Source organism: Anguilla anguilla, chromosome 12 (genome assembly GCF_013347855.1).
Source record: "Anguilla anguilla isolate fAngAng1 chromosome 12, fAngAng1.pri, whole genome shotgun sequence".
NCBI lineage: Eukaryota > Metazoa > Chordata > Actinopteri > Anguilliformes > Anguillidae > Anguilla > Anguilla anguilla.
The window spans coordinates 4,064-147,560 of NC_049212.1; the positions used below are offsets into that span (position 1 = coordinate 4,064).

A 143,497-nucleotide genomic window follows, 5' to 3' on the forward strand; every position below is an offset into this window, starting at 1 on the left:
ATTCACCAGCTCCAGACCACCAGCTCCTCCTCCCCCATCTCAGCAGGAGCCCGGGCCTCTCTACAATCACCCACCTCAGAGGCCCCCTCCCCCTCCCCTATCACAATGACGACTCTCTCCCTCCTGGAGAGGGACGTTAACAGACTATTCAAGAGACAGAACCCCCCGCAAAGCAGCTGGACCAGACTCTGTCTCTCCCTCCACCCTGAAGCACTGTGCCGATCAGCTGTCTCCGGTGTTCACAGACATTTTTAACACCTCACTGGAGACATGCCACGTACCAGCCTGCTTCAAGACCTCTACCATTATCCCCGTCCCCAAAAAAACAAGGACCGCAGGACTCAATGACTACAGACCCGTCGCCCTGACCTCTGTGGTAATGAAGTCTTTTGAGCGCCTTGTACTGTCCCACCTCAAAACCATCACGGACCCACTCCTGGACCCCCTGCAGTTCGCATACAGAGCCAACAGGTCTGTGGACGATGCTGTAAACATGGCCCTCCACTTCATCCTCCAGCACCTGGACACTGCAGGAACCTATGTCAGGATCCTGTTTGTGGACTTCAGCTCCGCCTTCAATACCATCATCCCGGCTCTACTACAGGACAAGCTCTCCCAGCTGCACGTGCCTGACTGCACCTGCAGGTGGATCACCGACTTCCTGTCTGACAGGAAGCAGCACGTGAAGCTGGGGAAACACGTCTCCGACTCCCGGACCATCAGCACCGGCTCCCCTCAAGGCTGCGTCCTTTCTCCTCTACTCTTCTCCCTGTATACCAATAGCTGCACCTCCAGTCATCAGTCAGTCAAGCTCCTGAAGTTTGCAGACGACACCACTCTCATTGGACTCATCTCTGGTGGGGATGAGTCTGCCTACAGGAGAGAGATTGAACATCTGGTGTCCTGGTGCAGCCATAACAACCTGGAGCTCAACGCCCTAAAGACAGTAGAGATGGTAGTGGACTTCAGAAGGAACGCAGCCCCACCCGCCCCCATCACCCTGCATGACTCCCCAGTCGACACTGTGGAGTCCTTCTGCTTCCTGGGCACCATCATCACCCAGGACCTCAAGTGGGAGCTGAACATCACCTCCCTCACCAAGAAGGCTCAGCAGAGGATGTACTTCCTGCGGCAGCTGAAGAAGTTCAACCTGCCAATGACAATGATGGTGCACTTCTACACTGCCATCATTGAGTCCATCCTCACCTCCTCCATCACCATCTGGTACGCTGCTGCCACTGCCAAGGACAAGGGCAGACTGCAGCGTATCATTCGCGCCGCTGAGAGGGTGATTGGCTGCAATCTGCCATCCCTCCAGGACCTGCACACCTCCAGGGCCCTGAGGCGGGCAGGAAAGATTGTGGCCGACCCCTCCCACCCTGGACACAAACTCTTGCAAACACTCCCCTCCGGCAGGAGGCTGCGGTCCATCAGGACCAAAACCTCACGTCATAAGAACAGTTTTTTCCCGACTGCAGCTGGCCTTATCACCAAGGCCCGGGACCCCCACTGATGCCACTGTCACTGTACTGTTATCCTGACCCCCACGGACACCAACAGACAGCACCTGTACTTAAAACCACTTTATCCCCTTGCACTATTGTTATTGTTTTGCACTATGTTTATGTTATGTTATGTTATGTTATGTCTGTTATGTTTTTTACTGCACTATTGTTCATCTTACTCTATTTATCTTATTTTATGTTCACTGTTACGCACCACCTGACCAAAACAAATTCCTTGTATGTGTAAACCTACTTGGCAATAAACCCGATTCTGATTCTGATTCTGATGTAACTATAGCAAATAATTTTTTAAACCATGAACTCAATATAAATACATGGCAATAAACCTTTAACAATCAAGTAAATCATTAGTTGATTGTAAAATCATTTAAATGCATGTGAACTAACCCTCTTGCACTGTCATGCACAATAGAAGATATGGCTACATCATATACCCAAATGTAGCGCACTTGCTAAGCGCTAGTGCATGGTTTCTAACAGTACTGCATTAGCTAACTTCATTTAAGTGCATAGGCTCAACTAATAGCCACCTTGAATGAGCTATAGCCTACTTAAAATTAACACAAGGTTATTACATGGCACATTCATACACATGTTACATAGCACATTCATACACGTATGATACAATAACAGTGCGATTCACGCTTTCAAATAGCAACATTCAACTTTATATGAGAGAAACTCAATAGCTATACATACCACGTGTGGCTAATGCTATTTTCAAGGAAACACGGAGTTAATAACACACGTGTTGCTGCTACAATGGCGATATTTTAGCTAAATTTCAAATTTAAACTCGCTGAAATCCCAAAGGAAGAAACTGAAGTGTGCAAACTGAAAAATATTAAACGCCACGTGTGGCTAATGCTATTTTCAAGGAAACACAGAGTCAATAGCACACGTGTTGCTGCTACAGTTACGATACTTTAGCAAATTTAACATTTAACTTACCAAGATCCCAAGGAAAGAGATTGAAGTGTGCGATCTGGAAAATATTTGGTCCGTGGGTCATTTACGGAGCTACTCTTTAGGTTCACTGCTTAAATTAACGATTATGATTTGTTACTTCTAATCGTCTTTTTCTTTCTCCCGTTCTCCCCTCTTGCTGTGCGACAAACAGTCTCAACCAAGTCCCTGGGAGTGGGCGGGGCTAACTATTTTCCAGAATGATCTTAAGACATTACTGCCTGTTACAGCCAATAAAACTAATTAGGGACGCAAAACAAGTCCTCCTAACAGTTAGGTAGGGAGCCTCCCTTTTCTTAAAGCTACAGGACTCTTTTAAAACGTTGCTATTTTTCTAACGGGTTACATGATGTTTCGGCTTAAGTGGGTGATTAGGAAAACAATACTGTCGACTCGGCAAATACTCCTCAATAAGGACTTTCAAGTAGGCCATCTGACTAGTTGCAATGGCAGGAGCACAAACAATTTCAACTTTTTGCCTTAGCAGCAACACAAATTGCCAAACTTCATTTTCAACTGGATTTTAAATTTTGTCCCCAATCAAGAGAGGCAGAAGTCTAAGGAAACACCAATTCTGGACAGCATGTCCACTCAATTTCTCACTTCCTGGATTCATTTCGCATGGCTTATTGCTGGCGTCATCGCCGAGGTACCTGAAGTGATTAAGCTGTCCATTCAGTTCTCTATACGTGAAGAATTTCTGATTTGTGACAAAATGACTTAGGTATAGAGCGAAGTCATATGCGACGATACCCTCAAATAAGTCATGGCCCAGACAAGGAGGCAGACCAAGTTGGCACACATGGAAGTGGGTTAATTTGATAAATTTGGAATCAAATCAAATTTAATTCCCAGTGACAGTTTTGATGTACTTACGTTATGCTGCATGCTGTGCTGCACGCTGTCTTTGTATGATGCAATTGTTTTCTTTTCACCTGTTGTGAAGGGAGATGACAAAAATTGAGCATGGCCAACAGTACATAATAGAACCCGACCGATGCCAGATTTTTGGGTCCGGTGCCAATCCTGATTTTGGGGAGTCCTAGCCCACCGATTACCGATGTTTTGACCGATATTTTGTCAAAAAGTGCAACATTTTCAAATCAATTTGAAAAACTTATATTTTATTAAAGTTTCTATATTTAAGAACATTTAACTTATAAGCAAACAAAAAAAAAATTTAAATAAACAAACAAAACTTTTTAGATAAAAAAAGTTAAAGATGATATTAAATTAAATATACATATTAACACTATATTTAAGTGTGTGAAATCAAAATAACTCCACACCTTGCTTTTACTCCTTTCTTTTCCAACATCTATAAAAAAATTAATGTAAAAAATCCCTTTTCCAGTTTCAAACATGTATTTTTATGATTATTATTATTATTATTGTTGTTATTATTAATTTGTTATTATTATTTCTTAGTATCTATTCTCAGTACATTAATTATATTTTCTTATTTTATTCCTACTAAGACTATCAAACGAGCTTCCCTGTCCATAAGAATTAGACGGTGAAAATAACTACAATGCGCTCTGACGCGTGACTAGATGACACACTCGCTCGCAATAACGCATTAGCTATGACACAGCCTCGTTATTTCTTATTATATTTTCTCAGTAAGTTAAATTAATTATATTTTCTTATTGTATTTTCTTATATGTATGAGCTTTCGTGCAGGTTACCCGCGCTAACTATTGGTTGATTCAGTTCTCCAACAGCAATCCTTCTCTCATGTTATCACGACAAAGCTAGATAACATGGCTTAAAATGATTCATGTTCGAAGTGTTTTATCTGCTTTTTTACTGTCTGGTTAGCTTGCTACGATGACGCGTGACAAGATGACACTCGCTTGCAATCACGCCTTGGCTATTTACAAAACATCATATAGTAGCTAATATCATTATCTCAGATAAAAAACAACAAAAAAAAAAACAAATGTGTGACACATTCAATCACCATTTTATTTTGGCTGGTTATTTATTTGAGAATACAGCGATGTCCTCTGGAAATGTAGATCCTACGCTGCTTATGTGCTCACTTCCAGTTCATAAAGGCTTGCTAGCTTGCTAAAGTGAACCAAATATGTTAGCTAGCTCGCTCGTTTGATAATGAGGATTGATAAACATAGTGGTCGTATAAACGCATTTAATTAAAAACTTTCACTAAATCTACATACCTTTATTGCCGCAACCGAATCTGTGCAGACAAGTCTTGCAGTGGAGAATATTGGATGAGGCACGAGTAACAAACGTCTTATTAGAGAAGTAGCGCGTCAGCTGCTGCAGTTCACACTTGTATTAGAGCTCCCTCTACTGGATAATTGTAGTAAATAGCAATTACAACGTTCAAGCAGACAAGTACAGATAAATAATCATCGTTTTTTTTTTGTTTATTATATAATATATATTAATATATTATAGATATATCGGTCGGGCTCTAGTACATAATCTGCAGAAATGGGTGCCTTTACTGAAGTTTTCACTAAAGCCACTCTGTGATCCCATATCATTCTTTCCAAGATAAGGTGGGACTGGCTCAATGTATCTAAACTGATTTTTAAAAACCGTTTTTTGTCTTTGATCAGTTTTCAAGGTACCAGTGTTGCATGCCCGAAACAAATCCTCGGATTTAAGAACCTCTCTCTCTCACGGTCAGAGATATCCAATGATACCAGCTTTTCGTCCAACTTATGAAGTAAATGAGACTGACTGATATCATGCACTGCTTGAAAATCCTCAATAATAGACTGTATGACTGATGCTGGCAGTAAAAGTTTTGCCTGCAACTTTAAATAAAAGAAAGCCAAATTGTTCAAGAAAAGGGATTCATCTGCTCTCTCTGGCAGCACCGCTGCTTGGTCTCCCTCGTTATCATCACTTACGTTACGTCGTCAGTCAAATCCCCCTCCAACACTGAAACATCCTCAACTTGTTCATTGGTTGCCGTTAGTCTCGTCTCTGTTCCTACTGTTACATGGCCCAGAAGACTGGATACTGTACAAGACTTGTGTACTGTGGAAAAATTAGAAATAAAGGAAGAGACGACTGAAAACGTTCTCCCACACTGACGAAATGGACAAGAAACGGCCCTGCCCTCTCCGATATGAGAGTTTAAACTGGATAAATCATTGCATCTAACATTGCAAAATTCTACATGACAAGATACACACTCGATTGCAGTTACCTGTGCTCTCCTCTTATCTTTATGCTCTCGATATACATGACATTCCAACTGCGTCATGTTTCTGAACGAACGGGAGCAATCAAAAAAGGCGCATTTAAACAACGCGGTTGGAAGACTCGCATGTACTTTCATATGCCTAACAAACGCATACTTCGTTAAGCATTGGTGACCACAATACTGACATGTAAACATGCTTTCATACTAAGCTATCGCTGGCGAATGATTGGCCGTTATGATACTAACTAGTTTGATGAATTCGAAACGCACGTAGCCTACCTGCACAATCCGGCGACACTCTAGCCAGCTGCAACAAAAAATACTCAAAGTACAGGGTTGCCTTGGAAAAGAACAAGAAAATTTATGTGAAATACAGATCAACGTATTCTGTTGGAAATCAAAAACGAACAAATTGTGATATAATTACTTTTAAATTCGCGTAGCCTATTAGGTGTGACACTCGAAACTTGGCATTGCTTTGTTAGCAAATTCTCTGTCGCCACTACTAACCAACGGCTTCCCAATATCCATAGCAATTTCCAGTTAATTACTGAAAATTCAAACGGTGTTATGCAGTTAAGAGCAAAACGCCCACAATGCTGTTCTGTCTTAAGCAATGTGCCGTATATCAATAAAACAGCAGATTACTGTAGGAATTTCCCTGTAATTTCACATCAATTTCATGCCGTGTACCAACAATGACAATGAGTTTGCTTTTATATTTATTGATTTTTATAGATTTAATCAGCTGGACGTGAAATGTTCTTCTGCGGGCGTTTGGGCATATTATCTTACCGTTGTCAAGCAAAACTCTGCTTCGTAGTTCTAATTGGACCGTCCTTATGCAGACACTCTGGTTTGTAGTTCTAGTCGCACCGTTGTTAAGCAAACATCTCTGGTCGTAAGTTCTATGAAAACAATGATTTTATCAAGAAAAAATAGTTCATTCCCGTTTCATACCATGCAATTTGTTGTGTTCAATAATAGATGTTACAGGTTGAGTGTATTCTGACCACTAGGAGGCACTGTATTACTTTCCCGAGAGTAGTTGGAAGACTACCCTAGTAAGGATGTGACGTAAGGGGAAAGTGTGTTGACCAGGAGAGATTGGGTTAAAATCAGAGACTGTAAAAAATATGGACACAGCTACTGTGACGTCACCCATTGACTCTCCGTGGGTCTCTAAAACACGTTTTGAAGCTCAATGGCGGGCGCGGCCATTTCCTCGATTTTTGAGCCAAAACCATAGAGTTAAGCGGTATTGTGATTTTATAATTTGATTGACAGTCCGGTGCGGAAAAGCCCCTCAACCTGAACGAGGCTAGCTGACTGTCTGCCGTTATGTTTTAAAATATATTATCAGATGTTTACGGAGTTTAATTTCCATCCGTGACTGTACTGTGTCATGTAATCACGTTATGTATGACATTAAAAATACAATTAGGCTATGTTCAGTTATCTTCAATTTATGTTTCTCAGCAAAACGAATATGCTTAGCTAGCATATCAGCTTGCCAGTGAGCTAGGTAGGCTGTCCGTGGTTAGCTCACGCGTTAGCAATATGAACCACAGGGGAAGAACATTGACTACACTGATGGTCAATCAATCGGAGATGTGTAGGCTACTGGTGATTTGACTAGGCAAATTTTCGTATAACTGTCTGGTAGATCTGTTAACCGAGCAAGTTATCGTCGTAGGTTTTCGCCAGTCAGATAATGAGCCTGCTACTACTAGCTACTCCATCGCCGTTTGTGGTGTTCACTTGCTGGGTGACGCTAGGTGACCGATCGTTCGCAAATCACTTTCTACCGAACAAAAATTAACACTCAGCGGTGATTAACAAATCTACCAAGTATTTTAATAACTGATCTGCAGGCGTGTAAATATGACAACGCACTTTGTACGGCAAGTTTTCCACCTGGTGCATGAAGAAAAATAATGTAGCCTACGTTGAATTTCTAATTATTATTAGGCTATTATTTTTTTCTTGTAAATCATCAAAACCAATGGAGAAAAGCCAATATACGCAAGGAGCCCCCAGAACCGATTCTGAGAACCACTGTCTTAAATGCCTAGCTTGTCGGTCTCTTAAATGCTAAAAACATGTTCCTTTCTAAATGCCAAGATGGTTAATTTCGTTAAATTCTGTGTGTGTGATTTCATCGTGTGTTGTATATTCAGCAAATGAACCTTGAAACTCTTAATTCGCTTCGTGAAACTGAAAAAGTGTTTATCCCAAAATCGGGATTATAGTAGCTTTGTCACATGCGTGAAGCATGGCCCAGGTAGACATTTACGGAATGTACACGACTGACAAGCCGCCAAACACGTTTGACAGATTGAATGTTTGCCGGTTAAGGTTAGCTAGCTAGTGAAATGGCTTGGTAGCCGAAGTTGCGAACTGTTTTAGCACAGGCTACTACTGGACTACCAAATATAGCAAGCTGATTACGCTTTCTGCCAAGTAATTATTTGGTTAAGTAGGCTAAAGGAAATAGTAAAAATGACTCGGATACCGAAAAACTTAAGAGGAGGATTATTTTATGGTCGTCTAGAGCAGCTGTAAATAGCACACGCCATAATGAAATCACCACGAAATGGGATGCCTGCATTTTCAGACTTAGCACAAATCCATCTGCCTAGCACTGTCACCCTTTTAAAACGGTGTGTTCGTAGACATAGCGTCTTTCTAAAACGGATTTTGAATGCAGCTAGCTTAATGAATAATGAGGCCTTTTAAATGCCTGGGGCAAATAAAAGAGGCGATTGGGCTCCACAGTTAACGAAAAAGCACCTGCGTGGGCACCGGAATGCGCTTCCGCAGTTCGTTGGGCGAATAGCGATCTCATAAATCTGAATTCCCGACACAGAAATAATTAACCAGTTCTTCTATAATGAACGCTGTGGCATTGGATACAATTTAAACAAAATAATTGATAGAATACTAACCTGTAATCGGCAGCAGTTGTGTGCGTCACCCGTTTTAAATACAGAGTATAATGCTATTAGCGATCTCATAAATTCAAATTCCCGAGACAGATATAATTAGCCAGTATATCTAAAACGAACTTGGTGTAATTGGAAACACGTTATAAGCGGTACACGTCCTCCAGATAGATCGCGTGGGCACCGGAATGCGCTTCCGCAGTTCGTTGGGCGAATAGCGATCTCATAAATCTGAATTCCCGACACAGAAATAATTAACCAGTTCTTCTATAATGAACGCTGTGGCATTGGATACAATTTAAACAAAATAATTGATAGAATACTAACCTGTAATCGGCAGCAGTTGTGTGCGTCACCCGATTTAAATACAGAGTATAATGCTATTAGCGATCTCATAAATTCAAATTCCCGAGACAGATATAATTAGCCAGTATATCTAAAACGAACTTGGTGTAATTGGAAACACGTTATAAGCGGTACACGTCCTCCAGATAGATCGCGTGGGCACCGGAATGCGCTTCCGCAGTTCGTTGGGCGAATAGCCATCTCATAAATCTGAATTCCCGACACAGAAATAATTAACCAGTTCTTCTATAACGAACGCTGTGGCATTGGATACAATTTAAAATATGTTTTATTAAATTTTATTGGGTATGAAACATTTTTCATTCAATTTCTGGAATTTTCCTGAATATGCCAAACATGTCCAGGGGATGTAATATTATGGTGCAGTTGTCATGAAAATACCCTTTTGTTGAAGCATTTTACATGCAATCCATGTTATTATTACATAAGGCATAATACAGTAATATAATGAAAACACGTGCATGGTTTGTAAGGTTTTCCGGGGTTTGTAAATATGATAAACAGATGGTTTAGAGTCCAGATCCAGAAAATAAATAAAAAGTGTAATGATAGAGGGGCCCACATAACGGCACTGTGGAACTGTCAAGCGTAGTTGCCCCACCATTTGTCCAGAGGCCTGATGATCTTTTTACCCTTAATGGCCCGAACACACATACCCCCACAACCATAGACAAAGAGACTAGTTCCCCTTATCTTAGATGTGTCCAGATGGCAACATTCCAGAGAGCCAAATGGCCTGCTTATCCCGAGGAAGTCCAAGTAACTTATTGTTTTATCACACGGCTCTGGGTTCTTTGAAGTACAGGATGAGTCCCAGCCTGCAGGCCCGTTCAAATGCCAGCCTTTTCTGGGTCCCTGTTTGACTCCCCTCTACACCATTCTCTGGGAAGGAGCTGAGCAGGGTGTTGAGCTCATCGAGGAAGCTTCCCAGGGGCCCTGGAGGGCGATAGATAACAACAATGTACAAGTTAACAGGATAGGTGATTGAGACAGAGTGGTATTCAAAGGTAGAGATGGAGAGGTGAGAAAGGGGGAGAACAGAGAATTTCCAAGAGGGAGAGATCAGCAAACCTGTGCCCCCACCACGGCCAGACGGGCGGAGGGCGTGAGAGAAGGAGAAGGAGGAGGAGAGGGCTGCAGGGGTTGCAGTGTTGCCTGGTGTGATCCAGGTCTCAGTGAGGGCAAGGAAATGTAGGGAGAAGAGGGACGCGTAGGCTGAAATGAAGTCAGCCTTCCGCGTAGCAGACTGGCAGTTCCATAGCCCTCCTGCGACCGTGAAGTCGTCACAGGGGGGTCAGTGAGGGATAGCGAAGTTTGGAGAGGTTCCGTCGCCACGGGGTCCTCGCCTGCGGAGGCGAGTTCTGTAGGGGAGAGAACAGGTTGGGATGGGGTTGACACATAGCATAGCAGTGAGGACAGGGAAGGCCTGTGGTGTGGCCACATGGTCAAGGAAAAGTTTAATTAAACATACACATGCATACCGAGAACAATCAATCGAGGACTGTCAGGCAAAGTTAAGGACCTCTCAACGTCAGCAGCAGAGGCAGAAACCTGCAGAGAACAAACAATATGAAATTAAACGCATTTAAATATTATTAGGGATACAGTGCCCTCCATAATGTTTGGGACAAAGACCCATCATTTATTGATTTGCCTCTGTACTCCACAATTTGAGATTTGTAATAAAAAAAAGTATTTACATGCATATCAGGTGAACAGTGTATGAATTACAGCCCTTTTTATACACAATCCCCCCAATTTTAGGGCACCATGCTTGGGACACAGCAATGTTACAGTGCACATCATGAAGGAGTACACCCTCTCTGAAAAATGGAAATCCAGCTTTATCGCTTTACAAATAAAAAAGATATTATGTAGTGTTTCAGCAACACTGCAATACTGCAATGCTAAACAGGAAAGCATGTTTTTTTAACCAACATTATAAAAAGCCATGTTGCAAATGAGTATACCCCCTCTGAGCAAAATTTGTTTCTGCTTCTAAATTATGACCATCACAAAAAAGAAAACAAAATTGACAGGTATTGGGATGGCAGGTATGCCATCCCACCAAGTTACGCCTTGGTGGAGGCATGCCCCATACCTATACAGCACAGAGAGTTTGGCACTTTTCAGGGTTCCCCACAGAAATAACCACAACAGCCACAGACACTCAGCCATTAAAAACATTAAATTCTGTACATTCTGACCCCATTTCAACAGACAGATGTCATAAACACCTTCACATGTCCACACAATAAAGCCCCAAACTAAGGGGATTTTACGTTTTCTCCTTCTTCTTCTTCATCTTCTCATTCTTATTTTTCCTGCCGCCTATCCCACTAATAACATGTCTCCCCATTGGACATTTTACAGACACCCGCCAAATCTTCACCTACACGACCCTATGAAAAACTCGCATACACACGCAAAATACCCATACCTTTTTACTCTGAAACATTTTGAGTACAAACAGCTAGCCCGCCTGTGGCCTAGTGGGTAAGGTTACAGGTTTGGGAACACAGGGTTGGAAGTTCAAGCCCAGCTAGGAATGTGTTTCTTTAACCTGCTTTTACCCTCACTAATAATTGTCTACTACTTCTCAATTATTGCTTTTGCACCATATCTACCAGCCGTTCCCCAAACTGTATTATGACGAACCATCTGCACGTTCAATTGTTAACCGGCTACAATATTGCAAAGCCATATGGATTCAACGGGAGCTCTTCTGTGCTAACTCGCCTGTGTTCTTCTTTAAAACCACGGACAGGTTTGCTAATGATATTTCACGCATTGCATATCTATGTCATGGTGCTGCCCTAACAAAGTGACAGACTGGTAAACCTCCGGTTGAACGATTGAATCCCGCCTCGTTCTCAGGCAGATAATTTCCTCTTTTACACTAACGTTCTCTTACGCTTATATTTTCTTTACCAAAACTCACTCATGGCCACCCATATGCATTTCATGATGGCAAATGTAATACTTTTATCAAAAGGTTACACCAGTTCACAGCTGTGCCATTTCTACTAACTACATTTCTTCACTTGGCTACTGTACAAAACCTTCTTATCAGCAAACGCCACATTTCTACATCATGTTACCTCGCCCTGTTCTCTATCCAGCCACATACAAACAATTACTATGTATGTACGTTCTGCAACTACCCATTAAAATATTACATTTAAAAACATGATTCAGTACTAGTACTGAACATGAAAAAAACATAGCAGTGCAATAGATTTCACGTGTTACTTAACCCCCCACTTTAACAGCTGGCACTTTATAGCGACTGTTATATATACCGTTCGATAAGGAATATAAGCTCGCTCATGGTCACTCCATTTACTTCGCACTATACTCCGTGATCATGTCAACTTTCACCTACATGCCCATTCTGCTAAAAACATATTGTTTCAACTCCGAAATTTAATAATTTCACCCTAATTTCTCTCACACTGTTGTTATTTTCTCATATGCAAAACCTGCTGGGACATATGCGTCTGCTCCTATTCTCCACTATCATGTTTTCCGGTTCTAGTTTAGCAAAACAGCGAAGAGGATTCCTACCTGCAGATAAGCCTATCAAAATGCCTTATAAACCTTACAAACACTAAAAGTGCATCTCCACGAAATAACAGACAACGGAGCAGGACAGAAGGCTACACAAGTTGCGACCTAGAGAGTTATAATTCTACGGGCTTGCTGATTCTTTTGTCAGTTGGATGGACGTGAGTACATACACTGGCCATATTTCACATGCATCTCTGATACGTTTTACACTTATACGCCACCGCACCCTTTGTCACAGCCACTGTTTTACATAGATAGCAAACCGAAACTGCTAAACAGTACACGCTCATCAGACTGTACAAATTCACACAAGGATAGCCATAATCCACAAACGTTTCTTACAGGGTCACTTCGCATTTCTCACTCTCATAATAAAACTCTTTGCAAAAAGAAATGATATCTCATAAAAAACACGTTTACAACAAAAATGCCAAGTTACTCAGAAGTATTGACATCAAAATGACGCCAAGTTATGGAATGGAATGGAATGTGATGGTGAAGGGCTACTGGATCTCAAGGAGCTTGACAGTGATGAACTGCCTTCTGGGGACTGGAGTAGGGGGGTAGCACAACTTATGGCATCGGGCAATGAAAACAAAAATCTATCATTATGAATATTGACTAAAATTATGCCATAATTAATTAGATAAAACAATAAGCTTTTTAATACACTCTTTAATTTGGTAGTGAAGTAGTAAATATACAGTACCTGCTCATTTCCATGCATTTAAAAGTTTTCTGCACTGAATTGGTCGAATAACCTCTGCAATTTCCTGTTCTCTTATGTACTGCAAGTCATCTTTGCTTTCCACTCCCTGGTGTAAGATCGTTTCTTCTGGCACACTTGGCAGGACAGAAATGACTGCGTCCTTGATGCTCTCACTTATATCAGACATTCTGAAGGAAAGGAGTGGCGAAGGGCTATTAGAGACAGACCAAACATGTTGTACACAGGCAAAGGGTAATAGTCAAGCAGGCTTGCATGTTCGAGGCAGAAATAATTTGAAATGGGGTTCTCTGAGCCCATCTTTAGGCAGTAAATCCCCTGATCAAAAAGGAAATCAGACTGGCATTTCTCTGTGACAAAGTAAACACAACTGTTGCAAACAAGAATCAGTTCTATCTTGCCAAAGACTAGTCCCTCATCATTCTTCTCAAAGACAACACACGTGGCTTTTTTTGTAGCTTGTGCCTTTAACGGTGACATTGTGTACAGCCACAGAGCTACGTAGCTGGAGGCCTAAATAATCAACAGATCACAAATTCTTGAAGTTGTGTAATTTGCGAGCACACTGTTTAAAAAGTGTGTTTACTCTCAAACCTAAGGGTCCAAGAGCGAATAAGAGGCCCAAAGCAAAGTATCAGTTCAGCATAGTCACGTATATGATGACTGTAACCCACCTAAAGGGTCACTTAGCAGTAGGTAAATATTTTCAGGTTAAAGCTAGGTTCGTAAGGAGAGGTTATGAATGAAGAGATGGACACAATGAACAACCGGAGCCAGAAAGTAAGTGCAAAATGGTTAGAACTGTATTAAAGAAAACGTAATGACAATATGTAAAGCTTATCACATTCAAACACATTCATTTGTCTTCATATCAATGTCCTGAGTGTTGTAACTGTATTCACTGTCCATTCAGTTCTGAATGTCTTCTGTTCAGTCTGGTTCAGTTCAATTGGTCAAGTTCAATTTAGTTAGTTTCAAGTCAGTATTGTTGGTTGGGTGTACCCTTTTTACAAAAAATAAAGTATCAAATAAAATTGTGTAATTTCTCAATCACAATCCTACCACACCAGAGTGGGGTTGGGAGAAACAAGGGGTATCAGGGGGTTCTTCCTCAATGGATGAAGATGAATCAAGTTGATCAAGCTGGTCGGCTCGCCATCTCCCTCGTCAGGGAGAGAATCCTAGGTTCACAGGTTTCTTCTCAGGTATCCAAAAAACCCAGCCTGTATGACAACAGGCTATTATAACAACTGAATACTTTTCTCAATCTTAGTTTTTTTCTTTAAGGCATCATTGTAACCTCAAAAGTGTAAAAGTGTTACTAATAAACCAAATAGTACACTTTATAAATGTTCAACTGTACAGTTTCATTTTATCAAATATTCTATCACTCTTTAACCATTAATCATGAATTATGAGCAAGGTATTTTCCATATAGTCGATCAAGATGGCGCCGCGGATGGCTGCCTCGGTGTGTTGGTGCGCATTGTTTTGCCTTGTTTTGTTTGTAAATTCAGTGTTTTGCGATAGCATCCGGAACTCTTTCACCAGGGAAGAGCTCATGAATATCAGGGTAACAACTCCTGTGGATTTATTTCCGAACATTCTCATCACATCTGCGGAATTACTGGTCACTTTTGTCAAAGGTACGCTCACCCTTGTTCACGCAGTGAAACGCCGGAGGAGAGGGAAACGTGCCGGTGCGCTCGTGCGTCTCCGCAGACGCGGTCTACGCACTCCGTTACCGGGAATATTTCTATCTAACGTGCGATCGCTGTGCAATAAACTGGACGAACTCCAGCTACTGGTGGATAAAAACAGAGACTTTTCAACATCTTCCGTTTTGTGCTTCACGGAAACTTGGCTGTGTGGATCGATACCGGACTCTGCGCTGCAGCTGGCAGGCTTTCAGCTATTCAGAGCGGATCGCGACACAGAGCGCTCCGGCAAAATGAAAGGTGGAGGTATTTGTTTTTATACAAACAGTGGCTGGTGTAAAGATGTTACAGTGATTATGCAGCACTGTTCTCCTGTTCTGGAAACTTTTTTCATCAACTGCAAACCCTTCTACTCCCCCCGCGAGTTCGCTTCATTCATTCTGGTCGGTGTTTACATTCCACCGCAAGCCCTCGTGCAGGAGGCACAGCGTACGCTCGCCGACCAGATACTGTGTGTGGAGCGGACAAACCCGGACTCTTTCGTTATCGTCCTCGGCGACTTTAACAAAGGGAATCTCAGCCACGAACTGCCTAAATACCACCAGTTGATTAAATGCCCGACCAGAGAGGAGAACACTTTAGATCACTGCTACAGTACAATCAACCGTGCCTATCACGCCGTCCCCCGCGCTGCACTGGGACACTCTGACCACATCATAGTCCACCTGATTCCTGCATACAGGCAGAAATTAAAACTCTGCAAACCTGTTGTGAGGACATCTAAGAAGTGGACCAGTGAAGCTATGGAGGATCTTCGCACGTGCTTGGACTGCACTGACTGGGATGTTTTCAGGACTGCTACCATCAGTCTGGATGAGTACACAGAGGCTGTGACATCATACATCAGCTTCTGTGAGGACAGCTGTGTACCATCACGCACCAGGGTTATCTACAACAACGACAAACCCTGGTTTACAGCTAAACTCAGACAGCTAAGGCTGGCAAAGGAGGAAGCATTTAGGAGTGGGGACAAGGACCGGTTTAAAGAGTCTAAATACAGGTTTAGCAAGGCGGTGAGAGATGCTAAACGACTGTACTCTGAGAAACTCCAACAGCAGTTCTCAGAAAACAACTCGGCCTCTGTCTGGAAGGGCCTCAGACAGATCACCAACTACAAACCGAAAGCCCCCCACTCCACTAATGACTTGCGCCTGGCCAACGACCTGAATGAGTTTTACTGCCGATTTGAAAGACAATGGGACAGTCCTGACACCATCCCCCGTGAACCCATTCACCAGCTCCAGACCACCAGCTCCTCCTCCCCCATCTCAGCAGGAGCCCGGGCCTCTCTACAATCACCCACCTCAGAGGCCCCCTCCCCCTCCCCTATCACAATGACGACTCTCTCCCTCCTGGAGAGGGACGTTAACAGACTATTCAAGAGACAGAACCCCCGCAAAGCAGCTGGACCAGACTCTGTCTCTCCCTCCACCCTGAAGCACTGTGCCGATCAGCTGTCTCCGGTGTTCACAGACATTTTTAACACCTCACTGGAGACATGCCACGTACCAGCCTGCTTCAAGACCTCTACCATTATCCCCGTCCCCAAAAAAACAAGGACCGCAGGACTCAATGACTACAGACCCGTCGCCCTGACCTCTGTGGTAATGAAGTCTTTTGAGCGCCTTGTACTGTCCCACCTCAAAACCATCACGGACCCACTCCTGGACCCCCTGCAGTTCGCATACAGAGCCAACAGGTCTGTGGACGATGCTGTAAACATGGCCCTCCACTTCATCCTCCAGCACCTGGACACTGCAGGAACCTATGTCAGGATCCTGTTTGTGGACTTCAGCTCCGCCTTCAATACCATCATCCCGGCTCTACTACAGGACAAGCTCTCCCAGCTGCACGTGCCTGACTGCACCTGCAGGTGGATCACCGACTTCCTGTCTGACAGGAAGCAGCACGTGAAGCTGGGGAAACACGTCTCCGACTCCCGGACCATCAGCACCGGCTCCCCTCAAGGCTGCGTCCTTTCTCCTCTACTCTTCTCCCTGTATACCAATAGCTGCACCTCCAGTCATCAGTCAGTCAAGCTCCTGAAGTTTGCAGACGACACCACTCTCATTGGACTCATCTCTGGTGGGGATGAGTCTGCCTACAGGAGAGAGATTGAACATCTGGTGTCCTGGTGCAGCCATAACAACCTGGAGCTCAACGCCCTAAAGACAGTAGAGATGGTAGTGGACTTCAGAAGGAACGCAGCCCCACCCGCCCCCATCACCCTGCATGACTCCCCAGTCGACACTGTGGAGTCCTTCTGCTTCCTGGGCACCATCATCACCCAGGACCTCAAGTGGGAGCTGAACATCACCTCCCTCACCAAGAAGGCTCAGCAGAGGATGTACTTCCTGCGGCAGCTGAAGAAGTTCAACCTGCCAATGACAATGATGGTGCACTTCTACACTGCCATCATTGAGTCCATCCTCACCTCCTCCATCACCATCTGGTACGCTGCTGCCACTGCCAAGGACAAGGGCAGACTGCAGCGTATCATTCGCGCCGCTGAGAGGGTGATTGGCTGCAATCTGCCATCCCTCCAGGACCTGCACACCTCCAGGGCCCTGAGGCGGGCAGGAAAGATTGTGGCCGACCCCTCCCACCCTGGACACAAACTCTTGCAAACACTCCCCTCCGGCAGGAGGCTGCGGTCCATCAGGACCAAAACCTCACGTCATAAGAACAGTTTTTTCCCGACTGCAGCTGGCCTTATCAACAAGGCCCGGGACCCCCACTGATGCCACTGTCACTGTACTGTTATCCTGACCCCCACGGACACCAACAGACAGCACCTGTACTTAAAACCACTTTATCCCCTTGCACTATTGTTATTGTTTTGCACTATGTTTATGTTATGTTATGTTATGTTATGTCTGTTATGTTTTTTACTGCACTATTGTTCATCTTACTCTATTTATCTTATTTTATGTTCACTGTTACGCACCACCTGACCAAAACAAATTCCTTGTATGTGTAAACCTACTTGGCAATAAACCCGATTCTGATTCTGATTCTGATTCTGATGTAACTATAGCAAATAATTTTTTAAACCATGAACTCAATATAAATACATGGCAATAAACCTTTAACAATCAAGTAAATCATTAGTTGATTGTAAAATCATTTAAATGCATGTGAACTAACCCTCTTGCACTGTCATGCACAATAGAAGATATGGCTACATCATATACCCAAATGTAGCGCACTTGCTAAGCGCTAGTGCATGGTTTCTAACAGTACTGCATTAGCTAACTTCATTTAAGTGCATAGGCTCAACTAATAGCCACCTTGAATGAGCTATAGCCTACTTAAAATTAACACAAGGTTATTACATGGCACATTCATACACATGTTACATAGCACATTCATACACGTATGATACAATAACAGTGCGATTCACGCTTTCAAATAGCAACATTCAACTTTATATGAGAGAAACTCAATAGCTATACATACCACGTGTGGCTAATGCTATTTTCAAGGAAACACGGAGTTAATAACACACGTGTTGCTGCTACAATGGCGATATTTTAGCTAAATTTCAAATTTAAACTCGCTGAAATCCCAAAGGAAGAAACTGAAGTGTGCAAACTGAAAAATATTAAACGCCACGTGTGGCTAATGCTATTTTCAAGGAAACACAGAGTCAATAGCACACGTGTTGCTGCTACAGTTACGATACTTTAGCAAATTTAACATTTAACTTACCAAGATCCCAAGGAAAGAGATTGAAGTGTGCGATCTGGAAAATATTTGGTCCGTGGGTCATTTACGGAGCTACTCTTTAGGTTTACTGCTTAAATTAACGATTATGATTTGTTACTTCTAATCGTCTTTTTCTTTCTCCCGTTCTCCCCTCTTGCTGTGCGACAAACAGTCTCAACCAAGTCCCTGGGAGTGGGCGGGGCTAACTATTTTCCAGAATGATCTTAAGACATTACTGCCTGTTACAGCCAATAAAACTAATTAGGGACGCAAAACAAGTCCTCCTAACAGTTAGGTAGGGAGCCTCCCTTTTCTTAAAGCTACAGGACTCTTTTAAAACGTTGCTATTTTTCTAACGGGTTACATGATGTTTCGGCTTAAGTGGGTGATTAGGAAAACAATACTGTCGACTCGGCAAATACTCCTCAATAAGGACTTTCAAGTAGGCCATCTGACTAGTTGCAATGGCAGGAGCACAAACAATTTCAACTTTTTGCCTTAGCAGCAACACAAATTGCCAAACTTCATTTTCAACTGGATTTTAAATTTTGTCCCCAATCAAGAGAGGCAGAAGTCTAAGGAAACACCAATTCTGGACAGCATGTCCACTCAATTTCTCACTTCCTGGATTCATTTCGCATGGCTTATTGCTGGCGTCATCGCCGAGGTACCTGAAGTGATTAAGCTGTCCATTCAGTTCTCTATACGTGAAGAATTTCTGATTTGTGACAAAATGACTTAGGTATAGAGCGAAGTCATATGCGACGATACCCTCAAATAAGTCATGGCCCAGACAAGGAGGCAGACCAAGTTGGCACACATGGAAGTGGGTTAATTTGATAAATTTGGAATCAAATCAAATTTAATTCCCAGTGACAGTTTTGATGTACTTACGTTATGCTGCATGCTGTGCTGCACGCTGTCTTTGTATGATGCAATTGTTTTCTTTTCACCTGTTGTGAAGGGAGATGACAAAAATTGAGCATGGCCAACAGTACATAATAGAGCCCGACCGATGCCAGATTTTTGGGTCCGGTGCCAATCCCGATTTTGGGGAGTCCTAGCCCACCGATTACCGATGTTTTGACCGATATTTTGTCAAAAAGTGCAACATTTTCAAATCAATTTGAAAAACTTATATTTTATTAAAGTTTCTATATTTAAGAACATTTAACTTATAAGCAAACAAAAAAAAAATTTAAATAAACACACAAAACTTTTTAGATAAAAAAAGTTAAAGATGATATTAAATTAAATATACATATTAACACTATATTTAAGTGTGTGAAATCAAAATAACTCCACACCTTGCTTTTACTCCTTTCTTTTCCAACATCTATAAAAAAATTAATGTAAAAAATCCCTTTTCCAGTTTCAAACATGTATTTTTATGATTATTATTATTATTATTGTTGTTATTATTAATTTGTTATTATTATTTCTTAGTATCTATTCTCAGTACATTAATTATATTTTCTTATTTTATTCCTACTAAGACTATCAAACGAGCTTCCCTGTCCATAAGAATTAGACGGTGAAAATAACTACAATGCGCTCTGACGCGTGACTAGATGACACACTCGCTCGCAATAACGCATTAGCTATGACACAGCCTCGTTATTTCTTATTATATTTTCTCAGTAAGTTAAATTAATTATATTTTCTTATTGTATTTTCTTATATGTATGAGCTTTCGTGCAGGTTACCCGCGCTAACTATTGGTTGATTCAGTTCTCCAACAGCAATCCTTCTCTCATGTTATCACGACAAAGCTAGATAACATGGCTTAAAATGATTCATGTTCGAAGTGTTTTATCTGCTTTTTTACTGTCTGGTTAGCTTGCTACGATGACGCGTGACAAGATGACACTCGCTTGCAATCACGCCTTGGCTATTTACAAAACATCATATAGTAGCTAATATCATTATCTCAGATAAAAAACAACAAAAAAAAAAAACAAATGTGTGACACATTCAATCACCATTTTATTTTGGCTGGTTATTTATTTGAGAATACAGCGATGTCCTCTGGAAATGTAGATCCTACGCTGCTTATGTGCTCACTTCCAGTTCATAAAGGCTTGCTAGCTTGCTAAAGTGAACCAAATATGTTAGCTAGCTCGCTCGTTTGATAATGAGGATTGATAAACATAGTGGTCGTATAAACGCATTTAATTAAAAACTTTCACTAAATCTACATACCTTTATTGCCGCAACCGAATCTGTGCAGACAAGTCTTGCAGTGGAGAATATTGGATGAGGCACGAGTAACAAACGTCTTATTAGAGAAGTAGCGCGTCAGCTGCTGCAGTTCACACTTGTATTAGAGCTCCCTCTACTGGATAATTGTAGTAAATAGCAATTACAACGTTCAAGCAGACAAGTACAGATAAATAATCATCGTTTTTTTTTTGTTTATTATATAATATATATTAATATATTATAGATATATCGGTCGGGCTCTAGTACATAATCTGCAGAAATGGGTGCCTTTACTGAAGTTTTCACTAAAGCCACTCTGTGATCCCATATCATTCTTTCCAAGATAAGGTGGGACTGGCTCAATGTATCTAAACTGATTTTTAAAAACCGTTTTTTGTCTTTGATCAGTTTTCAAGGTACCAGTGTTGCATGCCCGAAACAAATCCTCGGATTTAAGAACCTCTCTCTCTCACGGTCAGAGATATCCAATCGGATTTAAGAACCTCTCTCTCTCACGGTCAGAGATATCCAATGATACCAGCTTTTCGTCCAACTTATGAAGTAAATGAGACTGACTGATATCATGCACTGCTTGAAAATCCTCAATAATAGACTGTATGACTGATGCTGGCAGTAAAAGTTTTGCCTGCAACTTTAAATAAAAGAAAGCCAAATTGTTCAAGAAAAGGGATTCATCTGCTCTCTCTGGCAGCACCGCTGCTTGGTCTCCCTCGTTATCATCACTTACGTTACGTCGTCAGTCAAATCCCCCTCCAACACTGAAACATCCTCAACTTGTTCATTGGTTGCCGTTAGTCTCGTCTCTGTTCCTACTGTTACATGGCCCAGAAGACTGGATACTGTACAAGACTTGTGTACTGTGGAAAAATTAGAAATAAAGGAAGAGACGACTGAAAACGTTCTCCCACACTGACGAAATGGACAAGAAACGGCCCTGCCCTCTCCGATATGAGATTTCAAATGAGAGTTTAAACTGGATAAATCATTGCATCTAACATTGCAAAATTCTACATGACAAGATACACACTCGATTGCAGTTACCTGTGCTCTCCTCTTATCTTTATGCTCTCGATATACATGACATTCCAACTGCGTCATGTTTCTGAACGAACGGGAGCAATCAAAAAAGGCGCATTTAAACAACGCGGTTGGAAGACTCGCATGTACTTTCATATGCCTAACAAACGCATACTTCGTTAAGCATTGGTGACCACAATACTGACATGTAAACATGCTTTCATACTAAGCTATCGCTGGCGAATGATTGGCCGTTATGATACTAACTAGTTTGATGAATTCGAAACGCACGTAGCCTACCTGCACAATCCGGCGACACTCTAGCCAGCTGCAACAAAAAATACTCAAAGTACAGGGTTGCCTTGGAAAAGAACAAGAAAATTTATGTGAAATACAGATCAACGTATTCTGTTGGAAATCAAAAACGAACAAATTGTGATATAATTACTTTTAAATTCGCGTAGCCTATTAGGTGTGACACTCGAAACTTGGCATTGCTTTGTTAGCAAATTCCCTGCCGCCACTACTAACCAACGGCTTCCCAATATCCATTGCAATTTCCAGTTCATTACTGAAAATTCAAACGGTGTTATGCAGTTAAGAGCAAAACGCCCACAATGCTGTTCTGTCTTAAGCAATGTGCCGTATATCAATAAAACAGCAGGTTACTGTAGGAATTTCCCTGTAATTTCACATCAATTTCATGCCGTGTACCAACAATGACAATGAGTTTGCTTTTTTATTTATTGATTTTTATAGATTTAATCAGCTGGACGTGAAATGTTCTTCTGCGGGCGTTTGGGCATATTATCTTACCGTTGTCAAGCAAAACTCTGCTTCGTAGTTCTAATTGGACCGTCCTTATGCAGACACTCTGGTTTGTAGTTCTAGTCGCACTCTGGGGTCTAAGGGTAAAATGAGGCACACCGGTGATTGTGCGATGCTCTGACATTTGTGTAAATTTCATCAACTTTATACACAGTGATTCCAAAGTGTTTCATATTTTTGTTTTCAGCACAAACTCAGCTACAACAATATGGCAGCAGTAAGTAGGTCATAATAATGTGTGGATTGTAAACTGCTCTAAAAACACACAAACTGTAAACAGTAGTATTGAACATGCACAGGAATGTTGTAATAAAACACACTAAACAATTGTGAATAAGACTTTTGGTCACGGAAATGTGTTCTTCAAGGTCTTGGGTATCAAAAGATGACAAAATATTTTAGCAAATCCATTGAGAAATATAAAATAAATTGCTAAAAGTTAGTGTTGTGACTACTATTTTTCAACACCAGGTTGGCAAGGGAGGGCAAATGGCCTTTCTGTAATGAATATGCATTGGGTAGGAATACCTGCCAGCTAAGTAGGCTATTCACACCTGGCCGCATGCCTCCCCGCCACTAAGACAAAGACTCAGTGAGCCATTTAGAAGACAGAAACAAAGACAACTTTTGATTTTAGAACATTTATTGAAGTAAACTGCATGGAAGATGAGATGAGACTGGTGTACTCTTGCAACGTCTGCCTGGCTTCTTAGCTAGTGGTGAACTAGGCCGTGTTTCCTGATCAACATCTCTGCAAATATAATAAAAACAAAATTGTTAGGAAATGTGAAATCAAATAAAACTTTATTTATATAGCACATTTCTTTCAACAGGTGAAAATTAAATGTGCTTTACAAAAAAGGGACAAACCACTAACTAATGAAAACAAAATTTATGAAATGTGACATCATATACAAACAAAGAACCAAACAAACACAACCAGACGCAGAGAGGTAGCCTATAATTTTGAGAAGCAATGGTTAGAATCATTCGTAGTGTGGGAACTTACAAACGGGCATATTAGTGAATATTTCTACAAACACACAGATAATGTAATACAGCACATTTACAAATAATGCAAGCTATCAACGAAAAAACATTAGCTTAACTAAATAAACACTAATATTCCAACTAAACTACACGCAACTCATCAATAACAATCTCAATCTGAACTAGGCTAGGTCTGTTTAGCTAAGTGGTTATTTTATTGCTATTTCCCGAACTTACTTAGAGAATGCTAATATCGATTGTGCAAGGACATCAGTTTTAGAATCCTAGCCACGCCACTACACACCAGGCATGAGCTATTTATTACGAATATGATCGAAAAACATACAGTCTACCTGATACTTCTAACACAACCAGACGCAGAGAGCCTAGCCAATAATTTTGAGATACAGTAGTTCGAATCGTTCGTAGTGTGGGAATTTACAAACGCGCACATTGCTGGATATTCCTACAAACACACAGATACGTTGCAATACAGTACACATATTTACCAATATGATCATAAGAAATATACTTACGCGTGAAGTTGATCCTCAGCTGGATCAGTTCGCTGTTCGAAGTGACACCGCTCTTCATCAGTGTTGGCTTCCGGACGGACCATTTTCCAAAATTAAACGAAATGTTCACCTCAAAAGAAGTGAATTAGGCGACACTCTGTGACATTCTATCCCGCTTTGACTTGGCATTTCTCACATGGATCTCGCATCGCCCCTCCTTTAGTCTCCTTCTATGGAGAGTAATTAAAATGTTGTTAACATGTGAATGCGATTTGGGCGGACTTCCTGCTGAGCGAAATTCACATAGTAATGAGTAAAGTTTAGCGAAGCATACATGATCTAATTAATCAAATTTGGAACATTTAAAACAATTTATATTATTTGCCAATAGGCGCATTGGAAAGTCGCGATTCTAAGGTTTCTGTCAATGTTTTTGTTGCGTCTGTATGATAACAGCACGTGAAGTTAATCATCCAAATAGAAACTAAAGTTAATTTCTTCTTGTCGAGCTCCGCCGGCGGAGCTCTCGACCCCAGAGGGTTAAGCAAACATCTCTGGTCGTAAGTTCTATGAAAACAATGATTTTATCAAGAAAAAATAGTTCATTCCCGTTTCATACCATGCAATTTGTTGTGTTCAATAATAGATGTTACAGGTTGAGTGTATTCTGACCACTAGGAGGCACTGTATTACTTTCCCGAGAGTAGTTGGAAGACTACCCTAGTAAGGATGTGACGTGGGGGGAAAGTGTGTTGACGAGGAGAGATTAGGTTAAGGTGCATACAGTCCTGCTCTTGAGTAGCCTAAAGCTAATTCTGATGCTCCTTGCTTGCCACAAAAGCCTCCTGATTCTGCAACCCAACAACATAATTTAATAAAAACACCATATGTAAACCATATGACAGTCAAATTCATCTGCCTAGCACTGTCACCCTTTTAAAACGGTGTGTTCGTAGACATAGCGTCTTTCTAAAACGGATTTTGAATGCAGCTAGCTTAGTGAATAATGAGGCCTTTTAAATGCGTGGGGTAAATAAAAGGGGCGATTGGGCTCCACAGTGAACGAAGAAGCACCTGCGTGGGCACCGGAATGCGCTGCCGCAGTTCATTAGGCGAATAGCGATCTTATAAATCTGAATTCCCGACACAGAAATAATTAACCAGTTTAAACAAAATAATTAATCAAATACTAACCTGAAATCGGCAGCAGTTGTGTGCCTCATCGTTTTTAATACAGTTGATAACGCTATTAGCGATCTCATAAATCCAAATTCCCGAGACAGATATAATTAGCCAGTACATCTAAAACGAACTTGGTGTAATTGGAAACACTTTACAAGCGGTACACGTCCTCCAGATAGATCGCGTGGGCACCGGAATGCGCTGCCGAAGTTCGTTAGGCAAATAGCGATCTCATAAATCTGAATTCCCGACACAGAAATAATTAACCAGTTCTTCTATAACGAACGCTGTGGCACTGGATACAATTTAAACAAAATAATTGATAGAATACTAACCTGTAATCGGCAGCAGTTCTGTGCGTCACCGTTTTAAATACAGTTGATTATGCTATTAGCGATCTCATAAATCCAAATTCCCGAGACAGATATAATTAGCCAGTACATCTAAAACGAACTTGGTGTAATTGGAGACACTTTACAAGCGGTACACGTCCTCCAGATAGATCGCGTGGGCACCGGAATGCGCTTCCGCAGTTCGTTAGGTGAATAGCGATCTCATAAATCTGAATTCCCGACACAGAAATAATTAACCAGTTCTTCTATAACGAATGCTGTGGCATTGGATACAATTTAAACAAAATAATTCATCAAATACTAACCTGTAATCCGCAGCAGTTCTGTGCGTCACCTGTTTTAAATACAGTTGATAACACTATTAGCGATCACATAAATCCAAATTCCCGAGACAGATATAATTAGCCAGTACATCTAAAACGCACTTGGTGTAATTGGAGACACTTTACAAGCGGTACACGTCCTCCAGATAGATCGCGTGGGCACCGGAATGCGCTGCCACAGCCCTGTTCGGGACATGCAGTAGGCGTCCATATCGCCAGTAAAGACAATTAATATGCCGAATTTGCCAATAATCAAGCATCACCGCTATTACTAGTAATATTGACATGGAACTTAGAAGTTCCAAAGGGGGGAATGTGGGAAGGAAATGCATTTAAGATCACCAACCATCAACACCAAGATGGAGTATATTATTAACAAAAGAAGTATATGTAGAACTAGCAATCGCCAGATATTTGTCAAAACAGTAATAATCTGTAGAGGTTTGCACTAAATATAAAACACAAGCTGTAAAAGTCCGTATACAATGAAAGCACAGCTTCTGGCATACAAACTAGGCCTTTCATACAAACGTGTTGTGAATGATAAAATCCAGCAGGAGATAAATGAAGTGAATACATGTCTGACACCAAGAAGGGGAGGAAGACTTAGATAAGAGAAGGGAATGCCTATTTTTTAATGAAAGAAAGGAAGGAAATAATGGTGTCTGGAAAATGCGAAACAATGATGTATGGGAAAGAGTAAAGTAAAATGATGTAAGCATGAGGGACAGTCCAAGCTTTAGCTCCACAGCAGGAGGAGCTAACAAGATAGGATTAAAGGGAGTGTTCGGCCCCAGGGGAGTTTAGTATGTCTTGTGTGTCTTGTCTGTGTGTGTGTGTGTCTTGTCTGTCTGTGTGTGTGTGCATCTTATGTGTTTTCTGTGAAGTGTCTTGTGGAATGCTTTGAGACTGTTTGTATTGATATGCTCCGATTAGCCCGGGTTCTTGCATGTTAACTTTCATTTACCTGCAATAAATCCAGTTGCATCAGACTCTGAAGGAGTTGAAGAAGTATTTTGAAGAAGTATTCAACAGTGTGAGGAGAACACCCAGCTCTTTTGGCCCAGGCTGGGTCCTGTTTTTCCCACACTACGTAATGTGAATGTTGTTATAAATAAGTCATTTATACAACACACATTTAAAAAATCAACAACTATTTACAGCATAGCAGAGTCTTACAAATGTAACATGGTTATAATGATTACACTTGCCATTGTACCAGAGGTGTATGTGTGTATTTTGGATCTAGTGTTCTGTCACTTTAAAATACTTGTGTAGTTGCCTTTAAGGGAATGACGCACTTTACGTTCTTCCCAGTTTAACTTGCCCATGCAAGCAGTAGGTCACGTTTTAACATTGTGCCAATTATTTTAAGAGATTGTTCATATTTGTTCACAATTATATTGTTATATCAATGCATATGTACCTAAAGGAGTTTAGGAAAAAGGCTTTCGTGCATTTGTAGATTTGTATTTTTGTATATCCACTATATCTGTTCTACAAACTGCAGCAAACGGTAGGCTATGTTGCTAGCTAAGTTAGCCCCTTACCAGGCCGCGTGTGTGTGTGGTAACGAGTGTTTCTACATTTTTAGATCACCATTGCTGAAGATACATGTTGAGAACAGTCCAGTGATCGCACTGTTTGTCTATTATCAGAATAAATCAGCTCAACTGGGAATCCTGGTTTGTGGTGCTTTTACACAACACAACACAAGATCACGCCTGTAACACAAAGAATCTGACAACAATGTACAGTCTTGGAATGCTGTGTTTTCAACAATAACAAAATTAATTAATTTAAATAAGTAATATCACTCTACAAAAAACTTGTATTCAAGTCCTGATCGGCTACTGAATCTTACAACAAGGCTTGGAATGCTGGGCTCATTTAAACTTTTAAAAAACTGTCCAAGGTTTTTTGGCTTTTACCTTTCCTCCTTGACATTATCCCTAAATGTCACAAAGGAAGTATCTGGGTTACTGACTGTTTGGTTGGCTAGCTAAGTTAGCTAAATGACCACGTTGTCATAAAATTTTTCCAGACCGTGAAAACTGCCTGACTTGTTTACATTTTGGACAGATGTGGCACCTGAGTAAATCTATCGTTGTTTCCGTCGCAGCACTTTCAACACAATCAATAGCCTAAAAAAAAATCTTCTTTTTACCGTGAACAGACCTGCAAACTCATCAGGGGTGAAAAAGGTGACAAAAGCCACATTTCCACCAAAAGTACCCAGAACTTTTAGTCCCAGGAACTACTTTTCAAGGAACTAAAAGGTTCCTTCAGCCCATGGTTGTCCACGTTTCCACCGTGATCTAAAGTCCCGCAAAGATTAGGCAAATTAGCCCACGGACATATGAAAAAGCGTTGTCATCGGTCCATCTGTCCTATGATTTCTTCTGTAACCCCATACTACCACCGAAGTAGCCTACATTATTTTCTAATAACCGGGACAGCCCGGAGGGGTTTATTCCACTTACATACAACGGGTTACCAACAATGACTATATATGGTTACTTTTGTATTTATTGATTTTTATCGATTTAATCACCTGAAATTGAAACATTCGTCTGCAGCCGTTTTGCCATATTTTACTGTTGTCAGCAAAACTGTCATTGGTAGTTGAACTTCGACTGTTGTTATGCAACAAATAGGATATGACAGGCCAATAGTCAGATTGTAACTGTTTTATATATCCTCTTAAACACATTCATTATGTTTTTATGCGAACATTCACTTTCATGTCTTGACATCCGAGGCGACAGAATGCATTCACATTTCCAATATAACTGGCAACAACAGCAGAAAACATGCACACATTGTAAACAATTTGCTGTTTGATTACTTTCTCATCGTCAATTCCATATAGGCTAATCGCAAAATGACAAGAATAGAACAAAAACTCGGACTTGCGTGAAAATTTAAATTAGCCACCGTTTGCTTTCCTTCAAAGTTACTGCTAGCCGAGCAGCGAAGTGTGCCCTCCAGATGCGAACCATGCACCATAAATTAGTTCATAGTCTTCCTGGTCTTTTTGTGGAATTGAAGAATGGCAGAGTAAAATTACGGCAGTCTGAAAAAGCTAAAGGCCCGATTACTAGAATTAACCTGTTATTTTACCCTGACAAAAAGTGCGGAAGGTGATTTCCAATTTGCTTTTACTGTATCACCAATGTGAATTACGCAGAACTACCGCATACCTCACATAACTGTATCAAACGTTTTGAGTCATTTACAACGGGCTAACAAAGAAAATCTGGAAGAAAATATTTAGCAACCAAATTAATCCATTTGAATGTTTTAGTACGTAAAATGCTGTCCCAGCACGAATGCTAAGCATTTTATGAAACGAATACTAAAGCAAGAAAAGAACAGAAGAGTACACATTATAATTCCAAGACGTTGGCAGGCTATAACCAAAACTAGGCTACTGCGCCGCATAACATACAAGTTTGATTTGCAGTTATTATGAAAATAAATCAGTTTGCGGCTGTAGATTTTTAAACATGGTGGTTTAAATAAAACAAATAACACTGCAAGTAGTCGACCAATCAGAAATTTTCAGTGCTTGCGCCCCACCCCAAAGCCCCCAGAACTAAATTTAGACCCTATTTCTTGCAGTGGAAACGCACTGAGTTCCTCAAAAGGTTCGTAGTTCCAGGGTAAAGTTCCTGCGATGGAAACGCGGCTAAAGATGCAAACCCTCTATGGGGGTCTGGGGGCATGCCCCCCCTGGGAAGAATTTTTTTAAAATATCAGCTTTAAAATGTGGATTTACAGTAGATTTTAGCATGAGGATACAGGGAACAACTCACCCTAAAATTAATGTAATCTTACTGCTAATGTCCCGCTTACATTACAAAAGTAAAAAAACACAGATTCTGTTATATTTTGGTAGAGAGAGAGAAAAAGACAGAGAGAGTTTTATAGTGGCAATATGGTGTGGCAAGGTGTGTTCTATTACACACATTATTTAACTGACTAGTACTGATAGTTCAACTTAAGGCACAGTGGGTGGCTGTTGAGCTGAAAACGAGGAGGCAGAAAACTTCCCCTGATTATAGCCTTGACTTTCAGTCATTTTCCTTGATTAACAAGTCTGCCCACGATCTGAATAACTCAATTGTAGATAAGTGTAACCCAGGTTGCACGACTTTCTGCAGCGCGAGGTAACACGTGCTAGCCTGTTTACTTTCCTTTTGTATTTCAGTGTAACCCAGGTTATTTTACTTTTTCTTTTGTATTTATGATTGGTCATTGCGACTGACACTCATGTTCTACTAAGTGGTATTATTGGTTAGAGGGCGGGATTACTGGGCCAAAATGCAATGCTGAGGTTGGTAGTCGCTCTCTCACCTATTGTACATGGAAGCGAGCGGACTTGCTGGAACTGCGGTAGATTCCTAAAGTTTTGGCGGTCCTAGAACTTTCGAAATTTTTTAACTTGTATTTTCGCTGGTCAGCTTGCTAGCCCCTGGCTACCGTTTCATGTAGGCTACATACAGGTTTGATACTGGTTAACTTGTTAGCCGTTGGCTATTGTTTATAATACTCATAATTTATAATTAACAAAAAAGATTTGGATTCATCGTGATATCAGCAACATTAATATTTGGTAATCAATTACTGAATATTGTTTTATCAATAATTTTCCAACAAAGCGTTGGATTAGTATTTTCGCTAGTTAGCTTGCTAGCCGCTGGCTAGCGGTGCAACACAATTTTTTTGGCGCCAGTCAGCTTGGTAGCTGCTGGCTATCGTTTTACACAGTTTTTGGTACCTGTTAGCTGCTGGCTTTCGTTTTAAACAATTTTTTAGCGCCAGTTAGTTTCTTAGCTGCTGGCTATCATTCTCATAAAATTTTATTGCTGATTAGTAGCTAGCCATCGCGTTGCTTGTCTAGGCGTTTATTGTGCCAGCATCTGGAGCAGAAGCGGACAACCTCAGATAGTGCCCCAAGCAAGCCTGGAAACGCTTGGTGGTTCCTCTGAGCTATGAAGAAGTTTTTATACCTTTATAATTATATAACGCTTTACCTTCATTGGGGTTATCATAGAGATACATATGGTCTATTTAAACTAATACCTTAAATGGTTTAAAGTGATTCTGTTACATTCTAGCACCCTTTATCATTCCGAAGTGATTGCATTGCCTCTTACGTGACTCAGAGATTTGTTTGGACACTCCAGCAGTGAATCTAGAGGCCCGTATTTAGCAGTGAACTTGTCTGCTATTGCACTGGTAAGTGTAAAAGTCTGTTACATAAACACAGTTTACTTCGTCACACCATGCTATGAAGATCAAATAAATAAATAAAAAAATATAGCTGTGAGCAGCAATGAAGGGGCCAAGCACTACAGGGGCTCCAGGAGGACAAGCAACCAGAAAAACCCCTGTACAAGACACCAGTCCATCGCAGGGAGAACGGCATAACCCTCTACCATTCTGCAAAGTTTTGTAAAAACCGACCAGTCGGTTATAGGGGCCGCCATAGACTTCCATGGCAGAAAGCAATTGAAGCATTTGTCAAAAAAGTTTAATTTGTGGAAAATCACAGCTCTAGGACAAAAAATGTCTAATTTGCGGACGATCCAATGGGCGGGGCTTATGGGTCCTTATTGGAAACGTGTTACCCTTGACGAGTTGCACATATGTGCAAAATTTCATGAATGTAGCTCAAATGGGGAGGGAGATATGCTTAATGCAAAATTATCTAAGAAAAACACCTTTTTGCTCATGACAGCGCCACCTCTTGGCCAATCGGCGTCATATTTCCTCCCTGTCCATATAGAGTGCCCCAATACATGTGTACCGAGTTTCGAAAACATCGGCACAGCGGTTATGCCTAAATAGAAAATAAGCTGTCTAGCGCCACCACATTGCTTGATTGGGCCGAAAATAGAGGGTTAGCCTCCACTTATATCTGCTGATGGGCCCACCAAGTTTCATGCTGTTAGGTGAAACCGTTCAGAATTTACACACCTTCATGTTACAAGCCACGCCCTTCTCAATATTCATTGGCTCATTGTGGCCATATAAATAGATTTAGCCAAATTCTGTGAATAACTTTTGGTCAGCACCATCTGTAAATCATACGTACCGAATTTGGTGGTGATCGGATCAACGCCCTAGGACTAGTTCACAAAAGTAGGTTTTTCGAATAATTCAAAATGGCGGAAAATCTATCATGACTCGTTTTAACGGCAATGACCCAAGGATTCAGGGGAAACACAACTCTAGGACAAACGGTTCAAAAGTTGTAAGCAAAAATGTACCTTAAAGTTTGGCCTGTTGGTGGCGCTACAGAGTTGGATGGATTGACCCCAAATTCGATGCCTGGATACATTGGCCTATCCTTGATCAATGTGCCAAATTTCATAAAAAACCACCAATTGGTTCTATGGGCTGCCATAGACTCGCATTGCAGAAATAATAATAATACTAACGATTACAATAGGTGCCCTGCACCTTCGGTGCTTGGCCCCTAATTATAAACTCAAAAATGCCATCTAACCTGTGCTCATTCAAATGACAAAATCTGCGTATTCCAGATCTTTGCATTGAACATTTTCAGAGTCTGTACGTTCCAGTTTTTAGTATGCTAATGTCGATTGAAATGTGCACAATTTTGCAACGCAAATAGAGTGTTTTTCTCATCTAAACTGAGGAGAACTGCCTATCATATTTAGTAATATGTAATTTCTAATCAAGTACAATAATTTTAAAAAAGTTGACTGTGGACGTATGCTTCTCCTATAGGCTTTTAATGTTTTTTACATTTTAAAAGATTGTAGTGATCAAGAATATAGTTAAATGTATGTAATTATGTGAAGGTCGATGAAGAACAGCAGGTGTTATGTCTAAGAATTTGTAACTAAGGAAAGACTGTGGCCTCTTTGTACACTGATGTATGCGATCTAAAGAATCTTTGTATCCCAGTTGCAGGAGGAAAACTAAACATTTATTTATTGGAATTTTGTAAATAACTTATGTTGGGAAACAGTCTTGTGCAGAAGACCTTTGAGTTGCAAGAGAAGAGAAAGGACACACCGACCTAGAAAGAACTGTTTTGCTATATCTAGTTATTGTATAGATTATATTTTATTAAAATGAATAAATGAAAATCAAATTGATAACAGGAACAGTAATAATATACACATTCTGTTAGAACTTGTTGATGTGTATGTATATGGGTTAAATATTTCATTTGGATTACAGCATGTATTGAATGCATTTAAAGTGCATGTACATTGGAACCGGAAGATTAAAAAAATTTTAATCATGAGAACAAATGCTTGTTATTCAAGACATGCATATACATACCTCTGTAAGTGTGTGTGGTGAAATATGTCATTTATTGAAATTGAAAATTATATAATAGCTATTGTTAAACTAGCTGGTGAAACATAAGTGTGACCTAGGCTGGGATTGGTTGTTTTAGAGGGAAGATACATCATGGTAGAGGGAGATCTGAATGTATAAAAAAGGATGTAAAACGTAATTCGGAGAGCTCTCTGTGTGTCTTTATGGTACTGGAGACCTCCCATAGGCCTATGTGAAATAAAAAGTTAAGAAGAAGAAAATAAAAGAGTATTGGAAGAAATCAGTTTCTAGTCTTTCTTACATCGCCGACTCACCCACCTAAGAGGAGGTTTTCCTCAACAACACTAATAATAACGTCAATCAGTTTAAGGGATTCTCTGCCTGCTCATTTTTCAGCTCAGCACCCGTCACTAGGGCACCCAGTGGTTTTCTTTCACTTCATTAACAAGGCAGGTCAAAACCTAGTATATGGTTTTGAGGACTGCCCTGCTATTGCGGTCCAGCCAGAAATAACTAGCACTTGGCTGTAAGCGGTGGGTACAGACCATTTGACAATTAGGACGTTGGCTCTTCTCCATTGCTCTTAATGGTCTACAAGAAAATACAAATAATTTGAAATCCACGCCTGCAAATCCATTATTAAAATACTTGGTAAATTTGTTAATCACCGCTGATGGCGTTAATGTAATGTAATGTTAATGTAATGTCCAAAATGTAAATAAGTAAGGCAGTCTTCACGGTAGGGGAAAATTTTATGACAGCATCACACAGCGAGTGAACACCACAAACAGCAGTCGTGTAACAGTTATTGTATGGGCTCAAATTAATGCCAGAAGTATTTTGTATTTGTAAGCAATGACTTGTGCTTGCAACTTATGGGTTGTGTTTGTACTCTGCAAGTTGAACCTGTAAAAAAATGTTGTGTTTGTGGATATAGATTTTCGTGAGGGGGGAGGGTCACGTCTGTAAATTAAAATCTACATGTGTTTTGTGATCTGAAGTGGTTTATTAACATTTCTGAACAGAAAAGGTATGAATGCAAAACAGTTTTTTTAAATTTTTTTTTATGTGTGACACTCCCTCTACATGCAACGCCCAGTTTACAAGAAGAAAGCTACAGACATAGGCTGCGTCCGAATAGTCAAAAAAATGACGTCCTATGCCTTTTCTTAACCACTTTTCCTTGACCTCGATGGAAAACGTCATGAGGCTAAGGAAAGATGTGAAGGAGAATTCAAAAGGACTTAGCACCGCGGTTGTCTTTCCCTAAGAGAATCCAACTGCACCTACACTAGGCTACACAATTATGCGACAGCGGATGTTATGGACGTTTGTCTGCCGCGGTAAAACTACAATGTTCCGAAGATGGACTACTAAAACCGCATCGTAGATAATTCGCCCCGTGCGTTCTTACCGTGTTGTTTCATGCAGGCTATATAAAAGTGGACAACCTGGTGAAAAATATTACTTCATTACCGAGGGTGGAATTGAAATAAAAAAGGAATATAGGCTACCAGTTACAAAAGTGATACGAAATGGTTGTCACATTGAGAATGGTTGCTCACGCTCACCCTCCTGTCCACTCATTTATCGACATGAATCCCAATCAGTATGATTGTATGAAAATTATTCATTAAATTTAATGCAAGATAGGCATAACATGTTAGGCCTACAAATATCATTCTTAAGTTTCAAACATGAATTAAAAACATCTGGCAAAAACGTCTCAAATCCCTTTTTCTTGAAAGACAGACTTCTGTGCTATGGTTAATATGCTGATTATGATCTGATTATAAGCCTATGCATATAATAGCTTAGGAACCACCACACAACCCAGTCATGTTGATTGTTTGTTTTCGCAAGCGGCCGAATTCGCTTCAAATGTTGCTGCCATTAAGGAATTGTGGGACGGCATTATCTCCTTTCCTTTTGTAAAGGATGGTCCAGTGTGCCCTATGCTAAAGGAGTTAAGATAGGAAGCACTGAAGCACCTTTCCTTAGCATTTAGAGAATTCGAACAGCTGTTATCATGACTGCCACTTAGATACTTCTGGGTCAGTTCACTCAATTAGGAACCTTCCTAAGCAAAAAATACTATTCGGACGCAGCCACAGACGTTTGGCACTGTTTTTACGATTCCGGTATGGAGAACCAATCGTTCAAGGCATTTTCAACTATCCAGTCAGCGCTCCAGTAGAGACCAGGGTTGCCACTGTGGGCAATTTTTCCCATTGAGTCTCCAAGAAAACTTGTTAGGTTAACCTAAGAACCAGAACCCCATAAATGTGAAATCTATCGGTTTTCGGTGCTGTCGGAGTCCCGATCTTACCATTGATGGAATTTTGGGAAAGTGCAAGGTAAAAACAGCCAATATACCACATTAATATTTCATATATGTACAATTGCTGTTCACAATACGTTAATTTAAGGCTAAACTGGTATTCTAATCACAATACTTTCTGGAAATAAATTTTTTGATTGTCCTCTCTACTATCAGATATCATAGTTCATTCATTGGCAACTATACATTGTTTTAAATACTTTGTTTTAAATACCGTTTTAAATACTGTGTTACTACATTTCAAATTTTATCGCTTAAATTTTCTATTTAATTACATTTATTTTTCTTTCTTTCTTTCTTTCATTTTTCTGTTTTGCATTATTTGTAAGGTGTATTGGGACCATGCTGCATGGTGATTCTAAACTTTAAATAAAAACTTCTAACTTCTGGCTAGCTAACATTGACGTTAGCTGGCATATTGATAGGATTACCGTTACCGTTCTTTCCAACCACTGTGAGTCACTGACTTTAGCTGACGTTGTCATAAACTTTTTCCCGACCGTGAGAACTCTTCACGGTAAGAAGAAATTTTAGGATAGTGCTTCCGATATTGGGTGGGACAAATGCAACTGTTTCCAATATTGCGGGGGACACGTCCCATCCGGTTCCTACGCCAGTGTGCTCATTACATTGAATTGAGAAAACCAACCACTTTATCATGTTTTATAACAGTTAATATTTTTCATTCATCATGATGATATGATAATTTGGGGGGTCTGTATTGGCCGGTTTCGATCATTGGGGGCGTTACACCCCCCCACCCCCCGTAATTTACACCCATGGAGCAATCACAGTGCTGTTAAAATATTCCCTCTTCTTATTCAGTATTTTGATCGGAAGAATGGTGGCGTGGGAAAGATTTGATCTTCAGGAAAGTATACCAGAGCACATCAGGCGGACTGAAAAGTGTCTAGTGAAATAGTGGATTGTGGTGTGGGGATGGCTGGTGTAAGCAGCCACACCTGCCCTGGGCCTAGCTAATTAGACCTGGCCAATTAAATAATTGGTTAAGAATTGGATAATTGGCCAGGCTAATTGGATCCGGGAACAGGAGTGGCTGCACCTGTGCGTAGTGAGAAAAACGGTGTACACAGATTAAATCTGCCATCCCCACTCACACAAGGGAGAGCCTCGCCATCATGACAGTGTTTTACACCTGCTCCTTGGCTGTAACATCTTGCCACCCTCGAGAATAAATGTGGACTGGTTTTAACATCGTCTCCCTGTGTTTCTGTGCTGGAGGGCCCCTTGGAAAGATCTTGCTCGTGATATTCTGCCCTCTGGTGGATCTGGAGGAGATGGCCAGGATACGCCCACCCCTGGAATTGGACAATCAACAGCAGGTCAAACACAACTGTTATTACTGGATATGGATCTCTGCCCTGAGTCATAACATAACAACATAACATAACATAAGACGAGAACAGGCCATTCAGCCTAACACTGCTCGTCTATTCCTACCACTAAACTGTACTTAATGCTCAGTTTACCTAAAAGCTAGATAGTATCTAACACTATTAAGCCAGGCCTTGAATACCCCCAGTGTTTCTGCCTGCACGACATCAATATTTCTTAATGTCTGTGTGAAGTTTACAAATTACAAACTGCTGGCAAAGCAGTTTACATTTATGCCCTTTAGTTCTGCTAACCAAACTCAACTTGAATAATTTCTTGTAGTTCACTTTGTTGATGCCTTTAATAAATTTAAAATCCTTGATCAAATGTCCCCTAAGTCTCCTTTTACTAAGCTAGAAAAGTCAGTCCTACCTAGTCAGCTTGAAAGTCAGTCCATCGCTCACACTCTGGAAGATTTAAAACTTTCCATTCAATCATTGCATGGAACTGTTCAAAGGGAAGATCAACATGCACAGAAACAAATCATGTCCAAGTTACACAGCCAACAACAACAAAAACCACCAACCTACACACCTGCCAGACCTCTCCGTTCTGCCACCTCTGGACGCTTGGCACCTCTCCCTCTTCGCGTCTGTACTTCCCGCTCCCGTCTGCTGTCTGTCCTGGCCCCTCGCTGGTGGAATGACCCCCCCGTGGCGGTCAGAACAGCAGAGAATCTTACCACCTTCAAACGCAGACTAAAGACTCATCTCTTCAGGCTGCACCTCTCCCCACCCCTCCCTAGCCTATAGTTTAGCTCAATGTACCTAGTTAGGATAATACGATTATGTTAGTTTATTTGGCAGGATTGTTGTTGTTGTTGTTTTTGTCTGATTAGGCAAATGTAAGGAAGTTTGTACTTGGTAGGATTGTTGTTTTGCTGAACAGGTTACTCTACAGGGTTGGAGTCCTGATCGATGTGGTCACTTCTGGCACTACGATCCTTACTTCACTCTAGTGTGTTTCTTTTGCACCTCTACACCGTGAACCAATGCACTTGTTGTACGTCACTCTGGATATGAGCGTCTGCTAAATGCCTGTAATGTAATGTAATGTAATGTAATGAAGTGCAAGTGGTCGCACTTTTTTGTTTTCGCGTATGTGCTACGTCTGTGTGCGCTACAAAGCGCATATTAGTCGGACCTTAGGCAAAGAGACTACGAAATCAAAAAAAAGAAGATTCAATGTCATCAAAAGAAATCAAAGGAGAGAAATGAAATACATGTGTCAACTGGTATTTGGGTGCAGCGGTACACGATCTCTGTGGGTCAAAGTAGAGAGGCAATTTCTTCCTCGCTTCTCAACTGTAATAATATTTCCACTTCTTTGTGGGTCCAGGTATTTCCTCTGTATGCCATTTTTTCGGTTGAGAGATAGGTGCACATGAACCCAGATCTGTAACGTAATTTGAACGCCGCCCAGGAAGCAGTCATTGGTGCTCTTCAGCAAAATTTTTCTTTAATTCATCCAAGTTCATAGAAATCTAACACAGGTAAAGTGGGACTTCAACAAAGAGGGGAGAAAGATATTTACAAACAAAAAAACATCTATGCCGTACAGCCTGTAGTTTCTAATTCATTAAGAGTTTGTAGCACGCAATAATCAAGATAAGAAATTATCCTTTGAATTGTCAGCATTTTATTCTGGTTTATAATTGACTTCAGGGTCAATTCATGAAGGTGCAATTCAAAGTAAGAACGAGAACTCATTTATAGAACTTATGCAATTAGTAATAAATAATTATAATATAATTAATAAATGCTTTACTGGTCTAACCAAATACTTTTTCAAACAGTATTCAGGGTTTTTAAAAAATATATTGTGTCATTAAAATCACCTTTAAATCATTACATTACATTACATTACAGGCATTTGGCAGACGCTCTTATCCAGAGCGACGTACAAAAAAGTGTATAACCATAACCAGGAACAAGTATGACGAGACCCCTAGAGAGAAGAGAAATCACTACATGATCATTGAATCACTGTTAATTATGGTCATAGTCAGTCAATCAGTCAGGGATTTATTTTTCAGAGTTCTTTTTATCAGTTTCTGATGGGTAACAGGCTTCCATTCAATATATTTGTTTTACAATCATTTAAAAGCAATTTCGTTGATTGAGATCATCAATCCTCAGCGTGCATCAGAGATCTTGTCAATGGAATACAGCATCTTCGAAACCAGACTGATTGTCTCTGCATCTGACAGCAATTGCCTGTGAAAAGAGAAAAATTATGGAAAATTATGACTTTTTACACCAGTAATGTGTACATCATTATGGATTGAGGTACAATCCATAATGTTAAAATAAAAATAAAACAACCTGAAAATGACTAGGATTGAAAAGTATTCCCCTTTTTTCAACTACCTAAATTGGGCTAGGGCTATTCCATTTTCTTGAGAGATCACACTAAATACATTAACAAGGTTACTATATTGATTTAAAATTGCATAATTGCATAATGAATATCACAATGTATGGTGCGATCTGAAAGGTAACCCGACATTAAGCCAAATACAAGTGCTCCTGCACGGGAGTGAGAATGATCCCCTGCCACAAACCAACTGTTTCGACTTGCGAAACACACATTAAATAACATTCTCATAAATTATTGCTTTGATCAGTCATGATTCAAGGTGTAGTGCTATAAGCCATGCACCACAGTAAAACTCTTTGCAAAAAAAAAAAAGTCTTGATCAGTAAGACCACTAGATAAATAACAAGGCAGTCCTCTTCCCCAAAGGAGGGCTGAAATTGATATGCCAGGTCGATGATTATGGTATTTTATAATCCAATAATTATCCACAACAAGTCAACTGCTAATACTGCAGGGATGATGTTGACCTAACTGAAAGCCCCCTCTGAGCTATAAGCAAACAATCCGCTCAGTCCATTGCACAACAAAATAAAACCAAGTGGTTTGACTGTTCCTAAGTGAATTTAGGGTGTGTGACGAGTAACCACTATGAACACAAAGAATCTCTCCAAAGGGACACAATTTGACCGAAATATAGGGCTTAGTCAAAAACAGAATGAGTAAATAAATAATATTTGTTTTGTGGGGTTTCAAAAGGTACCACTCTCAATGGAATAAGCTTCTGGAAGTAGAATATGACTGGGGGAAAAATATGCACGGTAATAGAATTTGGAGAGGTTTGGTGCAACTGTGGTGCACAGAGAGGTTTTGGGGACACCATTGGGAAAACACATGCCAAATTCACTGGTGTGATCAATCCTCTCCAAACCTTTATCCTGATTTGGAAAGGATTGATCACACTTTTGTGTGAACTTTGATGCAAAAAAAAAAAAAAATTGTCTCGATCAGTAAGACCACTAGATAAATAACAAGGCAGTCCTCTTCCCCAAAGGAGGGCTGAAATTGACATGCCAGGTTGATGATTATGGTATTTTTTAATCCAATAATTGTCCGCAACAAGTCTGACACTGCAGGGATAACCAAATTGACATAACCATAATATAAGCAAAATAAAACCAAGTGGTTTGACTGTTCCTAAGTGAATTTAAGGTGTGTGACGAGTAACCACTATGAACACACAGAATCTCTCCAAAGGGACACCATTTGACTGAAATGTATACATCCTGGGGTACGATTTGGAAAGGAAATATGATTTTGTCAGTATCAGAAGTACGTACAATTACTACTGAATAAATAAAAAACAATTTTTGGATTTCTTTGTAGTTTTTCTGGATAAATATGCCCTGTATGTTTACTTATGACCCCGTATGATCAGAAGATTTGGTCATTTTGGTACAAATGTGCTCTTTATTTCAAGCTTTGAACCATGTCTATACTGCATATAATTGTGGAGATAATGGGGTTTATTTAAGACAGGAGGATTCTTACAAAACCCCTTAGGTTTTAAGGGGTTAAACTGAATTTCTAATAATTACATGTTGCATCAACTGTAGCTGTATCATCCCATACTATTTTTCTATAGCCAAATATAAACACAACCTACAAATAGACTAACCTAGTTTGTTAGCCAGCCCACAATGAAGAACCCAAGTCAACATTTTTTCAGTAAACAGGTTTTAAACACCAGTATTTTTTAAAAAATTACAAATCTTATGAACATATCAAAAACAAAAATGTTTCTGTCCTACTCCCAGTACTTTTTGATATTTTCCTACCCTATATAGTGTTCAAAATCTTTTAAGCACAACTCAGAAAGATATATTCATTTCAGTACAACTTATTATCACAAAAAAAGGCCAGTATAGTTTTTTTTTTTAACCAAATTTACTTCAAAACGGGGCAAATTTTTCATTTAGATGGGGACTAACGTTGCACATGGGTATACATTTGATACGATAGCATCAAACTGAGCCACAACTCACAGGCAGTAGCCACAGGCTGCATTTTGGATGCTTTTGTAACTGAAAATAAAGTGTTGTGGGTCCACAAAATCTGATCCTTTCAGCTTGAGTGTTGTCACAAAGATCTTCAGACTTGTCACATTGAGGTGGAGGAGCTGCGATGCTTTAACTCAAAACAGTTAAAGTCTGGTTCAAGTCTGTTAAAGCACTTATGGGGATGGAGGATAATAGGCGAGCTGTTTTACCATAAGATGCCAACACCTTGCAGCGTGAGTGTGTCACTCTGGCCAAGCATTTTGCTTCAGTATGGGACCAAGTGGACCATACTATTCCATCTGAGGAGGATGTTGCTCACAAGCTGTCAAATGGTACCTCTCCTGAGCATCGGGCAGGTCAAAGCTAGACTCTGCAAAGTTAATGCGGGGAAGGCAGCTGGTCCAGACTGCATTCCTTCTTGGGTTTTAAAGACTTTTAAAAAAGAACTTGCGCCTGTGTAATTTGATGTTTTTAATACATGTATCCAACAGAATATTTTTCCAAACCAATGGAATGAAGCTTTGGTCAGAACTGTTCCCAAAAAAGCAAAACCCAGCTTTCCACCTGACTACCATCAAATTTCATTAGTCAGCTGGGTTGGCAAAGTGTATGAAGGGATCCCAAGGGATGCCCCTCTGGAGTACACAATTTCCAAAATTGCCTCATCACAACATGGTTTTATGGCTAATAGATCAGCTGTCACTGCTCTGATTCAGATCCTGCAATGCTGGCACGAAGCACTCAATAACAACCCCAAAATGGATGTTCATGCTGTTTTTGTAGATTTTTCCCGTGCTTTTGACACAATAAAGCACTCTCAATGGCCTCATACACTGGCTGACGTGTGTCAGACGCCCCCTTTGGCTCACTGTGAGGAGCTGTCTGAGTGACAGAGAGTGTAAGGTAAAATTTCAGTTTTCCCAATCAACTCTGTTGTCCCCTCACAACTGGGCATATTCTTCCATGGCGTGCACACAGGTGGAGTTGTAAAATTCCACTGCCATACATGAGTGGAGGTGAGTGGAGCCATAAAATGCCCCAGGATAGGGATGGCAGCTGAAAGCTGCATGGGACTGTCTTTTGCAATCTTCAAATGGCTTATCCTCCTGGAAGAGTTGGAGAATTCAGATGACAGGATATTACCCTCTTGGAGCTGTGGCCATACCACGTGGAGGGTCAAGAAGAACTTCAATTGGGGGCCATAAACTGCTGCTCTGCAATCCATGGACAATGGCCCAGGCTCTCCTGGGTCAGACAAAACTACTACCATGGACTGAAAGAATGCATCATATGTATTTGCATGCAGATAACTAAGGATATGATAAACGTGGGGGATTGTGAATAATATCATACACAGACAAGCACACTGAACGGGTATGACATGGTATGTGGGGTTATGATCACAAGCATGTAAAGCATAGTATATTTATACATAGGTATGCCTACATAAGTGTCTGGGTCACAGATGGGTCACCACCATGGACTCCCATAGAGAAGTAAGGAGAATTGATAGGTAAAATCATAGGATCACGTGCCATCGTACAAAGTATTTTATTACTGTCACTGGATTTTGATACTTCTTTGCCTACAGAGTAGGGGGGAAATACAGTTTTTCTCTTTCTGGAGGAGTAGGGGGGTTTCTTGGTGGGGCAGATGTTACCAGCCTATTCATGTCCAGACCTTATTTGGGCAAACCCAGGGAGCTGTGGGGTGTGGAGGGCTTTCTCAGGATTGGATTTGACGGAAGTCCAAAGAAACTTTTGTGGGGTTCCTGTGTGTCTGATCCCTGTGCAATACTTGCCGGTGTTCCCCAGGGGGGGCTAATGTCCCCATTGCTTTTTGTCATTTGCATCAACAGCCTGGATTCACTTCTGCCACCCTCTGTTATCCCAGTGAAATATGCCAATGACCTCACAATCACGGAGCTCCTGATGGGGTCTCTACCTGGCCTGACTCAGAACGCCTCGGATTCTGTGGTTGAATGGGGACAGGAGTTTTCACTGCCAATGAATGGAGCTAAGACTATGGATATGGAAATTAGTGCCAGGAGAGAGGACAACATCCCCTCTCCTCCGTCTCCAATAATTACTGGACAAAACATCAGTCTCCACGTTTAAACTAGTCGGTGTCATAGGATGCCCAAATCAAGTATATGCTCTCAAAGGATCCATTACTTCAGTGTTGCCAAAAGAGCTGGTCTCCCATGTGACGTTCTAAAACAAATATACCTGACTTTTATTTGTCCAATTCTTGAGTATGCCAGCCCAGTTTGGGGTGGGCTGACAAAAGGCCTCTCCGAGGAGCTGGAGAGGGCACAAAAACGATGCTGCAGGATCATGGACGGAATCGTCTTCTTCACTTCCATCACTGAGTGAAAGGCGTGATGAGGCCACCCTGCGCACCCTCAACAACATATTCAAGGACAGTTCACCCCCCCCCCATTGCCTGCAGCCTCAACACCCACCTACTCGCTTTGTTGGCTCAGGGAATTCGCAGTGCCCACGAGTAGAACCAAAAAACATAAACTTTCCTTTATTCGCAAGTCCGGTTCCTCCTCAGGAGCAATTTCCAAACAACTAAAGGTACCACAAGCATCTGTACAAACAATTGTATTCAAATATAAAAATCTTGGGACCACACAGACACTGCATCGTTCAGGAAGGAGGCACAAATTAACTCCCAGGGCTGAACAAGCTTTGGTCCAAAAGACAACAATAAAGGAACAGTTGAAGGAGTTGGAGGCATCAGGTACCAAAGTATCTACATCCACCATTAAGAAAATCCTACATCCCCATTACCTTTAATGGCTATCGTGCAAGAAGAAGCCCCTACTCCAAGACCAGCATAAAGAAGCCAGAATGATTGCAGGTGAATCACCAGGGCCCAGGAGTTCAAAACTTTTTATCTTAATCTGATCCGATCAGATTTTGAAATCCCATATTTTGTGATCCAGGATCAGACAAAAACCAGATTTTGTCCCAGTATTTCAAAGCAATTCAGGATAGGATCATCCTGATCTAGATTCAGACTTGTCAAGATTACCAGATCCTGATTATCAGTGCTTTAAAGCACTGGAACATTACTGAGAAAGATTACGATTTTCTAACCTGCAAATTATATATAATGTTCGGGGGGCTTTAAAGGTGCAATATGTAACTTTTTGAGTGTCTATTTTTATGGCCCTACAACTGTAAAGAACCTTTTATTTTATTTATTTATTTATTTTTTCATCTAAAATCTTTTAGCTCTGACAGCTCTTGATACAAGGAAAGCAGTTTGTATGTGCTAACATTTTTGTAATTGATTTAACCCCTTAGTGCACAAGCCAAATATTGCCAATCCTTGCCCATTTAGGGGGTACCCAATTTAAAGCTTTATAACTCCACAGAGACTTGAAAAATGGCTTAAATGAAGGACAGTTGTACAATTTACAATACTAACGCAGATTAGTTTATATTCATAATTTTTACAAAAAATCAAAAATGAATTTGCACTTTTGCAATGAAATACTGAGAGATTGCACATATACAGCAGGTTAAACTATACATGTCCTGGATCAAAAACTTCTTGACCACAAGTTCGTAAAATCTAAGGGTGGATATGTAGAACTACTAAAGATCTATGAATCAATTCGATTTGGAGATGCTGGGTACTAAGCAGTGTAGCCAGCATCTCCAAATCTCTCCAATATGTAAATTATGCATTGCTGTAGATCACAACATATTCACGTATTTTACTACAAATCAACTGTTTTTACTCAAGAAACTCACTGTTGCATCATTTTCAAGTGGGAATTACAAGCTTTCCGTCAGTACAGTGGTCTAAAATAAATAGGGGTCCAGAAACATATCCAGAATCTTTCCAGAAAGGGATATAATGCTTTTCGTCCATTGTAAAGAATACAAATGAGCCCCTTATGAAGGTTTAAGATGAAACATTGCTTTCAGATTAAAAAATAATGCAAAAATATTATCATACTGTGGTACAGTACCTAAATGTGCAATAATTAACTCTTGTATGTATTTCTATACTCTGTGCTCTCATATGTCCTCTCGTATGGGGATGAGACAACATGAAAACAATTTTCAACCATCCACGACGTTTTGGCAGTGTTCCAACTCTTACATCATCACTGTTGCAAGCTTCACAAACACTACACCCTAACTAACGCTTACACTACAATGTGAAATATCCACATTATATAGGGTAAACGTCCCTATTAAGCCCACCAAATCCGCTTTTCAGACATTTTTAATGTATAATTGCCCCAATTTAAGTGACTTTCATTTTAGTTAAAATGAAAGTCTAATCTCTCATTTGAAGTGTCAATAATTCATTTATACCAATTTCTAATGTTTTTATTGTTTAATTTGTCAAAATATGTCAAAAGTCTGGCATGGGCTTAATGGGTACCTAATGTACCATTTAAGCCCATGGGTGTTCCAAATAAGCCCACTTCATGATTTGTTGATAAATAAATATATATTTAAAAAATCTTAACAATACAAACTTGTTCTATTCAAATCTGTAATCTCTTAGCTCTCAATAGCTATTTTCATTTTGTCTCCACTCCTATCCTATGGCCTGTAAATGGCATTTGAAATAGGCATGACCAGCCTTTTTGCTGTGTTGTCAACACAGAAAAAGCTAAACGTACAACATGCCTTCTTTGGAATGTAGCCAAAAAACTATTTACGAACAAAATCAAAACTATAGTGGAAATTGCTCTTCAATACTTTATCTTTCAATAAGTGTTTCAATATCCTTTTGTCTGTATCTCTATCCTATGGTGTGCTGTTGGCATTTGAAATTGGCCAAAATTTCTGGTCCAGTCAGCTGGTTGAAAGTGCAGGTGTTTTTATGAAATGCTCTTTGAGGTGATTGTATCGTTTTAGTAAGGCTATCATTTGCTCCATGCTCCATCTTAGTAGTGTAACATAACATAGGTTATAGGGTGGTCTAAGCTTTATTTTATTTGTTTGTTTCAATCTTTTGCCCACGTTGTGGTTGTCTTTGTCTTACGCTAACAAGTCCTTCATGGCTTTCATCTTGTTTTTGTACAGATTTTCAATGACTTCATGATTGCGCAAATAGAATGTTCCAGATCCCTACAGCCCTGCTTTGCAGAGGATGAACTTGCGCTTCTGTCGTGCGTGGACATGAACTGTAGTTCTTTCGTGATTTAGTCATCTTAAACTAAAACTCATCTGAAAAGTAAAGATTAAAAAAATATTGCTAATGTTAAGATAGAACACAGGCTTATCCAGAATGAATTGACCTATGCAATATCACTGATATTTAAATATGGGTATTAATTCTCTGAATTATGGAGCTGATTCATCGGGTGAGGTCAAAATTAGGGAGGAAAATGGTTTAAAGGTCAAAAGGGAGACAATCCCCATTGAAACACAGTAAAGTGGGCTTAATGGGAACAGGTGGGCTTAAAGGGAACATCAGTGACTTTATGGTTAAAAGACAGAATATTTATTCTACTCACGTGACATTAAAAAAACAACTATATGAAATAAATCTATATATGGTGCAATAACATAATATGAAAAGTATAAATTGATCATGCAGAGAAGTAATTAGCTATACTCATTTACATCCACCCCAGACAGTGTGATTTTTTTGCTAGAGTCCCCTTTAAGCCCACCAGGTAAAAATGTTAATTAAAAAATAAATAAAGATAAACATACACATTTATTGTCTATTTAACAGTATAATAATATAAACTGCATACAAAAATATAAACTATACATGCTTATCATGCTTTATGTCATTGCAATGAACCATACTATGTAACTACTGTATTGATTCAGCATGTGGTCTGTTTGCTAGTGTGCTAAAATTTCAAGATTTCAAAAGAAACAATATTTCTAATTCAGGTAATATTCTAACATATGTCTCATTCAAAACACTAATCACTTAAATTTTGATAACAAATGAGTACTTACCAAAAACATGAGTAGAAATATACAAAAAATGTTATTTTCTGAGGGTACCAAAATCACCTAAGTTTTTTTGCAACTTCTTCTGGAATCAGCAGGCACATGCCACACATGTGCTTCGATAACTCAATATCGACAAATGTGATTGACTTACAATAAAAAGTGTAATTTATGTAACAAACAGCTTCATTTGAAAAAACATCACACAGCAAAAAAATATGAAGTAGTTTTTTAAAAGTTTGACTCAGAAGTAGCAAGTGGGCTTATATGGTACGTGGGCTTAATAGGGACATTTACCCTAATACCACAAACCTATTTAAAGACTCTCAATTTCATAAATAACGTATATAACCGAAGTATTTTGAGAAGTAATACATAGCAATGAATGAAATCTTATCTATGTTCAGTAGACGGAGACAGAGACAGTAAATAAATGATACTGTTCTTTTCGCTTCTGTTTTGCTCCAGAAAACAATGTCAGCTAGGTCTATCAGCAAACATATGGCTTAGCTATGCTCAGAAGTCCTCAATAATAGTAATAATAGTATTTTCCAAGAATTTACAAAAAATCATTGACAACGTTTTGTTAGCAGCGTCTTTGTTTTACTTCTACCACAGAGTACGCGTAATTGAATGCGATGATAAGAACATTTTCGGTTACGCTGACCTATAAAATACTATTCCAAAAACAGAATTAGACATGTTATACATCGTTATAAAGCTTATACTCTCACCTACTGAATAAATGAATTGTCAATCAAGCCAGACTGTACTAAAAAGGGCGACGACGCCGTAAACAACAGGTGTGGTATTACGCACAGCTATTTTGGAAGATACCCAGGCGTCACAAATGCGCCTGTATTTCCCGAATGGATCTCTACACGTAAAACCAACAGTAAGGTTGTATATTTATTCAATATTTAGTCCCAGATATTGACTGTAGAATGACATAGTATCATTTGAACAAACTTTCTTGTTTATTATGTTATTCAGTGAGCAGCGTTTTCACTGCTGTATAGGCATATCTTAGGGCTACTGTCGGGTTTATCTTGTTGCTATGATAGAATATGATTTTTTAGTGGTGAAAGAATATTTTTTATGAATGCCCAGATAGACAATATTGTCCATTATGTCATGGGTGGGGGGTGTAGTTGCAGATGAGACTGCAGGGAGGGGGTGCGTGTTAAATGAACGACCAGAGCGACAATGGTGGCGCTGCGAAACTCCGTATTCGGCATAGTTGTTGTGTATCGTCTACTAATGACACTAAAACAACGTGTTTCTGTTTTTAACTCATACTTTGGTTGCAGTAGCACCGAATGTCTGAGTTCATTAATCTCGGCACGCCGGCATGCCAACCAGTAGGGGCTTTGCGCTAAGAGGTTAAAAGTCATAAAAGGTTTGTTTGTAAACATTAAAGCAAAACAGGCTTGTATTTTGATAAACTTATTATTTGGTTTAATGCAGTGTTCTGAGAGGTAGGCTAGAGGCCACTGTGAATGTGACAGAAAAAAAGTAAATAAAAATTTTGTAACCACTGAGCCTACAAATAATGTATAATTTTAATTTACAAATGCTACCATCTTTTTTATATTGAAATGTACTGTATACTATATTTTGTTCTGGTAATCCACTCTAAATCCACCCTTCTACTGGGGTCAAGGTAATCCTGATTTTTTTGATCCCAATCCTATATTAAAGTTTTGAACTATGCATTTTGAAGATTTGACCCAGATTAAAGCTAGGATTTGATTACCTGATCTGATCAGATTCCAAAGTGATCCCAATCCTGTTTTTTGGTTTTGAACTACCCATTTGCAGGATTTAATCCAATCCAATAGTCCAAATATGATCAGATCACTTTTGAATTCCTGGGCCCAGGATGAAGACCTAGTCTTTTAGAGGAGTGTTCTCTGGTCAGATGAAACGAAAATGATCAGCACTATGCATGGAGGAAAAAGGGTGAGGCTTTTAATCCAAAGAATACCATCCCAACTGTGAGGCATGGGGGTGGGCAGCATCATGTTGTGGGGGTGTTTTGCTGGAAAGGGGACTGGTGTACTTCAGAAAATAGATGGCATTATGAGGAAGGAGGATTATGTAGAAATACTGAAGCAACACCTCAAGACATCAGCTAGAAAGTTAAAACTTGGTCGCAACTGGCTCTTCCAGCAGGACAATGATCCTAAGAAGACCTCCAAAGTCGTAACAAAATGATTTAAAGACAACATAGTGAAAGTACTGGAGTGGCCATCACAAAGCCCTGACCTGAATCCCATAGAAAATGTGTTTTCACTTTAGCTAGGTATTTACTAAGACTGGTTATGTAAATGAGCACAGCCGCAGCAAATTTAAATGCACTGCCAGTAGACACATGTTGTTCCAGCGAGAAGAAAAGCTGTATGGGAGGAATATGTTGGGCAGTTCATTTTGGCCTCCATACTCTTGCCATCACTCTGACATGCATACCCAGGCAAGGCCCCAGAAGGTCTTTAAACCTGGCTAGAAGTCCAGTACATGCACCGCAAACTTATGCTGTGATTCTGGCCAGTGTGATTACAATAAACTTACACTTTCTTCAGTAAAGTGTTTGTTGTCTTGGTGAGTTCCTGCATCGTCCTGACTTTGACGTCACGAAAAGAAGCTGGGTCCAAACAATTGTTTGATTATAAATCTAAAATTGTGGTGTACACAGCCAAATAAAGGAAAAAATGTCTTTGTCCCAAACACATTGGAGCTCACTGTGTACATTATTTTATCAACCCTCACGTACATAAATCAACCATAGCTTACTTCAGTAGAACAAAGCCAACAGGTTCCCACTAATGACACAATCAGGGCTCACTACTGTTACTGTACAGTACAACCTGTATACATAGCACATGCCAGACAAATTTATAATAATTCACTCATGTCATCACTTCATTTATTGCTCTTGCAAGAACAGACTCATTTCAAAATGAGATTATTACAAATATATTTGTAATTCACCTGATGGAAGTCTGTGCATTGTTGGCAGCTTTGCTGAGATATTCTGATGCAATCTGTGCATTTTGTTTCATGGCGTTCAAAGCAGTTGTTTCTGCAGCTCGAAGTCTCTCATTATCACTGCGGTACACTTCCAATTGGTCCTGAAAAATTAAAATATTGGCTTTAAAGTATTTCACAACATGAGTTGTGGTTCTAAAGTGCAAGTTAGACAAGCAGTCCTACTAATGGTTTCAAATGGCACCAGTGGGGATACTTGGTTGATGTGAGCTGTTAAAGCAGGCCTGGTATGATGTGGGGAGTCATTTACACCTGCATAATTAACCATTTTCAATTGAGCCATTTAACAGACACTTTCAGCAAAAGGTGTGCAGAAGTTTCCACCCTGATTTACCAGTAACCATGCATTAGAGGTCACTTGTCAACGACAAGGCTCAACATATTTGTTCCCATAAACCAGAAAGCATAGGAGTAAAGGAAAATCTTTTTTCAGAATGCCAATGGAGAAACAATCATAAATATACAGTATAATCCCATTACGTAACACCCCTCTCAGTCGTAACACGTTTATATATTTTCCAAGTCTATATAATGCTCCCATCTGGAGTTATAAAGCCTTAAACATAACACTACATAAATGATGTAGATCACATTGTCTGCTGTCACACATGGTTACTCACCTTCATGCTGAGCTAATAGTTCTTTTTTCTGTCTATTAACCTCTTAGCGCAAAGCCCCTAGTGGTCGGCATGCCGGTGGCCCGAGACTACTAAACTCAGACATTCAGTGCTACTACAACCAAAGTATTGTAGTAGCACTGAATTAAAAACAGAAACACGTTGTTTTACTTTCATTAGTAGACGATACATGACAACTGTGCCGAATACGTAGTTTCACAGCGCCAACATTGTCGCTCTGGTCGTTCGTTTAACACGCAGCCCCTCTCTGCAGTCTCATCTGCAAATACACCTTCTTTCACCACTCAAAAATCTTACTCCGTCATAGCAACAATATTAACCTGACAGTAGCCCTAAGATACACCAATACAGCAGTGAAAATGCTGCTCACTGAATAACTAAATAAACTAAAAAAGTTTTTAAAAAAGATACCATGTCATTCTACAGTCAATATCTGGGACTAAATATTGAATAAATATACAACCTTAGCATTGGTTTTACGCATAGAGATGTCCCTTTTGAGGCTGAGTGGTCATATATTGTCTTGTACAATCCGTTTGTGAAATATTAGCGCATTTGGGATGCCTGGGTACCTTCCAAAATTGCTGTGCATAATACCACACGTGTTGTTTACGGCATTGTCGCACTTTTTAGTACAGTCTGGCTTGATTGACAATTCATTTATTCAGTATGTGAGAGTATAAGCTTTCTAACGATGTATAACATGTCTAATTTTGCTTTTGGAATAGCGTTTTATAGGTCAGCGTAATCGGAAGTGTTGTTATGATCGCGTTCACTTACCTATTTACTCTGTGGTAGCAGTAAAAGACGCTGCACCTAACAAAACATTGTCAACGATATTTTGTAATTTCTTGGAAAATTCTACTATTATCGGGGACTTCTGGACATAGCTAAGCCATACGTTTGCTGATAAACCAAGCCGACATCGTTTTCTGGCATAAGACAGAAGCGGATAGAACTATATCATTGATTTACTGCCTCTGAAGGGGTCTACTGAAAACAGATAAGATGTCATCATTGTTACGTACGTAATACTGCTCAAAATATTTCGGTTATATACGTTATTTTTGAAATTGAGTGTCTTTTAATAGGTTAGTGGTATTTTATAATGAGGATATTTCACACTGTAATGCAAGCGTTCATTGGTAGTCTAGTAGCATTTGTGATTCATGCAACAGTAATGACGAGAGCGTTTGGACATTGCCAAAACGTGGTGGACGGTTGAAAACTGTTTTCATGTCGTCCCATCCCCATACAAGAAAACATACGAGAGTATAGAAATGCATACAAGAGTTAATTATTACACATTTAGGTAATGTACAGCATTGTGTGACAATATTTTTGTATTATTTTAAAAGCTGATATCAATTCATCTTAAACCTTCATAAGGGGCTCATTTGTATTCTTTACAATGGACGAAAAGCATTATATCCCTTTCTGGAAAGATTCTGGATATGTTTCTGGACCCCTATTTATTTTAGACCACTGTACTGACGGAAAGCTTGTAATTCCCACTTGAAAATGATGCAACAGTGAGTTTCTTGAGTAAAAACAGTTGATTTGTAGTAAAATACGTGAATATGTTGTGATCTACAGCAATGCATAATTTACATATTGGAGAGATTTGGAGATGCTGGCTACACTGCTTAGTACCCAGCATCTCCAAATCGAATTGATTCATAGATCTTTAGTAGTTCTACATATCCACCCTTAGATTTTACGAACTTGTGGTCAAGAAGTTTTTGATCCAGGACATGTATAGTTTAACCTGCTGTATATGTGCAATCTTTCAGTATTTCATTGCGAACTAAAAAAGAGCAAATTCATTTTAGATTTTTTGAATTTGTAGCACTTTATTTCTTCCAAAATTATGAATATAAAGTAAACTAAGCTAGTATTGTAAATGGTACAACAGTCCTTCTTCATTTAAGCCATTTTTCAAGTCTGTGTGGTGTTCACATCTGGAGTTATAAAGCTTTAAATAGGGTGCCCCCTTTAGGTTACAGACATGGACGGTCACACAAGAAATCGAATTTGGCAAGATGATGGATAATCCATACCTTTGATAATATATATATATATATATATATATACATTCAACATAATATATTCAACATATTCAACTATTCAGCATGGCAGAAAAATATATACCTGCAGCTGAAGAAGTTCTTGTTTAAGGTTTGAGGCATTGGTTTCAGCTTTAATTGCTCGTTTCTGGGGAAAAAAAGGATGAAAGTTTTTTTTTTAAATAAACAAAATGTGAATTTTAAATAGTTACTCTATTGTTACAAGCCAGTCATTGTTATTCATTAAAATAATTTCATTGTCTAAAATAACATTCAGAAATTCAAGGCGCTGTCTCTGTGCTTGCTTTTTTGTATAACTTGTTCAGAAAAATAATCTACTTTTTTTTATTGGAGAGGCATACAGGCACATACGGTCATCTTCTGCAGGTTCTGCTCCACCGATTGCACCATGGTCTCCAGTGCCTGCGCCTCCCTCTCCTCTTTCAACTTTTGCTTATGCAGCTGCTCTTTCAGGTCTCTGATCCTGTAGCACAGACAGTAGACTTCTTTAATTATACATATTGCATTCTTAGCATACCCTTTTTCACTTAATATATTTAAATGTTCAAGATACAGGTTAGTCAAATTATTTGAGTGAGAAGCAGCACTGCCAGATATTTAGTAGTTTTAGTTTATTTATTTCGGTCCTTATTAACAATTTTCCAAAAAGAATGCACATACAAATAAATAAATAACAATAAGGCATTAATTATATTAAAAGGAAAACAAAAAAATATTGACTGAAAAGGTGTAGGCAGAAGCTTTAGCTTATTATACCTACCCTTTTTACATAACATATTCTAATAGGCAACCCTTTCACTACTAGGTTTAGGTTATACAAAAACAAAGCAGAACAGAAACAAAAACAAAAGTTCCAAACATTTCATACACAATAATGATCATACCTCCGTTTTATATTTGTTTACCACATTATTTTTAAACATTTTTTAAAATTTGCAAAGTGAACTACACATTCTTAATTCCTTGTCACAACTATTCCACAAATTAACCCCTTTGACAGATATACATCTCATCTTTATATTTGTCCTTACCCTTGATTTTTTTAAACATACATATTCCCCTAATGTCATACTGGCTCTCTCTAATTTCAAACAACCTCTGAATACAGATACGAAGCAAATTATTTTGTGCTTTGTACATTATCTGTGCAGTTTTAAGATCAACTAGATCATAGAATTTTAAAACATGCAAGTTAATAATTAGTGCTTTGGTTTACACATTCTTGGCTCACCTCCCATTACACCTACCATTGATTATCAGACTCAGACTTCTTCAAAAGCTTCTTAACATGGTTCCTAAGCTGTGCATTCTCCTCTCTGAGCTAAAGTAGGAACACAAATAAAATTATATTAGCTATTTAGTTAACAAGAAAATAATATTTATACAATGTTTCTGATGCCAATTTAGACAACTTTAAGGAGACAAGATCCATTTGTAATTAATTTATGTAAACAGTTGGATCACTTTTTATCTCAGGGATTAAACTGGATCAAAGAGCAATAGAACATAGATCAGAACATGAGCAAAAGACTATAGATTATTATAGAAGACTGTTCAGGAACAGATCCACATGAGACAATGGTCAGTTAATTGGCTGCTTGCCTTGTCCTTGTGTGCGAAGAAACATTTACCTTGGTGTGTTAATCTGGTTGGGAACTTCTGCTATCTAGCTATCTATTTTGATGCTAAACCTGGATGGTTGTTTGTTTCTATGGCAAACCCTGTAGAAATATCTGCATTCATTAAAGGAATCCCTGGCTCAAATTGTAAACAAATCTCACTACATGTGAGAAGCATACCAAATAGCCTCATATAGAAGGTGGACAGACATATTTTTGTGTTTGTTATATTGGGTTTTTTAGTTGTAAGAATGTATACTGCTCTCTTTTCTCTCTGTGTCATTTAAGATATGACACTTGGAGACCCATGGTGGCTGCACTTCTTCTAACAACAATGGTGCTGCAAGAATATCCCAGTCACAGAAGCCAGTCAGGAGCAACCTCAAATCCTCATCAAGATTTTTATCATTTCCCTTGTTTAAAATTCCTCATTTTTTCTGGTCTGTATATGAAATGATTTTGCATCAAAGTATAAATTTTACTGTTTCCTACAAAGCAGCGAAAGAGCTTTAGAAGGAATTTAATTCAAGAAATACCTTTCATTTATTCTTAATGAAAGTAGTAAATTATTTTTCAGCAGAAGCAAGGTGTTGCAGCACCATGTGGGATCCCTGCTGCTTAATATTAATCTGAAAGCTAACAGAGTTTTAGGAGATTGTAAAAGGTTGTTGTCACATGCTAAACATGACACCCCAGGGAGGGAAATGCGGCAGTGCCGGGGAACACCGTTGTCTGTCGCATGGAGAGAGAGAGCGCAACCACAAACATGAAATCAAAAAAGTGATCCTCTTCACCCTTCCCCCCCTGGGCAAAAACAATAAACTGAAACAACAAGATAAAATAACGAAAACAAAATCAAGTAAAACGGCACAACCACTTTTCTGTGCGCTGCCCGTAGCTGGCCTGCCTTCCCGGCCAGGTCCCAGCTCCTCCAGCGTCCCAGTTGAGGATTACTTTAATTGACTTTAGTGCTCAAACAAAATCGAAACAAAAATCATAATTACGCTCTCGATGTTAGCTCCCGGTCTTGGCCCCGAACTGTGCAGAGCAGCACACCTTTAAGCACCTGGGCTGAGACCAATCCGCCTCTCTGGTGGACCGAATGCTACAGATGCATAGTGGTGTACTGTGTTTTGTCATAAGGTTGATAGTACCTAGGTGAGTTATTAAATTTAAATAAATTTGAAATTATACAATAAAATTTAATTACAGTTCAGTGTTCAAGGATCACCGTTTAGTGGGTGACCCTCAGCTACCCTGTTAGTGGCACAGCACTCTGAATACTGAACCCAGAATAAATGGAGATCACCCTCTATCAACCTCAACACTTAAAATTATTTAGAGGGAATTGACCCAGGCACTTATGAATTCAGATGTCTCTATGACTACGTTCGCACTGCGATACGCGATACTATAAGATTCTAATAGCCTGCACTCACTTAGTTTTTCAGACCTGTTGGATTTTGGAATTGTATTTGCTAATTATTCAATTAGACTTTACTCCATTCACTGGTGTGAATGGAGGGGCCTGGAAATACTGTGCGGTTCCCGCTAGTCGTCGGTGGTGCTCTATAGGGATACGCAGCAATTATCTAGGCGCCAAGTTGGTGGGGTCGAAAGCTATCACACCGTGAGCGTGTGTAACGGATTGTAAATAGACAGTTCTTTTATGGTGAAATTCCTGCTAAAATGTGTTCAGCTAGAGACACCTACTGGTCTGGTAGAATAGCTTATAGAAGCCGCTGGAAACAGAAAATACACAGCAGATACGAATCCAGCTGTGGTAAGTCACGTTCCAGTAGTGCTCCGTAAAAGTAATGTAATAACACATTTAAAATGAACGTAAAATCTATCAAACACCTACAATGACATACGCATATACAGTACATATTCATTCCATCACATGCTATTTTAAAGGATTCCAGATTCGTAACAGACGCACATGTTAGCTATGCTATTTCATTCGTAACTGAAACAAATATGTTTCCCCATAGACTAATACATGACCAGTGGATAATGCAATATCATCTTATGCTGAACTCATGGTTGCAGTTAATGTTAATGTTGTAATTAATTACTGAAAAGAGTACCGATGTTGATTCTACCGAGCGTTTTAATTGCTAAATGGTGTAAATAATTAGCGGGCTGGTGCGAACGAACATGACGAAATGGCCGCCATGAGAGCAAGAAACGACAGTAACATTTCATGTTCACCTTGGATGGTTTTCTTTCACATAAATAAAAAAAAACGGATGATGCTGGTTAATTAAGAGGTATGTCATAGAAATAAATAGTAAATCCACTATACGATCACACGTCTCGAAATATTATATGTATATATAATATATGTGTATTGTATTATAGTATATGTATGTGTATTATATATCATATTATATAACATATTATAAGAGCAGATACGAAAATCCAGCGCTGTGACAAATAAATGACCAGTGGATGATGCAATATCACCTTGTGCTGAACTCATGGTTGCAGAATTACAGACCACAAGACCACATCATCCACCAAGATATCCTCTCCTGTGTGCATTATTGGTGGGACGGGCAACACAAGGGTCACATTGGTGCCGTGACCCAGATCTTCAATCAAACTGATTGCCGAACCGAACCAGTGACCATCCTGCTTGTCACATCACGTCGGGAGGTGTCCAGCTCATAGTATTTATGGGTCCACAGTATGCATGAGTAACATTGTACTGAAGCAGAGTACTGTACAGTGAAGTGTCGCAGTGGGTTTTGTGTGACCATTCACATAACAGTAATGTGTAATGCAAATTAGTTATTGTTTTTTATTGATTTCTATGCTGATTTCTCTTTTGTGTGGGGGGGGGGGGGGGGGTGGAGTGTACTAAATAGAAATTTGAGTACTAAGGTTAAATCGAAAATTAAAAACTAAGATGCCACTTGAGGTTCGCCACACCCAGTAATGTTGGTAGAGGCAGAGGTATGCGTTCTCCTATCTCCTTCTCCTAGGAAGTTCCTACAGCTAGTAGTGACAGTGCCCCTATTACAACTGACCATCATAACAACCCACCTATGCCTCAGGGCTGCGTTTCCCAGAGTCTCCTTAGCGCTACGTGCATCGTAAGGTATACCTTAAGGTCTTCCTTTAGGTCTTGAGCTGTTTCCCAGCATCTCATTAGCTAAGGTATACCTTATGAAAGGTATACCTTTAAAAAGGTGGTCTGAGGCACTCGTAAGCCGTCCCTTAGCACTGCGCTCCGCTAATCCTGTCACAGTTTTGCCTTATTATGCCAACATTTTGCTTTTCAAATCGACAGTTGTACTACAGTGCGCATCTAGTAGCACATCAGCATGCAAAAATGACAGTTTAATATTAACTTTATGAAAAGTAATTATCCAATCAACGTTTCTGAGCATAGCACGTCATGAGAATGTTGTCGTTTTACCTGTCTATCCCCATCATGAGGGTAATTAAGTATAGGGCCAATCCATGATACTAATCCAATTTGTGAAAAAAAAAAGTTTTTTAAATTTATACGTAGTGGCACTAACTGAGGATATGGCTTTTCCGACTGCAAGCCCTGTAGAAATTAGTTTGTTTGTGTGTGAGTCAATGATCATACTGACTTGGAACAAACCGCCAGTTTATTAAGAATATAAAACCTGTGTGTGCAAAGCCAACTTTGAGTGAGTCTACTTGCATGACCGATCTAGGGCACGTTGATTGGCCTAGCCATGAACACACATACAGGTACGGTGGCTCATAATGAACAAACATAGCCAAATGATCCACATCCCCTTCCTTTAGCTCATCTATATAAAACAAAATAGCACTAACATTTTTCTTACCATGTTGTTTTACGCTTTTCGGTAAACAACCCAATAATGATAGTCTTGGTTAAATTTAAGATTATCCAACAGCAAATTAAGGTGGATGAGCAAATCACTTTAACAGGTAAACCTATTCAGAAGGCACCCGTTATTGAATTCATCATGGTCAATTTCCACAGACGCGCTTTTGCCTTTCATCTACGATCATTTTTGCATTGCAGAGAAAAGTTTGCGGGAATCAGTGGATATGCTGCTACAGTTGCCTATATATTGTGACAAAAACAAATTAACATTAGACCTTTGTTTCAATAAGAACAAAATAATTCACCCATATGTAGCCTATATCCTTTTCCCTGGGCTTCCACGAAGTCCCAGACTATGGCTTATATGTCCCGATGCTTTTTATTTTATCCTTTGTAGTCTATATGTACATATTTATTGAAACTATCACAAGGTCTCGTTTTAACTGACTCTTAAAGAGATTAACAGATGATCTCTATTACGCATAGCTTCCTCTTCTGCAATATTAGATTGATGTAAAATGATTATGGTAACACTTGTTATATTAAAACGTCATTCACAAGCCTTTACAAGTGAGACAATCGATTCGCTTGGCATCGATTGATAAACTTTTCAGCACCACAGTGAAGGCCAGCTCCAACTTACGATGTACCTTTGAGGTGTCCCTTAAGGCAACTGTTAAGGTGTAGTTTGGGAAACACTCATAAAAAAGAGGTTTCCCTTTGAAAGGTATACCTTAGGAGCCTTCGTAAAATGTTACGGTACATTGAAACTCGGAAACGCAGCCCAGGTCATTAGTACATCTACACCGAACCCCACATGACACCTCTGACTTAGTTGGCCAGATGAGCTTTATTATACAAGAGATAGGCCAACATACTCCACTCGTACGAGAATCTGTGTTCCTTTTCCTTGTCTTAGTTTGTTAGACTCTATGCCTTTTCTCTATCAGTGGAATAGTGGTCTTATTTGTCTTGCTTCTTAAATAAAATGTTTCAGCGTCATTGAATTACCTATCCTCAGTTTATTTCCAACTGTCATATTGTGGCATTATAATCATTTTTCCTTTTCAGTGCATCTAACATACACAGTTTGCATATACGCTAATGGGGGTGTGCATCTCTGCAAGGACCAGTCAGTACATTGGCCTTACATGCAGTTTAAGGGTAACACCATAATACAGGTTACTCACTGGGCATAGTGATAGTTTCACTGACCAGAAGTGCAGCAGCTCCGGGAGAGATGTTAGTTTCAGTGTCCAGATGGACCCTAGTGTTATTTCATATAAACATTGATTGGGACATACTCTAGGATATTTAGATCTCACTCACCAGATTTAGTAACCTTAGTTAGGGCACCCTGGTTCAGCTGATATATGTTTGGTACCAACATATATTCTAGGTTGAAGTCACTAATTCATGGCACAGAAACATTATTTTCAAGATTCCTCGATGAGTAGCACCTTCACCAGCTAGAATAGAAGGTATTAGTGTCAGAGAACTATTATATTAAAGCCTGGCAGCAGTAGGTAGTCTTGCTCTCCGCTCTCCACTGTTTATACGTAGTTCAACTGGACTAGTTTTGCAACAGAGATGCTTATTTTGTGTCTAATCACATTAAACTACAACAAAATAAGCGATAATCAACTTGTGATTAACGATCGAGGAGCAAGCTTGCAATGATTGAATGACAGCTAGCTAAAATACTGTTGCAAACTAAGGTTACTTGCAGTCTACAGTACACTGCTGAAAAAAGAATGGATTATTAGCCAGATGTTTCCCTGATGTGTAGGCTACTGGGAAATTTTGGATTTTGATTTAGTTCAGATCTTATATATGGAGACTTTTAAAATCAGTTAAACAAATAAATCTTAGGGAGATACAACCTTACATACAATCTGTTGTTCATGACAGTTGAAAATGTACTAAAATCATCTCTATATACTCTAATACTGATTAGAGGATGAGTTGACCGTGTTATTGTTTTGAGCATACTGTTACATTTCTGTCATCCAAAGGCACGTCTTCAAAAAAAGCCACACAAGGCCACGACTGAAGGGGAAAGGATGGACATTTGCCAGCACTGTATGCATCCATCTACACACACACACACACACACACACACACACATATATATATATATATATACACACACACACACAGTTGAGGCCAAAAGTTTACATACACCAATTACGGCATCTGCTTGTTCACATCAGAGGTAATTTTAAAACAACCGATTAGAGATAGATTTATTTCAGCTTTAATTCACTATAACAGAATTCCAGTGGGTCAAAGGTTTACATACACCAAGCTGACTGTCTCCTTAAACAGTCTGGAAGATTCCAGAAACTGATGTAATGACTTTTTGGAAGCTTCTGATTGACCAATTGTCATGATAAGGAGTTAACTGAGAGTTAATCGGCACCTGTGGCTGTATTCAAGGGCCTACCTTTAGAGCCACTGGCTTTTTGCCCTTGATACCATGGGAAAATTCAAGCAACATACAGAAAAAGAATTGTGGACCTCCACAAGTCCGGTTCCTCCTTAGGAGAAATTTCCAAACAACTGAAGGTACCATGAGCATCTGTACAAACAATTAATAATTATTTCGAATTAAAGCTGCAAGCGGCATTGGGAGGGGTCAAAGCATTGGCGCCCCCTATGGAGCGATTTTAAAATGACTTTGTCCTCATGATCATACACCTTCACCCAACATATCTACTGAATACCATGCTTGGTGCTTCCATGCCGCAACTAAAAAAGGTGTCACACTAGTGTTGTGACGATACCAAAATTTTGACTATGATACCGATACCAGGTTTAGTATCACGATACTCGATATGGATACTGATTCAATACTCGAAACGTAACGATTATGAAATTTCCTTAATAGATCAGAAACATCAAGGGTTGACCTCGTTTTCAAATTCACGGTTTATTGAAAACCTGGTTTATTAACAACCTTTAAGTTGAAGCCTGTTCAACATATTAATAAGCATAGGCTTATAGTGTTACAACACCAAACAATAGAAAAATATATGAAATATATTTCAAAAATTAAACAGTTGTAAACTACATAATCTTTAAACAGGTCTTTCACTTTTAAATACATCTGTAAACAGGATATTTAAATAACAATACAGGATCTTCCTATAATAAAACAGAGTCGAAGCTTACACTGTATTAATGAGTGAGTGCACAAGCGCAACATCACCTCACTTGGCAACCTTAGTTGCTATTGCCATCTAGCGAAGATTCTGACAAATTACACTTTTCATCCTCTCAATCAGTAATATGGGAGACACATTTCCCTGGCTTGTACCATACCGAATCGTTTCTTTTTTTTAAGTACTGAAAAAGTGCTGAAGTTCTGGAATACTGTGCAACACTACGTCAGACACATATTCCAATCCACTGCTCAGTTTAGCAGAGAATGCACACTTCAGGGCACCTCAGATACAGATAAAATAATAATACATATTTCAAATAATAAATATGACATTGGAAAAAAAAAAACTAAATTTCAACTTGCCATCCCTACTACCTTCGAGCTGCGTGCAGAGTATCTTATTTATTTTGACATTGGCAGACTACAGCATAAATTGCGTCTTTTGTTTATATTCAATATTAGTAATTGCAGCGAGAAACTGCAGTTGTAGACAAAAGAAAGTTTGTCATATTATGGTAGCAACGGAACGAAGCGGACTATATATATAGGCTATATTTACCGTCATTGTTTTATTATACCAGCGTGTTTTCGCGTGTTTAGGGAGAAATTCAAATACTATCAATAAAAATGGTTTAGTTATTTCTCAGCATAATGATGATGACGATGGGATGATATGAAAAGAATTTTCAACCGTCCACCACGATTTAGCAATGTTCCAAAACTCTCATCATCACTGTTGGATGCATCACAAAAACTATTAGACTAAAGCTTACATTACAGCGTGAAATATCCACATTATATAATACCACTAACCTATTTAAAAACACTCAATTTCAAAAATAACGTATATACCACAATATTTTGAGCAGTAATACTAACATAGCAATATGACATTTTATCTGTGTTCAGTAGTATAGAGACAGAGCCAATAAATCAATGTCCTATCTGCTTCTGTTTTGCTTCAGAAAAGTGTCAGATAGGTCTATCAGCAAACATATGGATTAGCTATGCCCAGAAGTTCTAAATAATAATAGTATTTTCCAAGAAATTGTGAAAAATCGTTGACAACATTTCGTTAGGTGCAGTGCCTTTTAGCTACTGCTAACCCAGAGTGAATGCGTAAGTGAATGCGATGATAATAAAATTGTTAGGTTACGCTGATCGATAAAACGCTATTCCAGAAGCAAACTCAGACATGTTATACATCATTAGAAAGCTAATTCACCTACTGAATAAATGAATTGTCAATCCACCCAGGATGTACTAAAAAGGGCGACAATGCCATAAACAACAGGTGTGGTATTACATACAGCTATTTTTGATGGTACCCAAGCATCACAGATGTGAGTATATTTCAAGAACGGATTGTCCAAGACAGTATATGACCACTCAGTCTCAAAAGGGACATCTCTACGCGTAAAACCAATGGGAAGGTTGTATATTACTTCAATATTTAGTCACAGATATTGACCGCATAATGATATGGTATCATTTTAAAAAATGTTGTCTCGTTTATTTTGTTACTCAGTGAGCAGCATTTTCACTGCCGTATTGGCATATCTTAGGGCTATTGTTGGGTTTATCTTGTTGCTATGATGGAATACAATTTTTGAGTGGTGAAAGAATATTGATATGAATGCACAGATAGATAATTGTCCATTATGAAGTTCAGACCCTCCCCTCAATGATGAAAACTAGACCCGACGATGTTGGATTACTTAGTTGCGTCACCATGGATGTTTTCTAGTCGCTTGCCATAAAGGAGTTTACTAGATGTCGTAACACTCTAGATGTGGAGCTACAGCTCTTCCGCACCACAACTAATAAAAAAGTCCAAATGGCGGGCAAACAATATGGTGGTCCCAAAAGCAAAGTTGTAGAGTACATTCAGATTCATCGGTCGGTAAAGTTTTGTGTTGATCTGACTTATGGTGTGGGAGTTATGGCCTTTGTTATAGCGCCACCATCTGGCCGATATAGGTGATTTGTAGTGCCTGAGTAGTGTGGGGGCCATAAGAACCCACCAGCCATTTGGGTTGCTCTAGGACTAATGGTTGCTGATCCTCAGACACTTTTAGTGGAGAAAAATAAATAAATAAATACATAAATAAATAAATAAAAAATAATAATAATTAAAGCCGCAAGCGGCGTTGGGAGGGGTCCAAGCATTGGCAGCATCGCGCCCCCTATAGAGCGATTTTAAAATGGCTCTGTCCTCATGATCATACACCTTCACCCAACATATCTACTGAATATCATGATGATCGTATAAAATATTGATGACTTATGGCCAATTTTGTGGTAAGAGACGCTGTCGGATGACTTAGTTACGTCGCCGTGGATATGTCCTGGCGCTTCCCGTAAAGGCCTTTACTATGTCGTTAACACTTAGATGGCATGTCGTAACACTTAGATGTATCAAGGAGCTGAGTGCACAAGCGCAAGTCACCTCACTTGGCAACCTTAGTTGCTACTGCCTTCTAGCGAAGATTCTGACAAATTACACTGTTCATCCTCTCAATCAGTAATGCGGGAGACAATTTTCCCTGGCTTTTACATTTGACTCAAAACTACCAAACGTCGGAATATTCTAATACCGAACTGTTTCTTTTTTTTATTTTTTATTTTTTTTAAGTACCAAGAAAGTGCTAAAGTTTTGGTATACCGTGCAACACTATGTCAGACACATATTCCAATCCATTGCTCAGCTTAGCAGAGAATGCACATTTCAGAGCGCCACAGAGACAGATAGAATAATAACACATAAATACACATTTCAAATAATAAATACGACATTGAGAAAAAACGAAAAAAGAGACGGAATATCAACTCGCGATCTGCGTGCTGCGCACAAAGTAGCCTACCGTTTTATTTATTTATACATTGGCAGATAAGAAAAATTTTGGTTACGCTGACCTATAAAACGCTATTCCAAAAGCAAAATCAGACATGTTATGCATCGTTAGAAAGCTTATACTCGCACCTACTGAATAAATTAATTGTCAATCAAGCCAAATTGTACTAAAAAGGGCGACAACACCGTAAGCAACAGGTGTGGTATTACGCACAGCTATTTTTGAACTGCTGTATTGGCATATTTTAGGGCTAATGTCGGGTTTATCTTGTTGCTACGGAATATTGCATTACATTACATTACAGGCATTTGGCAGACGCTCTTATCCAAAGCGACGTACAACAAAATGTATAACCATAACCAGGAACAAGTGTGTCGAAAACCCTAGAGGGCAGTAGCCCACCATTCTAAGTGCAGGGAACAACCGCATAGTTCAACTTGGACCTTGTAGGTTAAACTGATTAACACTAACACAAACAAGACAGCAACAATGCAGTCTATGCAAGCAATAGGTAAGACGAGTTAAGAATAAGACACCTACGAAATAACTACCTAGTTACAACCCTAAGCTTACAGTCAATTTAGAGATTAAATTGAGAATACGATTTCTCTCAGCATAATGACGGATTTAAAGAGTAAATGAACTCACCCGATATTGTCTTCAAATGGACCGTATTATTTATTTCGACATTGGCAGACTACAGCATAAATTGCGTCTTTTGTTTATATTCAATATTAGTAATTGCAGCAAGAAACTGCAGCTGTAGGTCGTTATGTTATGGTAGCAATGAAACGAAGCGGACTATATATGTATTACCGTCATTGTTTCATTATACCAGTGTGTTTTAGTGTGTTTGCACAGAAACTCAGAACCTATCAATAAAATGGTTTAGCTATTTCTCAGCATAAAGACAGATTCAAAGACTAAACAAACTCACCCGATACTGTCAAATGGATGCAGGCTCAAGAAAAGTAATTATTCATCCTCTCAAAAGCCTAGCATGCACTCTGGGTGGCACTGTCTTCCATTGCTGTAAAGTTTACTAGATGTCGTAACACTTAGATTTGGAGCTCCAGCTCTTCCGCACCCCAACTAATAAGAAAGTCCAAATGGCGGGCAAACAATATGGCAGACATAGATGCTCCCAAAAGCAAAGTTGTAGAGCACATTCAGATGCATAGGTCGATTAAGTTTTGCGTTGATCTAACTTATGGTGTGGGCGTTATGGCCTTTTACGCATTACCCTTTGTTATAGCGCCACCATCGGGGCGACATACTTGATTTTTAGTGCCTGAGTAGTGGGGGGCCATAGGAACCCACCTGCCAAAGTTGCTGAGTCTCAGACACTTTTAGTGGAGAAAAATAATAATCCTAACAGATACAATAGGGTTCCACCAGCTTTGCTGCTTGGACCCCTAATAATCCTAACAGATACATAGGGTTCCACCAGCTTCAGCTGCTTAGACCCCTAAACATTTTGGGACCACGCAGACACTGCATCGTTCAGGAAGGAGGCACAAATTAACTCCCAGGGCATAGAGAACCTTGGTCATAAATGTTCAACTGAACCCCAAGACAACAACAAAGGAACTGGTGAAGGAGTTGGAGGCATCGGGTACATCCACCATTAAGAGAATCCTACATTGCCATGGCCTGAAAGGCTGTTACAGAAGGAAGAAGCCCCTACTCCAAGACCAACATACAAAAGCCAGAATTAAGTTTGCAGATGAGCACTAGGATGAAGACCTAGCCTTTTGGAGGAGTGTTCTCTGGTTAGATGAAACAAAAAATGAACAATTTGGCCATAATGATCAGCACTATGTATGGAGGAAAAAGGGTGAGGCCTTTAATCTGAAGAACACCATCCAAACTGTGAAGCATGGGGGTGACAGCATCATGTTGTAGGGGTGTTTTATTCGAAAAGGGACTGGTTCACTTCAGAAAATAGATGGCATCATGTGGAAGGAGGACTATCTAGAAATACTGAAGCAACATCTCCAGACATCAGCTAGAAAGTTAAAACTTGGTTGCAACTGGGTCTTCCAGCAGGACAATGGGCCTCATTCACCAACCATTCTTAAGAAGAATTTTCTTCTTAAAACCCACGTACGCAGTTTTCACGAAGTTTCTGACATTCACCAATGTTTTCTTATTTGGGATTTCTTCTTAGGTAAGAACAGAATCTACGCACACTCAAGAGCACACTTACGCACATTTGAGTGCTGACATGTTTGTGCAAAATAATTGGTTATTGCGTTTTCTTCAATTCTACAGTTGTAAAATATTATAGGATTTAAATTACAATAATATTTTTATAATTTATAATATTTTTTACTAATTATTTTATTAAAATAAAATATACAGATTTTATTTGGTGGGGGGTGACACCAAAATGACCGGCAATAAATTTATTGTGCAGTTTTTCGTGTAGCGACTTTACTCCGATGCAGCTTACTGCCGGTTGATTTAATTAGCGGTATTAATATGATGAGAAGCGCTTTGTTGTTTGCATGCATAACACGCAATTCCTTGCGCTCACGCCCACCAGCATTTATTTTTTTTGCCTCAGATTTTACATCAAACCATTTTTTTCATCAGTTGTGTGCCCTTCTCCGGATACAGCGTTCACTGAACGAGTAATAGCATCCCATGCATCTTTTTTTGTGTTATTTTACATCCACTACTGACGCTACTAAATATGACAGGTGGCTTGCTGTTCACTTCCCACAGCAATGTCTCCACTTCAGAACTACTGAAGTTTTTCTTTCGTTTGGAGTCCGATGCTCCACCGTCTTTAGATTTTCGTTTGGGCATTATTGACTTTGTTCGCTCTCAACTTTTCTTTTCGATTTCTGTGTGTGCATACGGCCCTTCAGTTTCATGTCCTTTTATGGAGATTGGCGGGGTGTTTACCTATGCTAATTAGGAACAACTGGCACGCGCTTTACATTTACGAGGACAATGGGATTCATCATTTTCAGAACACGTGCGAGCAATTCTGCGGTTTAAGAACACGTGGTGAATCTGACGTAGACTTTTCTTAGGATCTTTCTTAAGAACAAATTTAAGGAAAAACTTAGGAAGATATTGGTGAATGAGGCCCAATGATCCTAAGCATACCTCCAAAGTTCTAACAAAATGGCTTAAAGACAACAAAGTGAAAGTATTGGAGTGGCCATCACAAAGCCCTGACCTGAATCCCATAGAATATTTGTGGACTGAACTGAAAAAGCATGTCCCAGCAAGGAGGCCCACAAACTTGATTGAGCTACACCAGTTCTGTCAGGTGGAATGCTCAAAAATTCCTACAAAGTATTGTGGGAGGCTTGTGTAAGGCTACCCCAAGCGTTTGATTCAAGTTAAGTAATTTAAAAGGCAATTAGGTATTATTTTGAAATGACCTCTTATGGAAATAAAGTAGATACCCTAATTGATTTAACACAGGAAATGTATTGTCACATGAAATGTGTGAAGTAGTTAAAAATTTAGTTAGAATTTCTTTTGGCTTCAATTGTATGTAATGAATCGATAAGTATTGTGTTTTGGAATTTATTTGAGACCACAGTGCATGCCGAATATTTTTTCTTTGCTACAGTATACAGAAATATTTCAAAGAATATTTAGATCAACTGTTTTAATCTATTATTAATTATCCAATACATTATGATACATTTAATAGTGAGAATCCTGTTTTAGAAACAATTTACTAGGCATTTCATTACTTTTAGCAAATTTTAAGCAAGATTTTTTAGGTTCGCCAAAGATGTTTATGATGCCTCAATGGTATTATTAAACTTAAGTTAAGTTATTGATATTTATAATTGTCTTCCACCAGTGATTTTAATTATAAACATACCCCATCACAGTAGATATTATTTTGCCAACTGGTAAACCTATTTTTGAGCAATGTCTCTTTTTTGTTTGTTTTGTGATCTTTATCACGTTATGTGAATCTCAGATTTTTGTGACAGTTACATCGCATCACTGTCTTTGTAACTTAGGAGGTGTAGCTAGCCCACACTGCAGCTAGCAAGCTATGTAATGAACAGTGATTGTAATCTAATGGTTCGTGCAAGCCCGCTGCTGTGCCAAGAGTGATTTCTACAAGTACTCTCATTTATTACCGCTTTGAATCAAATATTGAGACATTAACTACACAGTCTGTAGAAATGGAACCCTTTCCTACTGAACAGTTAAGCAAAGTTCTACCTTCTAGCTATTTAGACTTCCTGAATAAGCTGAACCTAAATGATTGTAGTGCAGAAATCTTGAAATTAATTAGTGAGAAGTGCAACCCCTGTGCTGGGTCCCCGTAACCACTGCTCCTGCTTGGTCTTGAATTTCTCCAGGCAAGCCAACCTTGAACTCCTTAGGAATGAGGAACTAAATGGAGAGGTTAGAAACCTTAAACAGCAAAATGGCAGTATCCTGAATGAGCTCCTTTCAGTTAGCAAGAAAGCGATGCAGTATCTAGAAGACTTGCATGCAGCTGAAACAAAGCTCTGCTCTTACAGGGACAAACCAAGTCGACATGGGGACGCATCCAAAACCACCTAACAGTGATGCACTGGAAGTCCCATTTGACAACAGTCCATTGCCTCCTCCACCTTTTTCTGTACACACATCCCCAACTTACAGCATAGGTTCAAACATGGAGACCACCCATCCTCCCTCAATAAGGCAACTTACTGTTTACCTTGCGAACAGGGGAAAGAGGGGTCCAGTTTTGATTCAGGTTTCTCTAGTCAGTATTTGTCTGCATCCTCTGACAGACTTTTCTATCTGTTCGGATCAAAGGTTCCTGACCAATCAGATGGAGGTGCACCTGTAGCTCCTTCCCTGTGCCATTTCCACCTACCTCCTATCACAGGCAGGAAGGAAGGCAGGGAAACCCTCCAGATTTTAATAAAATTTCAGTCTTGCCTACTTTAGATAGACAAACACATGGGAAGGCAGAAGGTCTTCGTTTGAAACACCTTGAGCAGATCGCTAAGGATGTTGATCACTTTGACCCTGAAACCCCCAATTAAAACAGACCTATTTACAGCAAATTAATGATGCTGTCGCCGACCTGACCCAGGCAACTGAACAAGAGAAGCTCAAACTCATCTGGAAGACCTCCTCCAGAGAAATTTGCATGTTCATTGGAGCACAACCTCCCTCCATCTGTGACAATTACTTCGAGCTCTGAGAAGCACTTGTAGCGGAATATTTACCCATGTTTGATTAAGCAACAGCCATGATTCAAGTCATAGCTGTAAAGCATAGTCACACTAAAAGCCCCAGGGAATACTTTAAGCGTTTGAAACATGCATTCTTCCAGGGTAGAAATGGACCTGGTTTAGAGGAAGATCGAGCATTCAAGTCTTTCTTCCCACCCAACCTCCACCCCTGCATCCGAGCCCATGTTGTTTTGTCCACCAAGAAAAAACAGTCAGTGCGTGAACTTCAGTATATGGCCCAAATTGCTTTGGACCCCTTGCGCATTGTGCTGGCAAACACGAGAGTGACAAAGCCAAAGAGAGTCCAAACGCTCCCAGTAACTCCCTAACTATCTCCCAGTGCACAACATCAGAGCCTAAAGCTGGTTTTACACGGTGAAGCTTTCACATAACTAGTTGCAGGTTGCAAATTGCATGAAACATAATTTCCATGCAACTTGACAGTTACATGAAGAAATTCAAAAATAATCAAAGTCCCATGCAACACACTTGATTTAATAGTTTATTTCACTAAGATTAGGAGTTTAATAACCTAAGGCTGGCTTTACACAGTGACACCTTCACGTAACTTTAGTTGCTTGAAACTTAGGTGAAACTAAGTTGAAATTGAGTTGCATGGTGTAAAGCCCTCTGCAACGCACTTGAAACTTGTCTGAAACTCAGCCGCAACAGTTGCAAAACTCTAAACTTTGTGAAACTAGTTTCATGCAACAGCCAATAAAAACGCTGATAATGTGGCCAGGAGATGATGTCAAACTACTGTTGATGTGATATCATTTCAACTGATTGATTTCAACTGGACAACGTGGCTTATCACCAAAATGGACAAAATAATAAAACAGAAGATGGTCTCTTGGACACTTCAGAAGGAGTTTGTACATGATTCCCTTGTTATATTCCCTCCTTTCAAGTCGTACCTAACCCTGCTACTGTATTATCTTCTATCCCAGCATCCACCATGCATTTTCACATCCCCATTCATCCTGACAGACAGTAAAGTGCCGTGAAAAAGTATTTGTTTATTATTGCATATTCTCTTCCCATGGTAAGAATACAAAACACAGGCCCAAGTTACTTAAAAGAATTTAGGAAGCATTGGGTAGTAGCATTGCTTTGGAATACAGCATGTTTCATTTGTGTTAGCTAAGGTAGCCAATATTGTTTTAAGAATAATCCAGTCCAAAAAGAACTAAAATGCGTTCTAGGAACTCATATAGTAATCCAATGAGGAGAGCAGGAAAAGGGTAAAGTTAAGAAGCCTTTATTATAATGGCTAAATAAACTAAAAAGCCAACATGTTTCGATCGAGAACCGATCTTCATCAGGGCATACGTGGCAAACAGGTGAGGCCTTACCTATGTAGACAGTGTATCCAATGGAAAAACAAGGTAGAGATCACATGGTAGAGTAGGCTTACGTGGCAAGCAAGTGAGGCCTTACCTATGCAGACAATGTTTAAACAAGGTAGAGGTCACATGGTGGAGAAAGCTAAGCACAGGAAAGCAAAATGAATGTGAGAAATATATAGGCCTATACACAATGAAAAAAAAATAAATAAAAGTAAACAAATAAATGGATGGAAATATATGTATATGTAGCATGTACATATATGCAAACAATAATAAAATTACAAGATAAAATCACTAAAAAGATATGAAATCAATATCCTCACTAAGGCCTGGATAATTTAGAGCATCAAATGTATGTATCCAAAAAGTGCCCCTTTGGCTGAGTTTTCGTATTCTATCGTCCCCTCTAATGGAGGCTTTAATATGCTCAATGCCTTGAGCGGCACACAACAAAAGTGGTATTGCAATTAATAAAATCTCTCTGTGTGTATGTTTTCTGGGTTTTAAAATCAGTAAAAACTTTAGTTTGCAGCACATTGACACAGTGGTTACAATTCATGCATTTGTATGTGCTAGTTGGTTTCTGAAGCCAAGTCTCTTTTTTCTCCGCTGGGAGGTAACTATGGACAAGCTTGTCCCTCAGTGTGGGAGCGCGTCTGAAAGAAACCAATGGGGGTTCCGGGAAAACATTACGGAGTATCGAGTCACTTTCAGTGATGGACCAATTGGATTTAACAATGCGTTTAATGTGTTCTGCATGGGAACTATATTTAGTAACAAAAAAAGGTTGAGATTGAGAATGTGTGTGACGTGCAGTTTTACTAAGAAGATCAGTACGATTGAGGGAACGTGCTCTGTCGCGCCCCTGCGCAATGACCACAGGTTTGCAGGCTCTGTCCTTGAATCTTTCGGACATAATGTTAGCCTGTTCTTCAAAAACCTCTTCCCTATCGCATATGGCTGCTGGAATTGAGCATAGGTTATATAATTGTTTAGATGCGGGGGGTGAAAAGAATCTGCTCTCAAAATGGTGTTGCGTGATTTTCTAAAAAACATCTTCATCTTTTGAAATAGTAAGATCCAAAAAATCAATGTTGTGAATATTCAATGGACAACTTAATATTCTCATTGATGGGGTTGAGATGTTTATTAAAGTCCAACAACTGATACTCATCTACGTCGAATACAAACAAAAAATCATCAATGTAGCGACCTTACCAAGTAGTGCAATTATAAAAAGGATTAACAGGATTTAAAATATACTCCTTTTCCCATAGACCCAAATATAGGCAAGTGTAATTGGGGGAAATGCAAGAACCGATCGGAACACCAATCTGTTTTTAGTACAATCTGGCTTTATCGACAGTTAATTGATCCAATAGGTGGCAGAATAAGCTTTCTAACCATTTATTATATGTCTAATTTTACTTTTGAAATAGCGTTTTATAGCTCAGCATAACTGGAAGGTGTGTCTCATTATAGTTGCATTATGCATTCAGTCTGTGGTAGCAGTAAAAGACACTGCACGGGGTAAAATTTTATCGATGGCTTTCGTTATTTCTTGGAAAATACTATTATTCTTGAGAGCATGGCTAAGGCATATGTTTGCTGATAGACCTAGCTGATATACTGTTTTCTGGGCTAAGTTAGAACTGGGGAGCGACAGGATTAATTCTGTCTCAGTCTCTTCTTCTGAACACAGATAAGATTTCATCATCAAAATGTAAGTGTTACTGCTGAAAACATTTCGGTTTTATATGTCATTTTTGAAAGTGAGTGTCTTTAAATAGGTTAGCGGTATTTTAGAATGAGGATATTTCACACTGTAACGTAATCGGTCGTTGGTTTGCTTGTAGTTTGTGTTTAATGTATGTACCAGATATGACCTCAACTGGAACACTGCCAAAACGTGGTGCACGGTTGAATATTGTTTTAATGTGGTCCCACCCCTATACATGAAAACATCACATACTGTAGACTAGAGTACAGAAAACATACAAGAGTTAATGATCACACACTTAGGTACTGTACCACAGTATGATAATATTTTTTAAATCTGATATCAATGTTTCACCTTAAACCTTCATAAGGGGCACATGTATATGCTTTATAATGGAAAAAAGAAACATTTTATTAATTTTGGATAGATTCTGGAAGATTCCTGAAAGACATCCAGAATCTCTCCAAAATTAATAGGACATGTATAGTTTAACCTGGTGTATATTTGCAATCTCTCAGTATTTCATTGCAGACTAAACTAGACATACCGCCTCACGATTGTATGCCTCCACCAACAAGTAGCCAGTTTGTATATAAAATGTCATCACTTCATCATTTTATCCTATTAGACATTTGTGTGAAATTGTGTCATAATTAGCGTATGAATTCTTGTGACTTGGGCCAAAAACATGTTTTTTGACCTTGACCACCAAAATCTAATCAGTTCATCCTTGAGTCCAAGTGGATGTGTGTGCCAAATTTGAAGAAATTCCCTCAAGGCATTCCTGAGACATCGCGTTCACGAGAATCGAGACGGAAGGACGGACAACCCAAAAACATAATCCTCTGGCCACGGCTGTGCCTTCGCGGAGGCATAAAAAGAACAAATTTAGATTTTTTGCCTAGACAACTGAATTTGTGGCACTTTAGTTCACATTCATAATTTAAGAAGAAGTAATCTAAGTTAGTATTGTAAATGGTACAAATGTCTTGGTTCATTTAAGCCATTTTTCAAGTCTCAATGCTCACATCTGGAGTTATAAAGCTTTAAATAGGGTACCCCCTAAATGGGCAAGGATTGGCCAGATTTGGCATGAGCGCTAAGGGGTAAACAATGATAACATTTCATCATTGCTATGCAAGTATTACTGCTCAAAATATTTCGGTTATATACGTTATTGTTGAAATTGAGTGTCTTTAAATAGGTTAGTGGTATTTTATAATGATGATGTTTCACACTGTAATAAAAGCATTCGTTGGTAGTTTAGTAGTTTTTGTGATGCATGCAACAGTGATGACGTAAGAGTTGGAACATTGCCAGAACGTGGTAATGTTTTCATGTTGTCCCAACCCCATACCCTAAAACATACGAGAGTACAGAGTACAGAAATACATATGAGTTAATTATTACAAATTTAGGTACTGTACTGAATTGTGTGACAATGTTTTTGCATTATTTTTTAATCTGATATCAATGTTTCATCTTAAACCTTCCTAAGGGGCACATTTATATGATTTATAATGGACACAATTTTTGCATTTTATGGGGTTGCATTTTATTCATTTTTGGAGAGATTTTGGATATGTTTCTGTCCCTAGATATTTTAGACCACTGTACTCATGGAAAGCTTCTAATTCCCACTTGAATGGACAGTACATTAGTCAAATTTGCAGACGATACAAAATCGGAAGGCCCGCTAATAGTTTGGAATCTATTAAAGTAATCAAAGATGATTTAAATAAAATCCAGAAGTGGGCAGAAACCTGGCAAAAGAAATTTAATATAGCCATATATGAAGTTCTGCATGTGGGAAATAAAAACAATATGTACACACAATGTTTCAGAGGTACTCAAATCATCAACACGAGAGAACATAACATAATTTTGATGTTGTACTCTGCAAAAGCACTATAATAATTAAATCAATCACCTTTTGTTGGTCCCTGCTTCCATCCATTGGTGTCTCCTGGTCTCTGTCATGGGTAGGAGGGCTCCTCTTGGGTTCAAAGGCCTCTTGTAAGTATGCTCTGTCTAGCTGTGACAAAACTGTTGGGTGTCTCACTTTCTCAGCGGATACGCATAGTGGGTCAGTACATTCATTATCCGCTGTCACACAGAGTTCAAAGCCATGTTCTTCCAATATGGCTGATGACTCATAACTCTCTCTCCATTCCTTCCTCTCACCGTCAGTAGACTGTAGGAATGATGCAGAGTCAACCAGGAATGGATCTAGCAGGTGAGGGGCACAATGCTTCAGAGAGGAACAGGCTCCCTCATCCACCAGTATACTTTCACTTCCAGTTTTCTGAAAGGCAAAAATTAACTTCTTTATAATTCAGTGTACACATAAAGTTTAACAAAGTATTTGATACTCAGTAGGGGATATATCAGCAGTCCATCTGGCTCTATTTTCCGGTCGGTGCATGCCGCATTGTGAGCCACTTCACAGGCAAAGTGGTCTTTTCATCATGGATTCTCATACGGTGAAGCTGTTTGGTAATTTCTTGACACACAGTGTGAGAGGAGAGCAGTTGTTGGGTGAGTCAAGATTGAGCAGAGCATTGCAATTTTGGTATTAACCTAGTCTGCAACTTGAGCCCACACCACCCGCCTCAGCCCAACCCACAGCCCAAGTCTATGGTGCTAGTTGCAGTCCAGCATAACAGCATGTTGCTTTTTTTGGAGCTTTCCCATGCAATATATGTATGATTATACCCTATTCAAAAGCCAATCAACAATTCCTTTTGATCATATGCTGTCAACTTACATAAATAAGATATAAATCCTCAAGCAGGAAAAATGCATTCTTTAATACCTGTATTTATTATTGTTTTTAGTTTTTTATGGCTGTTCTTAAGATAAACTGTGGTCCCTGGACGCAATGTTCCTTTTTTTTTTTAACACCCGTCTGTAATCAGAAGAATGTCATAATTACGATTATCAATATATGCTGTTCAATCGGTTGTGTTGTACCAATTGATGGTGTTGAAAGAAAAAGGCAGCTTTGGTGACTGCATTAACTCACATTAGTGATTTTTGTATATTCAAAAATATTATTCTGTCCAAATGTCTGATTGCATGCTTAATTATTCATAATGTATGAGCATAATATCAATGCATACTGTTGCAAGATAAAATCATTCTTCAATAGTTGTTGATTTGGCCGTTTAAATATACAACAAAGCTTGTTCCTGTATGGGCTATTTCAGTATATGATGGGACTTTGTTTCATTATAATATAAAAGACAGAAGACACATTTTTCTACCTATCCGAACATTTAAGTGTCAACCTGTAGACTTTCCGAAGCTATCATTACAATTTCATACCCTTTCTGGCCTAAAACAATAGGACTAAATAATTAAGCTTACTTAGTTATTGATTTTAGACACAGGCCTCAGAAGTCTGATGTAACACAGAGCAAAACCTTTACCCATATAGACATTTCCAGATGAAAGGAGAATATTTCTGTGCAGAAAATGAATGGGAGTGTATGCACATTTCTCTTAAATGGCACTGGATCCACTGAATTCCGATGAAGCTTCCAAGTAAAATAAATATTTTAAGTTAACACTGCCGCAAATGTTGTTTACATCACAGCTAGCGTGGGAGCTTTTCAAGCCTTTTCAAGGCTACCATTAGCCAGCAAAAAGTTTAAAGAAAGTACTTGAATGGGAACTGCAAATGAGAACAGCAAGAATACCAACAAAGTTATTTACAATGAAATATATATATTGCCGGACAAGTAAGGATTAATTAAGAATATGTTTCTTTTCTGAATCCAGCGGTTCCAACAGTCAATGTCTTTGTTAAGATGTTCAGCACTCTGAATACTGAACCAAGCGATATTGCGTGCTAGAACCCCTCACTTAACCTACATGTAAAATATATTTTATTTGATTTAATTTAATAATTATGTTTAAAATTAGAATTATCAATTAAATCGCTGAATTCTTTGATAGGTCAGTTTGATAGATTGTCTGCCTAGATTAGGGTATCAGTGGATTTTATATTGCCCCAATCACATTTTCTTTGTGATTCTTAAGATTTTCTTCTTATTCACTGATTGCCTCTCTAAGGCCAAAATCTAAACACTACATATCCTACAATATAACTGTAGAAAATATTACTACATTAACGGATAACAGAAAATTGCTTAAAACACATGAATGGTAGCTGGAAATATAGCCCTGCATGTGATTTTGAAATTGCGTGAGGGGTCGCTACCCACTTAGCTGTTAGTAATTTGTTCATTTACATAGATTTTTTTAGATTATAAAAAATGAGTGAAAAGCATTTTTATATATACACTGCCTGGCCAAAAAAAAAGCGCACACTAATATTTCGTTGGACCGCCTTTAGCTTTGATTACAGCGCGCATTCGTCATGGCATTGTTTTGACAACCTTATGCAACGTCACAACATTTATTTCCATCCAGAATTGCATATTGACGACGGGAAAGTCAAACCACTCCGTAAAGTCTTCTCCAGCACATCCCGAAGACTTTCAATGGGGTTAAGGTCAGGAATTTGGTGGCCAATTCATGTGTGAAAATGATTCCTCATGCTCCCAAAACCAGCCCGATGAATCTTGGCATTGTCGTCCTGGAATATGCACGTGCCGTCAGGGAAGAAAAAATCCATTGATGGGATAACCTGGGCATTCAATACATTCAGGTACTCAGCTGACTTCATTTTATTGGGGCATAACGTTGCTGAGCCTAGACCTGACCAATTGAAGCAACCCCAGATCATAACACTGCCTCCAGAGGCTTGTACAGTAGGCACTGTCCAAAAAAATTCAAACGGCGACTTTTTTTTTTGGCCAGGCGGTGTACAATCTGATCTGGAGTCCCAGAAATACTACCAAATCCCAAGTGAATGACGACCTGACTTCTGAGGCCCATTACACCTTGTTTATTATTAGCGTGATGCTTTATCAATATCAATACAAAATCGATGTTCAAACAGCAGTGGTAGACTATGGGAAGTGGCAGTACCCCCTAGGCACTTTGCACCCCGCTCTTAAAGGGAATTTAAAGAGGTCTTTTGAGTGAATCATGAGTGAATCCAGCTGCAACACACCCACTAATAATATATTCAGCATAATCCAGGCCATTTTCCACGAGCCGTGCACTTTGAGCTGTGTGCTCCTTGCCTCGGGTCATGATAATTCCAAGATTCAACAGCCACACCCAATGCGGCCACACGCTGCACCCATTGACTGTGCCAATGCGCCATGTGACACTGATTCCAGAAAATATAGCCCATTGTTCGATATATTGCTCTTGAGCATTCTAATTTGCCATTTCATTGTTCATGTTCATTATTGAATTGGGGTGGCAGGTATGCCATCCAGCCAAGTTATGCCTTGGCGGGACATGCCCCATACTTATACAGCACCAAGAGTCTGGCATTTTTCAGGGTTCCCCACAGAAATAACTGCAAGAGCCACAGACACTCATCCCTTAAAAACATTAATTTCTGTACATTCTAACACCATTTCAACAGACAGAATTCATAAACAACTTCCTATGTCCACACGATGAAGCCCCAGACTAAGGGGATTTTGCGTTTTCTCCTTCGTCTTTTTACTGCCAGAAATGCTCCTAGCCCATAAAGAATATGACTCCCCATTGGACATGTATACCTACACCACCCAATCCTTCATCTTCACCAGCCAATCAAAATCTCACATACACATGCAAAATGGACTTATATCTTTTTCCCCCAAGAACATTTCCAGCATCCACAGCTAGCCAGTTCATGGCTCAGTGGTAATATCGTGGTCTATGGATTTTTGAGTCAGAGGATCAAATCCCGACTGAAGCAAATTCATAAACATGCTTTTTTTCTCACTAATAACTGTCTATCACTTCTTAACTACTGATTTTGCACCACAACACCGAATGTATAGACTGCATTAAGACATACCATCTACCGGATTCAGCCGGAGTTCAGCTGTGCTTCCTGGCCTGTCTTCTTTAAAACCACAGACACATTTCACCAATACAATTCACATTCTTGGACAGTTACTTGACAGTGGCGCACTGCCAATGTTTTTAACTGGAAAGCGTAAGGTTGTACGATCAAATCCCAACTTGCTGTCAGGCAGATATTTTCATATCTTACACTAACATTTTTTTACACTTATATTTGCTAACTGATAATTGTCTATTGCTTTTGAACTATTGTTTTTGCACTTATCAGAATCTTCAATGCACGTGTTTAAAGTCACTCACAGCAAGTTATATGTATTTTATGACGGCAAAAGTATTGGTTTTCTTAACAAGTTACACCAGCTGACCACTGTGCCGTTTCTACTAACTATATTTCTTCACTAGGCTAGAAAACGTTCTCATCAGCAAACGCCACGTTTCTACCCAAATACAAACAATTATTAAGTATGTACTGTCTGCAACACCGCATTAAAACATTACATTTAAAAACATGACTCATTCATAATTATAACTACTAGTAGTGAATGTGAGAAAAGTGCATTTGTACAGTAGTTTTCCTACACAATTTCAAGTGTTACTTCAACAACTATTTTACCACAATTTCCAACTCTATTTACTGATGTCTTTCCCATACATCTAAATGCAGTTGTCACTTTAGTCACTGTTCCAACTGAATAACCAGCCAGTTGAGCAGTCTTTTTTGACTGAAGGTCCTGCCAGCCGTGTCCCAATAAGTCACTTTAATCTTTTCCTCTTGAAGTCAACTGGGCCTGCTCATTTTAGTTTTTCGGATTTGTTAATTAATTTTGTAAGATTACAAAGGCAACCAAAACAAGTTATTCACACCTTAGAAACAAGTCAACTACGCAAAATAATGGTTATAAATGTATACTGGTGATCTTCAATGGAAGAAAATCACATATAGGCATTTTTTTCAGTCTCATTCTTTCATCATTTCATGGAGATAAAGTGCCGTGAAAAAGTATTTGACCCTTTCCTGATTTCCTCTATTATTGCATATTTGTCAGACCGCAAACTTCTGATATTTAGACAAAATGTAATATCAGACAAAGGGAAACTAAGTAAACACAAAATGCATTAAAAATGTATTATTTTGTTTATTTATATGAAAAAAGTTATCAAACACCCATATCGCATTTTGGGAAAGGGAGGACTGAGTAAAATGTGTTTATGTTCTAAATCTGGTGTTTTTTAAGAGCTCTTAACGTTAAGACCCTCGTTTAACACATTTACACATTAAAGTTGCCTTATGTTGTTGGAAGCAGGGCTAACGGTGTTATGATTAAATGATTCATGGTTTTTGCTTCTTTATAAAAATACCATACATGAATATATTAGGACGCAATCTGCTGAAGCTACTGAATACCTCTAAAACATGGAAGTTTACTTCTGCTTCTAGCAACAGAGGTGCTATTTGCAGATAAATTACTATTTAATCCAGCCAGTTGCAATCTCCAGCTTCAGGCAAAATATTTTCATGTGACAAAACCAAACTGTGTTGGTTTCTGCTTGAGCTGCTTACAGAAATGTACAGGGTTACAAACTCATCAGGGGTGAAAAAGGTGACAAAGATGCCCCCCAAAGAACATTTTTTAAATATCAGCTTTAAAATGTGGATTTACAGCCAATTTTAGCATGAAGATATAGGGAAAAACTCACCCTAGAATTAATGTTATCTTACTGCTACAAAAGTCATGTAAGGGGGACATCAGTTCAGGGCACTTAAAAAAATTAACGTACATTGTATTTTTTATAATGGCAATATGGTGTGGCAAGGTGTGTTCAATCACACATTATTTAACTGACTAGTACTGACTAGTTTAACTTAAGGCACAGTGGTGGCTGCTGAGCTGAGGAGGCAGAAAACTTCTCCTGATTATTAGTCTTGACTTTCAATCATTTTCCTTGATTAAGGGTGCCCACGGTCTGAATAATTAAATTGTAGATAAACAGTTTCCTTCATCACGCCATGCTATGAAGATCAAATAAATTCAAAATAAATTAGAACTCAAAAATGTCATCTAACCTACAGGTACTCGTTCAAATGACAAAATCTGCGTATTACAGATCTTTGCCATGAACACTGTCGGAGTGTGTATATGTTTATCCAGTTTCTAATACGCTAATGTCGATTGAAATGTGCATGCAAATTTTTTTTCCCCGATGCAAATAGAATGTTTTTCTCATCTAAACTAATTGAGGAAACTGTCTCTATCATATTTAGTAATTTGTCATTTCTAATCAAGCACAATAATTAAAAACAAGTTGACACTAATAATAATGTTAATCAGTTGAGCCGCCATGGCCTTACTAAATTTAGCTTGGCTCAACGTTTCCATAACTGGACTTTCCAAAATGGGTCTAACTCCCCTTTCCCAAATGCATGAATTGATTCGAATAACTAAACAGTGGCTAGAACCAGACAAGAAAAGCAGCAGCCATCATAGAAACCCTGGTGATGGACCGTTATCTAAGAGCTCTGCCTTACGAGGCCAAGAAGATAATCAGTCACCAGAAGTTAACAACAGCCATGGACTTAGTAGAAGCAGTAGAGCAGTACCAGGGTACCTCAGAGATGCTCTGCCCAGCCCGTAAAGAGCCTACCGCTTCCAACTAAGTGTGCCCCGTCAAAAAGGTCCCAAACCAGCCTGCCCTCACTCCAGCCCACCAAATTGGGTTTTTAATCACCCTGTGCAGCAACGAGGATTCCTGAACCCAGAGTCTTGCCAGTGCTGTCGCTGTGGTGCGTGGGGCCATATCTCATGGCAGTATGAAAAGCCTGATGAGCCAATGCCCACAGCAGAACCGCCAGCAGCCCACATGTTAACTTTGCTGGCCTACTGGGGGAAAGTAGAGACCGTAGACCAACGTGCTGAGTAACTGTGAATCAGCGGGATGTAGAAGCCTTACTCGATTCCGGAAGTGCCAGGACCCTGGTCCAGGAGTCCGTGCTGGAGGCATCTTCCCCTGCTCAAGGCGATTCAGTTTCAGTTATTTTGTTCATGGAGACACCCGCGAGTACCCCACAACTGTGGTGAAGCTAATCACTACTAAGGGCTCCTTTAATGTTGAGGTGGGAGTAATCAAGACACTTCCAGTTCCAGTCCTGATTGGGCGTGACTGGCCAGCCTTTCCAATGCTGTGGAGGAAAGCCCAAAAGTTGGGAATCCCAGAAACGTAAGTACCGAAATTGTACCATGAGTAAAACCTGAATTAATCTTGCCGAACCATGCTCTTCCCCACCCGTTTTAGCCTAAGCCTTTGCAGGGGACTTTAGAGGCGCTGAATCGGCCCCAGGAGAATCGTGCGACTCAGAACAACAACCGGGACCAAGTGAAGATGAAGCTGTTGGCCCTGGAGAAATGCCACCCCTTAAAGGTCAGTACAGAACAGCTCAGTTACAGGACCCCACCCTTGGTAATGCATTAAGAAATGTCTAGGTCCTAGAGGGATCTTTAGTGGAAACCAGGTTAACACCTTCATATCCTCACTTTGCAGTGAAAGATGGCCTCTTGTATCAGGTAGTAAAAATTAATTACAAAGTCATCGAGCAACTTCTTATACCCCAATCTCATCGCTCAACATTTCTGCAGCTAGCACACACTCACTTGCTGGGAGCCCACTTGGGGGTAGAGAAAACAAAGGAAAGATTATTGCAGAGGTTATTTTGGCTAGGAGTACACAAGGAGGTAGAGAACTACTGCTGCAGTTGCCCAGATTGCTAGGTCACCGCCCCAAAACTGACTTACGAGAACCCCCTGGTCCCTTTGCCTATCATAGAAAGCCCATTTGAAAGGATGGGAATGGATGTTGTGGGTCCACTCCCAAAGAGTGGATGCAAGCAGACACCAGTACATCTTGGTGCTAGTAGACTACGCCACCCGGTATCCAGAAGCCGTCCCCTTAAGAAAGGCAAATGTTAAACAAATAGCAAAAGAACTGTTTCTCTTCAGCAGTCGGGTAGGGATTCCAAAAGAGATTCTTACCGACTAAGGGAGCCCCTTTATGTCCAGGGTCAGGGAGTTGTGTGCTCTTTTGCAAGTGAAACAGGTGAGAACCTCGGTGTACCACCCCCAGACGGATGGGTTAGCGGAGAGATTTAACAAGACTCTCAAAGCCATGCTGAGGAAGGCTATCGACAAAGAAGGAAGAAACTGGGACCAGCTTCTGTTTGCGGTAAGAGAAGTCCCTCAGTCTTCCACGGGTTACTCACCCTTTGACTTGTTGTATTCCCACAAACCCAGGGGTCTTCTAGACATAGCCAAGGAGACTTAGGAGGAACAACCCTGTCCTCATCGTACCATGATTAAACATGTGGGGGCGATTCGAGATGCGAGGGTGGCCGCTGTGATTCCCATTGTGAAGGAGCACATGAAGAAAGTGCAGAGAGATCAGAGTACAGCTTATAACAGAGCTGCCCAAACCAGAGAATTCAAACCGGGAGACAGAGTCCTAGTTCTGGTCCCCACAGTGGAATGCACGTTCTTGACCACCTGGCAGGGACCATTTGAAGTGATTGAAAAGATTGGTGAAGTCAATTACAAAGTACGGCAAACGGGGAAGAGGAAAGAGCATGATCGATAGGCGTTGTTCAATCGTCTTCCCCCCAGAGAGCCAAAAGAACCTGCCCGGGACGAAGTGCAGTTTGGCCCAGACCTCGCCCCTCACCAATTGCAGCAAGCAAAGGATCTAGTGGACGGTAATCAGAATGTCTTTTCATCCCTCCCGGCCTGCACCCACCTTTAGAACATTTAATACGCACCCAGCCAGGAAAACCGGTGAACTAAAAGCCATATCGGGTACCAGAGGCCCGCAAAAAAACTGACTGATGAGGAGGTAAGGAAGATGTTGGAGCTAAATATAATTGAAAAGTCCAAGAGTGCCTGGTCCAGCCCCATTGTCCTTGCAGCCAATCTGGACAACACAGTACGCTTCTGTAATGATTTTAGAAAAGTAAATGAAGTCTGAATTTGATGCATATCCTATGCCTTGGGTCGATGATCTAATTGAAAGCCTTGGCAAGGTACGAATCATAACCACCCTTGATCTCACAAAGGGGTATTGGCAGATTCCCTTGTCTGCCGAATCAAAGGAGAAGACTGCCTTTGCCACTCCTGGAGGCCTCTGGCAATACCAGGTGATGCCCTTTGGGCTGTTTGGAGCTCCTGCCACCTTCCAGTGCTTAATGGATCAGGTAAACCCCATCAAGAATATGCATCTGCCTATTTAGACAATGTTGTGATTCAGAGCCCAGACTGGGAAAGCCACTTACCTCGTGTGCAGAAGGTTCTGGAGTCCCTCCGACAAGCAGGCTTGACGGCGAATCCCACAAAATGTAAACTGGTCTTCAGTGAGACGTACTACTTTGGGTACACCATCGGGCGGGGCCTCATCAAACCCCAGGAGGCAAAACTGTGCTATCCAGGACTGGCCAAACCCATTGACAAAGAAGCAGGTGAGATCATTTTTGGGCCTTGAAAATTATTATAGATGATTGATCCCTGACTTTGCTATGGTAGCTGCCCCTCTCACAGAACTGACAACAAAGAAACACTCCCGGATGGTGAAATGGACCCCGGCGGCAGAAGAAGCATTTGGCCACCTGAAAAGGGCCTTGTGTTCAAAACTGGTCCTTACTGCCCTCAACTTCAGTAAGGAGTTTGTAGTCCAGGCAGATGCCTCTGAGGCACGTCTGGGCGCTGTGCTAGCCCAAGTCCACGGTGAGGAACACCAAGTTCTTTATTTGAGTCGAAAGTTGCTGCCAAGAGAGATGAACTATACCACGGTAGAGAAAGTGTGTCTAGCCATAAAATTGGCGATGGAAACACTCAAATAGGTTAAGGAGGTTCATTCTAGTGACGGATCATTCTCTGTTGCAATAGATGACTAAAAACAAAGAGACCAACAGCAGGGTAACTAGGTGGTTCTTAAGCCTCCAGCCTTTTAACTTCTCTGTCGTTCACAGGCCGGGACGGCGCCATGGAAATGCAGATGCCCTGTCCCGCTGGGATGCCTTCTGGGTCTCATTCACCCTGCCGAGGATGTCAGGCCTGGGGAGAGGGATGTGTGGCATCACCAGGGAACAGGTAGTAGAGGGGTGCTACATTCCCCTACAGGATCAGCTGCCACAGCTCAAAATGGCTGCCGGGGCACACACTACATCTCACAGAATGCCTCACCACTCAGACAGGTGTAGGTGCTTAAGCCACCTAATTGAAGCAGGACTTGGAAAGGCAGAACACGGGGAGCAGAAGAGGGGAGAGCACATGGCTGGAAGTAGCTAGGCAAATGGACATAGAAACGACAGCTTATATTCAGGAAAGTACCTTAATGATTGTTATGGTTCCCTGACCTTGTGCCCTAGTGGCTGCTTGTGGTGTTGCAACATTTGTCTTCCTAATAGGAAATTGATGTCACCTGGAAGGGGTCCTACTTAAGGGGCCCTCTGGCTGATGCTCGCTCTCTCTCCATTCAGAGGACAACCTGTAGTCGGGCTACACTGCGCATTTTTGTTCTTTTATAGTGTTCTTTAATTAAAGATATTTTTGAATCGCGACTATTTCGCGTGATCTCGTTTATGTTGTGACTGGCCAGGGGCTGATCGTAACAATGATTAAGAACTGTTCAAGGGGAAGGAGACATTTTAAAAGGGGAAAACTGACACTAAGCTGAGCATTTATGGGAATTTTTGGCTGTATCACCGAGGATGAATGCACCAGTGCACGTCACCGGACTTGGCTACCTTAGTTTAATTAGCATGTTTGGTTTCGTTGGCTATTGTCACTTAGTTTTGGTAAAGCCACTGTGGCCACTGTGTGAATGTGACAGAAAAAAAGTAAATAAACTGCACCCCCATCACGCCTCCAAAACCCCGCTATAAGAATCACTAAAACAAGCCGACTTTTCTGACAAATTATGAGTATTTAGTTATCCTAAAAATGTTGTTTATTCTATTGAGTGACTTCAACACTTTAACTTTCGTAATATGAAAAAAAGGAAAACAGTAAAAAAAAATTAAAAAAACCTTTTTTGCCTCCTAGCACGATTTCAAGATTTGCGACTTGCGGACCTTTCCTCCAGCACCCGTCACATATTACATTTATATATATTTCTCAAAGGTGATGATCTAAAAAGTAAATGAATTGTCCCCAGTCACTAAATCAACCAATTAACACAATTTAATTGATAATTAGATTCTGCTGAACAGCCATTCTTGATTGCAGCCAGCCCTGTTGAAGAATACAGAACATATACTAACTCATACTGAACCATACCATCACAGTGAAGTAGTCACAAAGTTTCTACAAGCACTCTATGCCACGATCAAAGCAATTTCCAGAAGAGATGAGATTGACAAAAGATCTTGGACACTTGGAACAGTCGTGAATCTTTGCAGGACTGGCCATCCTCCCAAAATTTCTCCAAGGGTGGAGTGACAACTCATCCCAGAAGTCACAAAAAATCCCAGAAGAACATCAAAAGACTTGCAGGCCTCTAGCCTCAGGCAAATTCAGTGTTCATAACTCCACAGTAAGAAAAAGACTGGGTAAAATTGGATTCATGGGAAAAGTAGCAAGGCAGAAACTGTTATTAATCACACTAAGATTCATCTGGACACTGAAACTAACATCACAGCATAAATATCAATATGGCCAGTGAGTGACCCGATTACGGTGTTTGCCCTAAAAAATATACGAGACCAATATACTGATTGGTTCTCACAGAGATACACACTCCAGACAACCTATATGCGAACCACATACTTTAGGAAAGGAAAACCAGTTCATAAGCACACAATATGACAGTTGGTGACAATCAAGAATAGGCTGTTCCAACTGAAAGGAAAACATTTTATCCACAAAGCAAGATGAATAAAGACAAATATTATATAATAGAAGAAAAGACATACAAACTAAGACAAAGAATATGAACACAAATAGATTTATGATTTATGCCCAAAACGCTTGTAAGAGAGGACTATGGTACCAGGAGTGTTGCTTTGGACTTCTCTTAAATGCAATCCTGAGATTGTATGTCCAAATAAGATATGACCAGGGCAGTGTCCTGGCCCCCTACTGCCACCACCAACAGACCCTCTTCCCACAGGAATTGGGGGGTGGGGGGGGGGGCTGCATCGTAAACCCTGCATTTCATAGCCTCCTATCATAATCCATATATTTGGGCACATGCATACTTTCATACATCAACCTTAGAACATACATTTCCACATACCCATCTTCAACATATAATCCCAATATTTACACATATTTAGACACATGCGTTGACACACAAATCTTGGAACATACATGTCTGCATGCCCATCTCCAGTATATCTATTACAAGCATTATTGACAGACAGTTTGTCAGTTAGTCTGTTCTTTCATCTTGGTTGACTGGAGTGCCATCAGGCTGTACATAGGCTGCTTTGAAGTTGAGAAGTGGATTGTCTGGTTTGTTGCCTGAATAATAAGAACCCCCATACAAAATACATTAAATTAAAATAAAAAATGTGTTTTGTGTTGACTCGGGTAGTATTATTGGCAATTATGCAACAAAAAAAATCAGGAAAATCAGGAAGGGTGCAAATGAGTTTTCACAGTACTGTATGTGCACAGCTAATTTGTGGAAATGGATATCACCCTTACATAACACCTTCATGTTAAAATGATAAAATAAGTTTTAAACTTTTATACGGCTGTAACGTCTATTTGAATCTTACACAGACTTTAACCAAAATAGTTTGCTAAAACAGAAAAAAACACAGTTGCAAACTACTGCCCTGTTGTAAGAAAACACAAAGCTTTTTAATACATAATTGCTTTGTGGATGTGCAAGATCATATTTCCTATAGCTTATAAACCCCCCTTCAATGTGTCCAAAAAATGAACTGCATCAAGGTATGGTTCATAATCAGTACTGATAATAAATCGATTTTAATCACAAAGAAAGTCCATTAGGATGATGATCTGGTGCACATACCAACATTATATCAATATGCTTTACTTGTAAATATGTCATGAGTGTACGATTATGTCCACATATGTTTTTTCATTCTTAGAGAATTTTGTTTATCTAATTTTCATACATTCTACATTCACATGTGGGATAAAATTAAACTCATTTTCTGTCCATTGCATTCTGTATTGTTAAAATGAATTAACTCAAAGATTTTTTTCATTCATATCCTTTTATACAATCAGATAAAATGGTTTACCCCCCACATTGGCAGCCGTTTTGGAACATGTTTATACCTATTTCACCTATTCTCCCTGTAACTATGCATGACACCATGTCAAAACTTCAGTTTAATTCATTTTAATACACAAGGAAGTATCAGGGAAATTGTAAACCTGGTTCAGTTTTCATGCAGAGACCCTACTGTATCTGTGCAAAATAAGTGATGTAATATTCTGCACCTCCAGTGGCAGGTGGCTCTTCTGTTCTGCATCTCCACTACAGATGGAAGACAGGTTCTTGCTTCGGATAAACTCCTTGAAGGAAAAAGGATTTAGCTCATCTCGATCTTCTTGATGTTCATCTGAATAAAGCACACCAGTGATTACCAGGTCATATCAGTACTACATTTCAGTGCAGTACATGCTGATAATAATATAAACTACCCCAGCTTGATCCATGAGCCTCATGATAACACAGAAAATGCATATTTCCATTGTGTTACAGAGTAACTGTACAAAAAACTGTCAGATGTCACATAAATGAAAAGTCCTCTCTCCTTTGCCCTCTTATATAGCCTATATGGTGGTGTAGGGCAGGGAGTCAGCAGGGTGCAATGAAGAGATTGCGCACAGTTGCAAAACATCCTAATGGATCAACATTATGTAAACCTTAGGTTCTCCACAACACAGAGTAATCATGTTTGGTATTGTTGGAAAACTGATGTCTTGGGGAACAAGTTGGGGGCGACATAGCTCAGAAGGTAAGAGCGTTTGTCTGGCAGTCGGAGGGTTGCCGGTTCGATCCCCTGCCCTGGGCGTGTCGAAGTGTCCCTGAGCAAGACACCTAACCCCTAATTGCTCCCAACGAGCTGATTGGTACCTTGCATGGCAGCCTTTCACCGTTGGTGTGCGAGTGTGTGCGAGTGAATGGGTGAATGAGAGGCATCAATTGTAAAGCGCTTTGGATAAAAGCGCTATATAAATGCAGTCCATTTACCATTTACCCAGTTGGTGTCATAGCTACAAAGGTTAACTTGGTGTGGTATGCTTACAGAGATAAGCAGGACCATTGATGTAGTGTTTTGTTATGATTGTGTGTTATTTGATGACTTGGGGTTTTCATTTGATCTTTGGGCATGCCAGGAAGAAAGCCGAGACCAGAATTGTCACAAACACAACTGACAACTGAGCAGCATATATGTACATAGAGGTCACAATGCATTCTAAAACTGAATCCTGGCAAACACAATCCAAGTGCTTCGTATGCTTAGCTTTATATTCAAATCATTACAATATCCATGAAACCCTGGGGGAGATGGTATGCCACACAATGGGACTGGACCAGAAAAAATGGCTGGGATAACAAAGACAATGCTTCTAATACGACAACAAAAATGCATTTGAGGAACACACCTGGATCCCATGTTTTGCTATAATCTGCACCTTGCCTTCTCTGGAGTTTTGAACTAGATGAACTAGAAAACTTGGGCAGGTTGAAAACCAGCCGGGTTGTACAATTATGGATGAGTAGAGGGGTTTCACAAAAGAACCTGACAGACTGGCAAGGAGGGAGTTGCAGTAGTCAAATCTGGAGATAACAAGAGCTTGGATCAGGAGTTCTGTAGACACTCTTGAGAGAACTGATCTGATCACAAACCACTGCTGGTCCACAATACCAAATTGCAGATCACTAGGGTTAGGTTCTGAAACCCTGTACGACTATGGCACTAGTTTCCATACACCTGGTACCTACCGGCATATCAGGCATATGGGAACCAGTACCAAACCTTTACTGTGAGTATTCTAGTGCAAAATGGCTGCCGTGCATCACCAAGGTGGGTGGTACATATTGATGGTGGGTGAGGTGAGTTCCCTCTCATCACAGTAAAGCACTTTGAGCATTGGAAAAGTGCTATATAAATGGAATGATTCATTCATTCATTCATTCATTCATACTACCCAACACAACACTTGCTCTGTCAACTTAGTCATTGACAACTAGCCTAATACCATTAGCAAGCTAGCAAATGTTAAACTTAGCCAAAAAGTGAAACAGTATAAATTATGAAGCATAATTTAAACAATTAAATAAAACGGTTAAATTGTTCAATGACTTTTCCTTTGAGATAAAAAGATGTTCTTTAATGTCATTGTTTGCTCTATATGTTTTATTGGTTCAGGCACCGTTTAGGCACAGTTCCATTTTACAAGTATCGTTTCAGCATTGCTAAGATCAACCTCAGTTCAAACCTACAGATCAACCTCAAATTTCACAATTTCCGTATTGACACGTAACATATTATTGCAAAACAACCTTCCCAATTTGCTTCCATAATATTAAAAGAGTGGACATAATTGATTTTTAGCCACATAAGTGCTGACTGTTTCATATCATGTGGAATTTCACATTGACCATTGTAAAGATGAGCCAAGACAGATAATCAATATGGATGGAGAAGAGAAAACGCAGTACAGGCCAAAAGTATTACGCCATCAGTGTTTTTTTTTTTGTTTTTTTAAAGAAGAATTCAGTTCATATATGCGCATTTATTGAATAACCATTACATTTTTTTCCCAGTTTTCTTTCAAAATAATCTTAGACACGACATTCCTCAAAATAGCCACATTTGGCTTTAATTACTAATAAACATTTATTGGTCTATAAGTCTATCCATTCATTTTGCAATTGGGTGATGGGAAAAAGGTGGAGGGGTAGTTAAATTGAGTGAAATCTTATCTACCATAAGTTTTTTTTAACCACAGGTTGTACGTCGCTCTGGATAAGAGCGTCTGCCAAATGCCTGTAATGTAATGTAATGTAATACCATCGGCCAGGAGTGCAAGTAAAATAAGCCCTAAAGCAATATGGTAAAGAAGAAGGTTTTAGGCTTGGATGTGTGGGGCCAATTAAACATATTGCAGCAAGGATATTCCCAGCTAGAAATTGTTAAGAAGCTTTAGATTTCCTGAAGCGGTGTTCAGTACACACTGGGCTGTAATGTTAACAGGAGAAGACCATAACATAACATGAGTTTCTGCCGCATGACCTGGCAGGCTATTCTACACATTGACCACCCTCTGGAAGATCAAGGAGCAGTAGACAAATATATTTTGGTGTCTAGCAAAACAAACCATTGTAAAATTTCCCATCACTTGCAATATAGAATACAAATCACACTACTGAAGAGATCAATGTTTTCGCTTTATAATAAATGGCGTTAGTGCCTACGTGTCAGAAAGTGTTGTCAGAAAGATTTATAAAAAAAAAAAAAAAAAAAAAAAAGCAGTTCATTTGTTTATTACAAAGTTAAGCATTAGCCTAATCAACAGGTTAATAAACAATACCTTTTGTTTCCATCGGGAAGGCAGTTCAGTCAGTCTGTAATAAAAATGTCAGTGGTCCTTCTCTCCTGCGCTGATTTCTCAGCCTGTGAATCCATGTTTGTATAATTTTGTTTTTTGCCGTTAAGTCTTTAACGCAGAATGAAAAACCCTGTTCTAATGATTGTCGGGACATGTCTTAACCCCTTGCCACATGCCAAATCAGGCCAATCTTTGCCCATTTAGAGGGTACCCTATTTAAAGCTTTATAACTCCAGATGTGAGCATCACAGAGAATGGCTTAAATTAAGACATTTGTACCATTTATAATACTAACTTAAATTGTTTCTTCCTAAATTATAAATATTAACTAAAATGCCACAAATGTAATTGTCAAGGCAAAAATTAAAAAAACAATGTGCTCTTTTTTTGCAATGAAATACTGAGAGATTGCAAATGTACAGCAGGTTACACTATACATGTCCTGGATCAAAAACTCCTTGACCACAAGTCTGTCGAATCAAAAGCCGCATTTCCACCAAAAGTACCCAGAACTTTTAGTCCCAGGAACTACTTTTCAAGGAACTAAAAGGTTCCTTCAGCCCATGGTTGTCTGCGTTTCCACCACAGTCTAAAGTCCCGCGAAGATTAGGCAAATTAGCCCACTGACGTAGGAAAAGCGACGTTGTCGTCGGTCCATCTGTCATATTTCTTCTGTAACCCCATACTACCACCGAAGTAGCCTACATTATTTTCTAATAACCGGGACAGCCCGGAGGGGTTTATTCCACTTATATACAACGGGTTACCAACAATGACTATATATGGTTACTTTTGTATTTATTGATTTTTATCGATTTAATCACCTGGAATTAAAATATTCTTCTGCAGCCGTTTGGGCATATTTTACCATTGTCAAGCAAAACTGTCGTTGGTAGTTGAACTTGGACCGTTGTTATGCAACAAATAGGATACAGGCCAATAGTCAGATTGTAACTGTTTTATATATCCTCTCAAACACATTCATTATGTTTTTAGGCGAACATTCGCTTTCATGTCTTGACATCCGAAGCGACAGAATGCATTCACATTTCCAATATAACTGGCAACAACAGCAGAAAACAAGCACACGTTGTAAACAATTTGCTGTCTGATTACTTTCTCATCATCAATTCTACATTGGCTAATCGCAAAATGACAAGAATAGAACGAAAACTCGGACTTGCGTGAAAATTTTAATTAGCCACCGTTTGCTTTCCTTCAAAGTTACTGCTAGCCGAGCAGCGAAGTGTGCCCTCCAGATGCGAACCATGCACTATAAATTAGTCCATAGTCTTCCTGGTCTTTTGTGGAATTGAAGAATGGTAAAATTACGGCAGTCTGAAAAAGCTAAAGGGACGATTACTAGAATTAACCTGTTATTTTACCCTGACAAAAAGTGCGGAAGGTGATTTCCAGTTTGCTTTTACTGTATCACGAATGTGAATTACGCAGAACTACCGCATACCTCACATAACTGTATCAAACGTTTTGAGTCAATTACAACGGGCTAACAAAGAAAATCCGGAAGAAAATATTCAGCAACCAAATTAATCAGTTTGAATGCTTTGGTACGTAATATGGTGTCCCAGCACGAATGCTTAGCATTTTATAAAACAAATACTAAAGCAAGAAAAGAACAGAAGAGCACACGTTATAATTCCAAGACGTTGGCAGGCTATAACCAAAACTAGGCTACTGCGACGCATAACATTCAAGTTTGATTTGAAGTTATTATGAAAATAAATTGGTTTGCGCCCGAGTACTCGACCAATCAGAAATGTTCAGTGCTGCAAGTTCCACCCAAAAGGTTCCTGTACTTTCGGAAAGTACTACCCCTCGAGCAGGAACTTTTTGAGGGGTGAAATAAAGCCCCCGGAACTAAATTTAGACCCTAGTTTCTGCGGTGGAAACGAAAGGTTCCTAGTTCCGGGGTTAAGTTCCTGCGGTGGAAATGCGGCTTAAGGGTGGATATGCAGAACTACTAAAGATGTATGAAGAAAAAAGTAAGCAGTGTACCCAGTGGCTCCAAATCTATCCAAAATGTTTAAATTATGCATTGCTGTAAATCACAACATATTCACGTATTTCACTACAAATCAACTGTTTGACTGAAGAAACTCACTGTTGCATCATTTTCAAGTGGGGATTACAAGCTTTCTGTCAGTACAGTGGCTTAAAATATCTAGGGGTCCAGAAATCCTCCCACGCGAACACGGGGAGAACATGCAAACTCTGCACAGAAAGGCCCCAAGCCGAGATTCAAACGCAGGACCTTCTTGCTATGAGGCGACAGTGCTAACCACTATGCCACCGTGTCCACCCTACAAAGGACGACAACACCGAAAGCAACGTGTGCTATTACGCACAGCTATTTTTGAAGGTACCCAGGCATCACAAATGTATATTTCACAAACGGATTGTCCAAGACAATACATGACCACTCCATCTGGAAAGGGACATATCTATGCGTAAAACCAATGATAAGGTTGTATATTTATTCCATATTTAGTCACAGATACTGACAGTAATATGACATGGTATAATATTTGAAAAATTCACCTTTTTATTTCAGTTTATTTCAGTGTTCAGTGAGCAGTGTTTTTCACAGCTGTACCGGCATACCTTGGGCTATTGTTGGCTTTGTCGGAATACGATTTTTGAGTGGTGAAAGAATATTTTTACGAATGCCCAGATCGATATTGTCCATTATGTCATGGGTGGGGGGTGTAGTTGCAGATGAGACTGCAGGGAGGGGGTGCTTGTTAAATTAACGACCAGAGTGGCAATGGCGGCGGTGCGAAAATCCGTATTCGGCATAGTTGTTGTCTATTAATGAAACTAAAACAAAGGGTTTCTGTTTTTAACTTATATTTTGGTTGCAGTAGTACTGAATGTCTGAGTTCAGCAATCTCGGCACGGCGTCGTGCCGACCACTAGAGGCTTTGCACTAAGAGGTTAATCATTATTAATCGATTAATGGGTGTCAAACGATCGATGTAAATAATTGCATGAAATTTGCACCCCTAGTTAGAACTGATCACTGCTGCAGCAGCTTCAGTGAAGTAGATTCTTTTTCTGGCATTGAATGGATTGCATTTTATCATCAAATTAAGATTGTTTGTAATTATATGAAGCTTGCTTCCTATGCCGATTTCCCAGCTAGTTGGCTAAGAGAACATAGGTGGTTATCCTAAGCACACTGCTTCATAGCTAGCTTTTAAAGTTTACTGGTAGCACAATTAACCCTTTAGCACACATGCCATTGGCAGAAAGTCTGTGCCCGGTTATGAAAGACAACCTGCAACTGATGCCAAGCATGATGAGAAAAAACCCTATGGGCACGATTGCTTTCCTACATCCCAAGAGACTGGCCAGCCAAACATGGAAACTGTCATCCTTGTTATAAGTATTGATACACAAATCTGACCGTTCACTCATAATATGTTTTAAAAAGTAATGAAAAGCTGCATAGCAATCATTTGCCCTGCATAAGGGTAGCTGATCTTGAGTGAAAAAGGTACCAAATATAGACAAATATACATGACGTGGCCAAAAGTATACGGACACCTGACATCCAACATCTCATCCAAAATAATTGACATTACTTTATAGTTCGTGGAGGGACATGCTTCCATTCAGCCAGAAAAGCATTAGTGAGGCCGGGCATTAATTGGTTGATTAGGCCTAGCTCGCATTTGGCTTTCACACCTCCTTTAAATCCAGCCACTGGCCCTAACAGTGTTAATGAAATTATTGCCAGATCAGAATGAGCAAAATGAAGTGTGTGGGCTGGCTTTGGAAACTAAACTGTAATTACTGATTGGCTGAATTTGAATGCTGAATGTGGATTGGCTGCAGCAGTGGAAGTCTCAAGGGCAGTAAAGCAAAATGTCCCAGTTAGAATAACTTTAGTTTCTACAAGAAAATTTCAGTACAAATATTTTTTATTTGGAATTGTAGCTGCATGCTGCAGTGCCAGCGTGTTTCTTTTGGTTGGTGGCCTGAAGAGGATTTAGGAGCGAAAAAGGGAAAAACCCCCTGAAACAAACAACAGGTCGACCTTTTCGATATCTGTTGCTCATATGCCAGTGGTTTCTTTCTTTTTAAGGACATTCCAAGTTGTTGTACAAGCTATCCCCAATGCTTGTGCAATGGCTCTGATCGATTTCCCCTCTTTTCTAAGCTTGCTTTTCTCCCAAAGAGAAACTAACATGGTCTTCATGTTAGTTTATCTTTTATAACACAAATGCAGTTTTCACAGGCAAAACCCAAGGCTAAAACCAAGAGTAGACATTCAGAACTATTTATTGTTTAACCAATCAATCTAACAGGACACATGTGGGCAACAAGATACACGTGTCAGTCACTTGTTCCAATACTTTTGCTCCCCTAAAAATTGGGTGGTCTGATACCAAAGGTGCTATGTTCTAAGTTGTTTAACACATCTAGATAAAAATACCAGGAAATAAAAGCTGAAATTTGGATCTGTCATCTCATGTACATCTTTTGACCTCAAACTCAATTGTCTTCAGTGTATAGCAAAAACAAAGGAATTGACCTTGCTGTTCCAATACTTTTGGAGGGGACTGTACATTTGCGGTAAGTACTCAAGGTAAGGTAACTCTTGTACACATGGATAGTAGTAGTTTAACAGAAGGGGGTTCAGAAGTGGTACAAAAGAATGATAATGTAACTGCTGGTAATAACACTACTGGTAGAGAAAAAGGCGGCATGCATAGCTTGAGGGTTGTAGGAGAGTTGCATAATGGTACAGAAGAGGATCTCACATTGTTGTATGCAGGGTTGATGAAGAATATGTTGTAAACACAAATGGTAAATGGTAAATGGACTGCATTCATATAGCGCTTTTTTATCCAAATCGCTTTACAATTGTTCCCTCTCATTCACCCATTCACACACACAATCACAGTGAAGGACTGCCATGCAAGGTACCAATCAACTCATTGGGAGCAATTAGGGGTTAGGTGTCTTGCTCAGGGACATTTTGACACGTCCAAAGCGGGGGATCAGACCGGCAACCCTCCGACTGCCAGACAGCCGCTCTCACCTACTGAGCTTTGTCGCCCCCACAAATTGTGCTCCAGATATGTTGTAAAACAACAAAATGAACAACAGGGGTTGATACACAGCAAAGCTAATCTGAATGTGTGCAATGCCACATTCATTAACATTGATTTTGTTTAACGTTAACAATGTTAACGTAATTCAAAATAATAGTGATGTAGTATTCATGAGAGAATTGATAAATAATTATATTCAATTTTAATCTGGTTACAGGAGAGTAGAAAGGCCTTGGGTATGCTTTTAAAATTTTACAAAAGTAAGTAATGATAACTTGATGCCTGTGGTATCTGGCTCCTTGGGAATACTGTTGCTGATGGCAGTTGTTTCTTATGGGCTATTGCTCTAGGCGTTTGTGGCATAGAAAAGTATCACAGGAAGATGAAGCTTACGGTGGTCAAGCATTTGGTGGACGATTCCTCAGATTAGATCAGTTATGAGAAACAGGGTCTGATTATGTCTCCGTTACACAAATTAACCATGCGTGGACATGGGCAACAGAAGTAGAAATTCAAGCAATGCCAAACTTATTGGGTTCAGATATCTACACATAGGAAAGGTGATTGAAATATTCTTGTAGTAAGGGTGTCACTTGTATGTAAAGAAGGTATAGGCCTACATTTAAAACACTTCAGCAATAATCATTATGAGCTTGTGACTTGTGTTAAAATGCCAAATGTTGACAGCTGTCTTAAAGTAAGCATAGGCAGATCATTCTATATTAGTAACAGTATTCAAACAAGGCTAGACCAATCAATTGAGTGCATGCTTGATCAAATGTGAAAGAGACAGATTATTACTGTAGTAGTTAGTGACACAGACAGAAGAAAAAAGAACTGGCAAGGGGAAAATATTGTAACAGCATTTACAGACAGCAAAATCTACTGCATATGAAACACCATTTCCCAAACAATATGAACTACAACATTAAGGCCAAAAAATCCAGCAGTACAATACACCATGGAAATATGCAGCATCAACAAAAAATGAAAGAAGCCAGGGTCAATTAAAAATCATAGTGACATGCAGCGTCAGCATCCTTGAAGTGGGCTAGTGCAGTAAAATATAAAACACAGATGTATCATAAGGAAAATGTTAAACTAGTTGCCAGCAGTATAGGACAGATGTGGAACATCAATATAAAGTCAAACCAAAGAGCAAGAGGAAGTACAAGGAAAACAGATTTTGCTGAAAAGTTTAAAGCTAATAATCAGAACAATACAGTAAATCGCAAAACAAAACCTTGAGTTTGCAGTGCAAGGATTTCAAGAGAAGTGCAAGGATGGACCTGAATACATTTGCTGTGTACGCCACTGATTGCTTTTTAGAGAACAAGAAATAATGTGTAGGTGGGATTTGTATGAGAAATATGATGGCATATTCCGTATGGCAGATTTGTGTATCACTGATACATATTTGCACAGATGTAACAAGAGTTGTAGTTCTGACTGTCAGTGGTATCATGTCCCAAGTGGAAAGTTCTGGATTTGCTATACATGTAACAGTAAACTAAATCTCATAAAAAACACGTTTTCAACGTACAAAAATGCCAAGTTACGCACACATACCAGGGTTTCCGCCAGTGTATTGTAAGACCGGCGGCCCGCCGGGCCTAAGTTGACCCCCTGCCAGGCATCGGGGAATTTTTAAAAAAATGTATTTTTAAGATTTTAAAAAAAATAACAGTTACAGTGGAGCGGCTCGGTTGAAAAGCTCACCAGCGACATCTGTTGGTTAAAACGTGAACGCACTGTAGAAAAGCAGGTCTGAAATCAGTGTTCTTCACCCTCATTGTGCGTAGAGTGACGTTCAACACTAGACGCTTCCAACTATCACAAGCTAACGTTAACTAGCAAGCCACCATTTCTTATTTAGTAGGCTAACTAACCTCGTTACAAACTGCGTTATCACTTCATCTCGTTGGTAAGTACATTCTTTTTCACTTATTCACTTATGCAGTGTGTGGGTAACATAAAATAGTAGCATGAATGTAACGTTCGATATATTGTAACATTACATGACTTATTAATCGCCATCGAAATAACTTCACTTGTTTATTAATAACGTTAGCTTGATGACATTGATGTGCATGACAACGTTGCCATAATTTTTTTCCTGACCGTGAAAACTGCCTGACTGGTTTACATTTTGGACAGATGTGGCGAAAGAGAAAATCCATCATTGTTTCCATTGCCGCACTTTCGACAGTAATATCGGAGAAATCTTAAAATTTCTTCTTATGGTCAAAATTAGGCTAGAATTATATCTAGAAATACCATCTTTGAGAAAAAAACGTTACGGTTAAGGGTCAGGCCCTCTTCGTGAAATTTCAGAATTTTTTCTATATTGCTTGTGTCTAAAGTGCTGCGACGGAAACAACAAAATATTTACTCAGGAGCCACATCTGTCCAAAATGTAAAGTCAGGCAGTTTTCATGGTTGGGAAAAATTTTATGACAACGTGGTCATGTAGCTAACTGCTAGCTAGCCAAACAGTCAGTAACACAGATACTTACTTTGTGCCATTTAGGGATAATATCAAGGAGGAAAGGTAGCCTACTGTAAAACCTTAGACAGTTTTTTAAATGTTTAAATGTGCCCAGCATTCCAAGGCTTGATGTAAGATTCAGCAGCCAATCAGGACTTGAAATACAAGTTTTTTGTAGAGCGCAAAAACTTTGATATTATTTATTTAAATTTAATTGAATTTCTTTTGTTGCTGTTGAAACCACAGCATTCCAAGACTGTACATTGTTGTCAGTTTGTTTGTAAGACTCTGCTATGCTGTAAATAGTTGTTGTTGTTTTTAAATGTGTGTTGAATAAATGACTTATTTATAACAACATTCACATTACGTAGTCATATTTTCAAATGTCCAGTCAGCTTTTAGCACTGACTTAATGTAGGGCCGTATGGAATCTGTGTTATAGCTTTTTTAAATTCTCAATTCTGCGATTCCGTCTGTGATTCTGTTATCACAGAAACTAATGGGCCCTACCTTAATGCTGCCATCAGTCTGTCGCTGGCCCCCATCAAAAAAGACACTTGGCCCTGTCAAAAGATACTTGCCACCGGGCCTAACAACTTTTCTGGGGGAAACCCTGCATATTGTTTTTATTTTATTTTATTTAACCTTTATTTAACCAGGTAAAAGTGACTGAGAACAAATTCTCATTTACAACACTAACCTGGCCAAGAAGGCATGCGTCAATCAAAACATACAAACTGTCTAAAACTCATTCATTCAAACTGGCAAAATCTTGGCCTGCCATTAAAAGTATTAGATCAAAATGACACCAAGTTACTGTACTACAGACAATATAGGCTTACCTATCTTACCTCACCGAAATTAAAGAAGCTGTATTGCAAAGCAATGCTACTCAATGTTTCTTAAATAGTTTCAGGTCACTTGGCCCTGTGTATACAAGCATACAGTACATTAGTGGGCGAAACATGTGTCAATAGGATTGTAAGAGACAAGATTGATTGAATAGGCCTCAATATGTAAAATTTGTATCTGTATGTATGTATTTATCCACCCTGCCTTTCTGTTGTGTGAATGATTGTTGGTTGGTATAAATGTCTGTTTGTATTCTGTTGCATGCTGCCATGTAAATGTCCCCATGGGGATAAAGATGTATTCTACGGTATGTATGTGTGCGTATGTACAATATTTATTTTACATTCAGTATTTAGCTACTTTACGTAGCAAATATGCAATAACTTGTACATTTAGTAAAATTAACTTGACAATCAAGTATAAATGTTTTCTGGAGGAATATGCTTTCTGCAGGTATTCACCGGCAGTTTTATACATTCATTGAAATGTCTTGCATGAGGAAATTTTTGTTATTAGACAATTTCATGTGACACAACGTTTGAATGACAACATTGTGAGATGGTAAGTTTAAAAAACACAGGGCCAAACGACTTGAAACAATTTAGGAAACTTGGGTAGCACTGCTATGGAATACCGCTTCTTTAATTTGTGTGAGGTAAAAAAGTGGGGTATTGTTTGTCGTAGAGTAACTTGCCGTAATTCTGATATCAATACTTTTAATGGCGGGGCTAGATTTTGGCGGTTTAAATAAATGACTTAGACAGTGCTTTGTATGTGTGAGTAACTTGGCATTTTTATACGTTGAAAACGTGTTTTTAATCAGATATAATAGATTAAGGGCCATATTACGTCATACGAGAATGCACATTGTCGGTCCTTTCTCATCTGAACCAGGAATTTCGCAATGGAAACCTTTCGTTTCATACTTTTCTACAAGTGACATATGTTTATAAAAAGCAAGCAATCTTTCCGCTAGCTATGGTTCATAATAAAAACACAGGAAAGTAGCGTAGGCCAAGGGTGGAGAGGTAAAACTTCTAAATAGAGTCTAAGTCTAAATAGAGCAATACAAACGTCCACAATTCTAAAAACATGAGCATCACTTCTCACTTCAATACATTTCGGTATGAAGGGGATAACATACCATCTTCAATTATTAGAATTTTCCTCGGGCTTGTGCGTTTCGCCATTCCAGAACTCTTTAACATTTTAATTCGTATGTTTACTCCTTCGCTTCCGTGAACAGAAGCATATAGGCTACGTGTTTGTAGCTTTACCGACGACTGTGGGGCACTGATAGTTTATACATTGACGATGGGGCGCTGCTATTTTCCATGGGCGAAATGAGAAACCGATCTATCACTTCCGGATCGGCTTCTCGTGCAGTGGATACTGGGAACGCAAAAGACTGTGGGGACGACAGGTCTCTGTTTTTCTACAGTCTATGGTATGGGTGCACAGGGGACCAGGGATTGCTATTCATCGTGATGCTCATAAATTCCAGTGGTTACTCGAGGTATTGCAGTTTAATAAGCCTTTGGTGCCAAAAAGCAAATTTCTCCATTGAAGTCCATTCAAAACAACGAATTCACCCTGGCCAAATGAAATTATTTTGGACAGTACTTTTGTATGGAGGAATATTTCGGACAAAATTGAATAAATAAATACATCATGAAATAAATAAATACATCATGAAATATGAGCATAAATAATTAAATGTGGCACGAAACGTATTTATTTATTTATTTCAATGACGATACGTGCGACATGAAATAAGGCTTGAAATTAAAACCGTCAATTTTATTTATTTCAATGACACTAACTGTGCTACATGAAATAAGGCTTGAAATTGAAACTCACTTTCACCCATCAAGTTGGGAGGGCGGGCTCTAGCGAGTACACAAAACACAGGAGGCTTAGTGATAGGTTGAGTATTTCTGAGAGATCCGCCTCTAGTGGCTACAGTCCACAACAATCCAGAGATGAGCGATAGGGTTCCTAAGGCAAGCAAAGCGCAGTTGCACATTATGTTGTGCCAGGCGGTCAGGATAAGCAGAAAAAGTAGCCCACAATTAAATTATTTTTCAGATGATGCTATGGTGCTGATTAAGGTGACGTGGTGATGATGAACATAAACATGTCACTTACAAAGATGATGACTGTATGAATGTGAAATAGTACATAATTTAATTTCTGAAGAGTTTACGTAATTTTTGCGCTTTACCCATGTATTCATTATTTCTTGGCTACCTTATAGTTCAGTGTGTTCCGTAAGCACAAAAATTTGTTCTGTTATAGACCGACCATGACCATCAGGACAGTGGCTGCCGGAGTTTGTATAATACTGCTGTTATTGAACACTTTGTGGTTCCCTTTTAATTGTAGGCTACTACTCACTGCTTTTCGAAGGATAAGAATTTCTTTTCAGAGGATTTACAATCACTTAGCATGTATTTCATGATATAAAAAAAGCACACAAACATAAAGCACAATTGACTGGGATGGTTTTTTGAGTGAAGGGGTATTTATCAGCACTATGCAATGACATCTTGAATAATTTCCACCTTGTACTGCTTATATTAGCTATGTCAATACCAGAGTTCAGGATAGTAGGACCAACAACATTACAGAACAGCTAAATCGTATCAAAAGGTTGTCTTTGCGCATATTGTACTTTCTCCTGTAAACAATGAAAACTCTAATATTTCAGGTGGTGACAAGCTCTTATTTTATTACTACACACTTTTATATACATAGCCAAAAATATAAAGCACATTAGATGTTCCATTTGAATAAAAAATAAAACTTAATATTGATTAAATCTGTTGCTTTCTCTCATGCACCACGCAGGCATTCAATACAAAGCAAGCAGATAAATCAAGTGAATTATATTAGCTGTTCCTGTCTGCAATCACTTTTCACAACAATGCATTTTGCTTGTGATCAGGGTAACGTTGGCTAAGAATAACTAGGAACTGTCAGACTCGGGGTCTGAACCCAGATCTCCAGAACACTTTTCCACTAAGCTACCAGAGATTAGAGGTGACTCAAGTGCAGAGCAACACAAATAAAAGTTCAATAGGTTTTATTCAAAAAGTAAAAAACACAAGAATCCAAAAGCTCAGAAGAACTAGACAAAAAACAAGACAAAAATCCTAAACAGGGAAAAATTCTTAAAGTAGGCAGAACAAGTCCAATCCATAACCCAAAATCAGAATCCAAAAACAGAGCCAGAGTCAGATATAGAAACACAGTCTGTGAAACAGGCAAACAGATAAGCAAGGGAAATCCAAAAGAGATTACTGTTAACAAGCAGAGTAAAACAATCCAGAGAGGTCAAAAATAGGCTTAGAGCTTGGGAAACACAGAGGAATCACAAAGACTTAGCAAAGACATAGACAGAGGACCAGGTTAAAATACACTGAGAAAACAAGTAAACAAGGCACATGACAGAGACAGTGAGGTACAGGTGAGCTAGTTAACAAGAGGGCTGGGTCAACATAACAAGGGAGGCTAACCAGTGACAAGAACAACAAAGAGTCTTTGGCACCCTCTGGTGGTCAAAAGTAGTCCAACCTGTGACAGGAACAGAAGGGAGCACCTGTTATAGTACCATGGAATTACCGAGTTACTGACCGCATTTCTATTTCACTTCCTATAAAAAGCAGTAGCTAGTAGTAGCTAGCCACCATAACACAAAGTGGAGCATGAATATTTGACTGTAGAATTTAAATCGGTCAGAAGTTGTGGCTAGCCTGCCAGCTATAATGTTACATTCGAGTGCCACCAAATTTTTATTGCATTGTTTTGGAAAATTAACAAGGTATAATACAACTGTTATACTGCCTAGATAGCTGGCTGGAGCTAGTCAGTAAGACGGCTCAATAGATACTTTGTACGATGGCACGTGATCCTATGATTTTACCTATCGATTCTTCAAATACTTCTCTATGGGAGTCCATGGTGGTAACCCATCTGTGACCCAGACACTTATGTACGCATACCTATGTATAAATATACTATGCTTTACATACTTGTAATCATAACCCCACATACCCTCTCATAGCCGTTCAGTGTGCTTGTCTATGTATGATATTATTCACAGTCCCCCACATTTATCATATCATCCTTAGTTATCCGCATGCAAATACATATGATGCATTCTTTCAGTCCATGGTAGTAGTTTTTTTCTGACCCAGGAGAGCCTGGGCCATTGTCCATGGATTGCAGAGCAGCAGTTTAAGGCCCCCAATTGAAGTTCTTCTTGACCCTCCAACTGATATGGCCACAGCTCCAAGAAGGTAATATCCTCCAGCTCTTCCAGGAGGATAAGCCATTTGAAGATTGCTTCCCCTCAATAAATGGGGCCGCAAAAGACAGTCCCATGCAGCTTTCAGCTACTGCCCCCATCCTGGGTCATTTTATAGCTCCACCCAGCTCCACTCATGTACAGCAGTGAAATTTTACAACTCCACCAGTGTGCACGCCATGGAAGAATATGTCCCATTGCGAAGGGACAACAGAGTTGATTGGGAAAATGGAAATTTTACCTTACAGTTTACAGTGACATTTTCAATCCAGTTATATCCAAAATACATATAAGCATGATTATAACATTGTTATGGCAAAGTTTTCGTGGAAGCATTATGGGAGACAGTGTTTTAGACTGTCCCGCTGATCTAAAAATACAAAACATAAAATGGGGAGTTGTGGTGGGGTGGGCGTGGTTTGAGCGTCGGCTGCAGAGAGAGTGTGAGAGGAGCGGCTCTCGGATCCTTCGTCACAACTGTCAGCTGGAGGTAATCAGCGCCGATAATTGTTAATTGTTTAATTGCGCTGATTGCCTCTGATTGCTTTCAACAGTGAGCCTGGGGTTTTTAAAAGGAAGACCGGAAGCTGGAGCGAGGAGGGCTGATGACAAGACGGCTGCGGAACCGTCGTGTTTTGTGTGAATATTGTCTGTAAAAGACGAAAGTGTAAATAAAAGAGCACGGCAGTGCTAATTACGGAAACGACTGTCTCCCGTGAGTGTGTGTTTAAACAGAAGGGGTGGCACTCACTTGCCACAGGCGTTTTAATAATAAAAATTCTCTCGTAGTCTGCATATAGCAATATATTTAAACCCTGAAACACATACAGTACTTTGAATACAGACTTAATTGCTATGTAGTTTGCTTATATTTTTTGCCACTCTATTTAATAGGGAGGAGTTTACCAGAATTATTCTTTTCCAAACCTCCGCTTCACCTCCTTGTAGGCCTAACAAAAAGTATTTGAAACTAATAACATAGGCCCGACCCAGTAGGCGACCAGTTCGCAAATAAATGTAGCCAAAACTGCTAATTTCCAATAGATTGGTAGCTCAGGGCTACCGTTAATGTTGAATCCTTTAATGCATCTATATAATATGACATGACTGCTATGGATTGCATGAAGCAAGACTGTACCACCAGGAAAACTTTAAAAGCTAGCAATGAGGCGATTTGCTTATTCATGCTATATGTGCATAGTCAATCAGCTAGAAAATGCGCGTAGGAATCAAACTTCTTTGTTTCCTGTTTCACAGACAATTCATATTGAGTTTGATGATAACATGCTATCCATTAAATTGGTCTACCATAAGAAATCCACTTCACTGAGACAGCTATGTCAGCGGAGTCAATTGATCAGTACTGAGAATTTCGGATCATTCTGAGCCACTGAGGCAGTTTCTAATTTTTCTCAGCATTTAGTTCCATTGCATTAACATTAGCCAGTAGCTATGCATTCATAACCCTACCTTGCACAGTGAACAAATAACAAGTCCCTCATAGTAGCACTGATATAAATATTGTCCACATTTCATTGAATTGATCAAAACAACCAAGTTTGTCTCTGGTTAATTCTGGTTAACTCTTGTTCATTTTCTAATTATGTTTTTTGTTTCTTTTCTGAAGAAAACATCAGAAACAGCAACAGCAACACACGACTGGTTCTGACTCCATTTCAGCAAACAAAATTCATAAACAACTTCACATGTCCACACAATAAAGCCGCAAACTAAGGGGATTTTGCATTTTCTCCTTCTTCTTTTTCCTGCCAGAAATGCTCCTAGCCCACAAAGAATGTCTCCCCATTAGACATTTACCTACACCAACCAATCCTTCACCTACACCAGCCAACCAAATTTTCACATACACATGCAAAATGGACTTATACCTTCTTGTCCAAGAAAATTTCTAGACTCAACAGCAAGTAAGTTTGTGGCTCTGTGGTAATGTCATGGTCTATGTATCGTTGAGTCACAGGATTAAATCCCACCTGAAGAAAATTTATCATACATGCTTATTTGCTCACTAATAATAATTACTTCTCAACTATTGCTTTTGCATCACATGTACCCAGCGTTCACCGAACGTATAGACTGCATTATGACATACCATCTACATGTTCAGTTAACCAGCTACAATATCGCCATGCTGTATGGATACAACCGGAGCTCAGCTGTGCTAACTGGCCTGTCTTCTTCTTTAAAACACGGACACATTTGACCAAAAAAATTCATGCTGTTGGACAGCTACTTGACGATGCACTGCCAATGTCATTGACTGGGATGTGCAAGGTCGTACAATCGAATCCCACCTTGCAATCGAATATGCAGTGGCACATCTTTTTGTATCTTAAACTAGCATTTTCTTACACTTAAATTGCTAACTAATAATTAGCATTGTCACTTACGGCCAGCCATATGCATTTAATTACAATAACTTTATTGATTTTCTGAAAAAGTTACACCAGTTGACCACTTTGGCGTTTCTACTGACTACATTTCTTCACTTGGCTACTGTAGAAAACATTCTTATCAGCAAACGCCACGTTTCTACATTCATGTTACCTTGCCCTGTTCTCTATGTACCTACACACAATTACTACGTATGAACTGTCCACAACACCCCATTAAAACATTACATTTTAAAACATGACTCATTCATAATTTGAACTACTACTGCAGAATGTTATAAAAGTATACTTATACTACAGTGTCACAGCAGAACGTCACACATTGCTTCTACAACTAATTAAACAAGTCAATACTCACACCGTCTGTTTTATATACTGTTCAATAAGAAAACCCATCTCACTCATGGTCACTTTATTTTCTTTTCACTGTAGTCTGTGATCATGTCAGACTTCACCTACATGCCCATTCTGCTAACAACATATTGTTTCAACTACTCAATTTCATCATTTCTTTTCTTTTCTCGTACTACTATTATTTGCTAATATGCAAAGATTGCTGGGACATATGCATGTGCTGCTATTCTTCCCTATCTAGCTAAGCAAAACAGCAAACAGATAAGCCTATCAAAATGCCTTTTAAACCGTAGAAACACTGAAAGTGTATCTTGACCAAATTACAAAACACGGAGCAGGACAGAAGGGTACACATGTTGTAACCTACAGAGCTCAAATTCTACCAGCTTGCTGATAATTTTGTCAACGAAGGCTTGTCAGATGAGCGCGTACATACACTGGGGATATTTCTGTTCATTTTCTAATGGTGCAACCGGTCTTTTTATACTTATGCCACTGCATTTGTTACAGCCATTGTTTTAAATATATAGCAAAGTGAAAATGCTACCCGTTCATCAGACTGTACAAATTCACAGAAGGACTGCTGTAATCCACAACAGTTTCTTAAAGCGTTACTTCATATTTTTACACCCACCTCCGCTTCGGTGTTCATCAGGAATCATGTCCTCAACTTGGCCCCTCCAAAATCTCACTCTGCCTCCCAATAAAACCAGTGTACATCCGGCACTGCCTATGCTGTAAGCGTGTTTGCATGTCTCTATGTGTACGTATACTTCTCATCTCTACATTTAGGTACATTACTGTTCTCACTTTCTTATAACAAACACTTTGCAAAAAGAAATGGTATCTCATAGCTCTGAGTGAACCAGTTATCCAGCTGTACAGTCCCAGATGGGCGGGGCCCAGAAAAAGGCTCTGCCGAGAAAGACGGCTTCCGTGACTCGCCGACCTTCTTCAAAACTTTCCGCCTCCGCCGCTTTGCCCCCTTTGACCCCATGCTTGCCTTCCCTCCGAGGAGTTGTCTCCTGACCCAGAGCCCTCTTCTCCCCGCTGCCTCCTGCTTGCTGTGCTGGTACCAGCTTCAGCCACCTCCTGGCCCTCCTTCCCTAAGCCTTCTACAGCCCTAGACTCTCCTGGCTCCTCTCCAGCTCTCGCCTCCTTCACCTCCACTGGTGCCTTCCTTTTTCCAGTTGCCACCACTGCCTACACGGCCTTCTCCACTCTCACCATCTCCTGATGCCCAGGGTCTCGTGGAACATCCCCAGGAGGGTCCTTACCTGCTATTGCCTCAGCATACGTCCTCCCTGTGGCTGGACAATCCCTACAGAGATGCCCCTCCTTTCCGCACCCGTGGCACGACCTAGGGTTTGGACAGGCTGCCATTGTGTGCCCTGTCTGTCCACAGTTTCTGCACCACACCTGCTTACAGAACTCAGCCATGTGCCCAAACATCCAACATTGAGGAAGACCCTGAACAGGCGTTTTCTAGTCCAGATTCCAAAAGCATCCTTCAGGTACCTTGACCCTGGCAAAACCTGTCCATATCTTGACAGAAACTATTTTTACATTTCATCCCCGGCATAAGGGTTGTACATGTGGACGGCCCGACGGTCACAATTTTAAAACTCTTCCTTTCCTACGATGACACTGCAAACTGCAACAAAGGCTCATCACTTCCCCATTGTTCACACTTCCTGCTCACATTCTTGTAAGCTGTTGCTGTACTGGAGGTGAGGTCAAAAGCCAAGGCAGCTGCATTCTGCCGCGAACAAAGAACTGACATCGGATCCGCCTTCAAAAAATCAACAACGCTTCCCCCAGGACCTCTGACGTTTACCTCAGCTCCAACCACAAAGCCCCTTGTCCCCTGCCACAGTAGCTGACTACATGCTAAAGACTCTAGTATTCATTAATTACACAAGTACTCGCAGAATAGCTATGTAAGCTAGTAGACAGTCTATAACACATGTAACTAACAAGTAATAAACAAGCGATACATGGCAATAAGTCATTAATAAGCTCTCTTAAGACCAGAAAAGTTGCCACATTCACACCACCTCCCCAAAATGTCCATTAACCCCCACCCGACTACCCACCTCTCTGTACATGAGTTATAACCACCTTAAAAACCCAGAAAACCCCCCCCCCCTCTTCACTGCATTTCCCAGCCCCTACACATTACAGGACATCACTGTAAATATTTCCATTCCCATGTCAGACAGGCAAGGATTAATTAGAATATGTTTATCTTCTGAATCCAGCGGTTCCAACAATCAATGTCCTTGTCTAGATGTTCAGCACTCTGAATACTGAACCAAGCGATATTACGTGCTAGAACTCCTCACTTAACCTACATGTAAATATATTTTATTTGATTTAATTTAGTAATTATGTTTAAAATTAGCATTATCAATTAAATCGCCAAATTCTTTGATAAGTCAGTCTATGGAAAACTGGTGGAATCAACCAACAAGTCAAAACAAGCTGTGTATCAGGTTTTCAGATTAAATAATTGAATTCAATGAGACGCAGTCAATTATATTAATGAAAGCATACATTCTTTATTGAATGCAGGCACACTACTTCTAAATTACACAACAGAAGACATACAGCAAAACATTAAACGACTAATCTAGAAATACCAGGAAATAGAGAGAGAAAGACGGATAAGAGAGAGAGAGAGAAACGGATTGGCCAGACCTTTCCAAAGTGTCACCCACTTCCAGTATAAGCGCCACAAGGAAACCAGCTAAAAACACACAACCTAGGAACCACCACCAAAATAAAAAGAGGAAAACTCTTCTTCTTCCAGGCTCTGAAACCAAACGCAACACAAACAATTTTCTTCTGTGGCCATCTTAAATACCTTTCCCAGCATGGCTTGAGTATGTTTGCCCTGATTGGGTGATCCCGAGTTAAGGTTTAGAAGAGAAAGGAAGGGGGGTCAGACTAATTTATGGCAAGGACTGGCCTACCTAAAGATTGCATTCAAAAGAGGACATGGGAAAGGAAAATGTTAGGCATGTAGGGTCTCCGACCCCCCATATGGTGTCCTGTGTCATCTGGTTAGTCTCTTCAGAGGGGGCGAGACCCATAGATTGTCTGCCTAGATTAGGGTGTCAGTGGATTTTATATTGCCCCAAGCACATTTGCTTTGATGCTTGTGACGGGGAGGCCAGGCCACATTCTCATTCACTGATTCCCTCTATAAGGCCAAAATCTAAACACTATATATCCTACAGCCATATGGGATGCAAAGAACAGCTACCCCTCCTGCTCATTAACCCCTTCATTCTCCCACTCTCCCCACCTTGTCCATAAACAGGAAGGGAACCTCATTTTGAGACCCTGTAGCCACCATGCCTTCATCGTACGCAGACATGGACATTGGCGAAGAAGGGTCCTATTTCAGACTGTCCGCGTTCCTGATCCCCACTGACCCCTCTGAGTCTGAGACAAAGTCCAATGCCAGCACGGCCAGTCACACCTTTTTTGCCTTGCCCCCAAACCTGCCCCCTTAGGCAATCCCTGCTAAGCCGAGGACAGAATGTCTGCTCATGGCACCACATTATTGAAATGCACCAGATGTCGCAGCGCGTTTAACAAGTACAACTGTGTGAAAAAAAAAACATTTATGCAGGACCTAGTCCAGCAGAATCCAGCACGAAAAGGATGCATATAATACATCCAGCTTCAGGGGGACCCTCATCATGCCCCGCACCCCTTTAGCTAGAGGCAAACACATTACGTCCTGGCAAACGTACTCATATCTGGAGCCCCATAAAAAGTGTAACTTCACCCTGGTCAATACCACCTTGGTGCATGTCGAAACAGGAAACACATAACTCAAGTGCAATAGTCGTGGGACTAGGGTTGCAAAGGGTCAGAATATTTCTGGAAAATTTCCGGAAATTGTGGAAGTGAAGTTAAGCTTGGGAATTTTGGGAGTTTTGCACAATTTCAGTATAAAAATCTTACCTTTTAATAGTTAACTCATTTGGGGGGGGGGGGGGGGGGGGGGGTAGATACACATAAAAAAGCTATACTAGGTCTTACATTACTAGGTCAATACAATACTGGGTCTTACACATTACTATGGCATGTTTTGGTTAAAAGTATGCCCATTTAGCTGAATTGTAACCATGCACTGCATTCAGCAACGCACTCCTCCATCACATGTACTGATAATTTGGCAGCATCCCTTTAGGAATTACAACCCTTTGCATGCACAGTGCATTCTCCCATCACGTGTGCATCCCACATTACTGCTAAAACTACTACAGTGTCTGAGCCAAAGGACTACATGCTTTCAGGTAATTTTGGATTATATTACTGGAGCGAATATGTTTTATATATTTTTTATGATATTTCAGTTAGCTGGCAGATAGTAGCCTAATGCAAAGTACACTGTTTATACCTTGTTAACACCTTCTGCTAGTTAGCTGTTTTCATTTCATCATGGTTTTGTTTACAAAAGTGAATTTTTATTTTTTTTATTTTGTTTTTATGGGCTCAAATTAATGCCAAAAGTATTTTGTACTTGTAAGCAATGACTTGTGCTGAAGGGGTTTATTAACATTTGTGAACAGATAAAGTACAAATGCAAAACAGTTTTTTACGTGCTACACTCCCTCTACATGCAATGCCCAGTTTACAAGAAGAAAGCTACAGACAGACTTTTGGCACTGTTTTTACGCTTCCGGTATGGAGAGCCAATCGTTCAAGGCATTTTCAACTATCCAATCAGCGCTCCAGTAGAGACCAGGGTTGCCATGTTGGACAATTTTCCCCCAATGAATTTCCAAGAATGTTGTTATTAAAGGGAATATTGCAGTTTGGAGACCCCAGTGAATCAATGTGTAGGAAAATTATGTAGGAACTAGATTTTCATAAATAATATACTTTAAAAAAAATTTACAGATGTGACCCTCCCCCCTCACGAAAATCTATATCCACAAACACAACGTTTTTTTACAGGTTCAACTTGCAGAGTACAAACACAAACCATAAGTTGCAAGCACAAGTCATTGCTTACAAGTACAAAATACTTTTGGCATTAATTTGAGCCCATATGTTTTGTTTTCATCCTAGAAAAAGGGGTTGTAAGGTAAAAATTTTCCCAATCAACTCTGTTGTCCCTTCACAATGGGACATATTCTTCCATGGCGTGCACACTGGTGGAGTTGTAAAATTCCACTGCTGTACATGAGTGAAGCTGAGTGGAGCTATAAAACGACCCAGGATGGGGGCAGCAGCTGAAAGCTGCATGGGACTGTCTTTTGCGGCCCCATTTATTGAGGGGAAGCAATCTTCAAATGGCTTATCCTCCTGAAAGAGCTGGAGGAATCAGGATATTACCTTCTTGGAGCTGTGGCCATACCAGGTGAAGGGTCAAGAAGAACTTCAATTGAGGGCCATAAACTGCTGCTCTGCAATCCATGGACAATGGCCCAGGCTCTCCTGGGTCAGACAAAACTACATTACATTTATTTGGCAGACGCTTTTATTCAAAGCAACGTACAAAAGTGCATTTCATGGTCATAGACAACTGCTAAATACAGACTCAGTAAGGTACAATACTTATTTTGTACAGCTATTTCTAGCCAAGAACACAGTTTAGTTCACACAGTGAACTCTATTCAGACCTAACCTCTGCAAAGCCAACTAGTCAGAAGAATAAGCTGCAGTATTAGGACAAATACAAATTACCAAAAAGTGCTGGGATGGGGCAACATGTAACAAGTGTCATGAAAAAAAAAGGGGGGGGGGATTTAGAGTGAAATATACAGCGTGGTGGTGGTTAGTCTAGGTATAGTCTGACGAGATGAGTCTTCAGGCCACGGCGGAAGATGGGTAGTGAGGGGGAGGTTTGGAGAGGGACGGGGAGTTCGTTCCACCACTGGGGAGCTAGGGCGGAAAAGCTCTGTGATCCCTTTTACATTACAGACATTTAGCAGACGCTCTTATCCAGAGCGACTTACACAACTTTTACATAGCATTTTACATTGTATCCATCCACAGCTGGATATATACTGAAGCAGTTTTGGTTAAGTACCTTGCTCAAGGGTACAACGGCAGTGTCCTACCCGGGAATCGAACCTGCGACCTTTCCGTCCTCCCCCTTTGGGCGGGTGGGAGGGGTTACAAGGCGCCCTGCTGCCGCAGTGCGGAGTGGTCGAGCAGGCACATAGAATCGAGTCATGTCCTGCAAGTAGATGGGGGCTGTCCTGTTGGCAGCAGTGTAGGTAAGGGTCAGGGCTTTGAACCGGATCCTGGCAGCGACCGGTAGCCAGTGAAGTGATCGCAGCAGAGGAGTGACGTGGGAGAATTTGGGAAAGTTGTAGATGAGTCGGGCAGCGGCATTCTGAACCATCTGTAATGGCTGTATGGCACAAGCTGGCAGGCTTGCAAGGAGAGAGTTGCAGTAATCAAGGCGAGAGGTCACCGTAGCCTAAGCGAGCAGCTGGGTGGAGTGCGTCGTCAGGTATGGTCGAATCCTTCTGATGTTGTACAGAAGGAATCTGCAGGACCGTGATGTTGCCTTGATGTACTCCTTGAGGTCCAGTTGGTCATCCAGGACCACCCCCAAGCTCTTGGCAGAGTGAGAGGCAGTCACTGTGGTGCTATCAACCGTGATTGAGAGCTCACAAAGTAAGGAGGTCTTGCACGGGAAGAAGAGCAGCTCAGTTTTGTTGAGGTTGAACTTCAGATGGTGGCTGGCCATCCAGGTGGAGATGTTGTGTGTCATCTGAATAACAATGGTAGGAGAAGCCATGTGAATTAATAACTGAACCAAGAGATCTGGTGTATAAGGAGAACAGCAGAGGACCCAATACAGATGCAGATCCAGAGGCAGACCCCTTCCAGGTGACCTGGTAGGACCTATCTGCAAAATAGGAAGCGAACCAAGACAGGGCAGTCCCGGAGATGCCCATCCCAGCCAAGGTGGAGAGAAGTATTTTATGGTTGACCATGTCGAAAGCTGCAGACAGCACAAGAAGGATCAGGACAGAGGAGAGGCGTGAGGCTCTTGCAGTGGCAAGTGCCTTCGTCACAGCTAGGAGCGCAGTCTCTGTTGAGTGCCCGGATCAGAAGCCAGACTGGTGAGGGTCTAGCAGGTTGTTCTGATGGAGAAAAGAGGTTAGTTGTTTAAGAACTGCTCGTTCAAGGGTTTTGGACAGAAAGGGTAGAAGCGATACGGGTCGATAATTCATTACATCGGAGGGTCTGAAAACTACTACCATGGACTGAAAGAATGCATCATATGTATTTGCATGTGGATAACTAAGGATGATATGATAAATGTGGGGGACTGTGAATAATATCATACATAGACAAGCACACTGAACGGGTATGAGATGGTATATGGGGTTATGATCACAAATATGTATATAGTATATTTATACATAGGTGTCTGGGTCACAGATGGATCACCACCATGGACTCCCATAGAGAAGTATTTGGAGAATTGATAGGTAAAATCATAGGATCATGTACATCATACAAAGTATCTTACTACTGTCACTGGATTTTGATGCTTCTCCTGTGTCTACAGAGGAGGGGGAAGTGCAGTTTCTCTCTTCATGGATGAGTAGGAAGGGGGTTTTATGGTGGGGCAGATGTTACTGGCCTATTCGTGTCCAGACCTTATTTGGGCAAACCAAGGGAGCTATGGGGTATGGAAGGCTTTCTCAGAATTGGATTTAAGGGAAGTCCAAAGAAACATTTGGGAAGAATCTGCTTAACAGTTCTCCTGGTACCATAATACCAGGAGTACTGGTACAGAATGTTCTGTCAGGACCACTGTCATCAAAATAGAACATTATTGACAATAAAGGCAATACTGTTATGTTTGGCGGTATGGCTCTGTTCTGGAGCTCTCCCGCCAACCACGCAGCCCGCGTGGATAAGGCCGGGAGGCCAGCACCCTAACTCCCCTAGAGGGGTACACACAGAACAGATCCAGCAGCAAAGAAAGTTCTTAAAACATAGGGATGGAGCAATGCAATTTCTTAACACATAGAGATGGAGCAATACAAATTCTTAACACATAGGAATGGAGAAATGCAAATTCTTGACGCATGGGGATGTAGCTGGGGTGGTGGAGGGGATTTACAAAGCAACGTGCAACGCTTGCATGCAGGAGGAGCAGCCGAATGAGTAGAGGGAGGCTGTTTAAGTAGACCGCCCTGTTAGTGAATGTACTGTGATAGGCGAACATCACTCAGCTGAGCCATCAGCTGATTCAGCCGGAGCGCTTGACTCTCAGGGCCTGCCAGAACTACACAATGCTCCATTTTTCCTCCCTGCAACTAAATCAAATTCCTTACAAGGTCGTAACCAATATTTTTAGTTGACGAAATTAACGCTGTCTGATAAGTAGGCTATTTTTATCACTGTGAAGCATGGAGATGTTGTATAAATATTGGTAATTTTGGACAAGCAGTAAGCTTCTCTTCAAAACTTTCCGTCTTTGGTCACGTAGAGTGCTGCCCACGTCACTTGGCACTACTCACTGTATACTGCTCGTCACTATAACCGCGGGGTCAACTGATGTATTTAGTTAATGTTTATTCCGTATGTCTGTCATTCCTTGACTTTTTCTGAAAACTCACGCTTCAACTATCTATGTAGATAGAATTCTAAAACAGCACTCGGAAGACTGTTTTTAGGGTTTTTTTAGGTGTTTTTGTAGGAGGGTCATAGGGAATGTTTGCAATTATGTCTACTTATGATATGCTAAAATGTTTGTTTCTATCTGCATATGACATGGTAAATGCAGCCTGAGCAAATAGGGCTATATTTACATTTTATTCCTGTTATTTCCCGTTAATTCCCATGGGAAGTTTCCACCTTGAATATTCCCAGAATTTTGCGACACTAAGTTGGACCAAGACTGTCTTTACCACTATGACCTTACTGGTTAAAGACAAACACCTGCGTAGGCCGACAAAATCCCCTCCTCCAAAAGGGCCTTGAGGTCAGGGCCTAACAGGTCCGAGAAGAAACTGTAGAAATCTTTGGGGAGCCCCGGGGCCCGCCCGTCCTTCATGGAGCACAACATTGTGGTTACCTCATCCAAGGACAGGTCTGTGTCCAAAGCTTGCACTTCATTGTCTCCCAGTCGTGCAGCAACACCGTCCAGCAAGGCCTCCTGTACTTCTGGCCTGCTAAAGAGAGCTGCACAGATGCCCAGTACATCCATCACCACACCATTTGTACCCTGCAGCCCATTATTGATGCAGCCCCACTCCATGCATTACATGACTGAAAGAAATAGGGGGAAGGTTTCTTCCTCTAGATCCCTCAGTCGTGCCTGGAAAGCCAGCAACCTTGTCCTGGTCTCCAGGAGCCTCCACACTCACTCCTTCACTCCCTCATACACATCCCAACATGACCGCTACCCCTTTGTTGAGCTGACCCCCGCCACATCCAAAGATATTATGTTGAGCAGAGCAGGTGGCCCCAAATGCAGAACTCAGACACAGACTTTCTGGAAGAGATCGACTGGTTTATTTCATTCTCTTTAGAACAGGGACAGGACTGGGTTCAGGACCGGACTGGACAGGAAGCAGGACCAGACTGGAGCAGGGCTGGACTGGACAGGGAGCAGGACCGGACTGGAGCAGGACTGGACTGGACAGGAATCAGGAACAGGGCTGGAGCAGGACAGGGCTGGACAGGAATCAGGAGCTGGGCTGTAGCAGGACAGGACTGGACCAGAATCAGGAGCTGGACTGGACTGCGACAGGGCTGGACTAGGAGGCCGGTGAAAACGGCTGGAAACGGCGAAGACGCAGACAGGACGCAGACAACACGAATGACAAGACCAGACAACCACGATGGCTGGGGAGACAATGACAGGGGCACCAGAACATAAAAACGAGCAACAACGAACAGGGAAGGAAAAAGCAGGTAAGCGGGGAAAAACCGGAGTACGAGACAGGAACGTGAATAACTTTAAACAAACTTTAAACTTTATGACTAGAAGCTTCAAGCGAACTGAGGCAACGATGGCAGAGAGGGGTTGGCGAACCGAGAATATATGCTGGATTAAATAGGGGCAGAAGCATGCGGAATGCTGAGGAGGCAGGTGAAGGAAATCAGCTGGCAATGAGACCCGCTACGCTGCAAGGGAAAACAAGGATCGTGAAAGGAAAAGACAAGATACATGAGGCTAACCAAAAACACAAAAAACGAGAGGGATATGACAAAAGAGACATTAAAATTGCCCCCTAGAAGAATGTCGGGTTGTGGAGAAACGCCCTGTTAGTTCTCTAAATATGAATGAATCATTGCATTTCTATAGCACTCACAGTGCTTTACAGTGATGAAGGGGAACTCACCACACCCACCTGGGTGATGCACGGCAGCCATTTTGTGCCAGAACACTCACCACACATTAGCAAATGTAGAGAGGGAGATAAATATGATTTAATTTGCAAAAAAAAGTTAAGTGTTGTCCACTTTGAGTGGGAACTTATAACTAAATTATAATTTACATCCACATACATCACCCTTCCCACGTGCACCCACACCACCTCCCATATTACAAAATTGTACCCCATCAGAGTGAACATTACCCACTGACCACCCCGATAGCCCCCAAACCTACTCTTTTGAAAAAGCAACCACATATTTCTCATCTTTTAAATGAACCTCCTGTAGAAAAAAAATTTCCCCTGGCATTGCTGCCAGTTAGGAAAAAAAAAACCCCTTCTTCATGAGGTTCTTCAAATTCCGTACATTTAAAGCGATTATACTCCCCTCCATTACAGGATAAACACAAAATACTGTCACCAACATAAAAAAAAAACTAAATCCCAAAACCACTGTGCTCATTCTGATCCCCTTTCCAGAGAACCCTCTCCACCCACCATCCCTGCTCCCATCCCCATTGTCTCCACCTGTCCTTCTATGTTCCAGCCCTCCAGGAGATTGGACAGAGAATTTATGTCCATTTCAAATTCTGATTCGAGCTTCTACCCCTCCACTGCTCCCCCTAGAACCTCAAAACAGTTCTTCAGAGGGATGCCAGGATTTTTCTTTGGCTCTCTCATCCCTTCCAGGTCTCCTGAATGGGCACACTTGCACACTGACACCTTTGCCCATTCAGCCACATCACCCCCTTCAGGGGCAGGACTGTCCTCCCATGCCATCGGTGACTGCAGGTCAGCAGATGTGCAAAGTGTCACCCCCTTCTGATGAAGTAAACCCCTCCCCAGCCCCCATTGCTTCAGATGAAGAAAACAGCTCAGGAGATCCAACGGTCGAGGCCGACCGCTCATCAGGATCTACAGCCGGCAACATGACAGATCCCTGCCCCAGGCCCAGACCAGACCATGAGAAAAGCCCAAACACCTGGGCAGAAAACAGGCGATGCTGGACCTGGACCTGCAGCTGGAACCAAAGCCTATACCGGAGCTGGAGCCGAAGACAGAGCCTGTGCTGGAGCTGCAGCAGGAGCCGGAGAAGGAGTCTGAGCTAGAGCCGGAGCTGGAGCCGGAGCAGGAGTCTGAGCCAGAGCTGGAGCTGGAGCAGGAGTCTGAGCCAGAGCTGGAGCTGGAGCAGGAGTCTGAGCCAGAGCTGGAGCCGGAGCAGGAGTCTGAGCTAGAGCTGGAGCTGGAGCTGGAGCCGGAGCAGGAGTCTGAGCCAGAGCTGGAGCCGGAGCAGGAGTCTGAGCTAGAGCTGGAGCTGGAGCCGGAGCAGGAGTCTGAGCTAGAGCCAGAGCTGGAATCGGAGCAGGAGTCTGAGCCAGAGCTGGAGCTGGAGCAGGAGTCTGAGCTAGAGCTGGAGCTGGAGCCGGAGCAGGAGTCTGAGCTAGAGCTGGAGCTGGAGCCGGAGCAGGAGTCTGAGCCAGAGCTGGAGCTGGAGCAGGAGTCTGAGCCAGAGCTGGAGCCGGAGCAGGAGTCTGAGCTAGAGCCGGAGCTGGAGCCGGAGCAGGAGTCTGAGCTAGAGCCAGAGCTGGAGCTGGAGCCGGAGCAGGAGTCTGAGCAAGAGCCAGAGCTGGAGCTGGAGCCGGAGCAGGAGTCTGAGCCAGAGCAGGAGCTAGAGCCAGAGCTGGAGCTGGAGCCGGAGCAGGAGTCTGAGCCAGAGCTGGAGCCGGAGCAGGAGTCTGAGCTAGAGCCAGAGCTGGAGCTGGAGCCGGAGCAGGAGTCTGAGCAAGAGCCAGAGCTGGAGCTGGAGCCGGAGCAGGAGTCTGAGCCAGAGCTGGAGCCGGAGCAGGAGTCTGAGCCAGAGCTGGAGCCGGAGCAGGAGTCTGAGCTAGAGCCAGAGCTGGAGCTGGAGCCGGAGCAGGAGTCTGAGCTAGAGCCGGAGCTGGAGCAGGAGCTGAAGCAGGAGTCTGAGCCAGAGCTGGAGCTGGAGCCGGAGCAGGAGTCTGAGATAGAGCTGGAGCTGGAGCTGGAGCAGGAGCTAGAGCCAGAGCTGGAGCTGGAGCCGGAGCAGGAGTCTGAGCTAGAGCCAGAGCTGGAGCCGGAGCAGGAGCAGGAGTCTGAGCCAGAGCTGGAGCTGGAGCAGGGTCTGAGCTAGAGCCAGAGCTGGAGCTGGAGTCTGAGCTAGAGCCAGAGCTGGAGCTGGAGCCGGAGCAGGAGTCTGAGCTAGAGCCAGAGCTGGAGCTGGAGCCGGAGCAGGAGTCTGAGCCAGAGCTGGAGCCGGAGCAGGAGTCTGAGCCAGAGCTGGAGCCGGAGCAGGAGTCTGAGCTAGAGCCAGAGCTGGAGCTGGAGCCGGAGCAGGAGTCTGAGCTAGAGCCAGAGCTGGAGCTGGAGCCGGAGCAGGAGTCTGAGCCAGAGCTGGAGCCGGAGCAGGAGTCTGAGCTAGAGCCAGAGCCCCTAACGCTTCCCCCGGGACCTTTGACCATCACCTCAGCTCCACCCACAAAGCCTCCTGTCCCCTGCCACAGTAGCTAACTACATCCTAAAGACTCTATTGCTCGTTAATTACAGAAATACTCACAGAATAGCTATGTAATTACCTAGCTAAGTAAGCTAGTAAGCAGTCTATAAAACATGTACGTGGCAATAAGTCATTAATAAGCCATAACATTTTAAAAGTGCCCCCCACTTTGAAATCAATTATTCGGCCATTTTACTATATTACTATATGCACAATTATTTTTCCTGTGGTGGGAAACATGTTAGAGATGACCTGTGTACCATATTTTTTCCACTGGCTTTTGTAGATGTTGAGAAATAAACAGTAGAGGAAGTAAATTACAAGGTGCTTTATGTTTTTTTTATTTATTTTTTTAAAAATATTTGTAAGTACTCACATATTTCATTTTTTGGTACTTTAGTCTTGATGGTACACTTGTGCATTTCAAATACTGACATCATCCATCGATCTCTGGTGTGTTATAAGGCTTTATTTAAAAGCAGCGCAAACTAGACAAAATTGCCTTTTTATAAAAATTATAGGTGGAAAGGGTTACAAACATACTGTTTAGGAAAACCCACAAAGGGGGAGCCACATGGATTTTATAACGGCTGATTTATTGATTTTCTTAAAGTGACAATGATCAAATTGATCGCTGTAGCACTTCTATGGAGTGATATGAAAATAGTTTAAGCGGTCTGTTAACTGTAACAGTGGTCATTCTTCAGAAATATTTGACCATAGATTGCCTGAATTGACCAATCAGAATCCGGAATTCAACAAAGACTTGTAATAATTAGTCATAAACATCAGGCTATTTTTATTCAAATAACTTCAGGACTGTATGTGAGAATCCTTTATATTGTTATAAAACAGCATCATTCACAGATTTCCTGTAAATTGTTCCCATATTTTTTAACAGCATCCGATTGGACATATTTTGTTCTAAAAGCACATTTTTTTCTGCAGGGGAACTCAAACAACGTTGCAACAGTGGACATCTCAGCAGGCTTTGTTGGGCTTGAGAGTTATCTGGCAATTCCTGTTATTTTCCTCACAGCCTTCAACACCTATTCTGGGCCTCGGCTCTGGGCATGTCACCTGGTCTGCTACCTCAGCATTGCACAGGACAGGTTAGTCTCTGTTCCTACTTGAATGTTACCTCTGCTCTGAGTTGTACAGTTTACTCTCCACAGAAGTGCTGTGATATATTTTATGTGTTCATGGTAAATAATGTAGCAGTTTGCAATTCTGTCATTTTAGGATTTGGATTATCCTGTTTCTAGTTTATCCCATTTCAAGGCATAGAATTTCAATATAATATAATACTATATTTGATACAATATATATATATATATATATATATATATATATATATATATATATACACTCACCGGCCACTTCATTAGGTGACAGGAGTGGCACCCGGTGTGGTCTTTTGCTGCTGTAGAAAATCTGCTTCAAGGTTTGATGTGGTGTGCGTTCAGAGCTGGAGCCGGAGCAGGAGTCTGAGCTAGAGCCGGAGCTGGAGCCGGAGCAGGAGTCTGAGCCAGAGCTGGAGCCGGAGCAGAAGTCTGAGCTAGAGCCAGAGCTGGAGCTGGAGCCGGAGCAGGAGTCTGAGCCAGAGCTGGAGCCGGAGCAGGAGTCTGAGCTAGAGCCGGAGCTGGAGCCGGAGCAGGAGTCTGAGCCAGAGCTGGAGCCGGAGCAGAAGTCTGAGCTAGAGCCAGAGCTGGAGCTGGAGCCGGAGCAGGAGTCTGAGCCAGAGCTGGAGCCGGAGCAGGAGTCTGAGCTAGAGCCAGAGCTGGAGCTGGAGCCGGAGCAGGAGTCTGAGCAAGAGCCAGAGCTGGAGCTGGAGCCGGAGCAGGAGTCTGAGCCAGAGCTGGAGCCGGAGCAGGAGTCTGAGCCAGAGCTGGAGCCGGAGCAGGAGTCTGAGCTAGAGCCAGAGCTGGAGCTGGAGCCGGAGCAGGAGTCTGAGCTAGAGCCGGAGCTGGAGCAGGAGCTGAAGCAGGAGTCTGAGCCAGAGCTGGAGCTGGAGCCGGAGCAGGAGTCTGAGATAGAGCTGGAGCTGGAGCTGGAGCAGGAGCTAGAGCCAGAGCTGGAGCTGGAGCCGGAGCAGGAGTCTGAGCTAGAGCCAGAGCTGGAGCCGGAGCAGGAGCAGGAGTCTGAGCCAGAGCTGGAGCTGGAGCAGGGTCTGAGCTAGAGCCAGAGCTGGAGCTGGAGTCTGAGCTAGAGCCAGAGCTGGAGCTGGAGCCGGAGCAGGAGTCTGAGCTAGAGCCAGAGCTGGAGCTGGAGCCGGAGCAGGAGTCTGAGCCAGAGCTGGAGCCGGAGCAGGAGTCTGAGCCAGAGCTGGAGCCGGAGCAGGAGTCTGAGCTAGAGCCAGAGCTGGAGCTGGAGCCGGAGCAGGAGTCTGAGCTAGAGCCAGAGCTGGAGCTGGAGCCGGAGCAGGAGTCTGAGCCAGAGCTGGAGCCGGAGCAGGAGTCTGAGCTAGAGCCAGAGCTGGAGCTGGAGCCGGAGCAGGAGTCTGAGCTAGAGCCAGAGCTGGAGCTGGAGCCGGAGCAGGAGTCTGAGCCGGGGCTGGAGCAGGAGCTGAAGCAGGGGTCTGAGCTAGAGCCAGAGCTGGAACAGGAGTCTGAGCCAGAGCTGGAGCTGGAGCTGGAGCAGGAGTCTGAGCCAGAGCTGGAGCAGGAGAAACTTTAAATATCCTCCTCTCTCACAAATGGATTGTAGAGGTGGATTGTGAGAGGCCTCCAGTGTTTTGGAGTAAAGCAGCTCCAACCAAACTCCTTGCAGCTGCTTCACATTCTTACAATTAGCTGATTGATTATAGAAATTAAAAGAAGCTGCTTCAGAATAAAACATTAAATCAAAAAAGCCACTGCTAGAAAAATCTTGTAAACAAAAAACAGTACTTGCCTCAACCTTCAGCAGCTCGTTCAGAATGTCACGAACAAAGAAATCCACCCAAAACCTTTCTTCTTTCAGATCCTTCCTCAGCAACAAAACAAATGGTATTCTTTAGCCGCACCGGGTGGGCCGGCACTCCTCCCTCATTGGCCGTCATCACCTTCTCTTCTCTTGTCTTGATCTTAGCCAAAAGGTCGAGAAGCTATGGCCTGAAAATTGACCACAGCTGGTTGCTGCCGCCCAGGGCGGTGGGAATCCGCTTGTGTGATCCGACTGGACCCAGTCCCCGCTCGCCATTGGTCCAGGCCCCCCTAACGCTTCCCCCGGGACCTTTGACCATCACCTCAGCTCCACCCACAAAGCCTCCTGTCCCCTGCCACAGTAGCTAACTACATCCTAAAGACTCTATTGCTCGTTAATTACAGAAATACTCACAGAATAGCTATGTAATTACCTAGCTAAGTAAGCTAGTAAGCAGTCTATAAAACATGTACGTGGCAATAAGTCATTAATAAGCCATAACATTTTAAAAGTGCCCCCCACTTTGAAATCAATTATTCGGCCATTTTACTATATTACTATATGCACAATTATTTTTCCTGTGGTGGGAAACATGTTAGAGATGACCTGTGTACCATATTTTTTCCACTGGCTTTTGTAGATGTTGAGAAATAAACAGTAGAGGAAGTAAATTACAAGGTGCTTTATGTTTTTTTTATTTATTTTTTTAAAAATATTTGTAAGTACTCACATATTTCATTTTTTGGTACTTTAGTCTTGATGGTACACTTGTGCATTTCAAATACTGACATCATCCATCGATCTCTGGTGTGTTATAAGGCTTTATTTAAAAGCAGCGCAAACTAGACAAAATTGCCTTTTTATAAAAATTATAGGTGGAAAGGGTTACAAACATACTGTTTAGGAAAACCCACAAAGGGGGAGCCACATGGATTTTATAACGGCTGATTTATTGATTTTCTTAAAGTGACAATGATCAAATTGATCGCTGTAGCACTTCTATGGAGTGATATGAAAATAGTTTAAGCGGTCTGTTAACTGTAACAGTGGTCATTCTTCAGAAATATTTGACCATAGATTGCCTGAATTGACCAATCAGAATCCGGAATTCAACAAAGACTTGTAATAATTAGTCATAAACATCAGGCTATTTTTATTCAAATAACTTCAGGACTGTATGTGAGAATCCTTTATATTGTTATAAAACAGCATCATTCACAGATTTCCTGTAAATTGTTCCCATATTTTTTAACAGCATCCGATTGGACATATTTTGTTCTAAAAGCACATTTTTTTCTGCAGGGGAACTCAAACAACGTTGCAACAGTGGACATCTCAGCAGGCTTTGTTGGGCTTGAGAGTTATCTGGCAATTCCTGTTATTTTCCTCACAGCCTTCAACACCTATTCTGGGCCTCGGCTCTGGGCATGTCACCTGGTCTGCTACCTCAGCATTGCACAGGACAGGTTAGTCTCTGTTCCTACTTGAATGTTACCTCTGCTCTGAGTTGTACAGTTTACTCTCCACAGAAGTGCTGTGATATATTTTATGTGTTCATGGTAAATAATGTAGCAGTTTGCAATTCTGTCATTTTAGGATTTGGATTATCCTGTTTCTAGTTTATCCCATTTCAAGGCATAGAATTTCAATATAATATAATACTATATTTGATACAATATATATATATATATATATATATATATATATATATATATATACACTCACCGGCCACTTCATTAGGTGACAGGAGTGGCACCCGGTGTGGTCTTTTGCTGCTGTAGAAAATCTGCTTCAAGGTTTGATGTGGTGTGCGTTCAGAGATGCTCTTCTGCATACCTCGGTTGTAACGAGTGGTTATTTGAGTTACTGTTGCCTTTCTATCAGCTCGAACCAGTCTGGCCATTCTCTTCTGACCTCTGCCATCAACAGGGCATTTTTGCCCAGAGAACTGCCGCTCACTGGATATTTTCTATTTTTCGGACCATTCTCTGTAAACCCTAGAGATGTTTGTGCATGAAAATCCCAGTAGATCAGCAGTTTCTGAAATACTCAAACCAGCCCATCTGGCACCAACAACCATGCCACGTTCACAGTCACTTAAATCACCTTTCTTCCCCATTCTGATGCTTGATTTGAACAGCAGATTATCTTGACCATGTCTACATGCCTAAATGCATTGAGTTGCTGCCACGTGATTGGCCGATTAGATATTTGCATTAACGGGTGCAGTTTGCAGTTGAACAGGTGTACCTAATGAAGTGGCCGGTGAGTATATAATATAATACTGTCAAATGTAAGTCATCAGTCTGGTACAATTTCTAGCGGTCTGTGTTAGGTCATGATTAGGCCTAATATGTAAGCTCAAAAAACAGAAGCATTTCATGCTTTTTATCATCTTTAATACTACGGAAGTATTGGATAGAAGAACTGATAAAATTTATTTAAGTTGGTGGGTGGGTGAGTAGTGGGCAGTCTTCCCTCTGAACCAAGCATAACCTTCAATGAACTCCATGAAAAAAATTGTGACCTGTGTGCTGTAGAGGAGAGAGTCTTTCAGACGAGCCATTAAATTGAGGTCCTGACTCACTGTGGTTATTAAAGATCTCACTACACTTAAAACAGAAAGTAGGAGGCCTCTTGGTGTCCTGGCAACATTTCCAAATTGGCTGCCTAATCATTCCCCAATTTAACTGTACTAATGTAGCAATCAGACATTTCCTCTCTCACCTAAGTGGGCGCTACATACTGGTGGTGGTAGAGGTGCATTTCCCCATTCACTGTGACTCACTTTGAGATCTAGGAAGGCAATATATGAATCCATTATTTTTATTAAGTTGTCAATATGTTTATGAAAAAAGAAGAAAAAATGTGTTAATCAAAGGTAGGGAATGTCACTCTCTGGCCATTTGAGGGCCCTTAAGTAATAAAAATATGTTTTTGTTATAAAAAAAGTTTGGAAATTTGTGTTTGGCCAATCATATCTCTGTTATTACTGTATTATTAGCATTGTATCTTATATCATTGGAAAGCCTGTTCATTGTAAGTACACTCATTGTAAGGATCATGCATTTGTGGGATGAGCAGCACAGCTGATTATATGGGTGGGGTCCCAAGTGAAATGTAGAAAATTTCCCTGCCAATGTCAAACAGTGTATTCTCCTATTGGTATTGACTCTATTGTTTCGAGTTGTTTGGGGGATTGGATGATTGAACTCTCTTTCAGTAACAAGGAACAAACAAGACATATTGGTAATTTCCCTGAAGGCTGATGCTTGATATGAAATACTGTCATTAGATGTGCAAAAGTAAAAATTCCACACACACTGACAGGTGTGAGATTTATGTGTGTAAATCTCTCTCTCTCTCTCAATTCAATTCAATTCAATTCAATTCAACTCAATTCAATAAGCTTTATTGACATGGTAAGGGTACACTTATATTTCCAAAGCATACACTCACGTGACAAACATAACAGACAGGCAATAACAATTTCACTACAATAAACATAAAAAATATAAAATCCAGACCACAGAAATAAAATTCTACATCTAGAACATACGCATACAAAATGTCAATGAACTATAATAATTTTACCTTTTTTGGTGTCAATGTTATTCCCTGTCCCTCAGTTTGTGACAAGTGGCAATGTATTGTGCTGCCAAATCTACACATTCCCTTCTTTCTTCCAAAAGGAATGGCAGCTTCTCTGTCTCTGAGTGCATTTCAAATTGTGGGCAGATTTTTTAAATTTTGAGGAAGAACAGTCTCTCTATTTCTCACATTTTGTGAGGAAATGAAGCTGTCTCCACCTCTTCAATGTCACAAAGTGAGCGCAACCTGTCCTCTCTGGGCAGCAGGTCTGCAGGTGTCTACCTCTCTCGATAGCCAGGTTGTGTTCACTGAGTCTATATCTTGTCAATATTTTCCTTGTTTTTAAATCTTTCATTGTGGTCAGGTAATCTGCCACAGTGTACTCTTTTTAGGGCCCGATAGCATGCTAATTTGCTTTGTGTTTTTGTTTGTGTGTCCCAATAGGTGATGTAATTTTCTTTATGTTTTGCTATAATTTGGTTGACTCTAATTGTTTGTATGTTGCTGTTTTGAGGCTGCTTTGTGTTAGTAGGGGTTAATGAATTAAGCTTCAAGACTAGCTGGCTGAGGGCACTCTTCTTTGGGCTCATCTCTTGACATTTCAGGGCCTTGTAATGATAAGAGTGGGGGTCGCTGTTTTTTAGATGAATCCAAAATTTAACTGCCCTTTTTTGGATGTTAATTAATAATGGGTATTGGCCTAATTCTGCCCAGCATGCATTGTTTGGTGCTTTCCTCTGAACGTGGAGGAAGTTTTTATGAAGTTCTGCATGCAGGGTTTCTATGGGGTGTTTGTCCCATTTTGTAAAATCTTGCTCTGTGAGCTGACCCCACACTTCGCTGCCATATAATGCAATTGGTTGAATCACCGATTGGAATATTTTAAGCCAAATTTTGACAGGCAGTATAATTTGAGTATTTTTGGCATAGAATGCCCTGCGTGTGTTCTCCTTCAGTTCATTTACCGCCAAGTTAAAGCTTCCTGTTGAGCTTATTTTTAAACCTAAATAACTATAACTGTTACTGTGTTCAATTGTTTTATTTCCTAATTTGAATCTGTATTTGTTTCCCTGAAATCTGGATCTTCTTTGAAAAAATCATACATTTTTGTTTTTGTCATATTCACTCTCAGGGCCCAGGCTTGATAGTGTTTCTCTACTAGAGCCAGGCTCTGCTGCAGTCCATGTTCTGTGGGTGATAGCAGAACCAAGTCATCTGCATAGAGAAGGAATTTTATTTCTTTGTCGTCGAGGGTGAGTCCAGGTGCTGCAGATTGTTCCAACGCTTTGGCCAGTTCATTGATATAAATGTTGAACAGAGTTGGACTCAAGCTGCAGCCCTGCCTCACTCCCCGCCCCTGGGAGAATTTTGATCTTTTGTTTCCAATTTTGACTCCGCATTTGTTTTTGGTGTACATTGATTTGATTTATTTAAATCATATACTTTACCCCCTACACCACTTTGAATAAGTGTGTAGACCAATCCATTGTGCCAAATTGAATCAAATGCCTTCTTGAAATCTATAAAACAGGCAAAAATTTTGTTTTTATTTTGGTTTTGATTTTGGTTTTTATACTAATGGACTAATTACTAATGTGTGTAGGGTGTAAATGTGATCAGTTGTACGGTGTTTAGGAAGAAATCCAATTTGACTTTTACTCAAGACATTGTGCTCAGTAAGGAAGTCTATAAGCCTTGTGTTTATTATACTACACAGAACCTTCCCCAGATTACTGTTCACACAAATGCCTCAGTAATTGTTGGGGTCCAATTTGTCTCCACTTTTAAATATAGGGGTAATTAATCCTTGATTCTAGACTTCAGGGAAATAACCCACACTCAGAACCAAATTAAATAGCTTTAAAATTGCATTTTGTAATTTTTGGTTGCTGTATTTTAGCATTTCATTTAAAATGCCATCTGGCCTGCTGGCTTTTCCAGATTGGAGCACATGAAGTTTGTAAATCAATTCCTGCACAGTGATTGGGGTGTCTAATGGATTCTGATGATCTTTTATGCTTAACTCAAGTTTATTTACAGATCTTTTTCTGTTCCAGGTGATTTTGATGTGGTATGTTTATATAGGGGTTTTCATCTTTCCATATTTTACCATTTTGGATGGCCAATTCCTCTTGTTTTGTTTGATTTAGTTTTTTTTCAGTTTTCCCAAAATTTGTTGGAATTGATTGACTCCTCAATTATTGTAAGTTGTGCCTGTTTGTGCTGTTCTTTTTTGGTTCTGAGGGTGTTTATAGTGTTTTAATGTCTCAAAGTAAGCAAGGCGTAAATCTGGGTTTTGTTGATCTCTGTGTTTCTGATTAGATAATTAGAACGTTTTTTCCTTATTTCTTTGCAGCTGTTGTCAAACCATGTTTCTGCTTTGATCTTTTTAGGGGCATTATACTTTTTCTTTACATTTTATATTAAAGCTGCCTTTTTAAATATGTTGTTTACATTTTTGACTGACATTTTTAATCCTTCTTTACTTTGAGGGTATGTAGTGACCAGAAAGGTATCTAATAGTGTCTGGATTTCTTGATTATTGATTGCTTTCTGGTATTCTCTCTCTCTCTCTCTCTCTCTCTCTCTCTCACACATACACACACACACACACACAAGAGAACGTATTTGTATTATGTCTGAATTTGTATTTTGTATTTGTTGTTTTTAATGTACCTGCCCAGGGACTACAGTTGAAAATTAGCTATGCTGGCTAAACTGGCACATTTACAGAAATGTTTATTAATGTGCACTGTCCCTGTAAAAATAAACGGAATAAAGTAAAGTAAAGTAAAAAAGAATCATATTAAATAAAGTTAACAGAGACCCCACATACCTGTGTTTATATCTTGGATCCAGTAGCGTTGCAACCCAGTATAATGGCTCAGATTCCACGTCGCTGAAAAGTCTGTTCACAGCCTCAAGGAGGGTGCCTTTCATGGTCGTAATTCCCTTGTCGGCCTCGTTTTCTCAAGTGAGAACGCGTTTAAGGACACTGACAATGGGGATGACATCAGATGCAGATGTAGATGAAGAGCTTACCTCTCTTGTCAACTCCTCAAAAGGGGCTAGAGCTGCAACGGTCTTTTCCAGTACCCCACACTGGTTTGCAGTCAATGTGGCTGGCAGGTCGTACTCCGATGTATATGCACACAGGGCCCGTTTCTGTGCAATGAGGCTCTAGATCATGTAATAAGTACTGTTCCACCTCATTCGTACATCTTGTTGCAGATGCTTGGGCAGCATATTCAGCTCCACTTGAATGTCCTGAATACGCAACAAGATGTGTGAATACGCAAGTGGCGAGTGCTTGAAGTGACCCACAATTTTTCTGCCGATAGGCAGTGCATCACTTACACTACGCTGTGATAGCAGTCCCACGTTCACAATAAGTAGCAGGGTATGCGCGAAGCATCCCAAACTGGCAACCCCAAGGCGATCTATTGCTTTTATTACGTTACTGCCATTGCCCTTTAAAATGACATGGACTTTCCTCTTCTCAATTTTCGATGCATTTAACATCTCCTCCGTTGCTGTAGTGATGGACTGTCCTGTGTGTGAGGCACGAAGCTGCTTAGCCTGCAGCACTGCTTTTTGCAAAGTAAAGCTTGAGTCTACCCACTGTGCTGTCAGACTTAGTAATGACATTGGACACGTCTGAGCTCCAGATGTCAGTTGTGAAACTAACCATGGCAACATTTTCCAAGCATTTCGAAATGAATTGGCACACTAGCTTGTACTTATTTGGGATAGCCGTTTCGGAGAAGAAATGCTGGGTTGGCAACTTGTAGCGAGGCTCCAAATGTTCGCTTAAGCGTCGAAAACCCACATGTTCAACAACAGAAAGGTTCTGGTCATCCAGCACAATGAATTCAGCGATTCTCCATTATCAGCTTTGCTTTATTGTGTCTGGAGGGAGTTTCTTACGCTTCTGAATTGTTTCCAGCAATGTTTGTTGTTGCGGCACACTTTTCTTCTTGGCACTCGTTGCCTGTATAAATTTGGCATACTCCATGATGCTTCTGCAAGTGTTTAATCAAGTTCATGGTGCTGAAGTTTCCAGCGCTACTGCCACCCCTCAAAACACTTACATTGTATAAATTGCACTTGGCGGTTTCACTTTTTTCTTCCTTGGGCTTAAACTAACTCCACACAGCTGACATGATAACAGCGCTGCTGACAAGCCTCACCATGGACTGTATAAAAATACTCACTCATGTTCTAGCCACTGTTCACGTGACACATGCTGCTCATCTGTGTGACTCGTGACACATCTCTCTTTATGGCATGTCGCTCAAAGTTTAGTTAAGCATTTACGTGATAGTTCAGGCTAATGGATCTTATCGGGTTATACTTTTCTTCCCCCCGATATCCGATCCAGTGATTTTGGCCAGTATCGGACCAATACCTATACTGAGCATCCCTAAACACGGGGACATTTTCAGCTTGGAGGAATTATGTACAGATCCTTGCAACATGGGGCCGTGCATTGTCATGCTGAAACATGAGGTTATGGCGGTGGATGAATGGCACCGCAATGGGCCTCAGGATCTCATCACGATATCTCTGTGCATTCAAATTGCCATGGATAAAATGCACTTGAGTTCTCTGCCCATAGGATATTCCTGCCCATACCAACACCCCACCACCACCATGGGCCACTCTGTTCACAATGTTGACATCAGCAAACCGCTCACCCACCCAACGCCATACACGCCTGCCATCTGCTCTATACAGCTGAAACCATGATTCATCAGTGAAGAGGACCGTTCTCCAGCATGCCACTGGCTATCAAAGGTGAGCTCTTGCCCACTCATGTTGATTGTGACACCAAACTGCAGACAAATCAAGACCCCGGTGAGGACGTCAAGCACGCAGATGAGCTTTCCTGAGGCGATTTCTGACAATTTGTTCAGAAATTCTATGGTTGTGTAAACAAACTGTTTCATCAGCTGTCTGTGTGGCTGGCCTCAGATGATCCCACAGGTGAAGAAGTTGGATGTGGTGGTCCTGGGCTGTTGTGGTTACACGTGGTCTGTGGTTGTGAGGCCTGTTGGACGAACTTCCAAAATCTCTGAAATGACCTCTGGAGGCGGCTTATGGTGAAGAAATGAACACCCATTACTCTGGCAACAGTTTGACAGGACATTCCTGCAGTCAGCATGCCAATTGGATGATCTTTTAACTCTTGAGGTATCTGCGACATAGTGTTAAATTTTAGGGTGGCCTTTTATTGACCCCATCATAAGGAACACCTGTGCAGTGACCATGGCTTTCAATCAGCATCTTGATATGCCACACCTGTCATTCATTCATATTTTATTGCGCCAAACCAATATCCAGTGTGATGCAATGTAATTTGCTTCATCACAGGTGGACTTAAGGGACAGTTATTTAGGATGTGGTCCATATCCTGGGTTTCTGCACCACATAAGCATCTCCCATGTTCATTCCATCCCCATCTAATGCTGGAGATGGATTATCTTGACAAAGGAGAAATGCTAGCTAACAGTGATATAAACAAAATTGTGGGCATAATTTGAGAGAATTAAGATCTTTGTGTGCATAGAACAAATCTTTGAGATGTTATTTAAACGCATTAAAAATGGATGTTCGTTTATATTTTTGTTCAGTATAATTTAGGCGTATGTGTTATAGTTTCCTAAAACTAGACCCAACCAACCCTCAACTGATCTTTCCATCCCTTGAGGGTAAGAGAATTTATTTATTTTTATATATAGGTCACGAATCAACTAGAAAACACCTCACAAATTTTTATCCAGGGTGAACGGTTAAACACATGTAGAATGTTTAACTAAACCAGCTGTTGCAGTCTGGACAAAGCACAACCCAATAAATATAAGTCAGAATCACACCAGTAATGTGCTTATCATTAATATTATTTCAGGGGATCCTACCTGTCATGGTTCTGTGTTTCTGTCTCTGTCTTTCCTTGTTGGGCCACCAGATGGCGGAACTTCACTTTTGTGTTTCAGTTCGATCTCCCTCCCTGTGTTAATTGTATTATTGGTTTTAATTATTCTATCATTGTTCTCACCTGTCTCGTTATTTAATCATCGTCCCCACCTGCCTCTCGTTATCCCTTCTCTCTTGTTTGATTATGTATTGAGTTCACCGGTGTCTTGTTACCCCTGTCTATTTAAGTTCTTTGTCCCCTTGACTCGAGTACTGGTTCCTTGTGTTTGTTGCTGACTTATATGTATCTGCCCGCTTTTTGTCCTGCTTGCATTTCGTTTGTCTGTGTTCTGCCTGCTTGAGTTCCGTCTGTCTGTGTTCCGCCTGCTTGTGTTCCGTCTGCTTGCGTGCCCTCGTTATGTGTTCCCAGTGTTTTGACTTTTTGAGTTTCTGTGCTTGTGTTTTTGTTAAGTATTTTTGAGTTTTCATTTGTTATTGCCCCTCGTGGCCTTTTGTTTGTTCCTGTTTGTTTTTGTAATAGTAAAGCCTTTGTTTCATTTACCTTTGAGTCTCCTTAAACTCTGCGCTTGGGTCCAACCAGTCAAAACCCTGACACTACCTCTTCTTACAAGTTCCTTGGCGACTGACCAATGTATACATGATACAATGTTGTTTCCCAGTTTGGGTTTGCCTGGCATCTGAATAAGCTAAAGATGACCCAGAGAGACAACTATCAAACAGTTGTGCAAAGAAATTAAATATCTGTCCTACAAAGAGGTGGAATAGGTAGGTAGTTGTAAGGGAAAAATGAGAAATTACTTTTTACATATATTTACTTGCTTTTATATAACCTTAATAAATTATTTAAATTGCTTTTCTTTCTAACCGAGAATTACTGGGAGTGCATAGTCCCTCCCGTGCTTGTTCCTATTTTCCCCAGAAAACTGTCTCTGTATTCCTCCATTGTTTTTAGTCACTGTGACATGATAGCCTTGAAGAAGTCAGAACGTCTAAACAAGTCCATTTCTCAGAAATCCAATGTTCTTAACCAATCAGAGACGAGCTGCAAAACTGCACTACGTGCAGTTTGGGAGACAGGTTTTGGGAAACCTGCTTTCACCTACTTTTAACTGTATAAAATGAATGACTTTTCACATGTTCTGAGAGCTTTCACACAGACATGATGTGGCGCTGTGTAGATTCTCCTAATCGGCCAGATAAAGGTATCTGAACTGAATATTGTGTGTAAGTCGGTTGGACTCTTCTCACCAACCGGGGGAAATTAAGATAATTTCCACCACAGTAATTTGGCATAGTCAGCAGGATCGCTAACTTGATTTCCTTTTTCAGACGCTTGGAACAGGAAAACACTGTGCACAGCCAGAATGTTTGAAATCTTGGAAGTTCAACTCTCCGCAGCCTGTAAGTAAAAGCACCGGAGCAGAAACGAACACCCGAGTCTGGTGGAGGTGATCAATACGCGATCCGAACAAAAGGAAAAGGTGAGAACATAATATTTGTTCTTAGGTTGTGGACCTTGGGGTTGGTGAGCCCTAAACTTAGGTTGTGGACCTTGGGGTTGGTGACTCCTAAACTTAGGTTGTGGACCATGGGGTTGGTGAGCCCTAAACTTAGGTTGTGGACCTTGGGGTTGGTGACCCCTAAACTTAGGTTGTGGACCTTGGGGTTGGTGACCCCTAAACTTAGGTTGTGGACCTTGGGGTTGGTGTCCCCTAAACTTAGGTTGTGGACCTTGGGGTTGGTGACCGCTAATCTTAGGTTGTGGACCTTGGGGTTGGTGACCCCTAAACTTAGGTCGTGGACCTTGGGGTTTGTGTCCCCTAAACTTAGGTTGCGGACCTAAGAGTTGGAGTCCCCTAAGCTTTAAGGTTTTAGGTAACTGACGAGTTTTGCTACATACTTTCGAAGAGAAACTATTAGTAGGATTAACCACCAGCTGGGGAATTCAAGGAATTCCAGAAACTAGTTACAGTCGCGGACTTTGAAAAAGTACTTTAGAAAAATAAAAATAAAAGAAAAGTCAATTATTCAGTTTCAATTATTTTATAATTATTGTATGCTATAAAATGCAAAGAAGACACGCTTGCAAATAACACATGCTTTTGCTGCTTTCCTTTCTCGCTGAGTAGGGCTACAGTATTGCTGAAGCTGGTTATTGTATGAGTTTGCTTAGTGTATAAAATAATTGAAACCTGTGATAAAACAAAAAAAAAGATTAAAAGAGTATCCTGAAAAAGTTTGAGTAAACATGGGTTCGCACACATCTAAGCATGAGTCGGGTGCAAATCCGGTTGTGGAAGGTCCAGGAAAAATAACGAATGATAAATTTGGACCAGGGGTGTTGTTTCAAATGCCGGAATGGGTTTCGCTGGGATTCCCTGAGAAAGGGAGTTTTTCGGGTACGCAATAGGAAAGGCTGAAAACAGAATTAGAGAAACAGGAAAATAAAACTGAAAAGAGACGTGGTCATAACAGTGGAAGCCAGATTGGAAAGCCTATGGAGAATGGGCATTGGAGACACAGAGGTTGCAGAAGGCTGAGAAAAGGTTCACGCACACATGGACGCACACACACATCCCACACATCCCACAGCTTACCCCCCATGACAGCTAATCCCCCCCCCTTTCAAAACCCTTCCTTTCCAAACCCTTTTCCTTATCCCACAGATAATCCCCCTTAACCAAACTCAGATTGTATTCACAGCACAGCTCCTCCACCCCCATCCCTTTACCCACAACAAGCAATGCACAAAGTTGTTCTTGATTTAGATTGTCCTGAGTGCCTCTGATCCCAAGTTCTATTGCCTGCCTACGACGGACCTGATGCCGGTGCAGAAGCTGCCCCAGGTGCTGTCCAGGCCGAAGTGCCACCAGCCCCAGCACCATCTGATTTATTTCTCTCGTTTACGCCACCGTGCATATCCCCCATGATTACATTAGAAATCATAGGTGTCCCATATGATTTTTAGTAGACTCAGGGACTGTTTGCTAGGGTTGGGTTGGTTTCCGGTTTTGCCAGTCCGGTCCGGTCCACGAGCTTAAACAGGTTTGATTTTCTGCGAGCCGACTGAACCGGCATTTGTCATTATGAGACGTTCTGGCAAATTAAAAAGTAGCCTACATCAGAAACCTGTGCCGTTGTCATATAGCTTTATTCATTAGTAATAAGCAATATGACAACGTGATTAACATAATATTATGTCTGTTTATAAATGGAGCCACTAGTGTCTGAGTGCAAAAAAAAAAGAAGATTGACAGGCCGTGCAAGGCCGAGGCCGGCAACAAGGAGATAATATTTCAGTAGACCAATCAAATGTGGGTGGGGGGAAGACGATGTGCACAGTGTGTTGTTAACTAGAAAGTTCATGTGTTTTTTGGGGTGACAAAGTTTTTTTTTTGTGTCAAAAAAAACGAAAACTGCGCCAATATGGCAACATTTTGGATTCGAAGCCGACGAAAGAGGTGCCGCTACACTTTCATTCTTGGGCTCTCATTATGTTCTGTCACGCCAATTTTGATCCGGGCTGCTAAAATAATCCGGGTGACGCAATGACATTCTAAAACAGTTGTTATACCTATTGTGCCGTACTTAAAGTTTTGTTGTAGCGTCCATTGCTATGCCGAAGCCTTGCTGCATTCTTTGGCGACATAGATTCTCAGCAATTTCTATGGTTTAATGGGTTATTTTCCAGCCTGAAATGCGATTGTATTAGTAAATGGCTACACATGTCATCTGACTTGCAAATAGTTAGCTATCTCCCTGCATATGAATTAAATGTTTTAACAGAAAATAATAATAAATGCTATTTTATCCACGGAAATGGCTACACAAAAAGGCAAAATAAATGTCATGGTCGCAATCACCGTCATAGACGGAAAGGAAGGAAAGGAAATTTCAGAAGGAAATGTCACTGACAAAAATTTTGAAGTTTCGCTCTCTTTGTAGTGGTTTGGGCTGGAAACTGTCATGGTCCTGTGTTCCTGTCTGTGTTTCCCTTGTTGGGCCGCCAGATGGCGGCACTTCTGTTTTGTGTCCTGCTCCCCTCCTGTTAATTGTATGATTGTTTCAATTGTCTCGTTATCCCATCATTGTTCCCACCTGTGTCTTATCCCCTCCTTCTGGTTTGATTGTTTTTTGAGTTCACCTGTGTCTTGTTACCCCTGTCTATTTAAGTTTTCTGTTCCCTTGACTCGGGTGCTGGTTCCTTGTGTTTGTTCCCGATTTGCGTTTCCTCAGACCCATTATACCTGCCTGTGTTTCTTACCTGTTTGTGTTTGTTTCCTGACCGTATTATACCTGCCTGTTTTGTTTGACCTGCCCTTGTGCTCTGTTCGACCTGCCCTTGTCCTCTACCTGCCTGTGTTCTGCCCTGCCCATGTTTGTGAGTTCCTCTTGTTTTCTGTTTTATTTAGATATTTTTTGAGTTTGTGTTTTTGCCCTTCGTGTTCTTTCTGTTCCCTGTTTGTTTGCCTTATTTAGATTTTTTGAGTTTGTGTTTTTGCCCTTCGTGTCCTTTTCTGTTCCCTGTTTGTTTGCCTTTCTGTAAGTAAAGCCTTTGTTAATTTTCTCCCTTTTGAGTTTCGTGTTTTTTTCCACTCTGCGCCTGGGTCCCAGCACCCGTACCGTCACAGGAAACGAGCGGAATAAGCCCCCGAAGTGAAGCACAACACTGCCTACAGATCGTAGATGAGATCGCTGTGAGGTTGATTTCCGGCATAGAGGATTTCAGCTGCATGCTCCCATATTCCTGAAAATGCTGCAGCGGTACCTAGCTGCTAGCTAGCTATACGTGCATACTGCGTATGAGTGCTGTGTGCGATGACGATGGCGACCACAACTTTTAGTTTGCCTTTTTGTATAGTCATTTCCGTGGATAAAATCACATTTATTATTATTATTTTCTGTTAAAACATTTAATTCATATCCAGGGATATGAATTAAGCCAACTACTTACAAGTTAGATGACATATGTGGCCATTTACTAATATGATCACATTTCAGGCTGGAAATTAACCCACAGAAAGTTGTCTTAGAATCTTTATCGCCAAAGAATGTAGCAAGGCTGGCAGCATCGGCATAGCAACGGACCCTACAACGAAACTTTATGTACTACACAATGGTTTTACAATGTCATTACCTCACCCAAATCATTTTTGCAGCCGACAGTTCCACTCAGGAGCGGCTGAGTCACCTAGTGGTAGAATTCGGTATTACTGGTCCGGTCCGGTATTTGGCTTCATATCAAACCGGTTTGAAAATTTTTACATTGGCCCAACCCTACTGTTTGCTCAGTGATTGCTGTAGAAAAATGGAGGGACCCTCCCCCTAAACTTAGTGGTAGAAGCATAACTACACAATGCGGGTGGTGGACAAACAAAAGAAAAATTTACTGTTCCATTAGCAGTTAGGATTAATGACGATATGGGAGAAATGAATCTCAAACATTTGTTCCTGTTATCTGAGTGCTGTCCTGTAAATCTGTTGGGGAGAGATTTAATGTGTAGATTGGGGATTCAAATCGATTGTATTAATGAGGGATTATCTGTTTCGCATGCTGAACGTTTTACTGATTCATTCACTGATCAAGGAAAAACAATTTATACATGTATTTTTAACAATGAAAAATACAACAAAGAGTTGGTTGATTTTGCAGAAGACAAATGTGGGGATTCAGATGGGGATATAATACATGAGGGAGATCTGCATGTCACAGCCAGAGTTAGCACAGAAAGAGATAAGGATTGGGAGAGGTGTTGGTTTTTTTCGGGAACAGAAAGGGATGAGATGAAAGGTTGCACTTTTTATGTGGGAAAAGAATTTGCTGCAATGTCGGTTGAGAATAATCCAACGCTTCGAGAATTCTATTGTGTGACTGGTTGTGCGCCTCATGTTTCGCTATGCAAAGCCTTCTATAAAAAATGGAACGACATAGGGCCATGGGTTCAGGTGTGCAACCAAGTTCCTGATTGGGTTCAAACTTCAGAAGGGAATTATTATTCCCCCTCCATGTCCGTCACTGCATACGCCTTCTCGTTTTGGCAGCCTGGCAAGAGGGGGATGTACTTCAAACCCCACAGGGCTCCTAAGCCCTCCCTCCTGCTAGTGCAGAGCTCAGACCCACGCCTCGCTCCCGTTCCACCTACTTTGGACCACTTCCAAATATGATGTTGGATTAATGAAGGGCGCCACCCCATTGGTGGTTACCCCAAAATCCTCATAACGGCCTTGCAAGCAGCAACATACTCTGCGCCCTGAGGCAGTACAAGGCATAGCCCCTGCATTCCAATCATTGTTAGATAAGGGCATTATTGTACCCTGTCCTGATTCATCTTGTAATACTCCAATCTTACCAGTCAAGAAACCGGACGGAACTTGGCGTTTTGTCCAAGATTTGCTTGCTGTTAATGACGCTGTGCATCACCGTTCACCTGTTGTGCCGAACCCTGTTACTATTCTATCGCAGGTCCCGGGCAACTACTCATTTTGCTGTGATTGACTTAGTGGATGCATTCTTTAGTATACCTGTCGACACATTCACAGAGCTGGTTTGCTTTTACTTATGAAAGGAAATGTTACACATGGTCTCGCATGCCACAGGGCTATACTGAGTCACCTGCTGTATTTGCTGCTGCATTGAAAGAAAATTTAGACGGATTTGTTTTTCCAGGGCCCAGCACTCTCATTCAATATGTTGATGATCTGCTTGTATGCTCACCGGATGCAGATTCCTGCTTAAATGATTCAGTTGCGCTACTTCAGTATTAAGCCGCCCAAGGTTATAAATGCAGTTTAAAGAAGCTGCAGCTGGTACAGTATTTAGCCACACTATTTCTCCTGAAGGCCGCTCATTGGGTGCAGACCGAGTGGCAGCTATTTTAACAATTCCTAAGCCAATCACTAAGAAACAAGTTACAAGTCTTTCCTAGGAATGACGGGCTACTGCAGACAGTGGATACCTGATTATGCGCATAGTTCAACCCCTGCAAGACATAGCTCATGGCCATGTTTTAACATCACGACAAAGTGCAATGGACAGAGGAAGCCCTTAAAAGTTTTGAACAACTTAAAATGCAGCTGTCTTCTGTTCCCTCTTTAGGCCTACCTGACATGTCCAAGCCTTTCTCTCTCGCAGTCGATGAGAAGAACAACTATATGACTGTGGTCCTTCTACAAGAACATGGAGGGAAACAAAGGCCTGTAGAATACTACTCACAGCAGTTGAGATGCTGTTACCAGGGGACTTCCCCCTTGCCTTAGAGCTGTAGCAGCTGATTCCACTGCAGTTCTGGCAAGCTCTGCCTTGGTGGCCTACCGCCAACTCACTGTTTGGGTTACTCATGCGGTGGCTGAAATTTTGCTGAAACAAAAGACAACGCATTTGTCTCCTGCGCGCATGCTTCACTACCAACATGTGTTGCTGTCCTTACCTAATGTGACCATTAAACGGTGTTCTGGTCTTAACCCCACTACTCTTTTCCCTAAACAGGATGACGGGGATCCTCATGATTGTGTGGCTGCTGTAGATCACGTTTATGCCACGCCCAGACTTGCAGGCCCAGCCGCTGGTAAACTCTGACCTCATTTTTTTTTTGTAGATGGCTCGGCTAAACGAAACCCGAGCACAGTCGAACCACAGGTTGGTTACGCTATCGTCACACCTCACGAGTGCGCAGAATCAGCACGTCTGCCTTCACACCTCTCTGCCCAGGCTGCAGAGCTGTTTGCCCTGACACGAGCCTGTATCCTGGCCGAAGGTAAAACTGTCACCATTTACACTGACAGCCGCTATGCATTCAGCATAGTGGATGACTTTGGAGCTCTCTGGAAACACAGGGGTTGCCTCACCTCCACAGGTAAAGCTATTCGACATGCCACATTGGTCAGTAATTTGTTATCCTGCTCCTGAAACAGATAGCAGCTTGCAAATATGCGGCCCACACAGTTGGCGATGACCCCATCATCCAAGGAAACAACTATGCAGATGCGGCTGCTAAATCTGTTGCAGGCAGTTCTACTGCCCTCATCATGCAAATGCTCGCGCAACCTCCCAATTCAGCGCCATTGAATGCCAGGCGCAAGCGACTCCAGCTGAAAAATGATCCTGGTCGAGCTCAGGTAACAAGTCAGACGGCATTTGGCTAAGGCCATCTGGTAAACCATGTTTACCTAAACTTTTCTTCCCCTATTTTGCTAAGTTAACCCATGGTAAAGACCATGTCAAAAACGGGGATGATATCGCAAATGAACTAACACTGGGACACACAAGGGTTTTCAAATTATGCCTCAAACTTTTGTAAGAAATGTGTTACATGTGCACAGTACAACGGGCCAAGCGATATTGAAATCCAACCACCCTACACGACTGAACCATTCGAACATTTAATGATGGATTTCATTGAACTAACACCTAACGAAGGGAAAAAGTACTGTCTGGTGATAATTGACATGTTTTCAAAGTGGACTGAAGTTTTTCCCACAGGCAAAGCAGATGTGTCGGCAGTGGCTAAAGCACTAATCACTGAGATTATTCCTAGGTGGGGAATACCAAAGAAGATATCCTCAGACAATGGATCACATTTCATGAACAATGCAAACCACGCTTTCTGTTTATCTAGGATTTGACCTGAGAAACCACTGCGCCTATCACCCCCAGAGAGGTGGGGCAGTGGAAAGAGCAAACAGCACATTGAAAAACAAATTGTCTAAGATTATGTCCGAAACAGGTCTAGGATGGGTAAAAGCCTTACCCCTGGCACTATTGGCCTGTGACGACCTGGGCTTAGCTGCCCCAGCGCCGCACTTACTCACGCCCATTTAGACTGATTACCTCCCTGGTTTCCGCTGTTACATGGTCTAGCCCATAAAAATATGGTGACAAAGTCAAAAATGGTGTAGGACTGTAAGTTGGAAAAATGGTTGGCCCGCAGCTGTAGCTCCGAATCCCTGTGTTAAGCAACGCAAAGTTTGAGGTAGTAATCATCCCTCATCTAATGCGGTTTGAACTGCAGGATCTCCTGGCGCAATGTGATTTCAACTCGCCGTGATCTTGAGGTGGTTTTTTTCATGCAAAAACAAGGAAGTAGGTTGCTGACGCGTGACCGGCGAAATCCAAATCCCAGAGTGGATTATGATTTGCCGACTGGCAAACTGTGACTCACTGAACGTGATTAGAAAGAGTGGAATCGACGGTGCTGTAAGTAACAAAAGTATTAATTTGTTGTTGTTTTTCGGAACTCTGTTCGGGATTATTCAAGGTTGAACTGAATGGATCTGGACTGAATTGGATGCTGTGTGCATTGCGTGTTTGTCGCTTTGGATAACCCAGAACGGATTATTTTTGTTTGGATGTATTTATATTTTTTTCAATGTATTTCTTCTTTGCGTTTAAAGTTTATGGTGTTGTGTGTGGTTTTTTTCTGTGGATGTGGGTTTTTGCATTGTGGATGTGGGTTTTTGCACTGTTACTAATATTGAAAATCAATGCAATGTTATAGGGTGTATGGCATTAATATAACATTTTCCATGCATCCTTTGTGGGTTTCACTTGACTGAAGCTGATCTGATATGTCAGGAGAGAGACCTGACTGGCACCCCAATTTTTTAATTCAAACTGTCACAGCCTGCACGGTTCAACTAATCTTTCACCATTTGAAATTCTTACAGGGAGACCCATGGAGATCGGGATCAACACTTTTGATGAGTTGAGCCAGCAAATGTTAAGCCGCATTTCCACCGCAGGAACTTTACCCCGGAACTAGGAACCTTTTGAGGAACTCCGTGCATTTCCACCACAGGAACTAGGGTCTAAATTTAGTTCCGGGGGCTTTATTTTACCCCCAAAAAAGTTCCTGCTTGGGGGGTAGTACTTTCCAAAAGTACCGGAACCTTTGGGGTGGGGCGCAAGCGCTGAAAATTTCTGATTGGTCGACTACTTGCATTGTTATTTGCTTTATTTCACCGCCATGTTTAAAAATCTACAGCCGCAAACCGATTTATTTTCATAATAACTTCAAATCAAACTTGTATGTTATGCAGTGCAGTAGCCTAGTTTTGGTTATAGCCTGCCAACGTCTTGGAATTATAACGTGTGCTCTTCTGTTCTTTTCTTGCTTTAGTATTCGTTTTATAAAATGCTAAGCATTCGTGCTGGGACAGCATATTACGTACCAAAACATTCAAACGGATTAATTTGGTTGCTGAATATTTTCTTCCGGATTTTCTTTGTTAGCCCGTTGTAATTGACTCAAAACATTTGATACAGTTATGTGAGGTATGCGGTAGTTCTGCGTAATTCACATTGGTGATACAGTAAAAGCAAATTGGAAATCACCTTCCGCACTTTTTCGTCTAAACAAGTCCGTTTCTCAGAAATCCAATGTTTTTAACCAATCAGAGTCGAGCTGCAAAACTGCACTACGTGCAGTTTGAGACAGACAGGTTTTGGGAAAATTCTAAAACCCGCCTTTCACCTGCTTTTACTGTATAAAATTAATGACTTTTCACCTGTTCTGAGAGCTTTCATACAGACGTGTTGTGGCGCTGTGCAGAGTCTCCTATTTGGCCGAAGAAAGGTATCTGAACTGAATATTGTGTGTAAGTCTGTTGGACTCTGCTCACCGACTGGATGAAATTAAGGTAATTTCCACCACAATAGTCTTTTTGCTAAAATAATGTGAGCACTCAAAACCATATCTGACAGTTAACATTTCAAACACAGGAATTGCCAGCAAACTAGAACAGTGACTTGCGATAAATTACCATTGCTCTTATTTTAACGGGAAAGGAGAGGAAAATACATTTTAGAGACAAGCTGTAAATTGGGACATTTGTGTGTACTTGAGTGAAATATGAGAAACGTGTATAAACGTAATTCAACAAATTTTGTGGTTATTCCATGAAACTTCACAATGGTCAGAAAGTTTAAAGCACAGTCTGGCATTATCCATGTTAGTTTCACTTGGGGAACAGAAGTTTGCTTGTAATGTTTCTTGTCAATGTTTGCATATTTTTTTACTCATTTGTCTGTGCTTATGTGTTATGCACGTTCTTTTATGTTCCTTAAACCATCAACCTGCCCAGAAACTAC

At 40.7% G+C, this 143,497-nt stretch overlaps 1 protein-coding gene and 3 long non-coding RNA genes across 8 annotated transcripts; all 4 read right to left on the reverse strand.

Moving 5' to 3' along the window:
- Nucleotides 1-4,876: 4,876 nt before the first annotated feature.
- LOC118209767 lies at nucleotides 4,877-6,871 on the reverse strand. Its single transcript, XR_004761764.1, has 3 exons — nucleotides 6,475-6,871; nucleotides 5,959-6,019; nucleotides 4,877-5,510 (listed from the first exon to the last, which is right to left on the reverse strand). It is a non-coding gene; the product is annotated as an uncharacterized LOC118209767 (long non-coding RNA).
- Nucleotides 6,872-21,116: 14,245 nt separating this feature from the next.
- LOC118209769 lies at nucleotides 21,117-21,657 on the reverse strand. Its single transcript, XR_004761766.1, has 2 exons — nucleotides 21,419-21,657; nucleotides 21,117-21,375 (listed from the first exon to the last, which is right to left on the reverse strand). It is a non-coding gene; the product is annotated as an uncharacterized LOC118209769 (long non-coding RNA).
- A 4-nt stretch (nucleotides 21,658-21,661) lies between these two features.
- LOC118209768 lies at nucleotides 21,662-22,850 on the reverse strand. Its single transcript, XR_004761765.1, has 3 exons — nucleotides 22,770-22,850; nucleotides 22,254-22,314; nucleotides 21,662-21,793 (listed from the first exon to the last, which is right to left on the reverse strand). It is a non-coding gene; the product is annotated as an uncharacterized LOC118209768 (long non-coding RNA).
- Nucleotides 22,851-38,821: 15,971 nt separating this feature from the next.
- entr1 (endosome associated trafficking regulator 1) lies at nucleotides 38,822-101,399 on the reverse strand. Of its 5 annotated transcripts, none has more exons than XM_035385890.1 (8): nucleotides 101,156-101,399; nucleotides 88,468-88,589; nucleotides 75,003-75,377; nucleotides 54,554-54,627; nucleotides 53,658-53,769; nucleotides 53,371-53,433; nucleotides 50,525-50,664; nucleotides 38,822-39,422 (listed from the first exon to the last, which is right to left on the reverse strand). In XM_035385890.1, exons 1-8 carry the CDS (start codon nucleotides 101,217-101,219, stop codon nucleotides 39,341-39,343), a joined length of 1,032 nt encoding a protein of 343 aa, XP_035241781.1. In that variant the 5' UTR covers nucleotides 101,220-101,399; the 3' UTR covers nucleotides 38,822-39,340. The 5 variants fall into 5 exon arrangements, with proteins under 5 accessions (XP_035241781.1, XP_035241782.1, XP_035241785.1 ...); XM_035385891.1 differs by having other exon boundaries at nucleotides 88,468-88,542; nucleotides 101,156-101,392; XM_035385894.1 differs by lacking the exon at nucleotides 75,003-75,377.
- Between the last annotated feature and the right edge of the window lie 42,098 nt (nucleotides 101,400-143,497).

Bases quoted from the DNA above. Each gene is read 5' to 3' on its own strand.
- entr1 (XM_035385890.1), bottom strand. From the start codon at position 101,219: ATGTTAAAGAGTTCTGGAATGGCGAAACGCACAAGCCCGAGGAAAATT. The intron at 75,378-88,467 runs GTGCAGAATATT...TTTGCCTTTCAG, and splicing joins AGAGCCACCTGCCACTGGAG to AAAACTGGAAGTGAAAGTAT. The intron at 39,423-50,524 runs GTGAATTACAAA...CTCTTTTCACAG, and splicing joins AATGCACAGACTTCCATCAG to GCAATTGCTGTCAGATGCAG.